This window comes from Mytilus californianus, unplaced genomic scaffold (assembly GCF_021869535.1).
Source record: "Mytilus californianus isolate M0D057914Y unplaced genomic scaffold, xbMytCali1.0.p SCAF_8, whole genome shotgun sequence".
Taxonomy (NCBI): domain Eukaryota; kingdom Metazoa; phylum Mollusca; class Bivalvia; order Mytilida; family Mytilidae; genus Mytilus; species Mytilus californianus.
The window spans coordinates 82,631,738-82,775,916 of record NW_026262734.1 but is presented as its reverse complement, the minus strand read 5'-3'; the positions used below and the strand labels follow the sequence as shown (position 1 = coordinate 82,775,916).

General features: G+C 32.5%; 2 protein-coding genes across 4 annotated transcripts; one reads left to right on the top strand and one right to left on the bottom strand.

Moving 5' to 3' along the window:
* The first annotated feature begins 37,958 nt into the window (after positions 1 to 37,958).
* LOC127710918 (uncharacterized) lies at positions 37,959 to 120,475 on the top strand. 3 transcript variants are annotated; one of them, XM_052216882.1, is made up of 5 exons: positions 37,959 to 37,977; positions 115,723 to 115,969; positions 117,366 to 117,510; positions 118,150 to 118,324; positions 118,682 to 120,475. In XM_052216882.1, exons 2-5 carry the CDS (start codon positions 115,729 to 115,731, stop codon positions 119,171 to 119,173), a joined length of 1,053 nt encoding a protein of 350 aa, XP_052072842.1. In that variant the 5' UTR covers positions 37,959 to 37,977; positions 115,723 to 115,728; the 3' UTR covers positions 119,174 to 120,475. The 3 variants fall into 3 exon arrangements, with proteins under 3 accessions (XP_052072842.1, XP_052072841.1, XP_052072840.1); XM_052216881.1 differs by lacking the exon at positions 37,959 to 37,977 and adding an exon at positions 110,846 to 110,947; XM_052216880.1 differs by lacking the exon at positions 37,959 to 37,977 and adding an exon at positions 110,952 to 111,033.
* LOC127712868 (uncharacterized) lies at positions 49,715 to 60,237 on the bottom strand. The gene is made up of 6 exons (XM_052219473.1): positions 60,214 to 60,237; positions 59,323 to 59,492; positions 52,802 to 52,974; positions 52,169 to 52,216; positions 50,987 to 51,166; positions 49,715 to 50,349 (listed from the first exon to the last, which is right to left on the bottom strand). The coding sequence occupies exons 1-6, from the start codon at positions 60,235 to 60,237 to the stop codon at positions 50,114 to 50,116; spliced, it is 831 nt and encodes a 276-aa protein (XP_052075433.1). The 3' UTR covers positions 49,715 to 50,113.
* Positions 120,476 to 144,179: the final 23,704 nt, after the last annotated feature.

Here is a 144,179-nt window from a genome sequence, read left to right as displayed (position 1 = left end):
AAAAGAGAATAAAGGGATGCAAAAGTATGAAGAATAACTGTGGGAAATAAAATAATAAGGTACTACAATATTGATTAATTACAGAAATGATGGACGAACATTATAAAGAAATCAAAATTAAATTATTACAGAAAATTTTAACTGTAAAATCATTTTTCTTAGAATTTTACAGAATAAGTGTTTGATTTAAAGATATGGAAAAATACGTTTAAAATTTAAAGAATACAGAAATATGAGGACCCCAATCCTTACCCTCATGAAAAGGGTAAATTTTATCTGTTTTAAAAAAAAATTTAAGACATTGAAAATGATCCCTTTTTTCATTCAAAGGCTTGTTTGCATTGTCTCAGTAATTTAGAAAGTTTACCAAATAATCAATGATTCAAGATGAATGTTAATAATGTAAATTTAAATATTACATAAACTACATGTAATCAAAACTGAAGAAGGGGGAGGGCAGGTCAAGTTCTTTTTTTTTTAATACTCACATGTATTGACTGGGAGAGACATTCATGTCTGATTGATAAGATGAAGATCATCCTTTTCTTTAGTCCTCTACTGGCTAGTTTCAGGTTAGTTCTGTTTGGTAACGACTTGAGTCCAGAATCCTGGGTGTGGTCAATATCTGGATGAGAACTCAACAAACGCAGGATTTGGCATAACATGCGACGTGCCATTTTGAATTGTTTTTAAAAAAAATAATTGAAATGGCTGGTACAAATAGAATATTGGTGTGAAAGTGCTAAAGATGGTTTCAGTCCATTCTCAGACAAAATAGCAAATATTTGGTCTGTACTGTATTTGGCAAGAGGTTGAACGAGTTCACCACATTCCACAAACTTTGGAGAGAAACTGCACTCCATAGTATCTACCTTTGTCATGTCTGTTATCTTATTTTTACCAGCATTATGATGGTTTAATCAGTGTTTGCATGTCGTCTGCACTATCTTTTGGGCATTAAACCACAGGGGCTTGTTTAGTGGGTCAGACGAGGTTTTACTGTCAATGGCAGTCGCTATCCTATATGGTGTTTTGTATAGGATAGCGACCGCCATTGACAGTAAAACCTCGTCTGACCCACTAAACAAGCCCCTGTGAATAAACCTTGTACTTCCTGTTTTCAATGAAGAAGAACCATAAGGGGAGTAATTCAAAGAAACATAGTTGATTTTTTTACAGATTTCAATCCACTTTTTTTTCTTAAATCAAAAAAACACATCCCTTTATTCTTTTTTTTTTTTATTTTTGAATGGGGGTTTTATCCTTATTATTATGGCAATATTTTCTATAACCTATATCGGAAATTTTGTCAATACTTCAATCAATTTTGGTATAATTTGGTTTTCATTCAGATGTCAGAATCACCCCCTTCTCCAATAAAAAAATATGCATATGTACACAATTGTCAGCCAAATGTGTGATATATTTTTAGAAAGGTAAAGGTAACAGCTTTTATATGTGATAATTGTCTGCATCATTTTCTGTCAGCATTTTTGGAAATAAGCAGTGGTTTTAAGGGTAAATTTTAGAATTTTCATTGAAAAAAACCCAAAATCAAAATGGACTCCATTTCCCTAGTAGCAAAGCCCAAAACTAATTTCTAAAGTTTCAGTTGTAAAGTATATTAGTTACGTAGTTTGTGTACAGAGAATGATAAAAATCTGTGACAAAGCGTAAACACTCATTTTGGTCCTTACAGAGCCATTCTCTGTAAAAAAAAGTGTGTTTTTTATTTATTTTATTTTTTTTAATAAAATAGTTTCATTATTTCTTTTTACTTACAGAAGAAAATAATTATTAGCTCAAGAAAAGAGTTATTTCTATTTTCTAGGATATGTTTAAGATACATATTATTCTGTCTAAACAGGAAAATATGTAAAAATATTCACATTATTAATTATAGTTATTCGACACTTAGTGTAATCAGATGATTGAAAGATAAGAATCTCTAATAATATGCTCTTAAATCTGTATTTAAAGTACTGAATTGTCACGTACTTTTATTTACCTTATTTAATTATCAATTACTCTGGGATTGTAACAAAATGTTCAGATTGATATATACTTTAAAATAGTGTAATAATTGTTTTTCATTAAAAAATCATCACAAGAAATTCCACTATTCGCTAATGAGTGAGACCGCCTCTGCTGATCAAAAACTTCACTTCACTTCTTTGATAGCGCCATCTATTAGTTCGGAACGTTACAAAACCATTACCATGGACTGTAAACGTCGATGTTTAGGTAGTATCCATATTGCCTCGAGGGGACTTAAACATCGTTGAATAAGAGAAGTTATACACTTTATAAAACAGTACCAAAATATTGTGCTTCGTCGAAAAACTGGTTAGTCATTAGTCATTAAAAAGCGTTTCGTCCCATTTCGTAATTTTTTTAAAACTTATTATTTTGTTACAAGGCATAAAAAAAAAACAAATAAATTGTCTTATAATATACAAAGCCTTTTATTTGCTTTAGACAAATAATGTGCTTTTGATAATCCTTCTTATTCGGTTGATAGATATAATTTTTTGACACACTAAATATCCTTTAACAAAATTTTATCAAATAGATTTTTTCTGAATTAGTTCTTAAAGCTAGATGAGATGATCAAAGCTTTTGATTTCCTTCTTTAAAACATCTATGTATAATTCGGCAAAAAGTTAATCGACAGGTTATCGGTATTCCTATGAGCACCGATTGATCTCTTTTAACAAAAGACTTGTTCCTATGAATCATTGTAACGCATTATAAAGATCATTCCATTTGGAGGGGAAATTAATAACACTTGCGGTAACCTTCATGATGTTTTTTTTTTTTTTTTTTTTTGAGATAATCCGAAACCTCTATATATACTACAGGGACCTGATTTTAAATAAATCTAATAAAAAAAAACGCAGAACCAACATTTTTGGAAGCCACCAAAATAATCAGAGATAAAACAATGAAATTGAAGGCGTTAAATATAAATAGTTATTTGCTGTTTGGGATAACTTTGTCTAAAGGATATGGATGTAAGCAACAAATATCGTTCTATAACAGTGCAACAAATAAATGTTGACAATTGCAAAAGCAGAGTGTCTGAAACATTGAATCTAACATTGAAAAAACTATTCTTTCAAAATTCGATTCAAATATAATAATTAATATAAAGATAACATAGATTGTTTTACTGAGTGTCCAGTAGTAAAAATGAATGTATGAAATTTAGAACTGATATAAATATGTTCTCAAACTTGAATCTCATATGAATCTTTTTCGTTCTGTTTGTCGAAATTGTATTGATGTAACATTCTTTGGGAATCATGGACGACTTTGATGGTCTCTGTCATATTCGTTTTTCGTAAATTGTTGTATAATATATATAAGATCGTTAGTTTTTCAATTCTATTGTTTCTTATCTTTCATGTCGGGGCCTTTTGTAGCCGACTATATGGTATGAGTTTTTCTCATTGTTGAAGGCCATACAATTACTTATAGTTGCTTACCTCCAATTAATTGAACTTTGGTGGATAGTTATCTCATTGGCAACAATACCACATCTCCTTTTTATATCGGTCTGTATACGTATTTACAGCTATCATATACTTAGTATGGTGTTTTTCGTTCAGACAAAATGCTCAAAGGAAGCTTTCTATCTCTGCAATCTAGTCGCAATAAAATCCTGTGCATATTTGGTCATCTATCGATTTAATGTATCCCCATTTCATTTCATTCTATATTCACTAGTGGGCGACACAGTTTGTTCGAATTTCACTGTTTATATTTCACGTCAACAGTGATGATTTATGAAAATATCTGTTTTGCGTAATATATTTTCGTTTCATTTGCTTTGGGTTTATTTACTTTCATGCGAGTCACTAGAACGCCTGGATAATTATGTCGAGTTATTTCTCTTTGCTCGAGCTAGATAAAATCTTTCAATAATTTTGTAAAATTAAAGTCTGAAATGAGCATGCGTCGTTAAATGAGAACTTATGCATACTAAAAATACTTGAAGACCGTATTTTGACCTTGGAGTGACTTTTGATTTATTTTGTCTCATTGACGTTCCAATGTATACTTCACATCTCCTTATGCCATGCGCAGTATTTTCTATTATAAGCTCATACGCCATATTGTTTCATTCCCATTCAATCAGTAAGGTATACAGCTATACTTTTTCTCCAACTTTTAGTTACAATAAGCTTTGTTGTTTCGAATTTTTTTTTACACATACATGTTTTGTACACAACGCAATGCAAGACGGCTTATCTTAGGTTATAGTTTTTGTTCCTGAAGCAATTTTGAACGAGATTGATTCTATTTTCCTTAAATGTTTGAAAAACATTCTGTTGACCTTCATGTGAAATATCCGTTGATCAGTTACAGAAATGGAGAACATCCTATTCAATTCTTCTTAGACACCGAGTTACATACAATATTGCGATAACAGTAGTTTATGTATAGTCTTATTTGAAACTACCGTTTTAATATACTGTATGAATACACAGTAAAAGGGTAAAAATATTAGACAAAAAATTTACTTTAAAAAATGAAACAACAAAAGAAAAAAGGGAGGGTTGTTCCATACACCAAGCGCCTGTGATAGTGCACCTCAATAAATCATTAAAATTCATTCGTTTTTTTAAACGCGCTGTAGTATATTATATAGAGCAAACTATAAAATGCATGAAATGTGTGAAGCGGTTTTCGATGCAATGATCCACAATATCTTAAACAATGATCAATACTGCAGTAAAACTATATTCGGGGTTTTTTTTGTTTGTTTGTTTTTTTTTTTGCATTAAAGTTTGTTTGACACACGTATTTGAAAAGAAAATTGCTCCCCTTTTTATTGTGTTTACCTTCGAAATTTATTTAAGAATTGAATGCTTCATTTTGTAATTTCAATACACAGTTGTAAAATCATTGACCGAAGCATATTTTATATGAAGCGTGCATCATACAATAAATGTGCGCATGATCAACGCTTGCACAACCCTTTAACATTATCTAAAAAAGAAGCATTTATTTCTTAAAATTACTTTGATATGCTACAAACCATGAAACAACAAGTTACATGATCATAACCAGATATGTTTTATTCTAACTAACCGTAACAATTTACATTTCTCAAATTTAGTGCGTTCTTAGACTTTTATGAATTTACCTTCATATGATCAAACGGTACCTGAAATGGATACCTATTGGTATCATACTTGGTATCCCGATTCGAAACCGCAGAGGAATCCGAATCACGAGGAGCAATTAATGAAAATTTTGTAACGATGGGTGAGTAAAATTTTGATCGTATTCCCATGCATGAATTATGCTCCGTGGGAATCGGATCCAGATTTTACCTACCCACCACTACAAAATTTTCATTAATTGCTCCTCGGGATTCGGATCTCTCCACTGATTTTGGATCGGGATACCAAGTGTGCACATGTATTCCCGAAATTTCTCCCCTTGTCCGCGGCTATAGGACTTGTGTTCGGGCAGGAAACATTTTGTTTTAATAACTTCTTCTCCGATCGGAATTGATATATTAAATTTAAAGTTTCTTGTAAAGAGAGCGCCAACGATTTTGTTTTCAAAATAAACTTTGATGCAACTCGTTAAAAGGTCGACTGGTAACTTATTGCAAATCAAATGTTCTGACTTAATCTAACATGTTTTTCTTTTAAACTAGAAGCAATAATTTAACTGGATATAACAGAACAGTAAAAAAGTTTGCGTGGAATTTAAATTACCAATGCTTTCGTTCTTCATAAAAGGAAGAATATGCTACTCGTGAATAACAAAACATAATCGTCTTGAATATGCATGAACTATTTGTCATTTGACACTATTATTTTTTTCTTTCACAGTATATTTTTTCTAGTTGAGTAAAACGCAATATAAATTATTTTTTACCAACTATTTTTCTTACAACTTCGACATATTCAATGATGCTAAAAAAACCCGACATACACCACTGTCCCAGATAAGGGGGAGGGTTGAGCGCTCACAAACATGTTTGACCCCGCCACATTTTTATGTGCCTGTCCCAAGTCAGGAGCCTGTAGTTCAGTGGTTGTCGTTGGTTCATGTCTGTCGATTTTTCGTTAATTGTTTTGTTATAAATTAGGCCGTTACTTTTCTCAATTGAACTGTTTCATTTTTTTAATGTCGGGGGCCATTTATAGCCGACTATACGGTATGGGTTTTTCACATAGTTGAAGGCCGTACGGTTGCCTATAATTGCTTAGATCCACTTTATTTGAACTTTGGTGGATAGTTGTCTCATTGGCAATCGTTCCTCATCTCCTTTTTTTATATGGTGTTTTGCATCTACCGTCTTGTCTGTTTACCTAAAATGTGCACAACTGAATTCCTAAAGAGAACATGTGAATTGAAAAAAATATCATGTTTATCTCAAATCTTTTTAGTTCTTATAGTAATTATATAACGTATTTGAAGAAAATAGTTTTATACAAAATTTATTTGTTTGGTTGATAAACGATCTCTGCAGATTTACATTTTTCCCTACAGATCTGAGTCAATGATTCTTCTCACTATCATTACTATGATCATACATCGGCGATGGTTTTGAGCTTGTTTTGACAAATTTGGGCCAAACTGACTGTTTATAACGATTTATTATTTTAAAATTCCGCTTTTATTAATATTTAAAACCCCCAAAAAATCGTATTATACAGTTTTGTCTAAATATAGCTATTGCCCTTTAAGTAATAAAATGTTAAATCCTGATGTAATGTTTTTTTTTATTAAATTATATGAGAAGCTGCACTACAAATTGATTTTGTTTGGTATGCGTTCTTTTTCAACAGATTAGAAAAATTGCTACCGGAATTAAATAATATCTGGAACAAAAATACAATGGTGTAAATCTTAGTGTATACTAGTACATTGAATTTCTCGTTCTCGTGTGAAAATCAACATATCAGCTCGCAACTTTTTGTTGTACAATTTATGAAACTGTGAAAATACTATATAGATATAAGAAGATGTGGTATGAGTGCCAATGAGACAACTCTCCATCCAAGTCAAAATTTATAAAAGTAAACCATTATAGGTCACAGTACGGTCTTTTACACGGAGCCTTGGCTCACACCGAACAGTAAGCTATAAAGGGCTCCAAAAAATTACTAGTGTAAAACCATTCAAACGGGAAAACCAACGGTCTACTCTATATAAAAAACGAGAAACGAGAAACACTTATATGTAGGGTAATCAAGTTTGTTTTTGTTTTGACATATTGCACTTTTATCATTGTTACAGAGTTGAATATATTTATCTAAGCGGCTATAATTGCAGTTTGGAAAGCCTCGGTTGTTTTTCCCTTCATTAAGGCAGCTAACAGGAACTAAGTGGTATTCAGTTTTCTTCAAATAGTTCTGAAAAAAGTATGAACTAGTTTAAATTAAGAAAGTGTGCTTTAGGGTGTATCCAGTCATGTATTAACGCATAGCACATTAACAATCAGAGTAATGAACTTGTAAGTTATTTTAGAAAAGTTTAGCCGCTATATTTCTGTAGTATTACGTAGTCATTTGAGATCCTGAGGTAAAAAAAAAGAGAGCAACTAATTGAAAAGGCCATTCTTAACAACTTGTTATACATGTAAATTTGATCATAATGAAAGTATTGTTATTTTTAGATAAAACAATTACAACTGTACAAATGATAAATAATATATAAAGTGCAATAAGCATTAAAGAGTGAGAGGTTTAGCGCTATAAAACCAGGTTCAATCCACTATTTTCTACATTTGAAAATGCCTGTACCAAGTCAGGAATATGACAGTTGTTGTCCATTCGTTTGATGTGTTTTATTATTTGATTTTGCCATTTGATTAAGGACTTAATATTTCCGTTTTGAATTTTCCTCGGAGTTCAGTATTTTTGTGATTTTACTTTATACATAGTTTCATTGTGATTTAATGTTTGTCAATACGTTTTATTATTATCGTGTACTGATGGTTTCGTATTATCAGTCACACAATAATTACTTAAGGTTGCTCGGGTGTCTTCCTCCATCTTGGATTTTGAAGTAGCAGATAACAGTTGGTCTATATCTTTAATGAAGTGTGCAAATTTTGAGTGTAGTATGTAATTAATGTGTAAGACTTTTGATGTAAATATAGAAAATTTTGTGTTTTATCATATTTACGGCTGGAATTTCGAAACAAACACCGTATTTGTGTTTGATTAATGTTTTAACTTTGCCAAATAAGGGGAGATAACTCAGATAAAGTAATTTTATAATCGTTAGTGTTGTGAATTTACCTATTTTAAGATGTAGCAAGAAAAAAAGTTCGGTTACCCCATTTTTTCTTTTTCTTATCTGAAAGCATGTTATAAGAGCTATCTTCTCACATTTTATCTTAAAATTCTATCATGCAGTTTTCTTTTTATCACACAAAATTGGATTTTCCATGCATAATCTATACAAAATCTGACAATTTTGCACAACCTGTAGCGGGAAAAAAAGTCCGGTGACACACATTTTCTTTTATATTTTTGAAAAAAGCAAGATAAAAACTATATTTTGACAAATTTATTAAAAAATTCTATGGATTTTAATTAAGACGCCCCAGCCACCTTAAAATGTTTTCTCTACAAAGACTACTATTAGTTTTCATAAAGAAGTACTAGATTTAGTGTGCATGATAGAATTTGAAATCTTAATTTTAAAAATCATTTAGCGGTTGCGCTCATGCCATCTTGTCCGTTTCACTGTTTCCTCAGTAAAATATTTGTGTTTTAGTTGGATTATCGATCTTTGCAAGCGATTGATTTACCCACAATCCTCCTTTTGACGTCAACATTTGGGAAGGACATACGCTTTTTAGCCATATAAAAATATCAAACCCGCCCACCCTACCTTAATTCGGTTTATCCACTATTACAGTCTTTGTTTTAATACAGAAATTTTCTACATTTCCAGTTAGAATAAAACGTCCAAGTATGGGAATACGTGTAAAACGATATCAAGTTTACGATAAGCGTTTTATTACTTTAGTTGTAACGCGTCCTGTTAAACTTAATTCTTGTACATTATACTGAAAACTGTCAATCAAAGAGTATCCCTCGTAATGCTATTTTAACTGATGTTCAATATTTGAAGTACGGCATAAAGTCTAAACCGTAAAATGCTATAAAAAGTTTTATTGATAATAAGAACACTATTACAACACTTGTTATATTTGTGTTGTTATATCAAAACCTGTTTTTTTTATGAAAACAAAATTTATTTGCAACTGTATATTTGTATCAAACCTTTGATGTTTGTAACAAAAAGTTTGGTAAAACTATTATTAAACGCTACAGCGTATGGCTTTGTAATACCGTCGTTTCTGGTCAAAACAACATCACGGAATCGTCCATCTGGATCAAAACGTTGTATCTCACTTTTATTTTGTGCACTCACGTACACATTACCTTGTGCATCAACTACTATGCCTGATTCTCCTGACGCTTCATACTGATATAAAACGGTTCCATCTTACTGAATACGGCGCACTTGTCCACGTTTGCGATAAATTATGCTGCCATCGTGATGATTGTAGAAAACGGAACACGCAACCGACAATACGTCATTGCTTAACACAATGGTCTTTATAATTTCCCCGTTGTTTTTTAATATTCTGATTTTATCTTTTTTACCGACTGCAAGAAAATCTTCACTGGTGGTAATACCAAAGCAACCTTTACCTACTTCGATGGTTTTACCAATGGTCAAATTCCTTGTATCAATAAATTGTACAAAAGACTGGTTTGGTTATGTAACAACTGCTTTGTCTGTTCCTGTAAGTATAGAAAGGGCATATGGTTCACTGGGGAGAAATAATGTAGTGTTGTGAGTTAAGTTATCTTGATTAATGTTGTAAACATATATTGTAAGCGCGCCAGTAAAAAAGTTACAGAAGAATACTTTACTGTCTGTAGTAACAGCTGTATCTGTTATGGTTAGACTTTTGCCAACATTCAATTGTTCTAAAATTTCCATTTTGAAGGTGGGTAAGGGTTTAACTCTTCCTGGCTGAACTTGGGCTTGCTGAAGTTTAACTGAACTATGCTGAACGTCACATGGTTCCTTAGTCTCTGATATTGATCCAATAGATTTAATGGTAATATCCCTTGCTTTTTCAAATTTCAACACTACTTTCTTGTATGACAATGTCCTTTCTTGTACCCGTTTAACAATATTCTGAATTCTTTTTCCTTGTTCTCGTAGCGTAAGATACAACTGGTTATTTGACCCATGATCCTTTAGAAATTCTAATTCCTGCTGTTTTTCCTGCACAATATCATTTAATTCTGATATTTCACAGTTGTCGTTTCTTAATTGATCTATGTTTTTCTTTTTGGCATTTGAGAGGTCTGTCTTTAGGTTTTCTTCCAAAGTGGTGATTTGTTTAATCAAATTGTTTTTCCATTTGCTGATCTCTACTAATATTGATGATTCTACCTTTTCTAATTCAATAAAATTTTAATTTTGCTCCTTTTTTAAAATATGTAACGTTTTTCCAATGTTTTGCCATTCATTTAATGTATCCTGGAATAACGAAGACTTTTTTATGTGTTTGGAAGCGTCTTCTAGTAGAAGGACATCTTTGCAGGACTGGTGATTAGAGGGCATGCATGCTCTACAACATACAACATCGTGTTGTGTGCAGTAAAAGTCTAGCGGTATATCTGGATGAACCTCGCAAAACTTCTTTGTTATCGGTATTTTTTATTGTAAAATTGACGTCAAGTCCATCAAATGGGGCGCCTTTGTGGCTTTAAATTTTTTATGATATTCTACACAATCTTTACAAAGACGCTCTTCGCAATCTGAACAAAATCGTATTGCCGCTACTGATGTTCCTTCTCCTAAACAAGGGTCACAATATGAATTGGAATCCATCATAAAACTACAAAAAAATATATTTCTATTGGAGGGATTTCAATTTTGTTAAAAGTGATTGTATTGGTACATCTAATGTAAATGGCTAAATATTCTACAGTTTATTGATTCTGACATTGTAATTAAGATCATAACGGACTAAGACTTTCCAGAAATTCATCAGGTTTTACCGCAAAATTAATGATTGGAGAAATTGTGTCACGTGAATTCGATTAGTTTCCGTTGTTATTTTTATAATTTTTTCGTATTTGTTTTTATATTGGTGTATTTATATTCGAGACCAAACGTGATGTGTAGTAAATGTGCATATAAAATTAACATGAAGAATTTGTCCAATTGTTTTAAGGAATGAATTTTTTAAACACATTTTTACAGCTACTAGCATCTATCTGCATACATTTTTTTACCGAAGCCTAAGAAAAGGTTTGTTTGGTTTTTTTTAAATAACAAATTAATGTTTTATAGGTCATGATGAAGATCACTGAACATTCAATTTTACATTTTGCTGAAGTTTAAAAATAGATTCAATTTTATGACTAGTTCAGCCTTCTGTATTACTTAGTGAAAACGTTCCCTACAATGACCTTTGGCAATCAATATTTCAAAATACATGAATGATTTAAAATGCCGGCACATTTTTTGTGAGTTTAAATTGCCTTTGATTAATATGAATATTATACATATTCATTAAGCAACATGTTATTTTCAAATTTTTGTTAATCAATAGATTATACTTTCGTTTTTGCTTGTTCGTCAAAGGACAATCTGTGCTCTTCCAACCATGTATTACCAATAATGATTAAATGTGCTTCAACTTATTATATGAAAATCAGTTATTTACAACATAAATACAACAGATTTTATAACATATCGATACTTTTTATGCACAGAGAGAAATAGCTTGCCTAATAAATATTGTTGTATCTGACAGACGTTTCAAGTCATATGACGACGTGATAAGATATTTTGTATGGTAGCCAGCCAAGGACATATAATGGTATAAAATGTTTCCTCTTTGGCTCGTAGATGAAATAACATTTAACCCATCTTACTCTGTATTATAATTATAAACATTTGGTGCCTATAACGTGCAAAACGAAATGAAAAGAAACAACAAGTTGATCAACGAAACAAAAAGAAGTTATACGAAATTGTTATAATGGGGCGACAGAAAATAAAAACGGATCCAAATATTGGTTAATAATCAAGAGATAATGTATCAGCACCTTTTCTGTAACAAGTGTTGACTGTACCTAAGCGTACCACACCAACATCAAGAAACATGATTAGCTTCATTCGTGTGGAATATACCGGACTAATGCCAAGTGATGCAAGAGACTCAAATCAGAACATTTTTGAAAAACATAGAACGCCTTTCATCCACTGCGTATTTTCAGAGGAGGAAAATTTTGAAAGTCGCCAATTAGAATATAAAATGCATCTTCGCCCATGGCCATGTTTTTCATTCATTGTGTTTTCATTATCTAGATAGGAAATAAATCAAAAATGCTTTTCAAGGGCCTTTAATGACCAATCACGAATTCTTGCAAGTTTTGATTAGTATTTGCCCTACGTTTCCGGTGATGAAAATGTGTAAATACAACACATTATAAATTTAGTGCGTCCGAAGCACTTTTCTGGATTTACCTCCATCAGGAACGCTCAAAGCCGAATATTTGAAATCCAAGGATTATAAACCGAAGCAGTTGAAGAGCTATATACTGTAATCGACTTATTTTCGCGAGCGATTTATTTTTCGTAACTTTCGCGAGTAGAAAAATAACGCGAATATAAATCGTTGCGAATATGTAAATTTTGAATTTTTCCTTATTTATCTTTGGTATATCAATCTTTATTTACCAAAGTCATAACAACTATAGGCATACAACATATAAACTACACACAGTATACATAGATAGCAGAAGGTTGTGTGAAACATATTACAACATGTTAGATCTTAATTTTTGTGCACGAAATATAAATTTACCCAAATTACATAATCTCTAAGATTATTAGAACTCATTAATTGTATATATTTATACATAGACGGTTTTCTCCAATGATAAGGTTTGATAAAATAAGATCTAAGACCTTGATAAGTAGGACATTTTAAAATGAAATGCATCTCATCTTCAATGTCATTTTTACAAAAACTACAGAGTCTATTTCTTCTTGGAATTGCAGAATAGCGTCCGCATTCTATAGCTAAATCATGACTACTAGGTCTTATTTTGGTAATACATGTCTTATAAAAAACTGGTATTGGTTTACATAAGTAATATTGTAAACAAAAATTTTAAACCATATTTATAACTTGAACATTTAACTAAATTATTCAATTGGCTGTCAAAAACTTGCTTCAGATAATCAAACAGGCGTTGTTTAATTATCAAGTAAAAAGTACTGGAGAGCTTACTATCAAAAAATAAACCTTGATTATACCAAATATCACCTAAACCTATACTAACCAACTCAATTTTAATAAAATACAAAAAAATTGTCTTATTATTTGGACATTTTTGTAAATCATCATATAAAAAACAGTAACAGTTTTTCAAAATACAGTTTGTGGTACATAACAGCTTAAACCAGTATTTAAAAATTCTACATTTTCTAGTGTGCAATAATGGCAATCTACCTAGCTCATAGTACACCATGACATTACTAGGAGAGCTTTGCACTTTCATAATATTTTTACAATAGCCCAGATGTATCCTCTCTATAGCTGGTGCCTTATGAGCACCCCAAATTTCACAACCATAACAAAGTACACTGTTAATATAAGTATCAAATAAGTATGAAAGTAAAGTTACAAAATTCAAATAAATATCTTTTATATTTCTCCTTAAGGCAAAAACAGCTTTTCTACCCTGTTCTGATAGTTTCTGCTGTAACAGATTATATTTACCATTAAAATTTAACAAAATACCAAGATAACTAAACTTATCTACAACTTCTATTTCCTGGTAATTATAATACCATTTTTCATTGTCATGTGTTTTTCCACCCTTCCTAATCTTCATCAATTAAATTTTAGAATCGCGAATTTAAATCGCCGCGAAATGGGTTAGAAAGGGCTAAACGCGAAGTAAAGTATCCGCGAAAATAAGTTGGTTTACAGTAATCAAAAATGACCTAAAATAATAGCCAAATCCTTCTTAGGCCAACTTTGCCTGAGGGAATTGAAACCTTAGTTTCTTTATAAGATTTGCCCCATACAGACAAAAGGTTAGGGATGAAGATATCTCAGATTGATGGCCTTTTTGATCAGATCAGTTAATAGTAACATTCGGAAGGGTTGTTTGGTACCCTTGGAGTACAGAATAATGTAAAAACTACAGCCACATTACCATATTATATAATAATGCACACAAAATAGGTCAGTGTGTTTGTCGAAATCATGAAGGACAAAGTTTTAAATTATTTTTATTAATTGGAGCATCTGCAAATTTTGGAAAAATCAATTCAGATTTGACAAATGCATTGAAGTTCCAAAATCAAAGAGCTACAGTGCTCATTTGATTTGTTGTATTTTACTTTTTTACTTTATGGTTATAAATACTATCTTTTGATTATAAAGAAACTTCTACATTCTGTCGATATTTTTTGGCATAGCACAAATTCGTGAGTTTTCAGACTGTTCATGACGTTAGTACTCTAATCCGTTGGATGAATATTGATTGATATTTTAGTCTGAGAAACATAGTTTATTTATTAGTTAGTCACTAACTGCGAGTACTCTAAGATCGGTTTTTTTAATTCTTATGCATTGTCTTTGTGTTGCCTGTTTCTGTGCACATGGCGATCTGTCGAGTCAAGTCCTTTCTAACTGCATTGATTTGATACTTCTCTGAAATTCCAGAAAACTTTAGCCTGAGATCCATACCAAATGTGAAGCATCGAAAATTTTAAAGCCATAAATATAAAAAAAACAGAGATGTGATAATGAGACAACTATCCACCGGAGACCAATTGACGTGGATATAAACTACTATATGTCACCGTAAGACATTCAACGATAATAAACTGTCGCAATCCAGAAAAAAAAAGTATGGTTGGAACTAATTTCTATTTTTGTAAACTTGTTAGGTTGTTAAGCAGCTTTTTGGCTTATGTAACACATTTTATAATATTGATATGGAAATAAATTATGTGTTTTCCTCAAATTAAAATGAAAAAAAAAAGTAATTTATTTTATACATCCAGTCTTTTGTGCAGGGGTACTTGTTTAAATTCAATAACGCATCAGGGATATTTGTTGAACTCATTTTTTAATATATGTAGTACTTTTATATCAGGGATACATCGAATGATCAACACATTCTAAAAAACTAATCTAACAATTTCGTTCGTTTAATTTTTCTCGTTAACTTCGTTTCACAACTTTTCGTTTCTTTCTTTCTTTTTACTTCGTTTCCTTTCTATTTCTCTTTGCGCTTTAATGCACGTACATTATAGGTGAAAGTGCAGCTATTCGTCTGATCGGGGTCAACAAATGTTTCAGGGTATGGTGACAGTTCTTCCAGCGGACAGTGCCGGTCTAGTACAAAGCCAGGTTTGTATCATAATCGCATCGACATGTTTTCATCCTGAATATGCATTTTGCTTGTTACAGGACATTTATTCCACAATCCATCCTTTTTACTTCCAACTTCATCTGTATGTGATTCCAGATATAATAATTAGATTCACAATTCTTAAATGTATAACAATCTTCTAATACCACATTAAGCTAATAAAACCAACACAGAATGTTTTTATCTACTTTACAACTTCTCATATTTTATATACAGCATTAATTTTGAGTTAAAAAAATATGTAATACAGAAATATCATAAAATATAATTGTTTTTAAAAGAATTTGAACTTTCCATACATCCAAGACATGCATATGCATATATTCTCTATGAAGAAAACCCCTATCAATCTGAAGCCCGTATACACTTTAACCAAGGAGAACTTAAAATGCTATTATATTAACAAGACCTCGATATTCATTAATTAACAGTTATTACATATAAAGATTAAATATTTATAATTTATCAAAACTATAGACAAAGCAGTTTGAACAAGACAGATTAATGTTTTTCTTTAAATACGTCAGCATACAAAACTATAAAATAAACTTCTGTACCAATTGTTTCTACTTTAGATCTCGTTTCTATATTAAATGCAACACTTTGTGTTTGTTTCTTTCTCCCTTATGAGATGTGTAAGTGAAAATAGATTATTATTCTCTGAAAAATCCCAGTATTATCTTCTAATTTGAGATAATATGTGCCTTTTACTGTGAAGACAGCCAATCAAAAGCATCAAAATCATTGGATGGCATATCAGCAAAACAAAAACAATACTAAATCATGACATAAATATTATCCTATATTGAGAAATTACTCAAAGGACAATACTTCTGCTAGTATGGAGTCAACCTTCCTCAGGGGAAACGACTGTATAATGATCGGAACATCAACCCGCATTATTTTAAATAAAACAAACTTTATATTCTATAAAAATGTCAACGAATTGTCTCTCTTGTTGGGCTCACTGATTTTTATATAAAAAAAAAACTCTTCAAAGATACCAGGCTAATAATTTTGTACGCCAGGCGCGCGTTTCGTCTACATAAGACTCAGCCGTGACGTATGAATGAAAAGAATTGCTGATCTCTTCAATGACATCCACTCGTGATTATGTCTGCTTTTTGCTCGCGGGTTGGTGAACGGCTGGTTCAAATCAAAACTTCCAAATAAATATTTACTTGTCTGTGTAAAAAAATCAAAACCTAGTATGCAGAAGTAAAATCAAATACTGGTCTCGAAGTCAAAATGACATATCTGAATATTATGCAGTCGGACAACCGGAAGTCCCTATTAGGGCAAAATGTGATCCGTCTCTAATCAGTGACCTTCCGCCGTTTGAGATCTATTTCGTGCACTTTGTAAAGAAAAGAAGGTAGCCCCGAAAAGTAACCTTTCATCTTTTAGTTACGACTGAAGACTACTCATGCCGTTATTTGCAGAGAAAATTAAAAGGACGAATATTTATATCCTCAATAATCTCCTCGTTGTACAAAAGCATAAACAAAATAAAATAAAATATTTTCCAGAGCATTTTTTTGCCGAGGACATGAAATGAAAATGTGACAATAGCCAGTTCCATGTTCAATGCGCGAAATAGGTACAAAATAATGTTATCTCATGAAACTCAATGACAATACACATATAAAAACTACAGAATCTGGGCGATAATTTAAGATATGTTTCTATGTGTCTCTCGCATGAACAAAAAAGTGTACCTATTTTTTATTGGGGTAAAATATTTGTTGACATTTTACGCAGATCACTCGCATCTTTTCCGATTTTATTTCCTTCGTTATTCCCTTATTTGAAAACTTTTTGTTGTGAATTTTCAATGCCTATTAAATCATGATTTACAGATTGGGATTTTATAAAGTTTTATGAAAATATTTAGAAAAAATATAACAAAAAAACATATTTTCTGAAGGCGTTCTTTTCTTCCGGGGCGGGCTTGGCGTACAGACGTAAATCCCTTTTCTGCTGTGAAATCAAGAAAATTTGAAGAAAATATAAGTTTAAATAGTACAGAATTGTATAAAAATTGAAAAACTTGTCACATTTTCCAATATATTCTCATTTTTAGGGCTATTTTGTTGATTATTTCCCCGGGTATTAAATTTTGATCGAAGAAGATTCCAGAAAAATAACTGCAGCGGCTTCTTTATAAATCTTTCATAATGTCAGTGTTCAAGTATGAAGAAGAATTTCCACTGCTATCAAGCTCAAGGGGGAACCTTGCAATAAAACAGTTGTTGAGTAGGCCGTTGCTTCAACAACATGTACAAATTTCAGTTTTGAAAAAGCCATCATACATGTCTGAGCAAGTGAGGAGTAGTGAGGCCTTTCAAGTGTCTGTTCATGGCAGACCCTTGGGTAAAACATACAAGGGCAAAATTTATACACACAAAAAGGATTCTACACCTCTTACAAGCCCCTTAGTACATAATGGTAGCATCTCCTGCAAGAAATCAGTGTATACAGGCAAACAAGTCTCAAATAACATGGCACACCTCAGTACAAACATGTTTTCAGTATTGGCTAACTTGGACAAGACATCTAGTAGAAAAAAACACAATAAAAAGCAAGACAAAGCTATGCAATCCAACAAAGGTTTACAAGAAGAATCCATAAGTAAACAATGTAAAAATGATGAGATTTTACCACTCCAAAAAGTTCATATACATGTTTTTGGTAAGTCATTTACTTTTATTTCTAAAAAAATACAGGTTAAAGTAAAAGAACTAAAACAGTTTATTGAAAAGGTTTCAGGCATTAAACAGAATATGCAGTATTTACAGACCAGAGCTGGAACATGTTTGTCAACCAATGATGTGATAAAATGTACAGATAATGATATCCTGAAATTGTACCAACCAGGCCTAGGAGGTGTAAGAGAAAGCCCAGTTCATCCTGGTGATTATTGTGGACCATGTTCTCTCTGCAAAAAGGACAGTAATTATGGTTACTTACACCTAGGTTATAAATCTTATCAATTAGATTTTGTTGACTTTGTTAAATTTAAACACAAAATAAGTGAAAAAGACTGCATATGCAAGTCATGTATGTTGAAACTCAATAGGAATTTTTCACATAAAGCTCTTGCAGAAGAAAGGTTACAGACTGCCAAAAAACCAAAACTGGAATGTGCACTTGCTCTGTGTAACTCCTGTACAAATACATCTGTAACAAGAAATTCACCATTAGATACTGATGAATTAAACACTTGCTTTTCAGTCAGTCTTCAGGAAGCTCAAATTGAATCTATATTTCTTTGTGATGGCCATTACTTGAAAGCATACAATTATTATAAAAGTTGTAAAGCTAAATGTAAAATGTGCAATTTATCATTATTCAAGAAATATTATGCTAATTTTGACCAAATTTATTTGCAGCAATATATGTATGAACAAGGCCCATCTGACAAAATATTGACAACAGGTGATGTAATATGCAAAAAATGCCATTCAATTCTTTACAGATATACAGGTCAACAGCAACATGATAAAAAGGTAGAATGTGTTAGTCCTAGAGAGTATGTATCATTAATTTTGAAGCAAGCAGTAAGTGGTACTTTAGATATTGATATACCAGATATCAATAAACTTGCTTTAACTGAATTTATCAAATTTGTTTGTACTGAATTAATGCAGAACAAAGCTTTGCTTCTTTCAGAAATTGTATACAAGTTTCAAGAGTTTGGAGGTTGTTTTTCTTCAAATCTGAGACAAAACCAGACGAGATTTATACTTGACAAACTACAGTTTATTTTCAGTTCAAACATTGACACAGATAAAATAGATAAAATTGGTACTATGGTGAAACTGCATGGAGTTGAAGACCGCAGATGCTTAGTCTTGGCACTTCAAGGACACCAAAAACAGAAGTTATCTAATACAAAGTCAGAAGATGTCAGTTGTCAGTCTAAACACGGAAATAATAATATTCTTGAAAAAGCCTGTGTAATTCTTAAACAAATGATTAAAGACTGCATAAAAAATTTGAATTTTGACTTTAAAACTGTAGATGATGCTAAATTGGTTGACATTGTGAAAAATAATTGTCCTCCTGATCTTTGGGAATTTATTGCATCTCTAACATCATCTAATAAATTTAAATCTGCTGAAGAAGTAGATAAAACTTTTGAAAATATTGATTTTAAACTAATTAACATATTGTTTTTATTACTGTTCAAGTTTGATACAAAATGCAATACTTTCCAGTTAATCATTTCAGATATAATTGATAAGTTCACCACATCTTCCAGTGATTGCATTAATATTCTTAACAAATTTGGTATCTGTGTTTCAAAACAAGCATTAGAACGCAATCAAACAATGGTAGTTGAAAATAAGGTAAATAAGCCTGTTGACAAAATACCATCAACACTTACAATTGCTTCAATTGATAATGTTAATAAAAGGTCTAGTTATGCTGCAGTAAAGTCTACTGATGTGCACCGTGGATTTGATGGGACATCAGTTCAGCTAGTAGAGCCTAAACCACAAAGTATTTCCTTAAATCCAGATGAAAGACTTAGTAATTGTTGTCCTACCAGGTGAGACTTTTAATTATGGTAATACTGACTATACATGTATAAACCATAAAACATCACAAAAAGTTACGTCTTTTTTTCAGTCTTTTGTAATTTCTTCTAACTTTAACTTACTAAACGCTCCCAGGGATTCCTCTGGAAAGTGCTGTGATGAGATCAAAGATAGCCTTGAGACTAACTTCACTCAAAATGTAATTCATGAATGTTTAACAGCAGTCTTAACTGACTTGCAGTTTCTTGAAGAAAAGGGATTTTCACAAATGACAGACTATAACATTGATGAACATGTTAACCATGAGCTTTATTTATATGATTTAAATCGTGTAGTAAATTACTTAGATATGACTGCTTTGGTTTATGTCACTGGAAGTGCAGTTAATATTTTTGAGGAACATGATAACTCTATTAAACCTATTGTACAATTGAGAGCAAATCTTGATAGCAACCATTCGATAAATCTGTTAAATAAAAATGGACTTTACTTTCCTCTTATTTCTCGCCAAGATTATTTTGATGGTGGTTTGTTTCAAGAATCAATTAACATAAAGGATACAATTACATTGAGATCTATTAATAATTTCAACCAAAAGCTTTCTAGCATTGTAGATATATACAGCTCATTAAACAGTGGTCAGACATCTGTAAGATACCGTAGAAGGACAACAAAATTGCCACACTATGCTATACACAACAGTAAGATTTGTACAGATTTAGTTGATGACATGATAAAAGACAGCGCTGCATGTTTGTCAAAGAATGTTGAAAAGGTATCTTTTGATTTGATTGATTTTGAAAGCACAGTGTCAGAAAAAGGGGCTGCAGATTCTGTAAGTACAGTATTATTTGAATTCTGTTATAACAAATTACTCAGCTTGAATGGTTCAAACAATATAGGCAAGACCAATTTGCAAACATTTATAAGCGAGAAAAATAGTAACATACCAGTAGAAACAGCCAATGTGAAATATCACTCTTTACTTAATGAACAAGCTGACAGTAAAGAAACATTGAAAACTATTTTAGATAAACTACACCAGGACTTTAAAATTGGTAGAGAATTAAAGCATTTGGTGGTGGTGGGTGATGGAAAGACTAATTATGATCTTTTGGTTAAATTGAAGCTTGAGTTGAAGGATGATTTAAGTTGGCTTTTACCTTTTCCCGGGGATTGGCATATCCTTAAAAATTATCAACGTATGATAATGAAATTATATTAAGATGCAGGACTAAAGGAACTTATTGAACTCTTTCATCATGGTGCAGTTGGTGCTGCTGTGATGCAGGCAACAATCTTTGACAAAACTCATCACTTTTTGATGCAGGTGTGGGAAGCATTTTATTTACAACAAATTAGTGCTATTCTTAAATATGCAGAAGAAAATGACTTAAATGATCAATCAGAAGAAAATTACATAAAAAAGGTTTCTTTCATTTTACAAAATCAAGAACTAAGTCATGATGAGAAGATTCAGCAGCATCTTGATTTAATGTCACATTTTTCATTGCAGTTTAGAAATTTATGTTGCAGATTGAGTGAACAGAATGAAAATTGGAAATTTTGGCATGACTTCATTCACTACCACGGATTCATTTATGTCTCTTACTTCTTATCCATTAGAAGTGGTAACTGGCATTTAAGGAACTACTGTTTAAAACATGTTGCAAAAACTGCTCAAATTACAGATTGTAAATTTTATTCAAGACTTCTACCATTTCATATTGCAGATTTAAAATCTTTTCCTAAATCAACAATTGAACATTTCGAGGAAGGTGGATGGGTTGTTAATATTTTGGGAAGAAACATGCATTCTCAGGGCTTAGATGAGGCCCATGAAAGTTGTATTAACAGAGAAGTTAAAAATGCAATGTCTAATTTTTTCACATTATCTGCTTTGACAAAGTTAGTTCATTACATTCCATTTCGAGCAAAAGTTTTGGGTAACATAAAAGATCAATTAGAATGTAAGCATAAAGATTTTAATAATTCTGTAAACCGTCCATCTTTTGAAATACAAAATATTACATCATATAGAGAAAACATTGAATCTGGATTATTTTTTAGATATGAAAATGGACAACTGAAACATGCATTCAACAGCAAAGTTGTATTGACAGATATTCAGATATCAGACTTATTAAATCTGCAGAAAATTGCTCAGGAACATCTAGGAAAATATATCAAGATTTGTCAGTCAGATGGTATTTTTAGATATAATAAGACCAGAAAAATAGCAACTTTCTCTACAAAGACACATAGCATATCAAAAGTAAAAAGAGAACTGAAAGATCAAAGGACTGAGAATTCACTTTTAAGAAAACAAATAGCATGGTCTAAAGAACAAAACACACCAATATCAGATTTGCAACAATTTATTTCATTGCCACATGCAATTGTTGACCATGATGGCTTACCATATAAAGGTGATAAATCAAAAACTTTAGGCATATACCATTCTCGTTACCCTGATGCATTTGAAAACAAACTACATTTTAAACCAGACTGTGTCATCATAGATGGCATGTTTATTCTGAACTCTAAACCCCTAAAATCTTCAAATCGGTTATTTGCTCATTTCTTAGTTTCATTATTCAATCGCTGGATAATTCCTTACATCCAACTCAACACAAAAGAAATACACATTGTATTGGATGATCAATCACCTCAGTTATCGCCGAAAGACATTGAGCGTAAACGAAGAGATGAAAAAGCAGAAACAACAGCTAAAATATTAATTTCAGAGACCACAAAAATACCATCAGATTGGCAAGCATTTTTACATAACAGAGAAAACAAGAAACAGCTTGTCCAATTAGTCAGTGAAAAATTTTTGCATTTTGCAAAAATAGCTTTGAATTCTGGCCAGAGCTTTGTAATTGGTGGTGGCTTTGAAAATGCTTCCATAACAAAAGTTGTCGAAGAAAATACTGAAAAGATTGCCACAAACTTGGAGACAAATATTTCTGAAGGTGATAGTCGAGTATGGTTTCATGCTTATAATTCACAATGTACAAATATTTTAATTTATTCTCTAGATAATGATACATACCACATTGGATTACCCATTATGCAAAAATGCAGTGACAAAAATATAGCAGTTCAGTTGTCTTATAAAAATGACTTAATATTTTTTAACATGAACAGATTTATAAGGTGCCTTGAATCTGATCCAGATCTTCACAGCATTGAAAAAGATGACCTTCCTCTCATCATACAAAATTTATTTATATTAACTGGTTGCGATTATGTTTCATTTTTCATTTATTAAAGATCATGGTAAAACATCATTTTTTGAAACATTCTTCAAATACACAGAATTTATTACAACAAGTTCAGTTGAAAATAATGTGATAGGCAAATTATCTCTCACAAACTCTGATGACATTTCTAGTTTTCTATCATTTATTCGTTTAATTGGATGTGAATATTGGAGAAAGTGTTCTTCAGCTTTTCTAAGAGAAAAATTGGAGACCCCAGAGCAGTTATATAGAACAGTTTATAGTTCTAACCTATCACCTAAAGAGAATCATATTGCTTAATTGGATTTCAAAAATAAGAGAGGCCCTTTACAGTAGAGTTCCATCAAAAGAATTTTATTTGCCATCTTTTGATGCATTATTTCTTCATTGGAAAAGATCTTATTGGGTGAGTAGGGTATGGGTCCAAGCATACTGTGAGAATGTTCAGTATCCATCATTGACAGACTTTGGTTGGAAATTAGAAATTGATGGACAGTTGGAAGTCATTTGGGATTCTCCTGAAAATTTGCAAAAAGTTATTTATTATATAAAGCTTTGGACTGCAGGCTGCAACTGTTTAAAATCAGACTGTAATAGCAAAATATGTGGTTGTAAGAAAATTAATATGGCATGTGGTCCTGGTTGTAAGTGTGGTAGTTCCTGTAAAAATAAGAATGTTAATTCACAGGTGTGTAATACAGAGGAAACAGAAGAAAATACTGCTGAGACTGTTGCCTCTACTCAAGTGCTTTATAATTCAGAATCTGATGCAAGTGATTTTGGTGATGATACAATGGATGGTTCTGTTTTCTTTGAGTTGCAAAATGTAGACGATGATGATCTTGAAAATATTATATTTAATTTTCAGTATCAACACTTAGCATAAATATTTATCTGATTCAAGCAGTAACTTTTTTTTTATTATTTGTATCAAATGAGACATTTTTAATTTTTTTAATTTTTAAGTATTTCAAATAACCAATATTTTATTTATTTCACAATTTTGTACTTTGTGCTGTAATACTGTTGAAAATTGTAATGGCTCATTTTAGAAAGAAATCCTACAAACAATATCATGATAGGGTGTCCATAGGGTTGGTCATGTGATCTACTATGATATTTGTAGTTTATTAATTTATTTTCAAATTCAAAATTCTTTACTATTAATCTGCACACAGTATCCTGATATGTTGTCCATAGGGTTGGACATTTGACTGTTCATGATATCTGTAGCATCATTTAAGCAACAGACAAGTACTTAATTATTTCACACACAAAAATTCAGGCAATTGTTATTTAGAAAGATCAATAAAAATAAAATAGAAAAAGTGCTATTTTTTACAATATTTGATATCTCGAGAAAGATTAATAATTTTAAAACTTAATTTACAAAGATAATCAGTTTTGAAATTTAATTTTTGTCATTTTTGAAAGTAGCTATATGATCTTTCATGAAATTTTGAGTTTTTCCCTAATTCCTTTAATAGTATAAAACACACTTTTGAAAATAATGTTTAAGAACAAGTACATGTCTTCAAAACATTTATTGCATATAAGGTTTACAGCATATATAGATTTGAATATTTTTAATTTGTCAACTTCAGTTTTTATATGCCCGTTTACGGGACGTATTATGGTATACTGTTGTCTGTCCGTCGTCAACATGTCAGACATTAACTCAAAAATGCTTTCACCAATTTGCATAAAACTTTGGTGAATTGTTTATATCTATTGACGTGAGCTCCCTTTCGTTATTTATAAAATTTAGATTTTACATTTCAGAGTTATGGGGTTTTATTCATTTAAAAAAGGGGGATTTTCCAATTTTCGGACAATAAGTCAAGAATGCTTTCACCAACTTGCAAGAAAGTGTGGTGAATTGTTTATATCTATTGACATGAGCTCCCTTTCGATTTTTATAAATTTTAGATTTTACTTTTCCGAGTTACAGGGTTTTATTCATAAAAAAAGGGGGATTTTCTAGTTTTCGGACAAAAACTCAAAAATGCTTTCAGCAATTCTTATGAAACTTTTGTGAATTGTTTGTATATATTGATGTAAGCTCCCTTTAGAATTTTATAAATTTTACATTTCTGAGTTATGGGGTTTTATTCATTAAAAAAAGGGGTGATTTTCCAGTTTTCGGACAATAACTCAAAAATGCTGTCACCAATTCTCATGAAACTTTGGTGAATTGTTTATATCTATTGATGTAAGCTCCCTTTTTATTTTCATAAATTTCTAATATGACATTGAGAATTAATTGAACTTTATTTGTTTATAGTCTGACAACAGATTTACTACGTATTGCACAACAGCAAGAAATCTTTAATTGAATATAAATTCAATTCATATAACCAATTTCAAGTTCTTTGACTACATTTATTCAGAAACCTATAATATGTCAAATATTAAATTACAATCCAAATTCAGACCTGAATCAAGCTTGAATATTGTGTCCATTTTTGCCCCAACTGTTCAGGGTTGGACCTCTGCAGGCGTATCTAGCTGCGTTCAGCGAAGCAGTTTATTATTTAAGAATTCTTTAAAAAAAAAGAATTTTGAACTAATTAAGATTTCAAACAATGTACCTTTTTAAGAGCTAAAATTTCATTTTATATAGGTAATGTGCATGATTTGGTTTCTTAAGTTTAAGTGCTCTTCCTAGTCTGGCTTTTTGGGTAGATTGTACTTTTGAAGTTTGTTTATATTTTTATATTTAAGCCAGGGGCAAAACTCTGTGAAAGTCCAGTGCACACTTTTAAAATGCTTATACAGTGTATGTATATCTCCATGTACAAACAAATACTAAAATAGCTAAATTACCCCTTAATTCATTTAAAAGGGAAAAAAATCAAAATCATTTCATGGTAATTGGATCTTGTATGAAAAAATTCAAAGGGAACATATATTTGCCAAATCAGGATATTGCATAAGGTTGTTGCATGATTTACTCTAATTTATTAAGTTATATATTATGTAAAAACAAAACATTTAAATGTACTGGTTTAATATTTTAAGAACCAATAAATAAAAAAACATCCCAATATCCAAGCTAAATTTCTAAAAGAACATCTTTGTGAAAAGAAACTGGTTTTCTCCCTCTTTTATTGGTGGGGGGAGGGAGGGGGCTAACACTGGGTAACACGAGTTCTGCTCAAGAGTCATTACGAGTATGTTAAATAATTACAACAGAGAACTTTTGATAAATTAAATATATTTGATCATGAAAATTTAAATTATATGCTCGTGGTGGGTCGCTAGAGGGCGCTGTACATGAATGTTCAGTGAATTCACCAATAAAACCGGTGGACGTGTTTAATTTAAAATCCCCAAAAGAGGTTTATGGCAGACACATTAACAATTATAGAAGTTATTCAATTTTAAATCTTAACAGCTTTTTATTATTCTAACTCATAAACCACATAATCCATATACTGGTAAAAAATAGCAAAATAAGATCTTAAAAAAATAAGTTTTAGGATTTCAAAATATATAACTCATTATTTTGTAATTTGCTAAACTTAAGATAGTTTTGCCTATTCATTTGAAACATTTATTTTAATACATAACTCGAAATTTTAATAAAAAATATTAGTGACAGCATCAAGAAAAGTTTTACTGAAATGCTAATAAACCCTTTATAGGAGTTGTTGCCCTTTAAATGATAATTTAGAATAGTTGCTTTAAAGGAGAGGTAAAAGACTAAAACCATCTAGCCAATAATATGATGCATTTACTATACTTCTTTGACCTAAAAATGTGAAAGTGCATGAATCCATTTTACTCCTGTACTGTAGAATTTATTTTCCTTTATATGTTTTTTTCTCTCACAAATTTGGGCATTTTTATAGATTAAAGTATTAAAATTGATTGAAATTTTAAGCAGCAAAAAAAAAATCACCCGTACAATAATTGATGTAAAATATTATTATTTCCTCTAAATCAATACAGAAAAACATTTTTCTCCAGATGAGTTTAATATTCAGAATGCTTTTTTGTTCATAAGAAGGTGATAGAATTTATTGTAACTTATCTTTTTGACATTTTTGCAGAACTTTTGGCTTGTACATTTTCAAACAATTTCTACTCAAAGTATAGCTTGTGTTTGGAAGATCACAAACTTTATTATAAAATCAAATTAAATTGTTTAGATTCAGCAAATCAATATAAAATTTTACGGCCTATAAATAAGTTGTTGGTGTATCAGGGTTCGATTCCCTGCCTAGGCTTATAAATTATGTGGCTGGTTGCCAAAGTGGGTAAATTGCCTAGTGGCCCCGCACCAACTCTTATTTTTTAAGCTTGCAGAAATTTTTACCATTAATAAAATTTGTGAATATCTTCCAATGAATAAACTATAAAGCAAAATCTCATATTAAAGTAACCTAGGATTAAAGAAAGGAAATGATGCAGCAAACAATCATCATTATAACCATGCATCTTCAGATAAAAATATTTGTTTATGCCCTGCCTACAATAGTAGAGGGGCAATATGTTTTTCAGTCTGTGTGTCAGTTTTGTCCGATCATCCCATTTCTGGTTAAAATATTGGCAAGTTAGTGCTATAAATTGTTTTGACATGTATTTATACCCCACGCAACGAGTTGCGGAGAGTATAATGTTTTTGACCCGTCCGTCCGTCAGTCCTGTTTCTTGTCATCGCAACTCCTCTCAAACCACACAACAGAATTTCAAGAAACCTTTTTAGATAATAAGGACATACTATGTAGTTGTGCATATCGACAGGAAATTACGATTCAATTCTTTTTCTAGGAGTTACGCCCCTTTGAACTTATTTACTTTAATGTACAACTGCAACAGTTTGTCATCGCAACTCCTCTTAAACCACACAACGGAATTTCATGAAACCTTTTCAGATAATAAGGACATACTACGTAGATGTGCATATCGACAGGAAATTACGATTCAATTTTTTTTCCAGGAGTTACGCCCCTTTGAACTTTTTTGCCCAATATACTACTGCAACCTTTTGTCATCGCAACTCCTCTCAAACCACACAACAGAATTTCATGAAACTGTGTAGATAATAAGGACATACTATGTAGATGTGCATATTGACAGAAAATTATGATTCAATTTTTTTTTCTGATACAATTTTTTTTTCTTACACGTATTTTATTTCTCCAATGACAATGTGGGGACGTGAGGTATGTGAGCGTGCTCACTAAGATTCTTTAATTTTTCTATGTATTTGTGTGATTTTGTCCCATGTACATTTACTCCATCTCCTTTTATTTTTTACTAAAACAGGTGATATTCCAGTGTGTTCACTCTTGTAGTAATTAATAATTTGAGATTTCCATACAAAGGAACAGCCCTCTAAAAATTCTCAAATTAAAACAAGTCTGAAGAGAATACGTTTAAAAATTGTATTTAAATATATTATAATTAAGTGGTAAATAAATTTTACATATTTGTTCAACACTTAAGTAATTTTAAATTTTTTTCTGAATTTCAAGTTATAAATGAATTATTGTTTAATACTGGAAATTTATTTTTTTAAATTGACAGATATTGATACAGTTGACAGAATAAAGATTTACTAATTGTACTGAGCTCAGTCTGTTCTCAGTCCTGCATCTTCAGAAATTTATGAATAAATATACTTTTACATATTTGTGTAGTACTAGTTAGAACCCCCAGTGTCCATAGTGCTTGGAGGGACTGGTTAGAGATCCATATGTTATAAAGCACTGTACAACATCCACCATGCAGTTATGTTATAAACTAACTAGCATACTACAGGGGGTGGTTAAGGATCAGAAGGTGCATATACTAAAGAAAAGCAAGCTAATGTGTAAATATCAAAATAGAATGCAGAATTAGGAAAGCAAGCTAATGTGTAAATGTCAAAATAGAATGCAGATTTAGGAAAGCAAGCTAATGTGTAAATGTCAAAATAGAATGCAGAATTAGGAAAGCAAGCTAATGTGTAAATGTCAAAATAGAATGCAGATTTAGGAAAGCAAGCTAATGTGTAAATGTCAAAATAGAATGCAGATTTAGGAAAGCAAGAAATTGTGTATATGTCAAAAATGGAATACAGATTTAGGAAAGCAAGCTATTGTGTATATGTCAAAAATGGAATACAGATTTAGGAAAAGCAAGCTCATTAATTACTGGTGCAAAGAATTAAATATATTAAATGTATACATGCATGCTGTATCTGATAAATGCATCATTAAAATGTGCTGGTTAATGTATAAATTTTTAGCAAAACAAATGAGATAAGTACATAATACAAACATAGATTGAAGTTAAGAAATAACAGTCCTGTCAGGATACCCGTTAAATATTTGTTAAAACTTGAAAGTTTGGTTTTTATACGACCGCAAAAAAATTTTGGGGTCGTATATTGGTATAACGTTGGCGTCGTAGTCGTCGTCGTCCGAAGACACATTGGTTTTCGCACTCTAACTTTAGTTTAAGTGAATGGATCGCTATGAAATTTTACCATATGGTTTAATACCACAAAAGGAAGGTTGGGATTGATTTTGGGGGTTATGGTACCAACAGTTAAGGAATTAGGGGCCAAAAAGGGGCCAAAAATAAGCATTTTCTAGTTTCCAGACAATAACTTGTGAAACGGTGTATGGATCTTTCTGAAATTATACCACAAGTTTCCATACAACAATGGGATGGTTAGGATTTGCTTTGGGGAGTTATGGCTCAAACCGTTTAGGAATTAGGGACAAAAAAGGGGGGAAAACAAGGTTGTCCTGGTTAATGGACAAATACTTTAGTACAAAACATAATTTAAAGCAGTGTAATAGAGATAAATCAAATACAATATTTGAAGTACCTCCCTTACACTGCTTTTAAATTATGTATAAAGTAATGGTTAGGGACGACATCAAAAGTTCAATGTAGGATAAAAAACTTAATTCACATAGTTTTTTCACTGACCCCCACCCCCCCCCCCCCCCCCCCCCCCCCCCCCCCCCCTCTTAACTTAATTTGGGAAAAATTGATTGACCAATATGGATATATGTAAAATCTATTTTGGATAAACAAAACTTGCAGCAATTTTAACCCCCACCCCCAAACTATTTGATTTAAGTTTTTTATCCTACATTGATCTTTTGATGTCATCCCTTAATGAACAATTAAGACAATTTAAAACAGTGTAAGGGAGGCAGGCATGGGGTAATGCAAATTTGTAATTGTAATGCATGGTAATGCATTACATTTTTCCAAGTAATTGCATGTAATGTGTAATGCAGCAATTTGTGCATTACATGTAATTGTAATATAATGCATTACTTTAGCAAAAAGTTGTGTAATTTCATGCATTACATGGCATTACATGTCATTACTTTTTTCACATACTACATCTTTAACATATTGATGGAGTTTTAGATAAACCAATTTTAAGATTTCTTGATTAACTAAGAATATGTTAATCATTAGAATATATTCTTTATTTCATCTTATTTCATACATTTTCCTGCATAAAAAGATTGATATTTGAAAAGCATAGCTGTATTGTTGTCATAAGATCAAAGAATATCTTTGTTTTGCTTAAATAAAAGATAATTAAACTTTGTTATAAAACACTAATTAGTTTGTTTAACAATCATGACAATCAATATTTTCACCATTTAGACAATTGTTCATTAATTAAGGTCTATGTTTATTTTATAATTAGAGAAGTAATTCACAGTAATTAAACATTTCGTTTAAAATTAAAAAAAAAAAAAAAAATATATTTATAAAAGTAAAGTCAACATTAAGTTAAAATAATTAAAAATTGTAAAAGTCAAATTAAATAGACTTTTTACATGTATACTTATATTCAATTCATGGAACAGTTACTGCATATGCTAGAATCTTTTGTGACTTCTAGTTGTTTTTTAAAATGTTTAATTTTTCTATTCACTAATAAAATTTTCAAATGTAATGTGTAATTCAAGGCATTACTTTGCAAAAGTAATTGTAATATATTGCATTACTTTGATAAATGCATGTAATTGTAATATAATGCATGGTTTGGTCAAAGTAATTGTAATATAATGCATTACATTGCAATGTAATTCGCCCCATGCCTGAAGGGAGGTAATCCAAATACAATGGTTTGATTACTTCCCTTACACTGCTTTTAAATTATGTTTAAAGAAATGCATATTTTTAAAGGAAGACCAAGAAAAATATCTGCAAATGTTGCATTTTTTTTTATTACAAAAAAATCCATATGAAAGATTTGACACCATACCGTATTTTAAATTCTATTATAAAATAGATTAAGTTAGCACTATGGTAAATTTAAATGGGTAATTGGAAATTTGAATAGCGATTATGACCATAACTTGAGGGAAAGAATTTTTTTGGGGAAAAAGGGGGGGGGGTGTAAAAAGACATTGTGGGGGGTCAATTTTTTCTCATTTCAGATTTCAGAAATTAAAAAGAATTATTCTTCAAATTTTAAATATTGAAAAATTTCAAGAAGTAATCTTTTAAGTGCACAGTATGGCGCATTAGATTTTTAAAATCTTTGACCACATTTATTTATTTGTTATGCTGAATCTAACCGTGTGTTTAGATTTTTAATTTTGGGTCCAGTTTTCAAATTGGTCTACATTATGGTCCAAAGGGTCCAAAATTAAACTTAGTTTGATTTTAACAAAAATTGAATATATGGGGTTCTTTGATATGCTGAACCTAAAATGTATTTAGATTTTTGATTTTGGGCCCAGTTTTCAAGTTGGTCCAAATTGGGGTCCAAAATTAAACTTTGTTTGATTTCAACAAAAATTGAATATATGGGGTTCTTTGATATGCTGAATCTAACCATGTGTTTAGATTTTTTATTTTTGGGCCCTGCTATCAAATTGGTTCATATTGAGGTCAAAAGGGTCCAAAATTAAACTTTGTTTGATTTGATAAAAAATTGAATTCTTGGGGTTCTTTGATATGCCAAATCTAACCGTGTATTTAAATTTTTAATTTTGGGTCCCGTTTTTTAAATTGGTCTACATTAAGGTCCAAAGGGTCCAAAATAAACCTTAGTTTGATTTAAAAAAAAATTGAATTCTTGGGGTTCTTTGATATGCTGAATCTAAATATGTGTTTAGATTTTTGATTATGGGCCCAGTTTTCAAGTTGGTCCAAGTTGGGGTCCAAAATTAAACTTTGTTTGATTTCAACAAAAATTGAATATATGGGGTTCTTTGATTTGCTGAATCTAACCATATATTTTGATTTTTGGGCCCGTTATCAAATTGGTCCACATTGAGGTCAAAAGGGTCCAAAATGAAACTTTGTTTAATTTCATCAAAAATTTAATTCTTTGGATTAATTGATATGCTGAATCTAACCATGTATTTAGATTTTGGATATTGGACCATAATAGGTAAATTAAATTTTTTTAAGTTCTTAGACCACATTCATTCTGTGAAACATTCATTATCAGAAACCTATGCTGTGTCAAATATTTAATCACAATCCAAATTCAGAGCTGTATCAAGCTTGAATGTTGTGTCCATACTTGCCCAAATTGTTCAGGGTTCGACCTTTGCGGCCGTATCAAGCTGCGCCCAGCAGAGCATTTTTTTTTCAAAGATGTGATACACATATTTTTTTATTTGGCCTTATTCTGCACCCATATAACCCTCCTGGGTACAAAACAATTGAATTTACAATGTAGTTCAAATTTGTTAACAAACTTTGAAAGCTTTGAATGATGTATCATACAACCCAAAAACAGTTCAATCCCTGACTGAATGTGGGAAAATGAATATTTGTTTATGGAAATCACTTGATGTTACTCATTACTGGGAAATTTGGAAGCTGTGTATGTTTCTTGAAAGTCATACATGATTTCCTGTTTAGAATTTTGTTACACTGGTCATTCTGGGCCCTTTATATTAGGATGGGGACGTTAAATATGAGGTCCCATGTTCAGAGAGTACCACGTCCTGTGCATGTTAAAGATCCCTCTCAACAAGCTCAATTTGAGTGGTCCATAAGTGGCCAGTTTTTAGGCTAAATTATTTATACTGGTTTCAGCATTAGTATTTTCTGTAGTTTTTAACTATTTGGTATTTTGGCTTTCATTATCTAACTTTTGTCTTAAAAATCTGTCAGATTTAATACTTCGATGCGTTTTCAGCTTTTTTCAATTAGTTTTTTGTAGTGTGTCATATTATGTCGTATTGTTACACCACTGTCTAAGGCTAGGGTGAAGGTTGGCGCCAGTTAAAACATTCAAACCCACTGCATTTATTACATGCACCTGAGCCTGTTGTTCAGTGGTTGTCATTTGTTGGTATGTTGCATAGATGTTTCTTGTTTTGTAAATAGATTAGACCGTTGGTTTTCCTGTTTGAATTGTGTTACACTGGTAATTTTGGGGCCATTTATAGCTTACTTTTCGGTGTGAGCAAAAGCTCCGTGTTGAAGGCCGTATTTTGACCTATAATTGTTAACTTTTTATACGACCACAAAAAAAATTTTGCGGTCGTATATTGGTATGACAATGGCGTCGTCGTCGTCCGAAGACACATTAGTTTTCGCACTCTAACTTTAGTTTAAGTGAATGGATCTCTATGAAATTTTACCATAAGGTTCAATACCACACAAGGAAGGTTGGGATTGATTTTGGGGGTTATGGTACCAACAGTTAAGGAAAAAGGGGCCAAAAATAAGCATTTTTGTAACTTCCAGACATAACTTGTGTGTTAGTGTATTGATCTCTCTGACATTGTACCACAAGGTTCCATATCACACAGGGAATGCTGGGATTGATTTTGGGGGTAATTGCCGCAAAATATTAGGAATTAGGGGCCAAAAAAGGGGCAAAAAACAAGCATTTTTCTAGTTTCATAACAATAACTTGTGTGTAAGTGTATGGATCTTTCTGAAATTGTACTACAAGGTTCCATATCACAAAGGGAAAGCTGGAATTGAGTTTGCGGGTAATTGCCCAAAACGTTTAGGAATAAGGGGCCAAAAATAAGCATTTTTCTAGTTTCCAGACAATAACTTGTGTTCAAGTGTATGGATCTCTCTGAAATTGTACTTCAGGTACCATACCACAAAGGGAAGGCTGGGATTGAGTTTGGGGGTGATGAATCATAAGGGGGTTAAAAAAGGGGGGGGGTTCTTTAAAATTTTCCATTTTAAATTGGTTATTTCTGATTTATATATAAAAGCAAATAATAGTGATATGGTTTGAATAGGTAAATTAAAATTTTTTAAGTTCTTAGACCACATTCATTCTGTGTTAGAAACCTGTGCTGTGTCAAATATTTAATCACAATCCAAATTCAGTGCTGTATCAAGCTTGAATGATGTGTCTATATTTGCCCCAACTGTTTAGGTCTCGACCTCTGCGGTCGTATCAAGCTGCGACCAGCAAAGCATTTTATTATTATACATTGTGACATGGATGGAGAGTTTGTCTCATTCTCACTCAAACCACATCTTATTTATATGTAGGTGAGTTTGGTTTTGTCAGGAACCCAACTCTTATATGTAAGAAGAATTAAGAAGAAGCATCGAAGAAGAGGTGGCATTTTCTAGAGATGTTCGTTCTACATGTTCTAAGTGTTTTTGGTATCTTACTTACTCATGGGTCATAATTTATGATGACTTATAAATATCAGTTTATCTTGCAGCTCGTTTCATTTTGTATAATCTTTTTTGCATTGAAAATCATCAAAGTTTAGCTGTAACCATGCAGGGACCTTACACTAGGTCCCTGCTGTAACACAGTGTGTGTTAAGCCAACAATCTGTCAAGTAAGTGCATGTATTTGTTTGACCACAGCCACAGGGCCTGTCAGTGTCCATATGAAGCCCATAGTAGACTCTAGTTCTCTCTAATCGACTCTGTTCAGTATCACCGACACGTTCAACATTAATATTTCCTAGTTCTGACGAATTTAAAGAGTTGAAACCACTTGGTGATACTATGTAAACTTGTCCGGTGAAAAAACAAGGGACATAATAAAGGAAACGATAATGTGTAAGCAAGAAACGCTTTCGGGGCAAAAATCCGGGTTTCCGAGCAAAAAAACCCAATCTTCAAAATAGGTACAAAAAAATGTTCATTTACCGATTTTCACAAACGAGGGCACATTTTAAAGCGGAAACACTCAGTTTTTAGAAAATAGCAATCTTAAGGTGTCTCTCGAAACTTTCTCGCTTCGATTTTCACATAAAGGAAAAAATGACAATTTTTTAGCTTGAAAATTTACACTGAAAAACTTGATTATTGTCGTATTATTCAATCGATCTGCCCTTTTTGGTCAAATGAATTAAAGAACAGCAATAACTTGTTTTGATTACCATCTGGAAACTTCGATATTTTGAAAATTATCATTGAAATTTAATGAAAACGGTCTTTCAAAAATGACACCAAAATTGGCCGCCATTGCAACTTGTCTGACAGACACTTATGATTAGGATATTCCTACTCAGAGGCTTCCGGTTGTCCGACTGATGATATGTCTTCGAACGCATACGATACAGTCACAGGGGAAGTAATGACGTTGCTAACGTAAACTGTTATTTTCGCGACGTCAAACTGTGACTTATCGGGAAAAGATGCAGTTTTCGACTGATTTTTATCATTCAAACTGATTTAACTTGAAAACGAGTTCATGGACCCTTCTTTTTTAAAATGACATTTGGTTTGATTACGTATGAAGATTGTGTGTACCAATTTTCATGAAAAAGTCAATAGTGCAATTATTTTAAATTTGATAAATATACAGCAAAAAATTACGTGTTTTTTCTACATTCATGAACATTTGATAAATATGAGTTATTTGTCAAAAAATAAAATGTACAAATTTATAGAACATTTATATAACACAGAAATTACAAAGAATTTAACAAAACACAGCTTGTGTTTATCTTTTAAAACAAAAAAGTTATGTATTTCTGTCGAAAGGAAAAATACGTCCACAAATCCGAATTTTGAGGAAATATCTGAAATTTCAACCTCAATTTACTCAAAAAGTAGCACATGATGGTATATTTTTTATTGCATATTTGATTTAATCAGGTAAAAATTAGCCGACATGCAAATTTTCATCAAAATTTCATTACGGGATCAAAACTGTATCGTATGCCCTTAATTTACGTAAATGTTTGAAAATATGGTACACACTTGTCCAGCTGTCAAATGCAGCGATTTTAGAACAGTTGACCAAAAAGTTGACTAGGGGTATAGAAATAGAGTTAGTCATTCCTGGACTACTTACATCCGGCTGTAAAATATCTATGCTAAAGTGGAGGTTCCGTTTGTCTGAATGGGATGTACAAATACGTAGCCACATCCAGTTGGAATTGAGACGTTAAATCCGATGCCTTGTAAAAGGGCGAGGCCCATACTCTGTTTGAGAGTATCCCAGTCCACCTACTTCGCGAAACCAACATATTTCACGTTTTTATGTCAATTTTATGATAATATTCCTAATTTGGATTGTTTTGCAATGATCAAAAATGTTAAAATTCAATTCAATTTTGTTTACTCGTCCTGAATAAGCATGATATAATTGCCACTGGACGTTAAGCAAGTTCAAATACAAGGGAAACTACCTAATCTGTTTAAATATTTGTTCGAAGTAAAAACGTTTTTAACTCGACTAAAGAAAATTATAATAATATTAATTTATTTACAATGCTACATGTGTATGAAGCAGGTGATACGCTTGGCAGCTATGAAACCCATAGTGAATTTTAAATATTGCGTGATGCTCACAATATCTGTGATTTAATTCTTCTTTGTAAATTCTTAGCTACAAATTTCTCAACTGTAAATATTTAAATGCACAGCTTTTCAATATATTTGTAATTTATTTTACTTGTATTGAATAAATTCAAAGGCAGAATATTAAAAGTTTAAAGTTCTAACACAACTGTGTTGATTCAAAAGATCAAATTGAAGCATACCTGTATATAGGAGTACACGAAAGTTATTTACAATCATTATGACATTGACTTTGTTGTGTATTGAAACTGTATAAATTTATGGTTATGGTATTGAACTGCCTTATCATATAGAGGCACAGTAAGGATTGTTATCTTGTATGAATTCCGTGATGAAAATAAATGGAGCGAAATGTCTTATAATTCATTTGCCTTGTATCTTTTCTATTTTAATTTCATTTTAGTTTATGAAATTCTGAAGATGTGGTCTGATTGCAAATGAGATAACCATCCAACAGAAGCAACTTTATTTCACCGCACAGTTTACAACAATGAGCAAACACCATAGCGATTATTTATTTCATATCATTTGGATAAAAAAATCGAAAAATTAAATATTTATCGGAGTGAAATTTTAAAAATAAATACGGCATTTTAGGTATTTTTAGCTGACATAATTTTTTCGAGAAATCAACATTGAAAGAATATAATATTTGGAAGGTTTTCAATTTTTACAACGATGTTCATTTATTCATTGCTGGGCCGTACATGTAATTAATATTGTATGAATATAAGGAGATGTGTGATATACGTCAGTTAGATAGGAACCCATAGACACACACACAAACATGGAAACTTATTTCCACTTTTTACAAAACAAAAAGTTTAATCACATCCAATTTAACACAGTGTGAATCCATTCCCTGACCTGAGATCAAGGAATCGGTATATTATAAAAGAATAGTGACACCTTTAAGCTGGTCCTCATCAATTATCATATCCCTACATCCGGATTTTCTTTTTCAATTCACAGGTATGTAAATAGACGATTTAAATTTAATGACTTTTCACTTCATTTTGAACAGATATATCATGTTATGGAGGGGTATTTGCGAAAATACCAGTCAAGGGACTGTCACGGTGAAATTTCCCAAGCCGCTAGGCGAGGGAAATTTGGTCCCAAGACTGGTATTTTTCGCAAATACCCCTCCATAACATGATATATCTGTTTAATTACACTGAATAGATTTTGATTGAAACTGTCTGTACATGTGAAGGGAAATCGCGGGAATTATACATGTACTTATATGCGTTAGTGCTGTCTTTTTGTAACGTCATGGTATCTATATGTGTAAACGTCATTGTTATTCCATCATTAAATCGTTCATTTGTATAGACATTTTTTCCCCTCTTTACATGTATATATTTCTGACAGTTTTCGGTTTAACTCAATCAATAGTGCTTAACCATGTTGTCGGGATAAAGTGAGAAAGGTTCCGAATAATGTTGGCGGGAACAGGCTCGCGAGGGTAAAAAAGGAATATCCAAGATGGCAAATACCACGGCAGAGAGAGGAATTTGAGGAAAATTCACCGGCAGTGGTGAAAAAAACAGGCAAATTCGTTTGAATTGAGGAAAAAAGTTAGAATATGCGAAAAATACACTGGCTATAACGACCAATCAAAATCCGGTATTCTTATATAAGGTGTAATTAACAAATAATACCACGGACTAGAGAAATAATTTCAAAAGGAGATAGGACAAATTAAAAAAAAAAAAAAAAAACAAAATAACTGATACACAAAAATGTGATTTGAATTGATTATTTATGTGTTTCAACTCTTCATGTTGCTTTCACAAATAACTCCATTCTTAATAAATAATTGATTGATCTGCTTTGAATAGGTATGACGAATTTCAATTCAAAAATAAACGTTAAATTTTCCAATAAATGTGTATTATGTAGAAAATTATTATTGAAATTTTAGTTCATTAATCAATATTTAAAAAGGAAAATTCGAAATACTTAATATATTAAAATGAAATTTTAAATAAATGGATCCATATATCGCAATTTCATGAACTATTGTTTTAACCCTTTTTTGCTGTGTGTGCCTTAATCAGTTCACCCGTTGTCAATCTGGTGTTTCACTCTCTTATTCAACCTCGGACCCTTACAAAGAATGTGAAATCACTTCCGATTTTTATGGGGTTTCTGTTGTTCAGTTGTTCAGTGTTAAACTTTTTGTAGTGTTTCATGGGCTATTCCTTGTTTTTTTTTCTCGCTTTTTTTCTGTTAAACATGACCCTGTGCGTCTTTCTTTGACTTAACATGTATTGCTTTGATAAACCTCTTCAATCTTAATCCTCGTGCAGGTGTTTTAATCCTGTGTCTGTCCTTGGATTGTTGGGATTGCTGTCAGTCACAGTACACATTCTTGGATTTGGTTCTATTTATTTTTGTTTAGCTTCAATGTATGTTTTTTATTTGTATTATCGGTATTGTATAAAGTCCATCAATGTTTAGCAGATTTGTAAAACACATCCTTAATGTTTCATTTGATATTCCTCTGATTCAGATAAAAAGGGGGAGTTGAGTAGCTTTTTACTTGGCTATTGTTTGAAATAATTTCTACGAATAAGCGAGGTGAACAAAGTATCTTCAATTCGCCGTTTCAAAATTTAATGCATCCTGGGTAATATTTTCAAAAGTGTACACCAAAACGTCGTGATTGGTTAAAAATGTCATAAACAATAGACATTCAACCAATGATGTGACGTTATTTTCATTTTGGGGTACGAACAATGAAATTACCCATGGTTCTTTAGATTATGAAACGGCCAATTATGTAGTATGGTTGTACTGTTTTCTTGTGCTTAACGTGTAGGAGACTCGTTATTTATTTTTAGATCATTTCAAAACCGACTGCATATTAGTACAATAGTCATATGAAATGGCTGATTTTTAAATTATCTAGTTAGAGTGTATTTCTTACAATATCTTGGATCATAATTGCATGTAAATGGTACTCGTTAGTTTGCATCAGTTTGTTCACTTATAGACAGTTAGAACAAAGCTATTGGAATGTACTTATTTTAATAGCAGCATCAAGTGTTTCCTTTTGAATATATTTCACACCGGGGTCATGTACAAACAGTACATCTTAACTAAAATTCGCAAAATCAGATCTTCGTTGTTGTGTACTTCACAACATTGTGGCGTATTTCTATCACATGACCAAATTATAAATGTCTAAAAATGACTAAAAACTTCCAGTTTAATATGCAACTTTTTATTTATATTTCGAATACTAGCACATATTCAAAATAGTATTATCAGAAACAAATTCCAATCTTATAAAATTTCCCAGGACCTAAAGCGATACATTGGTGGAACATATTACTCAGATGATTACTTTTTTCATACATTGCATCCAAATTGTTGTACTCAAGCCAGTATAGATATCAACAACGTTTTCATACAAAATACAAATTGTAGAGAAATTTGTCTATTGTTGAACACTTTATGTTTATCTCAGATGTCTTTTTGTCATTTGCATCGTTGGGTTGCTGTCTTATTGGCAAATATCTTAAATCGTTGTTTATTCATATTTAGTTTAGTATCAGTTTGTGTTCTAGCTCTTTTGTCATTTTATTTCATCGCCTCTTTTATCGAAAATATCTAAAGGGAGAAATTGAGTAAAGGTCAATAGGATAACAACTAACGCGACCTTTTATAAAGCTGATTATGCGGTATGGGCTTTGCTCATTGTTGAAGGCCATACGATGACCTATAGTTGTTAATTTATGTGTCATTTGATCTCTTGTGCATAGTTGTTTCATTGGCAATCATACCACATCTTCTTTTTATATAGATAAACAAAACAATCAATAATATAAAAGATCGATATATATAGGTCAAAATACAATCCCGTATGACAGAAATGTGAAACAAGTTTCCCGATGATTTAGTTATTACAAAAAACATGTATTTGATATTGGTTTAGAACTAGCTTCCGGTAACTGCGAGTACTCAAAGATTGTGTATTTATTAGTTGGTTTTATGCTTTGTATTGATCTGAGGATTCAAACCCTTTTCAACTGAATTTTATAGTGTGTTCCTATGTTGTGCTGTTACACCACTGTCTTAGATTAGGTGGAGAGTTGGGCGCGTGCAAACATGCATGTTTCCCCTGACACATTCTGTGTGTGCCTGTCCCTAAGTTAGGAGCTTGTAATTCAATGAATGTCGTTTGTTGCTGTGTGTTTTTCGTTTATTGTTTTGTATATAAATCATGCCATTATTTTTCTTGATTGAATTATTCTACATTTGTCATGTCGAGGCATTTTAAAGCTTGCTATGCGGTATGGGTTTTACTCAATGTTGAAGGCCTATAGTTGGTAACCTCTATGTCCTTTGGTGTCTGATGGAAAGTTGCCTCATTCGCAATCATTCCATATTTTCTTATTTTTATACTGTTTAAATGTTTCTACATAAAAAGGAAAGTTCTCAATTATAAATTAAGTGATACATTTAGTCGGTGAATTTAACTCAAAACCGTCTATTAATTAGCTCATCAGTGACGCTTGAATAAAGGATATCCATTAGCATACCAAGTGCTAACTCTTCGTCTTTCGCAAAGGTTTAGGGTGATATAGGCAAAATTGCACATTTAACTTAGGAAAATATCTCATGAATTAGTCAGAAATGTGATATGCTATGTGTTTTATGTGATAAATTAAAGAATTTTCAACTTTGTCAACTTTGTGATTCAACCCCAAGCGGAGAGTGCATACATATACCAAATAGTTAATAATGTATGGATGTCTGAATACTACAACGCGAAAAAAGGATGCTATAGATGTCTTTCTATGGCATTATGGTAACTTCCTGGCATAGGAGATCATAATATGGATTTTTTTTTTAATTTGGAAATACATTATTCTACAATAAGCTATACCTCTGTTGAAAAGGAACAGTTTTAAGGAATGTTATTGGGTGTGTTTTTACGGTATGAGCACGGAAGCCTTGTCTGTCACAAGTTTACTTTTTTACCTGCATGCAGCCTTGATACAATTGTTGTGTTTTCAGATATCAGCTGGTTATTTTACATTTTTCTAAAAAAATATGTGCTTCCTTTTCATTTTAATATCATGCATAGCCTGTCACGAGAGCACCTGAAAAAGCTTTACCCGGGTAAGTATGGCATCAAGTTGTGCTTTCAGGCATCTGCCATCCATATTTTGGAGAGGCGTAGGTTTTTTTTTAAAGAATTGCTTGATTCTGAATTCCTTGAGAAAAAATTGTCTAGAATGGAAGTGAAGAAATTTAAAGATTATTTCTACTGAAAATTAGGAGAAAATATAGATATTGACATTTAGTTTCTAATAAATTGTTCGGATTTTAATGAAAACAAAACACATTTGGTGTTTTATTTCTGGAAATATTTGGAAAAAAATGTATCCTTAAAGGACGCATGCACCCCAAAAAAATGAATTAGATAGCCATTGTGCATTTAAAAAAACGTTTATTATATACTGAGTAGTAAATACAGACAAATCTATTCTATATCCGCCACAATATCGCGGCATTATGTGTATGACGTCACGTGATTAATTTCAGTCTCGTTACGTCACGTCACTTGAAAAAAACGTCTACGTGAAGTTTAAAATAAAGTGTATATGATAAGGCTTTTTCAATATAACACACCGTATGAACCCTCGACCAATATAATCCCACGAGTAGAGCTCTCGAGGATTATTTTGATGTCTCGGGTTGATACAAGTGTAATATTAAAAAAAGCCATATGATATGTGATAGATATTTCATATCTTTTGGATAGTTTTGCGGTGTTTGGTAAATTATACCATATTTTTTTGTTGAAACCCCTCGGCAACCTCACTCAACTTCGTTCTTAATTTTACACCTGTACCTGATAATTTAACATATGAAATAAACACGGTTATTTCACTCCTCTGACGTCATACAACAATAGGTGTTGTCAAGACGTTGTCGAAGCGTCGCATCAAAGCAATTTGTGAATGCTTAGAAAAAGATATAGTTCCTTACATTTTCTACTTTAATTCCATTTAAAAGCCCATTGTCAATGTAATAAAAAGAATAACTAATCAAAGAATTCAAATATCGAAATATATTCATCTCGTGACCGAACAACACTGATAATTAACTCATGCGCTACGCGCATTCGTGAATTAATGTGTTGTTCGGTCACTCGTTGAATATTTTTCTATATTTGAATTTTTCGATTAGTTGTTCTATTAATATCTATATATAAATATAATCTTAACACATTTATATATTTTTAAAACTTTATTTGTTTGCTTATTCTAATACCAAATTTTTGTTTATTTAAAAAATATAGGACAACGGAGTTGGTGTACGTGGGTTCAATTACCACCCTAGGCATTCATTTATATTGACTGGTGCAAAGCGGGCAGTTTAGCTAAGTGGCCCATCCCTGACTGTGTTGTTCCTGTGTCAAAAAAAATCAAGAGGCCACGGCCAGGTCTTCCTATCTTTCTTTTTCTTTTCGAAGACCATATACATCAAAACCATGGTATAATTGTAAAAATTTTAAAAATTAAACAATAGATAGCTATGGTATAATTTTCGGTTATTGAAATTTATACTCGGGTTGCATTCCAATATGTTCCATTCTACAGCTTTAGGTTAATCTCTATTTATTCTTGACTTTCGTAACTCGCAACTCGTCTTTCGTAACTCGCAACTAGACTTTCGTAACTCGCAACTCAACATTCGTAACTCTCAACACTACTTTGTAACTCGCAACTCGACTTTCGTAACTCGCAACTCGATACTCGACAACAAGTGAATATCACCAATTCAAGTACACCTTCTAGGGTGCGCTCGACTATAGTAATTCTGCACTAGTTTGTTTAGATTGTACAGGTTGCTAATGACTTTTGTAAACAACAAAAGCTAACACAACATGAATAAACGAGTGGGTAATTTAGGTTTCAAATTTTATAACGAAAGTCTCTGTAACAAAGTATGTGGATTTTCTGTAAAAATCTTAGCTTGATTTGCCACAAAATTTTTTTCTTTTAAATACAACTAGACAATAAATATAGTCTCTGTGAACGACGTTTCTTTTAATTTGTTATATGTTCAAAATGGCACGCATCATTTAATCAGTATATTTGCTCTTTTTATGTTAGTACAATTTGAAAATTTTGTAATAAACAGGCCTACAAAAAGAGTTATAAACTATAAAAAAAAAACTTAAATTTGTTTTTTGGGATATGTATCTCCCGATAAGGAGGCGTTTGAAATTGACCGACCTCCATGGTCCGAAATTTAAATGAGGCACTCAGAAATAAACAGACGCAAATTAATCTGTTATGGCCATAAAGTCAGAAGATGATTTCTCGTTATGCTTTAAAATTAGTACATCAAGTATTACTCGCGATCGTGGTAACTATTTTAGCATATTCCTCCAGATGCGTAACTATATGTCAACGTATCTGATACTTTGGATACGTTTTAATTGAATTTTACAAAGAAGCCATCAAAAAAAGTTTTGTAGTAAGTTGACATTACAGTATAGTGAAACAAACTGACATAAACACTTTCCCATCAAGTAGAAATTAAGTAAAATGTAGACATAAGGGTATACTAATTGAAAACAACGCCATAAAAACCTCAATTGTCCGAATCACAATTATGGACCAACTTTTATCAGGACCGTTCAAAGCCAAAAACCCGAAAGCTGAATGCACAAAAACGAGCCATGCCGAGAGATATACGACAAAAAGAAACAATACAACACAGAGACAAACAAATAGCAGACTGTAAAGTAAATAAAATAATACACAACGTCCGCACCAAAAATGTATAAGTCAATACACTTCCTAAAGTATTTGTGAAGTTGATACTGAATATTTATATATTAGGTCTTGTTACTATCGGCTATAGGAGTCCGTAGGACTATAAATTTGTTTTAGTGGATTTACAATGGAATTTCTCAAGTTTCCGATTTGATTTAATATATAATTATGTGAATATTTGACAATTAATGTCTCTTCAGTGATGCTAGACATCAAAATATTTGAAAACCAAACAATAAAATCTTGAATTACAGTCTTAAAGTGAGGTTTTTAATGCTACTCTAAGATGTATAAAAAAATGACATTTTCCTCACCGTAATTAGATATTTTTTTTTTACTACGTATAAATATGATATATATATGTCGTGTACAAGTTGCGATTCTGTACCTGTTATAACATGTACAGAAATATTGTACATGTTATAATTTGTACAAAGCAAAAATACAAGTTATAACATGTACAAAAGTACCTCGTACAAAAATATTGCTTAAAAATGATTTTAACTTGTACAAAATCTTAAAATAAATTGAAATAAAGCAGAATATACATTTGAAATTTATTGAATAATAAAGTATAATAATCAAAAGCTTTTTTCTTTAAAGCACAGTGATCTCAAAGTTTCAGAAATGTTTTTAATGCTTCATGGCTTATGTTGGCATAATGCGTTTTCAGCTCATTGTATGTTTTATGCAGTCCATTATGGCCGACATCAGTGTGACACTGTTAAATAATAGCATACATTTCCTCAAGGGCAACAAAGTAGATAGCTGGTTCATCTGATATTTTTAAGAACACTGCCTTAAAACTTTTAATTATACCCCTCCCCCTCTATTTTTAACATGCAAACATTAATGCAAGGTCTCCTGTTTATACTATATAAAAGCCCGAGAGAGAAAAAGGTTTTCATTGGACTGCACTTGATTATAAATAACTTTGGAATTATTGAATGTGCTCTTCAACATTTTTGGCCTTGAGCATAACTGATGTAAATCTTACGCATCAAATTATTATTTTTTGATAATTAATAAGATCATTGCATGAGTCGAATGTCATTTTGATGTTTTAAATTTCTATCTTTCCTTTGATACAGGGTATTGTTTGCAGAGGAATTTTTCCTCAGCATATCAGGGATTTAATTGTAAAATCTATCCTGGCTATCCACTTGCATCTCAAGTCTCAACTAGTATGAAAGTATTTTACTATTGCCTTCTGAGTGGTAAAAACAATTATAATTCATCAGGTGAGAATATTGAATAATGTTTGTGGACTACATGTGTGTTTTAAAAGGTATTAAGTAATTATAATAACTATTCATCTGGTCATTAACTATATCAAAAAGGACAAAACACACTTACATGAATGAACAATAAAATTTATTGAGGTTAATGAACTGCGTTGTAATGATAGAAACATATCTTTCTTTCAAATTTTGAACAAGTTAAAACCATTTTTAAGCAATATTTGGCACATGTTATAACATGTACGAGGTACTTTTGTACATGTTATAACTTGTTTTTATGCATTGTACAAATTATAACATATACATTATTTCTGTACATGTTATAACATGTACAGAATCGCAATTTGTACACGACACATATATATCAGACCTGAAATCTTTGGCATTACCTTTATTTAAGGATGTTCGCTACTCTCGTTTCAAAATAACAAGCTTTTTAAAACACTGTTATAAATTGATAGTATATAAATAAAGGAACTAAAAAAGCAGAAAAAAATGAAGGGTCTGTGAGCTCGCTTTCGAGATATCAGCCATTGAAAATTTGGCGGGAAATGATTCTCCCGAGATTTTTCATACATTTAACATTGGCACCTTTTTCTTTCAAAAACTATGAAAAAATAACAAGACACTTATCCAATATGGCTTTTGAAACTATATGTTATAAAAATATGAAAGAAGGGGTTAGCGGGCAAAATTTTTAATGGCACTACATGGATAAAACCAGAGGATTCCGAATATTTGGCAAACATTCAAAACCAAGAGGAGCAAACATCCTTAACAACTGTTTTATATAGAAAATAAAAAAATCAGGGGTTGGTGTTCAAGAGAATATCATACATTTTGTGGATTAAAACACAACAAAATAAATGTATGGACCGTAACGAAAATCACCCATGTATAGTCATGTTTTGGTCTCGTCAAATACTATAATCAAAACCCGTTATTTCGTCAACCTTTTTGGTATTCTTCGCTGCTATTTGTTTTGTTATTGGTTAAATTTATTGACGTATTTTATATAAAAAAAAAATAGAATAGAATTGTGTTTGAATACTTTGCATTATTCTTCCATTCTTTCTGCATTATGACTTATTAGAGAGAGCGACCATTTCCCTTTATAACATTTATTAATATGCATACAAATTCACATCCGGAATGCGAACGGGATATTCACTTTTCCTATGCCAAATTATCTGGACGTAAAACAACTTATGAAATAACCCAATGAATGGTCAATAGGTGGCCGTCCTCGATCAGTCCCATGTCAATCCTGTTTACGCATTATAAACTTGTTTAGGTCTTGAATATGAATGACACATTTGCCACTTAGCACGTTACTGTGGATTCATTGTTATTATTAAACAAACGACTGATGGCGAAAAGACAAACAAGTGCACAAAACACTGCAAAGAAAACTAAAGATTGAGGAACAGGAGCCCAATAAAAACTGAGAGTCATGTGCTCCGGAGAGGTTAATAGATCCTGCTTCAATTGTTGTAATCGTCCTGTTTTCATTGTAAGAAAAGTATGAATTCTGTAATTTCCCAATCGAGAAAGCAAATCGGAACAGGACTTAGAATATATCAGTATAACAAATAGTACATGCACCTAAAATTTATACAACGTAACATAAGAATTGTCCATTGAAATAAGAGTATCAGTATCCGTAAACGATTGTATGTGTAGTTTTTACTATTGTGACATTTTGTTCCTAGTCTACATAGCAAGCGGACCTTGTCTGGCATCTTTTGGTGTTCACCTGATTCAATTTTCCTTTTCTCTTGGTTTGTTTCTTCCGAATTGATTGATGAATTTTCGATATCAGTTAAAACCGTAAACAACCTTTTCCTCTTATTTTGTTTCCAACTCTTAGATTGTATGAATAATATTCAGCAGGGCATAGTACAAATGTCTTGACGTTAAACTCTTTTGTAACCCTGTATCAAACACAAAATATAGCAGTATATTCTAATATGTATATTCGGATGATAGAACAATGACATTACGATTTAATCAACCATTTTGTTTGATTTGTCTTTTTTATTCCTAGACATGAAAATAAATGTTACGGTCATGATTGTCTTAAATCAAAATAAAAAAATATTTGTGAAATATCCATGTGATGAAATTATTATCTTTAAAATTCAAACTAGTCATATGTTGTGCTGTTACATCACTGTCCTAGGTTGGGGGAGGGTTTGGCGCCCGCAAACATGTTTAATCCGGCACATCATGAAGGTACCTGTCCTAGGTCAGGAGCCTGTAATTCAGTGGTGGTCGTTGGTTGCTGTCTAACATTATTTTAAAAAAAAAAATTTTAGAGGAGGGGGGGGGGGGGGTTGTTCTGCATAAATCTATATTGTTTTTAGTTCCTTGTTTTTTACATAAATTAGGCAGCTTGTTTTCTCGTCTGAATTGTTTTACATTTGTCATTTCTGTGCCTTTGAAAGCTGACTATGTGATATAGGGTTTTCTCAATGTTGAAGGCCGTTATATGTGGTTCAGTGTCTGGTGGAAAGTTGTCTCATTGGCAATCATACTACATTTTCTTATTTTCATATGTTCTACCTTAATTATTCTGTTTTAGACAATTTGCAATAACTTCTTCACACCCAATTTAGATAAGCTGTAGTCACAACTATTTTTGTCAAAGTAAGCAGATGTAATCTATTTCAATCTATCAATTCTGATTTATTTTATGTGCATATACTGCTTTTGTGTCATGGGTGGATACTCCATATCCTTTGTTTTTTTATTAAACTATACAAATCTGATGTTAAAGACTAAAGCATGAATCACTCAGCGTATTTAGTGAAAATTCGTCATAAACAGTCTGGGGAACGCATGACTTGTGCAATGCCAAAAAGAGGTAAACAGTATCGACCAATTAATTTCCAAGCACAGTGCCAAAGTAAACAGTATCGACAAATTAAAGTTCCTAGCACAAATCCGAAGAAAACAGTATCGAATAATTAAGGCTCGGCACAGATCCATAGATTAGTATTTTGTTTTACATTTAAGAATGACATTCAATTATATGATGTTCTACCAACAAACACATTATGCAAACTGAAGTTTATTAGAAGAAAAGCAGAATCACGAACTACATGTATACACAAAAGTTCAGTTTTAAAATACATATTATTGAGGTTGATTCCTGTAATGCATATGTCAGTGCATAGTACACTAATGATCACATTGTAAAAAAATTGAAAAATACAATCATGTTTATTTTACTCTATGATATTAACAAATGGCCTGTGATTCCAGAAAACAGTATTGAAAGAAGGTCACAACAACATACGTATATTTTTGGATAGTATATAATATATATGCAAAATCTACAATTCTCCTAGCTGTTTCGTCTCATGTCATGCGCTATTTCATTGACTTTCTTCCAGATTTATGTGACGTAGTAATTACTCCTGAAAACATTACATTTGACTGTTAAGCAATAATATACAATTCTTTATATTAAATTGGTACTTTATCGCCGCTTACATTATCATGGACCAATGAAACTCATAGTTATGCAATATCTGTGTAGGGGTTTAATTTCCTAAAAAAAAAATTGTAACACTTGCTGAAACAATTGTTTACACCACTTTAATTTATAAATGACAATATAAATACTATTATTGATTATCATACTAACCATACTCATAGCTGTAAATAAAACAAAAATATACATTATCAATGCATACATACGAGTCCTCTGTTGTTCTCTTTAGACGTTTTGAGTTTCAATCTCTATATAAATCCAAAGAAAATTGTTTATTACTCAGCTGGGTTTGTCATCAATACTATTACATCTGTAAGATTTTAATGTTCAATATTCTAGCTATGTTGTCTTTCTTATTGCTGCAATATATCTGTATGCAAATTGAGATGGACACTGGTAAACATTAAGAAACCAAGATCTTTGTTCTTAGGAGATTGATGAATTTTTTTAGTTACTGAGTATCAAATAGTCTATATTAAGGGTGATGTTATATTCAATCAGTTTCATGTTAATATTGTTTGAATCATTTTCAGCAATTTCCAGGAGGTTTCTAACCGAATTCATACGTCCTTGTTCATGCCCTTTTCTTTTAGTGGAATTCCTCTTTTCACCTCGTAAGTGCGATCTTCCTTCACTGTTGTCACCTTATTTGTCTTTGAACATTTCTGACAAATGTTGACACAGTCGATTGTTACGATAAATCCAACTACGAGCGCAATGCACAGTGCTCCAACTAGACCCATGGTCTTTGATGAAAACCTGTCGTCAGGGGCACTGGTTATTGAGCGTCTGTATTCTAAAAATGGCAATACCGTATACATATGTATGTATTAAGTACAAATTAATGACAGACAGTATTGACCATTTAATAAATAATAGCAATTTATATATATATATTTGTTTTAAAGTTAATCTTGGTTACAAACTGCACGAAGTCTTATAGTTTATAATGAAGCAATGTGCTCCAGTGAGAGTTTGATAATAAGCGGGTGTATTTAGATTACATATACATACGAAAGTACAAATCAAAGAAAATGCGTTCATATAATCTGTATATCCTAAAATTTTAGACATTTTACATATATACTTGTATTTGGAAGATTAAGGTAATTTGAGAACAAATAATTTTCATATTTTCTAAATTTTTCTATGGGTTTAATTCGAAATTATATAAATGAGCGTACAAGGAAAAAACATTGATAGTAGAAAGATTTAAAAAAAATTACGATTATAAAAAAAAACATGCATTATGAGTAACGTCTATTAAGTAGTTAAAAAAAAAATGCATTATGAGTAACGTCTATTAAGTAGTTAAAAAAAACATCCTCTAAATGTAAAAGATAATGTGAAAAACATACGAATAAAGACATGAATTAAAGCTAAATAAAACACAAAAAAACAAGACTATGGATATTTCTCAAACTATATCTTACTACTAGTAGCCTTCCTATCTACTTTAAGCACTTTCTCCGGTTTCTGAATTTGTCCGCGCAAGTTGGTCTCTGGTAATGATTTATTACATAGTTGGTAGCAATAACTGGAAGATGCTAAGTGCACAGGGGTGGAACAAATATCAGCTTGGTGTGCTAACGGCTGGCATGTCGATGCTTTGACTGAACACAAAAAGTGAGATCATGTTGAGCGGTTACTTGAATATAGTCAACAGTAGCTTACTAATGTTTATAAATCGAATAAGCAGACAAACTAACACAATCGAGGGAGTCGCATGTACTCCAAACGAAACATAACCGCGTTCGTCGACAGAGAAAGCATATCCTGTTATCTATGCATCACCACTATGCGAATCCAAACTCGGTCAAAATGTCACTATTGGGAATAGGACCCAATCAGTAAAATTAATGATTAGACGGCTTTTCTGGTATCTAAAGATTGCGATGGCAAATTATGCAAATAGTTTTAGTACATAATGACCACAAGACGCATTAAAACATTCCATTTTATCAGTGTTGAATATATACTTTGGATTTTTTTTTTTTTTTTGAAAGGAATCGTTTGCGTGATATGTGTATATATATATTGATGTGTTCGTATTCTTTTTCAGATTGTATATTGTATTATTCTATTGCTCAATTTATCTTAATAAAACACCTGATATGATTTAACATATATAAGGTACAATGTGCATATGTAATCAAAGTCCTACTGCATTTTATTTATCTCATACCCTACTATGACATTTTTTGTTTTTATTAAATGTGTGCTGGTGGGCGACTTCAAACTAGAATCATTGATAAACATGATAAACGTTATGATTCCAGTTTTCTAATTGTCAACTTACCATTTATGCGACTGTGACTGCTGCAAATAACTTTGTGCTTGTCGATTTATATCTGATGAATGACTTAACAAAATTTATGTGGAAACAGACCAAAAGCTATTTTTTACCTGTTCAAGTTTTTTTAATGAACGCAAAAGAAAACACCTAATATTTATGTATATTTTCTTGACTGTCTTCAGTATTAAATGCTAAGTGATGAAATGATTGTTGGAGTTGCCTTTTCACTGTCAATCCCCATAGAGCGCATTAATTATTTCAATACCATAGCACACAAACAAAACCATGACTCAATCGTAATATTGATACTGGTACATACATGTGACAAACATTCCCAACGTATCTGCTCTGTATCCGTTTTGGAACACTGGAAATAGAACATAGTTACTTTTTTAATTAGTACTGTAATTTTAATTGTAGCGATGCTGTAGTTTTTCTAGAAAAGTATTCTCTTAAAGTTGTAAACATAAATATAATTAAAACAAAATGAAGCCCAAACTAGATTAAACAAACGAAAAAAAACAAAAACATGACAAAGCAAATTTTAAAAGCAGCTTTTAGTTTTGTAACAACGGTCAAGATTAAAATAGTAATTACTTTTCATGAATGAACTCCAACAAAGCAATTTATGACAATATCCTGAACCAATACTTTTTTAACATTCTAGCTGATAGTTTGCAAAAGAAGATCACATTTTTTATGTGTTTTCAGATGCAAAAACATGGAAATTAAAAGGGCTTCTAGTATGAAACCTTATGTCCATTATGTTTAAATTTATGTACATTTAGCGTTTATGTCGAATTCATTCAAACAACTTAATAATCTTTTATACAAATAATCTTATAAATTCCTATTTGAATTTACACCTTGTACAATGCTGAAATAAGAGGTATAATTTGTCACGTAAAATGTTGTGTGATTTTATAAGTACATAATTCATTTGTGAACATACTCTTTTCAAACGTCATTGATCTGTTGACTGGACTATAAAGTATCGTTAGTGTATTTTCTTGTTCGTAGTTACATACGCCGTCACTGCCTTCATAAACAAGCAACCAACCTAAATCTCCTGGACATTCTCTAAATAATTTACTCACAAAGAAGCGTCTGCGGTGATGGGAATAGCTTAAATAAAAACAAATGATGAAATAGATACAGTATATATATATATATATATATATATATATATATATACAAGTCTAAATTGAAAACAACGTTCAAACCTATGATTGCGTTGGATAAAAACAGCAATTTTTATACGTGTGCATGCAAAAACAAATTTCTTGTTAGAGGGGTCTAAATACAGCACAAACAACATTTTCCAAAAGACCAAAAAAGTGAAAAGTATATTTTAACAAAACTCATTTGACTAACAGGTCGAACAACAAATGTTCTTAAACCCTGCTGACTGCCATTGGCGAGTGCCAAATAAACGGATCACAAGGTGTAATAAATGGATCTTAATTAAAAATTTAATACCAAACAGAAAACAATAAACTTGCGGCAAAGATGGTATACCGCAAACAAAGGTGCAAAGATTTTTGTACACCATATCCGGATTTCGACAATTAATGTCTCTTCAGTGATGTTAGGAATCGAAACAATATTTGGAAGGCCATGTAATTTACCTCAATTTAGGATGGACTCTCGAATTTTGAGGAGTCAAATTAGGATGAACGGATCATATAAACCCGAAGGCAAATATAATACAAGCCCAAACGAAAAAATATAAACAAGTCTAAATTGAAAACAACGTTCAAACCTATGATTGCGTTGGATAAAAACCGCAATTTTTATACGTGTGCATGCAAAAACAAATTTCGTGTTAGAGGGGTCTAAATACAGCACAAACAACATTTTCCAAAAGACCAAAAAATTGAAAAAGTATATTTTAACAAAACGCATTTGACTAACAGGTCGAACAACAAATGTTCTTAAACCCTGCTGACTGCCATTGGCGAGTGCCAAATAAACGGATCACAAGGTGTAATAAATGGATCTTAATTAAAAATTTAATACCAAACAGAAAACAATAAACTTGCGGCAAAGATGGTATACCGCAAACAAAGGTGAAAAGATTTTTGTACACCATATCCGGATTTCGACAATTAATGTCTCTTCAGTGATGTTAGGAATCGAAACAATATTTGGAAGGCCATGTAATTTACCTCAATTTAGTATAGACTCTCGAATTTTGAGGAGTCAAATTAGGATGAACGGATCATATAAACCCGAAGGCAAATATAATACAAGCCCAAACGAAAAAATATAAACAAGTCTAAATTGAAAACAACGTTCAAACCTATGATTGCGTTGGATAAAAACCGCAATTTTTATACGTGTGCATGCAAAAACAAATTTCTTGTTAGAGGGGTCTAAATACAGCACAAACAACATTTTCCAAAAGACCAAAAAAGTGAAAAAGTATATTTTAACAAAACGCATTTGACTAACAGGTCGAACAACAAATGTTCTTAAACCCTGCTGACTGCCATTGGCGAGTGCCAAATAAACGGATCACAAGGTGTAATAAATGGATCTTAATTAAAAATTTATATATACATATACAACTCGTCTAAACATCAGCCCAACAATGTGAGATCTGTAAATTTGCTTTCGCAAATTTTTTGTTCTTCCCTCGCCGGGATTCGAACATCATGCTACTGAGATATCGTGACACCAAATATATATACTGTATCTATTTATATACATAAAATGTCTGAATAATAGCCAACGATAAATCTTTCGAGGCGATGGATCATATAAATATCATACAATACACTACAAAATATAATAAGCAAGTCTAAAAGGGTACATCATAAAAAAATAGTAAAATCATGAACAAATATCAAATATTTCTGATAAATAATATCCTTCATCAGTAAGATGTCAAAGGATTCTTATCTTGACATGTGGTAGTCGAACTGAAATAATAATCTTGAACGTCATACAAATTATCACGAATCAATACGCTGGTAATTTTTTTCAAGATTGATGTTTGGGAGGAGTAATAAATTCCTTAAAACTGTGAGAGTCCTGTAATGAAGCCTGAGTTGCAGGAAACAAGTGATGGTGGGGACTCATTTTATGTTTTTTCATTAATGACCTCTGGGGAAACTGTCCTTAATTTTTTGTATCTAAAAACTTTCCCTAGCAAGTCTGTCGGCCCTTGACCAACCCTCGTTGTGGTCTATGATAGTGATGGTAAGGTTTTTAAGATCCGCTTGGGCGTGCTGATGTGATCGCAAATGACGACTTATGGGGAGGTCGGGCTTGCAGGTGTAGTCACTTCGATGACCATTCATGTGTTTGTTCTTTCTTTCTGTCTCTCCAACATACTGCATGCCACATCGACACTGATGAAGGTAAACACCATTCAGAGTTTTTCAAGTTACATTGCAATATATAGTGTATACGGACAAGTAAATGTTTGAGTATTCAGTAGTTGTTGGCAAGTCAGACATCGCCTGTTACCACACGACTTGCTCCATCCTGCAGTTAAAGAGCTTTTATTAGAGGAGACGTTAGCTCTCATGAAGAAGTCTTTCAGACTTTTGGGTCTCCGAAAAGCTAACATAGGAGGTTTGGAAAATATCTTGGATATTTTGGTGTTTGGCAATAATCTGCAAATTGGCACGGATGAGATTGGAAAGATTAGTAAAGGCGGGATTGTATGTTAAAACAAACGGAACTATTTCACTTCGCCCTTTCTGTTTGTACTCTAATAGGTCAGTGCGGCTGTTATTGTTAGCACGCACAAACCCCTTATCTATGTCCCATTTCTTATAACCTCGTTTGGTCAAAACTCATGAAACCGTTTAGTGACAGATTCCTCAGAGGAGGAAATCGGCTTCACCCTGAGAGCTTGAATGTACGGGATACTTTTTGTACAGTGTTTGAGGTGACAGCTTTTGGGAGAAAGGTACTACATCAGATGTTTATCTGTAGATTTACAGTAGAGGTCTGTCGACATGACACCGTCCTTTATAGATGTAGTTGTGTCCAACAAAGATCTTTTAGAGTCGGAAATTTCATGTGTGAATTTAATTGCCTGGTGGGCGTTGTTTGCATGTTTGATAAAATCATCCAGTTTTTGTTTGGGTTCAATCCATTTCATGTGAACATCATCGATGAAACGGAATTATGACAGAGGTTTAGATAAAGATGTTGAAACGATTTGTTTCTTTAATTTGCCCACGAACATATTGGCGTAAGACGGTGCCATTTTCGTCCCCATCGCTGTCCCGTTTATCTGAAGGTAATGTTTACTTTGAAGGTGAAATTGTTGCATTTCAGAACCAGAGTAGGCATCTAGACTAAACATTCGGTGGGTGGTTCTTAAACTGTTGCGAGGGTCCAATATTTCCTTGAACGATTGTATACCGTCATCATGAGGTATGTTGGTATACAATGACATCCGAAGTGACAAGGATAGTTTCAGGAAGAAGAGGGTTCATGGATTTCATTTTACGAAGGTAATCTGTGGTGTCTTAAATGTGAGATGGAAGATTTTCTACATGAGATCTTAAATGGAAGTCTACGAATTCAGAGTTTTTATCGGTAGGGTGGCCGTTTCCGGTTACAATGGGTCTACCAGGGTTGTTAACCTTGTACCTTTGTGTATTTTGGGAAGAAGATACAATCGACCAGGCTTGGCGTTCTCTAGTTTTAAATATCCGATTGTATCATCATCTATGTGGCCTATGTCATTGTGCATGGTTTGTAACGCAGTAATAATTATGGAACTAAACTCGGAAGTAGGGCCATGGTCAAGCTTCTTATAAAATCTCTCATCAGAGAGCAGACGATCTGCTTCCGCGATGAAGTTAGCTTTGTCCATTATCACAACGGCACTTCCCTTGTCTGCTGCTTTTATCACAATATAATTTCGGTTTCTCAGCGATTGTATGGCTGTTTTCTTGTGAGAAGAGGTGTTATAAAACGACGAGTACTTGTTGTTAGTTAGATGAACAACATCCGATTTGATTTTGTCGATAACTTCTTCCAGTGTAGCAGTTTATTGTTTTTTGTTTGGTAATAAATTAATATTTAGATCCATATTTTTACATCTTGTGATCCGTTTATTTGGCAATTGCCAATGGCAGTCAGCAGGGTTTAAGAACATCAGTTGTTCGACCCGCTAGTCAAATGCGTTTTGTTAAAATATACTTTTTTCACATATTTAATCTGTTGGAAAATGTTGTTTGTGCTGTATTTAGACCCCTCTACCAAGAGATTTGTTTTGCATGCACACGTATACAAATTGCGGTTTTTATCCAACGCAATCATAGGTCTGAACGTTGTTTTCAATTTATACTTGTTTATATTTTTTCGTTCGGGCTTGTATTATATTTTCCTTCGGGTTTATATGATCCGTTCAACCTATTTCGACTCTTTAAAATTCAAGAGTTTATCCTAAATTGAGGTAAATTATATGGCCTTCCAAATACCGTTTGGATATCTAACATCACTGAAGAGACATTAATTGTCGAAATCCGGATATGGTGTACAAATTTTTGCTCCTCATGTTTGCGGTATGCCATCTTTTCCGCAAGTTTATTGTTTTCTGTTTGGTAATGAATTAATATTAGATCCATTTTGTTACATCTTGTGATCCGTTTATTTGGCAATCGCCAATGGCAGACAGCAGGGTTTAAGAACGTCAGTTGTTCGACCTGCTAGTCAAATGCGTTTTGTTAAAATATACTTTTTCACATTTTTGGTCTTTTGGAAAATGTTGTTTGTGCTGTATTTAGACCCCTCTACCAAGAAATTTGTTTTGCATGCACACGTATAAAAATTGCGGTTTTTATCCAACGCAATCGATGTTTTCAATTTAGACTTGTTGTTGTATATATAAATATATACATATTTAGTAAATCTATTAAAACCAATAGCTTGTCTCAAAACCTTAACGATACCAGAACGCGATACAGATCGAGTTTCTATCAATATGAAACTAACCTATTGTGTACTTAATTTATTTTTATAGATTTAGTTTAAATCAAGCCGTTCGTTTCCTCCGTTCACACATGTCATTCCGGACTTATTACAGCCAAATCAATATCAAACGAGAAAGTTAAATATGCTAGATATATTTACTGGAGGTGTGATGAGATGATTACAGTCATCATTTTTTTCCCTGGACAACATGTATGTACGTTTCGGCATTAAAGTTTATCGACAGATTGTAGGTATTCCTATGGACACCAATTGTGCCCCTTTAATAGCAGAAATGTTCCTGTACTGTTATGAATCACAGTTTATGGCAAAACTAAGAAAATACCCGTCTAAATTCCATTTAATTGATAAATTCAACCACATTTACCGTTATTTTGATGATATCAATTCGTTAAATAATCAAGAATTCTCTAAATATACTGCCTAAATTTAGCTTTATTTATAGTGTGTTCTTATGTTGTGCTGTTTCTCCACTGTCCCAGGTTAGGGGTAGGGTTGAGCGCTCACACAAACATGTTTAACCCTGCCACATTCCTTGTGTGCCTGTCCATGTCAATAGCCTGTAGTTCTGTTATATTATTTTTTGTTAATTGTTTTGTTATAAATTATGCCGTTAGTTTTTTCAATTGAATTGTTTCAAATTTTTCATGTCGGGGCTATTGATATTTACTATACGGTATGGGTTTTTCTTAATGTTGAAGGCCGTACGGTTGCCTGTAAGAAGCACAAAAACAACTGGGGGTTTTCTCATTGTTGAAGGCCGTACGGTTGCCTGTTAGAAGTACAAAAACAACTGATCTGTAATTTATTCCATCAACATGCAACAATACATCAAGTACCTGGTTCAATCTTACGTGATACCGACGAAGAAACAAAAACTATATCTTATTCAGCCTATATATTCGAGTGGTCTTTGGCGTGTGGCAAACTGGGAGGTATTTTCATCATGTCGGAGAAGCATTGGTTTGAATCCCGTTGAGTACCGTACAGAACAAAGCTTGCGGTAGTACTGATGTTCTAGGACGATATTCTGTGTAAAACTTTATTAACAGATAATAATCGTCTTCAAAGAGGTAAGGTACATCTCTAAATGACAGGTTTAACTATAGGCATGTATGTCATTACGAATTACATTTATTGCTAACTGACGTCTTTTCTAGGATGATATGTTTGGTTAAGCATTCAAATTTTTTCTAATATTTAATATTTGATTTCTAGTAGCACTGACAAGAAAATTAACTTTTGACATGCCCATGCGGTTAATTGAAGGGCTTCTGAATGTTTTAATCTTTTCACATAACTTCATATAAGAGGAAATTTGGTGTATGTCTGCACGCATGCTAAATGCATTTTATTTGTAAAATGTATGATTTGACAGTTTGGTATTAATTTATTGTTTATATTCCTTGAGTAATACTTATTTTTTATGTCCATCAAAGTGTTATTTGATACGTATCATGCTCAATTACAACATTTTGTTCGTATATGCCCCATATGTTGATCTCTACTTACCCTTCAATGGCAAAATGATAACCGTTGATAGAGGAGCTCGCAGTCTTAATATCATAATATGGACTGTTTAGTAGCCCCTCTTGACTAAACCAGTTTGTCTTATCTGTTCCAGTACCATCAAAGTTTAGAAAGGCTTGTTCCAGACCATTTTGATAAACAACTACCTTTACCTGACGATATTGATTAAGTTAATCATGTATACTGTTTAAAGTATTCTATGTGTAGTCAAAGTTTCAAACTGATATTACAAATGCTACTCAAGCAGATCTAGATAAACGCTTAGTTTATATCTAAATATTAAGACATTTTTAAAGTGAATAATATCTTTTTTGACATTTGCTGTTAGAAATTTTAGAAATCATTTTAAATTCAGGACTGTATCACCCTTATGCTCTGATTTTGCCGAAATTGGCTTTACTTTATGTCTTTTTTTTGGTTTTATCAGCTCTTCTTCATTTTTGTTAGGTTTGGATTTTCAAATATGTTGGTCTCGAGCACCATTGAAAGGAAATTGATTGTCGAGTGCGGAGAAATGAAATTGGTGCTTTCTATTTTGTTACATCACATGTTTTTTTTTTTTTTTTTTTTTTTTTTTTTTTTTTTTTTTTTTTTTTTTTGCTTCGTTTAGCTGGTGAACTCTGCTGCTCACTTTAGTTCAAAGGAAATACATGTATTTTGTTGTATTCAAGTTCTTCTGAGGAAATATGTATTTACAGGAAAACGATAAAATATTTCGCAACAAAGTGCTATATGTTTCTGTTGCACATTTTTTACTCAAAGGTGCAATATACATGATACATGTGTATAGTAAACCTTGAAAATCTTGACCCCCATCAATGAAATTTTGGGACCGCTTCCATTTAAAATATAAAATTATAAAACAAGGCATACTTCAACTGACATTTGTCTATACATGGTTATTTGAAGACTCATAAACGATTTAAAGCTACTTTGAGAAACAACAAAATACATGTACCCACTCTTAACATTAATTTTTTTTATAAAACAAATATTTTCCTTGACATCACGGAACAGGCAATTTGTCAATTTAATAAATACATGAAAATGTCATGATTTGGTGTATCTACTTATAAAACGTTTTGCTAGGGAATGAAACAGATTTTTAAAATAGATTGATTGTAGATTTTTGGCTATAAATAATGTTGAAATTAACGAAAATTCTATCTTTTTATAATAGGCTTAAAAAAATGTCGTGTCTTACATTTAAGTCAGTATTGTTACCTGTTCGATGTCAATATCCTTCCAGTGATTAATGATATCTGACTTGAAATGCTTTCCATTTGAGATATTAACAGTTTGTGCATCAATGTCGTTAATATTGTAGGTTATCCCATCGTCCATATACAGATCATATACATTGGTATTTTTCCCTTGATAAAAAACAAAAAAAGCGATTTGAGATTCGAAACTTTTGCTTTATTGTGCTCAGAAACCTCTGTTTATATACGCCTGAAGGAATTTTAAAGGATAAAAAAAGCTATATTTCTTACAATGTTTTTCTTTACATAAAAAGTGTTTTAACAGATTTATGACGAAGAACGACTGCAAGCGACACTGCATAAGATTTAAATTCACCTTCACGAATTGGTAGACCGATACAATATGTCTGTATCTCAACTGCATAGCGACATGTTTTTGCAGTCCTCAATTTTTAGACACCAGAGAAGTATTCTAGTCCGTAATTTTGCCGAGTGTGTCCAATTTCCAATTGTTACACTTCGAAGCATGCATATCAGGAGACGCTTTCCTGGTCGCATTACCAGGTCTCGATCCTTTTAGGTTTCGTGCGATACCCTATGTTATAAAATTAAGAATAACAAACGGGGAGTGTGTCAGAGACAACAGTCCGACTAAAGAGCAGAAAACAGCCCAAGGCCACCAATGGGTTTTCAACACAGAAGCGGGCTTCAACTGGCCCTTAACCAATAATGTATAATAGTAAAGCGAAAATGGACGCCATACTAAACTCCGAAACATATAAATGAACTAAATATTTTAAAAAACATAGAAGACTAACAAAGGCAAGAGGTTCCTGACTTGGGACAGGCGCAAACATTTGGCGTTGTTAAACATGTTTTGTAAGATCTCAACCCTCCACTTATACCTCTAGCCAATGTGGAATAATACGCACAGTAAAACTCAGTTTAAAATAAGTCCGAATCCGATGTAAGAAAAGGTATCAGAAGAAACTAAGCAAAGTGACAATGATCAACATAAATTAACAAAGGACTCCTAGCAGTTACTGACATCCCAGCTCCAGACCTCAATTAAACTGATTGAAAGATTGTGTCTTCATCATATGAAAATCAAGCACAATCCCTCCCGTTAGGGGTTTATTATCATACCATCATAAAATATACAATAACATAAACCGTATCATTCCAACATCTGGTTTTCTAATAAATGTGTTTATTTCCGAGGCAAAAAGGGAATCAATATTAATTAAAAAAGCCATCTTAACTGACCTGACAACAATATCGTAACAATATCCCTTCTGAATAAGTCTGTTTAAAGGTTTTGTTAGCTTTTGAGGTGAATGACGACATTTTTGTGATTTGTTTATAATATTACCATTAACGATGGGATGGGAAATACCTGAACGTATAAGATGTCTGCACGTTGATTTATATTTACGAATGATGTCGTTGTATTGATGATAAAATTTAGTAAATGTTTTGACAAGTTCGTGATATCGAAAACCCTGGTAAAATAATTTTTCAGTAATACAGAGATACGTTGTTACATACACGGGCGAATCGAACAAGTTGAGATATATAAACATCCTGAGATGTTGCCAAAGAAAGTCATCATCTAAAAATGGATAATTTTCAAAAGGAAATGAAAAATCATCTCTTTTATCGTAAATTTTAGTATTAAGCTTCCCTTTAAAGATATAGATATCAAGATCAAGGAAAGGGCAGTGTTCATTGTTAGTATTAGCTTTATTTAAAGTAAGTTCAACAGGATTAATCTCTTTAGTGTATATACTGAAGACGTCATTAGTGAGAGCCAATATATCATCCAAATATCTAAAAGTGTCATTAAGTTTTTGTATCAGATCTTGCATTGTTTTCATTGGTCTTTGCTGATTTCAAACATAAATTGCAACTCGTAACAATACAGAAACAGGTCCGCAATAGGCGTTGCCCAGTTAGTCCCCATTGGAATTCCGATATACTGAATCTCCATAGCGAACACATTTTTTATCTAGTAAAATTCAAGTGCAGTTATCGTATCAAAGCAGGTCGAATTGAAATAGTTCTTTTATTTGTTGTCACTAAAAAAATTACCTAAAGGAGTTTAAACATATATATTCGCAAACTTACCATTTGCATCAATTTTAAATACAAACTTCCAGTCTGTTGAAGCTGTTTTTATCAGACTTCCAGTCAACAACCATAAGAGACCTATAATTGAATATTGGTATATACAGTGTAAAATCTTTATAAAATTAACAATAGGCTTTCTATTCACGTTGGTTTTCCCGTTTGTATGGTTTTACACTAGTAATTTTTGGGGCCCTTTATAGCTTGCTGTTCAGTGTGAGCCTAGGCTCCGTGTTGAAGACCGTACATTGACCTATAATGGTTTAATTTTATCAATTTTGACTTGGATGGAGAGTTGTCTCATTGGCACTTATACCACATCTTCTTATATCTATGAACCTTTATATTTTAAATTAAAAGATAATACTAAAAACGTATGTTTTAATTTTCTTTCATCTTTTCGCGGTGATGACTTGCGCATGAAATATTGGTTAATAAGTTTTATTTTTATATCAATGAGAGGACAATAGCTGAAGATGATTGCGTAAGTCAGATCGGTAAATGGCGTATACAAAAATTTGGATATACTAGACCGGGGAATAGAAATATGATCGCTATAGGTTTTCTTCCGACCGGCAGTAAAACCCTTGCCAAAGTTGGGCGTCCGTCTGGCTGTGCGGGATGTACATGTATGAATCAACGTCCGGTTAGAATGGGGACGTTTAATGCGATTCTTCGTGTAGAAAGATTGCCTCGCTCTCTGCACGTTAGGAACCCCTGCAAAAACTCGAAGGATCGGTGGGTCGCCTGTTGCAAGGCTAAATTTCTGCCCCTATCCAATATACCCTCATTGTTTAGTGGCTGTCTAAATTTTTCAGACCTACGGCCTCTATAACAGACAAACCTATTGTATTTATTGTTAATTTGTTCATGTCCTGAACCCACAAACGATCAATCATGAAAACCATTTTGTATTAATTGTGAAGAAGACACTGATTATTTATTTATTTAGGTCTTGGTACATTCCGATGAACTTTTTGAGAGAAAGGACGAGACGTTTTTTGACAAAACCCTGGCTCATTATTGTTTTGCTCAGACACTGATGACGTTTTACAAAGTCTGAGAAGCAACAAGCTCCTGAATATCGTATGAGTTGAAAAATGTATACTCCATACGCGTGTGAAGTTGTTCCTAAGTGGAAAGTTTATAATTTTAAAATTGAAATCGTCTCGTTTCAGATTTAAAACTAAATTAAGAGAATATCTAAATTCAAAATAGAAGTTGGTCATATCATGTATGTGGAGCAGAGAACATATCTAATTCTGGTGATTGCTTGATTGTTGTTTGTCAATGTTCAGTGACAAATATGCAATGCATATTCAAGAGAAGAACAATTAATAATAAGTTCAATATGTAGGATCTTAATAAATTTAACGTGCTAAAGGACGGACATTTCGTCTGTCGTTAGAATATCAGGAAAAATTGTATGTAGGAGACAGAAATGTTCACTCTGCAGACCCGTAAAAGAGATCTTACATGAAAAAAGTAAAATCAAAAAAATACTGAACTCCGAGGAAAATTCAATCGGAAAGTCCCTAATCACATGGCAAAATCAAATGACAAAACACATCAAACGAATGGATAACAACTGTCATATTCATATAAACTACAGTCAGAGAGTCAGTCTCTCCACATAAAGCTTTTTCTCAAAAGCCTCCATTCATAAGCAATGCGCATTTGCAAAAAATGCACAGAAAAACGGAGACCCATTCTTTGGTAGGAGTAAGAACTGTTTAAGCCTATTAAACGCTCTGATTACCAATAAGGTATGAAAACAAATTCATTAACGATACTAGGCTTATAATTTGTGTACGCAAGATGAGCGTTTTTTCTACGAAAGACTCACCATTGATGCTTGAATAAAAAGGTTAAATGGCCAAATAAAGAACGTCAGTGCTTGGAAGAATAAAATTAATCAATGTAACTTGAAAGACCATTACACAACAAATATGAAAATCAATATCAATACTAACAGCATAATTATATATATTTTCTAGTTATTTGGAGCAATCCGCTTTATTTTGTAATGAATGAATAAATAATGAAACAGTTTGGAATATCAAAATACATCAAAGCTTAACTATCGACTTTTAAAGTTACAATTCTAATTGAAAATAAAAAATCTTCCCAGGGGACATCCAATCTATATATTCTTGTTACTTTTTTAAGAGAAAATTGTATGCAAAAAGTAAAATAACAAAAAAACCGAACTCCGAGGAAAATTCAAAACGGAAAGTCCCTAAACAAATGGCAAAATCAAAAGCTCAAACACATCAAGCAAATGGATAACAACTGTCATATTCCTGACTTGGTACAGGCATTTTCTTGTGTAGAAAATGGTGGATTGAACCTAGTTTTATAACTAGCTAAACCTCTCACTTGTATGACAGTCGCTTAAAATTCCATTATATTGACAACAATGTGTGAACAAAACAAACAGACATAATAGGTAAAAATGTCAAATATAGGGGTACAACAGTCAGCATTGTGTTATAATGTTAATCACTATAAAAACAAACAAATATGTCTACAAAGAAATACAAAAAGGCATATAGACAAAACACATAAGCAAAAACGAAAGACAAGAATACAAAAATTACCATAGCACAATAACACAATGAATATGAACAGAATAATATGTGGGGTGAACATCAATGAAAAAGCAGCCGAACCACATCTAGAGGGCAGCATACTGTCGTCAACAATAGACAGGTGTCTATGCAATATATCAACGTCTGAACCATGCCGAGTCTTAAGCTTAAGAAGAATTAAACAGAAACAAACTTAGATCTGCTATCAACACGACATTCTCCAAATAAGACATAACATTGATAACTGACTAAAATTTTGATAACAACTGACAATGTTTCTGACTCTGGACAACCATATAAATATGTGACAGGGTAAAATTAGATTTATTTAACATCATAACCCTTAGCTATGTTTACCTGAACAGAAGACTAACAAAATTACATACAGAAAATACAATAAATCAGTACACGAAAGAACTAATTTTGAAATAATGATATTATCACAATAAGAAAAAAATAGAATGATAATACTTTTTATAAAAAATCCTCGCGATTATCAGCACAAAGCTGAAGGAATCTAACTTACATAATATGAATTGTTCGTTTTTAATACGAACACTGTTTCACTTTCTACAATACTGCTATCATTATAAGAGTTTTCACTAATAATAATTCATATTTAGTTGGTTAACGATGCTTAAATCATAAGTCAGAAAACAGAACCAAGTGTATACAAACATTTTCCGATATAAAACGAAATGAAAGGGTTCCTTGTGAAATGAATAGAGCCAATACATAGCGGAAATCTTGTGTTGTTCAGCAGCAGATAGGAAGCCAGTATGTAGCAGGAATATTGTGGTGTTTGGCGTCAATTTTCCGTTCAATCGTTGTTAAAGGATGTTCATCTTCTCGGTGTTGAAAGATATGAAAGCAGTTCCCGTTCTAAATGTGGCAACATGAAACATGTTAAAAAAACTGTCTTGCAACAGCACGTTCACATAATTATTCCTGCCACAATACTGTAAACCAACTAATTTTCGAAGATATTTTATTTCGCGTTTAGCCCTTTCTAGCCCATTTCGATGCGATTTGATTTCGCGACATTCAAATTTACTTGATGTAGTTAAGTAAGAAAAATTCCAAGTTTTACATATTCGCGACGATTTATATTCGCGATATTTTTCTACTCGCGAAAGTCGCGAAAAATAAATCATCAATTAGTTGGTTTACAGTATTCGTGTGGCCTGATTCAGGTTTTTACTGCTCAGTCTCGGCAATATTGAAATGCATCATTGTTTTACTGATTTAAGTGTGGGTATTGATTGATAGAATTGTTTCACGAAGTAAAACCTTAAAAAATCAATTTTGGGTTTCAAATTTCGTGCGACTTCATTAATCCGAAATGTCCAATTACCTTAGGTACGTCAGGTATTGATTTTTCCAAACAGAAAAAAGTGTGGTAAGCATATATATTAGTTATATGAGGATCAATCATGATTTGGTAAAAACAATTATCAAAATGTGTGCTGCGTTCTAAAGTCCGTCAATATATATCTACTAATTCATTAGTATCAGCATCAGAGTTTCATTTGTAGAAAGTCCAATAATTTTAGTTCTAATAAAAAGTGAAATAGCAAAAATAACGAACTCCAAGATAAAAATTCAAAACGGAAAGTCCTTTGTCAAATGGCAAAATCAAAAGCCAAAACACATCAAACGAATGGAAAACAGCTGTCATATTCCTGACTTGGTACAGGCATTTCCTCATGTAGAAAATAGTGAATTAAGCCTGGTTTTATAGCTAGTTAAACCTCTCACTTGTATGACAGTCGCATAGAATTCCATTGTATTGACAACAACGTGTGAGAATGATGGGATTGAACAAGCTTCAGAAGTAATAATTATATTCATTATTTATATATATATGGTTGTTGTTGCTTATTGTCAGTCTTATTTGTTTTTTCTTTTGTTGTTTTTTCACAAATTAGGCCATTGGTTTTCTCGCTTAAAATGTTTTACATTTTGTCAAGTTGGAGCCTTTTATATGTAACAAGTAACATAACAAAAATACCGAACTCCAAGGATAATTCAAAACGGAAAGTCCCTCATCAAACCGCAAAATAAAATGCTCAAACACATCTAATGAATGGAAAACACATTTCATGTCAATATTCCTGACTTGGTACAAGCATTTCCATATGTAGAAAATGGTAAATTAAACCTGGTTTTATAGCTATCAAAACTTCTCACTTGTATGCCAATCGCATAAAAATCCCTCATATTGACAACAATGTACGGTATAGGTTTAGTTCATTGCTCATATCCACGTCTTTTGTCCTAATAATTTACATATAAGAAATACCGAAGCGTGTGAAGTTAAAAATTTTCCGGATGCAGATATAAAACTAAATGAAAAACCTTAAGTTTCATGGGAAACGTAGAAAGCCAATTCATAGCGGGACTGTTGTGGTGTCCAGCAGCAGCTAGAAAAATAACACGTAACGGGAATCTGCTGGTCTTCAGCAGCAGGTTTACAGTCAATTCTTGTTGAAAGGGTTCTTTTGTAAAATCTTATCTTCAGCTGCATATGTTGATCTTTCTTGATCTCAGTTTGAGTATTTAAGCAGATTACTTGCGTCACAAAACGACGTCATTGTTGGCTGTTTTGTCAACAGATGCAGCACAGAATGCTTCCCTAGACTAATTGATATATTTTTTATGTGTAGAACTAGTTTGAAAAAGTTACAATTATATACGATTATCAATAACATTAATTTATTGAAAAAATTTCAATCGTTTGTTATCCGATTTCTTTCTTCTACAACAAGATAATGCAGTAAAGGGAAAAGAGTAGCTTAAGATTGTACCACATTTCTTTCGTTCAGTAATTTGTTTTATTGGACGATATTTCGGTCCCTTCTAAACAAAATTCATAAGGTTATATAGTGGTGAAATAAAATTTCAAGAATAAAAGACAATTCGAACAGTCAAGAAAACTATGTGATTTTTCCCTGATTGGGTAACTCCCCCTGGTGTCTAAATGATAACATAATGGAACATTTGTACAACCAATCTGTTAAGATTATTAACCTGATCTTCCAAAATTAACCAAAAAGAAGACCACAAGTATATTTATCAAACAAAATTAACGGAACCATTATATAACCTTATGAATTTTGTTTAGAAGGGACCGAAATATTCGAAACCTTTTCAAACTCAAAGTATGACATACCAACATGCTCTACGGTATCAAATATTGGGCATAAATAAACTATTTCAAATCGATCCTACTGACGGAAATTTCTTTTTCTCCGGAATTGTAAAAATAATCCTTCTTTCAAGTTTAACTCAGAACCCATAACAAGGACATAGAAACCGAAAGGTGGGAAATTTTCCTATGCTAAATGCAGTACTTGATTGCAAGTGGACCAAAACAATAGACTTATCCTTATGGCAGATAAATCAACACGAGTTCTGAACTGACTCCGTCAAACGTAAATTCTCAAAAACCGTAAGTCGTAGAGAGCTAAAGGAAAAATGTCAACGTCACCGTGGCCATGCCTCCTTACACCTCGTCACAGGTCAATATGTTATGTTAATACACAAAAGAACTTAAACAAAATGCATATATATCTGTAATTGACTTATGCAACAGGGTATGCAAAAAATCCAGATAAATGTGACGAAGATACCCAGGGGAAGAGAAAAAGACGTTCAGACAATTGATTGATCAATTAATTGGTATTAAAGCCCATTTTTAGCACTTTTATGCTATTTCGTGGTGGTCAGTTTTTATTGGTGGAGGAAGCCGGAGTGCCCAGGAAATAAACGGTCCGTTCCGACAAGGAACAATTACTTGTGGTGTATGAATATAACGAATAAAAGAATAATTTTAACAATCTGAATCTAATTTGTAAACATTGTAAAATATGAAAATGTCAGATTGACATATTTTTTTATTACCTTTGGGGACATCAAGAATTGGATTTCTTTTTGTTATATTTCTTAATGACGAAATTTAAAACAATTCCGTGAGAAATGGGTGCAGTCCTACCCTTTACCCCAAATTTTCTTTGATAGCATGCAATTTTGACAGTGACAGGTTTAAGGCCGCTTCGACCGGTCCTGGACAAAAATCAAGTTGACTTAAAAAGTAGACTTGATCATAAGTCAGTCTATATGACTGCTAAAAGTTTATCTTCGGACAGGTTTGCTACTGACATTAACTTCGAAAGCTCTCATGCCTGCACAACGTAAACTTTGACCTTGACAACTCCAACTGAACCAGTCCTATTGTAAAGTTAAAGTTTTGTGCTGGTCTGCTCAACACCTGTGTTAACCTATGACGATGACCGTTTTTCGTGATTGATTAAATGTTTTAAAATGTCTTTGTTTCTCGATATCAAAAATATAATTACAATAAATACAGTACGCATAACAACTTTGATTGGAATAAGAGCATCTTCTGATATGTCGTTTGAAAAACTCGGAAACGATATGGTTACCATTTTAGACCATTGAAAGAAAAGAGCTAACGTTTATTGTATATTTTAATTAATATCAATTTTTTAAAGTTATATATATTTTATATCAAAGGTTATGGTCTGATCCTTTTTCAAATGTACCAGTCCGTGTACATTTGTAAGCTTAAAAACGTGGTCATCAGATAGCAGTTGAGATTCAGGGGTGGGGGCGTACGCCAATCCTTTAATTGAAAAAAAATATGTGTTCGCAACACTATTTGCCCGATCAATCAAAAACTGACCATATTTGTACTTTATAATATAAATTATATGGCGGGATCACACATATAATAAAATGTATCAATTTAAACCTCTTTTTATTTAAGTTATTGAACTGTTTTTTCTTTAAATTAGTAGTTCTAATTTCTCAGAGTTGGTTTTTTTAACAAAATGTTTGCCTGCATTAATCACTTCCGGCCATATTTGTACTTATTACAGGAAATTAACCGACAGTATGATATTATTTTTTTTTGTTACTGCGGTTATATCATATATATTATATATGAATAATTATAGATAAATGCAATATTGGTATGCATAAGTACCATTTTTAGGTATGTCAGAAAATATTGTATTTCTAATTTCTTAAAATTTGTTCCTCCATGCAAATATTCAAGAACTGACATAACCAAAATCGAAAACATATAGTACATATTATGTATTTGCTGAAATTGGGGAGAAGGTTCAAAAGTACCTAGGAAGATTATGCAATACCTTAAATATTAAGGCATTTCGTCAAACATATAATCATCAATTCTAGGCAAACAAATTGAATTACGATGGAAAATGCATGTAAAGCATAGAATATATTAAGGAGTAAACTGCACACAATAGGGAATGAAGAAATTTTACCAATGTTTTGACTATCTAATCATATCAATATATTTTTCAAATGCATTGGGTAATTTTATTATCCGTCTTCGATTAAACAAAAATACCATTCCTTACAAATACCTGCATGTATATATATGTCAATCGACAAATGCAAAATTTTACAACCGTTATTTTATTTATACTCAAATAGATGAAAAACGAAATTTTAATATATTTACATGTATTTTGGAGCAATTATGTAAATAATATATTGTTTTGCTCTACTAGAAAATCGAACAATCAGATCATCGTTCATATAATCAAAGGTCAGGTCTGTTATTAAAAGTGTCAAACACAACAATCTGTCAAACGCAGACCTGTTCTTAGTGATCAGGATTTGACCGATGACCATGACAGGTCAAGATCAGACAAGTCCATAATCTGGTCTGGAGTAGACCTGTCCTGGCTATTCGTCAAAAGTAGACCGGTCCACCGGTCTAGTCTGAAGCAGAATTGTCAAAAGGTCTGCAGCAGATGAAGTTAACTTGCTTGTCTGCTTAAAATTGCTAAAGTTAACATGGAAAGCAGTTACAAAGTCTGCTCTTAATTAACTTGCGTACAGGTTAGGACTGCACCCATCTGTATCAGTAATATCCAAGGATATTACGTAACTTTGTCTTGATTGGTATAGGGATTTGTATCAGGGGCATCAAAATATAATTGGTACATATTAATTGATTATGAATCTTAGTGAGTATAGCTAACGTCTTTTTTTTTTAAATTGTGATATGTCTTTGAAATATCATCAAGTGAAATTTGTTCAGGGTATGAATACCCATTTACAACATAGTTTAGGGGATTAACTTGGGCTGACTAAATAATTAAGTGCGTCTGTTGTCTGTATTTTCATGATTATATCTTTAACTATTAATATTTTAGTAATGAATGTGTCTTGTTTTGGTTTTCTTTGTTTTATTTCTTTAGAAGTCACTTACTTTTGTACTGTCATCTGGAATACAATTTTGTATTGTTTTAATCGGTCTTTGCACATTCCTACATTTTACACGTATGAAAGTTATTTGAATTAAATATGTTTACATTCACTAACAATTTATATGAAAAAGAATACTTTTATAAAGGTTTGCATGAAAAGTGCAGTCTTTCAAAACAAAACAGAAAATGTTTATGAAAAAAAACCTACCTTTTAGAAGCATATTAAACCCAATGTTGTACTATCGCCTGAAAACCTACATGTTGCACTTGAATGCATTTATTGTAGGTGATTATATCATGTTTTACATATATTGACTAAATGGTTTACAACGATTATACATATTAAAATAAATGGAAGTAATGTTATAATCAATTTTTCCCGCTTCATGTTTAATTCATAACATTAATAACGACAAGAACATATAATAAACTCAACCCTATCTGAAGAATAAGCAATAGTATTGCCGAAGTGGTCGCAAGAATTTTTTCTCTAAAAATTATAATGGCAACCTGAAAACCCATTTCATAAATTTTATGAAAAGTTCATGTTAATCATAATAATAAACGCATTATTCAATTTTTTCAAATAATTCCGAGCAATCCACTTTTTTATAAAATATAAATAATGAATGACACCATTAGGAATATTAAAATATATATGATGTTAATTATCGGGCTTTTGATTATTTTCTTTTCAATAAAAAAAATACAAATTTAATGAAAATGTATAAAAAAAAAAACATTGACAAATTTTTGCTACTTAGTATATATTATTCATATCATTTTAAGAGAAAATTGTAAATGATATGAATAAAATTAGATCCGGGGTATACGTTAACGAAAGAGCAATCAAATGACAAAATAATCTAAATCGCTAAAGGTAGCGAATATATTGATATTTTAGTCTTGGATACATGATTTGTTTATATGTTATTGTTAGCTTTAATTTGATCAAGCTTTCAGTAATTGCAACAACTCTCAGATCGATACTTTGTGTCTCAAGTCTTTAAAGTAGTTTGGTTTATTTGTGCGCTATGTGCCGATTCGATGAGTTGAGCTATTTTCAACTTATTTTTATAGTTTGTTCTTATATTCAGATCTTACACTACTGTATTAGATTAGGCCGTGTGCAAACATGTTTTACTCCGCCACATTCTGTATGTGCCTTTCGCAAGTTGGGAGCCTATAATTCAGTGGTTGTCGTTTGTTGCTGTATTTCTTATTTGTTTTTGGATTTGTACATAAATCAGGCTGATAGTTTTCTCGTTTGAATTGTTTTACATTTTATTTGTCATGTCTGGACTTTTCTATAGGTTGCTATGCGGTATGGGTTTTGCTCATTGTTGAAGGCCGTACAGTGACCTATGGTTGCTAACTGTTCCGTCATTTGATTTCTGGAGGAAAGTTGTCTCATTGGCAATCATACCACATTTTCTTATCCAATATAGAATAAAATCAGTAAAAGGACCTAACACTGAAATTAAGGAAAATAGGAAACGCACAGAATAATAAAATATACAACCTGCTGATAAAAAAAATCATGCAGTCTTACAGTATACTTTTAATTGCTGTACGTTCCATACGATTCCATACAGCAACGTTCATGAATATACTCATTGGTATTATCCTAAACAAACTACACAGAAAAAAACCCAAAAGAAACATTTTTGTATTGCTTCAAATAATAAAAAACGAATTGATTAGTATCCCCAAAATGCCAAGACATGGTAATTGAACAAAATAATATAATTTAAAACTTTTGAGTACAATGTTAGGCCAAAGAGAAGGATTTCAAAGATAATTCCTAGACTGATCAGCTTGATAAACAATAAACAGTAAAAACGTTGGATGCAAAATACCATCGCGTATTAGTATTCCTAAAGATGTTTTCATACTTCCACAAACAAGCTCTTTATTTGTGATCATATTTAGTAAGACTTTTGACTAATCTATGAGATCTTACTTTTAATCTCTGTTGTAAAGGTGTTTTAGTAATAAAAAAAAAAATTTAAAGATACTTGCAAACGCAAGATTACATCTGAGAAATGAAAATGTAGAAGTATCCAATAGAACAATACTTTCAATGAAATGAACATTTACAATTGTATAGGATAAGTTGTCACATTTCTCATGAATTTAAGTATGAATATTTTCTAGCAAACTTCTGTATTATGTAAGTTTTAAAAAGGATATTGTTCACTGTTTATGTTGTGTTTAGTAAAATGGAGATCAGATGGATAAATTTCATTTGTCTAGTATTCAGAAAAATATGGATTGTTGAAGAGAATATCTCAATATCTGTAATAATTGTTAAGAATACCTATTGTCGGGTCTTTATAAACATTTTCCTTAAAGTTAAAGGACTAAATCTGTTTTTAAAGGTAAAAAGTTCCCATCGGAATACTAATCTCCTTACAATATTCTATATATCCAACAAAAATATAAATACATATCTACATGTAGTGTCAAGTAACCCTATAATGGATTAATTCGTTATTTATATGCATGTCAAGGTGGGGTATTTTTGCTAAAATTGTATTTGATAAGATTGTGTTGAGAATCATAACTATAGAATAGACAAATCGACAATCAAAAGACTTTTTGACATGAAAATAGAAAGGAAACATTTTTAGCCTAGAATGGAAATTAAAGTATCCTTTCGGAAAATGATTTTCAGAACATGATATTCTAGAAACAACAACCTTGAACTTTGGCCATAATTTAGGTCGTTGATTTTCACGTTTGAAATGTTTTACAATCTGTCATGTCGGGGCCTTTTATATGTACGGTATCGGGTTTTTTCGTGGCTTATATCCACGTCTTTTGACCTCATAACTTATATATATAAGAAATACTAGAGCGTGTAGTTGGACATTTTTTTGGATTGCAGATATAATACTAAATGATAAACTTCAGGTTTCTTGTGAAACGTATGGAACTAATTCATAGCGAACTGTTGTAGTGTCTGGCAGCAGCAAGGAAGCGGGAATCTATTTGTCTTCAGCAGATTTCAGATCAATCGTGGCTGAAGTGTTTTGTGTTTTATCTACAATATAACCTTTATTTGATAATGTTGAAAGGTATGAAAGAAAATCTTTCTTTATCTCAGATTGAGTATTATAGCAGATTACTTGTACGACATTTCGTTCAGGTTTTATTTTAGATAGACGATATTTCGGTCCCTTCTAAAAAAAATCATTATCTCTAGGTCTTGAATAATTTAAGGTTTAAATAAGGATTCCCAAAAAAATATCATATCCTTATATTTTCGTTTCTTTGTAAAGCGCACCGAATGTGGCATATCTGTTCAACCCGATAAGCCCTATGTAACGGTCAGTAAACGGAGATCGGTTTACAAAGTAAATCATACCTTCCGTTGTTTGGAAGATAATAAAAATATCAAGACGATTATGATAAGATTTTTATTTAATGGTTCTGTTCAATTCGTTTTATAGATATACATTTTGGTCTTCCATTACGGTTTCCTTTAGAGGATTAGGTTCATAATCTTAATAGATTGGTTTTAAATATGTTCTATTATGTTATCATTTAGACACCATGGGGAGTAACTCAATCAAGGAAAAAGCACATGATTTTCTTAACTGTTGAAATTGTCTTTTATTTGTAGTTTTTTTTTTCACCACATTTCGAAACCTCTTCAACCCCAAAGTACGACAAAATATTTGTTCTACGGTATCAAATATTGGACATACATAAACTATTTCAAATCGATCCTAACAGACGGAACTACTTTTTCACCCGGAATTGTCCCAAAAAAACAAACAATCTTCTTTTAGGCTTAACTCAGAAACCATAACCCGTACAGGAAAACCAAAAGGTGGGAAATGTTCTTAAGCCAAATGTACTTCATTGCAAGTGGACTGAAACAATCGAATAATCCTTATGACAGATACACCAACATGAGTTTTTAATTGATTCCGTTAAACGTCAAAGCTGTAAGTCGCAGACACCCTATGCTAAAGAAAAATATTAGAGTCCCCGTGACCTTTCCTTCTTATACCTTGTTACGGGTTAATATGTCATGTAAATCAACAAACGAACTAAAACAAAATGCAAAATATATCTGTATTGACCTATACACCATGGTATACCAAAACGCAAGATAAATGTGAAGAAGATAACAAGGTGAAAGAGGTAAAAGACGTTCAGACAAGATAGAGAAAATTTTGTTGTATGGATATAACGAATATAAGAATAATTTAACAGTCTGAATCTAATCTGTCATATATTGAAAAGATTTATTACCTTTTGGTGTCATACGAATGGAGGACTTCTCTTTGTTATATTTCTCAAAGGTAAAACACGTCCGTTAATGATGGGTGCAGTATTAACCTCTACAGCAAGTTGACTTGATAATTAGCAATTTTGATTGATTAAAGTTAACCTACGACATGTTTCAGGACCGCTTCGACTGTTCGTAGGACCAAAACTAAATAAACTTACAATTTAGAATTGGTCTTAGCTCAGTTTTCATTGCTGCCATAATGTTATTTTTAAGCAGGTCCGATACTGAATATAAAAATAAGAAGATGTGGTATGATTGCCAATGCGACAACTATCCACCAACGACCGCTGAAGTCGAACCCTGAACAGTTTGGGCAAGTATGGACACTACATGCAAGCTTGATACAGCTCTGGATTTGGATTGTGATTAAATATTTGACATAGCATAGGTTTCTGACACAAAGTGAATGTGGTCGAAAAACTGAAAAATTTGAAATTGGACTTTTACCTATCATGACTTAATTTCCAAAATCTAAATAAACGGTAAGATTCAGCATATCAAAGAATCCCAAGAATTCGTTTTATTTTTAATTCAAACAAAGTTTAATTTTGGACCCTTTAGACATCAATGTGGATCAATTTAATAAAGAGGCCCAAAATCCAAAATCTAAATACATTGTTAGATTCAGCAGATCAAAGATCCACATATATTCAATTTTTGTTGAAATCAAACAAAGTTTAATTTTGGATCCCGATTTAGACCAACTGAAAACTTGGCCCGAGATCAAAAATCTAAATTCATGCTTAGATTCAGTTAAGAAAAGAACCCCTTAAATTAATTTTTTCATCCAATAATTTAAATTTTGGACTATGTGGACCAAAATCAAAAATTTAAAATACACAGTCAAATTCAGCATGTCAAAAAACCCAAAGAATTCAATTTTTTTTTAAATCAAACAAAGTATAATTTTAAACCCTTTGGGCCTTAATGTGGACCAATTTGAAAGAAAGTCCCAAAATTAAAATCTAAAAACATGCTTAGATTCGGCACATCAAAGAACACCAATGAAATCAAATAAAGTTTAATTCTGGACCCTTGTACCAATTCAAATACGGAGCCCAAAATCTTAAATCTAAAAACACGGTTAGATACAGCATATCAAAAAACCACATGCATTCAAGACTTTGAATTGAACCAATAAATAAACAATTTATACAAAGTAATTAGGAAAGAATTGTAAAAAAAAAAACACTTTCAAAATACTATTCTTCATTAATACAAAGTCTTTAAAACATCTATAAAACTTACCTTAATTTTTTTTCAGAATATCTAATAATGAACAGTAAACTTCAAACTATATCAATACATAATTTCTTCTCAAAAGTTAGATATGCTGCTGTATCTATTTTTAACTATGGCTCAACTTAAAATTTCTGTTCATTGCGCAATACATCTCTGAATTTAGATTCTGATTAAAATTTAATAATAGCATAATTTCTGAAACAGAATGAATGTGTAATAAGTTCTTAAATAATTTAAAATTGTACATTTACCAATTATGGTCCAATATCCAAATTATAAATACATGGTTGGAATCAGCATATCGAAGAACCCCAAGAATTCAATTTTTGAAGAAATCCAAGAAAGTTTTATTTTGGACCTTTTGGACCTCAATGTGAACCAATTTGATAACAGGATCAAAAATCCAAAATCTAAATACACACTTAAATTCAGCATACATGTATCAAAGAACCCCATATATTATTTTTTTTTTTGTTAAAATCAAACAAAGTTTAATTTTGGACCCGAATTTCAACCAACTTGAAAACTGTGCCTATAAACAAAAATCTAATAAAATGCTTAGTTCAGCATATCAAATAACCACAAGAATTCAATTTTTGTTGAAATCAAACTAATTTTTATTTTTGATACTTTGGACCCTTCAGTTTGAAAAACGGGCCCAAAATCAAAATTTAAAACACTCTATTAGATTACACACACTAAAGAACACCAATAATTCAATTTATGAAGAAATCAAACAAAGTTTAATTTTGGAAACCAAGTACAGCATCAAAAATCTAAAACACTGTTGGATTGACCATATCAAATAACACCAACAATTAAATTCTTGGTGAAATCAAACAAATTTCCATTTTGGATCCCAATTAGAACCAACTTGAATACTGTGCCCAAAATTAAAAATCTAAATACACGCTTAGATTCAGCATATCAAAGAACCCCAACCATTCATTTTTTTTAAGAATCAAACAAAATTTAATTTTGGACCCTTTGAACCTTAATGGGGACCAATTTGAAGACAGGCCCCAACATATAAAATCTAAATACATGGTTAGATTCAGCATATCAAAGAACACCAATGATTTAATTTTTGAAGAAATCAAACAAAGTTTAATGTTGGTCCCTTTGAATCTTAATATGGATCAATCAAAAACAGACCCAAAATCCAAATTATAAATACCCAATTAGATTCAGAATATTTAAGAACCCCTATGCAAGAATTCAAGAATTTGAATTAAACCCCATTGCAATGCTAAAGACATAAGCAATTTATACAAAGTATTACAAAAGAACCCCTTTTAACTAAACCATTAAGGTCATTTCCCCTAAAATCAATTCCAAACTTTGTTTTATGATATAACACCTTGTTGCACAATTAGCAATACAATGACTTATACTCAAGTTATGGTCAAGAAACCAGAAATCCTAGGTTTTTGTTGGCCCCTTTTCGGCCCATAATTATTAAACGATTTGGACCATGACCCCCAAAAATCAATCAAAACTTTCCTTAGGAAGTATGAAACCTTGTGGTAAAATTTCATAGAGATCTATACTCTTATACACAAATCATTGTCCTGAAACATGAAAAATACTTGTTTTTGACCCCTTTTTGGCCACTTATTACTTAACAGCTACAACAATAACCCCAAGAATAAATACTAATCTTCCTACTGTGGTATGGAACCTTGTGCTAAAATTTGATAGAGATCCATGCTTTGATACTCAAGTTATTGTCTGTGAACCAGACAAATAATTGTTTTTGTTAGGCCCTTTTTTGCCCCTAATTCCTAATCAGCTAGGACAATAACCCCCAAAATTAATCCCAACCTTCCTATTGTGGTGTGGAACCTTGTGCTAAAATTTGATAGAGATCCATACTCTTATACACAAATCATTGTCCTGAAACATGAAAAATGCTTGTTTTTGTTAGGCTCTTTTTGTCCCTAATTCCTAATCAGCTATGACAATAACCCCCAAAATTAATCTCAACCCTCCTATTGTGGTATGGAACCTTGTGCTAAAAGTTCTTACACATCCATACACTTATACTCAGGTTATTGTCTGTGAGCCAATTTATTTTTCTACAAACCAGAAAAACTGACCTTTTTTTGGTCCCTTATTACAAAACCGCTAAGACAATGGCCCCGAAAGAAAATCCCAACCATCATTTAGTGGTATGGAACTTTGTGCTAAAATTTCATAGAGATCCATGCACTTATACTCAAGACATTGTCTGCGAACCAAAATGTCTTCAGACGCAGACGCAGACAACACAATAACCTAACACGACCGCAAATACATTTGCGGTCGTATAAAAACCCATACCGTATGGTCGGCTATAAAATATGAAAGTTAACTTCGAAAGCACTCCTTCACAAAGTTAACTTCAACCTGGACAACTCAAACTGGACCAATCTTGTTCAAAGGTTAACTATTAGCTGGTCTGCTCAACACTTAGTTAACTTGTGACCAGGACTGTTTATCATCGATGAATAAAATATTCTAAAATGTCTTTGTTTCTTCATATTAACAGTATAGTTTAAATAAATACAGTACAAAACAAACGTTGTTTGGAAGGAAAATATCTTCAGATCTGCCTTTTAAAAATTGAAAACGGTATTGGTTACCAGGTTACCCTGCCAAAAGCAAACAGCTAACGGACATTGTATATTTTGATAAATATCAATCTTTTTAAGTCATTTATATTGTATATAAAGGTTAAGTTCTGAACCGTTTTAAAATGTAGCTGTCCGTTTTCCTTTGTAAGCTAAAAACCTTGGTTATCAGATACTAGTTGCGGAATTCAGCGGTACGTAGAGGGCGTACGCCCATCCTTTGATTAGAATTTTTTTTTTCTAGCAAAAATAGTTGCTCGCTTTAATCCAAACTGCCCATCATTTAACGCCAGCATTTCCTCTTTTTGTTCAAATACTGAACCGTCACACACAATCATTAGTTTTGAATTTCACGCTGGTTTACCATTTTAAGTAGTGATATATAATCGAATGAAGCCCCAAAAATCTGGATATTGGACGCGGACGCCATACCTTAGTTTTGGACCAATCGACCCCCAAAATCTTTTAAATTTTAAAGCCAGTTTCTTAAATATACAAATTCCCTGACTGGTTTCCATGCACATCACCTCTTCCTTCACTCGCTAAAACCACATCTCCTTAGTGTTATCGTCCCAGAACAAAGCCTTGTATGGAAAAAGTTCAGGATGGATGTCAACATGGCAAGTGAAAATATGACGTCTAGCAATGTACAACTGAATTTTGGAAATGAGCAACTCTAGCTTTAAAAACATCAACATTTTGAAATATAAGTGGAATTATATAACACCCGCTGAAAGGTTCCAGTAAAACACAGAAGGCGTGACATAATTGTTCTAACCGATTTTATGTTGAAAATATGTTAAAGGCATTACGAATAATACCTCAAAGAACTTAGGTAAACAAAATCAAAACATCTGGAAAATTATTAATATCAGTACAAGTTTATGAAATACGTATAGTATTAATTATGCTGATATATAAACACCAGTTAACTTAAATAAGCAATGGAAAGAGTCTGTTTGTATATCTCTTTAACAATTAGTGTAAACAATCGAAAACATTCCACATTATTGCTTTCCGACTTCTTTGAACCACTTAATTAATACGAGTCATATGGTCATATACAGAATTAAAATTGCACCACAAATAATTAGCTAAAAGGATAAAACACATCTGGTGATTAAAAATAAGATGTCATAATAAATTTTTAATCAATTACATGTATGTAGATGTACACTATTTTATCTGGTCATAATTTACGTACATAAGCAATTTTTAAACAACTGACGCGAATAAACCGACAGGGGGTGGGGAAAATTTAATTAAAATTTTACGAAACTTTCATTCAATAAAACTCATGAGACCTATTAGTCATAGAGTGCTATGAGCGTCATCATTCCAACTATTCGGATTAACCTATTCAGTTGTTCACTTTTTGTTCCCGTTGTTTGTTTTGTTTTTTAGAAAACTTAAATGAATTCCAAAATCAAATTAGGATACAAAGTAATGTATGACAATAGGCGACATGTTATTCCAGAATGAGTTTTTATTTTGTTATATTCATTTGGATTTTATTTCAATTCATTTCGTTTTGCAATATTTTCTTTTGTTTTGATTTTGTTTTTCCATTCATTTATCAAATTTATTCATTCATTCACTTATTTTAACGGTCGTTTTAAGGGCTCCTTAACCTTTCAAAAATAATCTTACGTGTTGTGCAATACAAACCTTTTCAGAACCACCACAGGGGTATAAAGTGTTAAATTAAAGGGTTAGCGTTAAGGTAAGAAGGTAAAATTGTCTAACACTAGGGTATGGTGTCCGCGTCCCGTCCCGTCCCGTCCCGTGTCCACTTTCGAGGATGGAATGGTCCAACACTAAGGTATGGCGTCCGCGTCCGGTGTCCACTTTCGAGGGTCAAATGGTCAAACACTAAGGTATGGCTTCCGCGTTTGATGTCAAAGTTTTTGGGGGTCGAATAGTCTAACACCAAGGTATGGCGTGCGCGTCCAATGTCCAGGTTTTTGGGGCTTTATTCGATTATATATCACTACTTATTTATATAATTAGAATACCATCAACCAAAACCATATTTGTATTTTATTATACGTCGGGATCAAAATCAGTAAATTTCTTAACTGAGGATGGATTGTATAATATAATGACAGCAATATTGATACGCATTGACTACAAATTTTCGGCATCATTATGAGTATGGTATCAGCTATTTTGGAAACTCATGTTATTTTGTGCATGAATAATTATTAATAAAAGTATTGGTATACATAACTACCTTTGTCGGGTTTTAAAAATATTTTGGCATAGAGCATCACTGAAGAAACCTTTATTGTCGGAATGCGCATCTGGTGCAGAAAAATTGGTAACGTTTGTGTCATGAATCCCGGTATCTATGATGAGTTTATTTATAATCATTATTTTATTAATACAAGAATAAATGAAGAAATAAATTTTAATGTTAATAAATAGAACAATACAATTATCGTTCATATAATCGAAGGTCAGATCTAATATGAAAAGTGTGAGACACGACAATCTGTCAAAAGCAGACCTGCCTTTAGTGATCAGGAGCTGACCAATTCCCGTGACCGGTCAAGAATAGACCTGTCAACAGATCTGGTCTGGAGCTGACCTGTCCACAGGTCTGGTCTAGAGCAGACTTTTCAAAGGGTCTGCAACAGTCCTAAAGAAACAGACAAAGGTCTGGTCGGCCACCGATGAAATTTAAAAATTGATTAACTGGGAAAGCAGTCAAAACGTCTGCTCCAAGTTACCTTTTGTACAGGTTAGGACTGCACCCATCTATATAAGCAATATCCAAGGACATTACGTAACTCTGTCTTGATTGATATAGGGATTTGTAACAGGGAGATCCAAACATAATTGGACCATATCATTTGGTCACGGGGGTTAATTAGTATATCCAACGCTTTTGTAAAGGGTAAAAAGTCTGACAAAATATATAAGGTCGAGATACTGAAACTGAATCAGGTGAAATGAAAATATATATAATGTTGTCGCATCATGATGTCATAAAATGAATCTTCATAGAGACAACATTCCATTCTCGATACATATTTTGATTGTCAATTAACAAATTGTATTTTTGCTTTAATAATCACGAAACCTCTGGTATACATTTGCATAAGGGGTCTTGACTTTAAATAGATATAACAAAAACGCAGAACCAACATTTTGGGAAGCCAACAAAAATATATACAAATTAAAATAATGAAATGAAATGCGCTAATAAGAGTTTTCTCAACATCTTACGAACGAACGAAAATTGACCTAACTTGACGTAACTTGCCGTAACAAGAATAGAGGGAGCATTCATTTATTCCATTATTTTGGACTATCGGCTGTGATCTTCTTCCTTTTGAAATGTCTTTTACATAAAAAAAGATATATACATTCTGGATTTTGTAAGATCATTTTGAGTCGTAGACAAATTATATTGACTTGATATATATAAAAGAGGGGCGAAAGATACCAGATGGACAATCAAACTCATAGATTGAAAACAAACCGACAACGCCATGGCTAAAAAATAAAGAGACAAACAGACAAATAATAATACACAACACACAACATAGAAAACTAAAGACTAAGCAACACGAAAACCACCAAAAACTGGGGGTGATCTCAGGTGCTCCGGAAGGGTAAGCAGATCCTGCTCCACATGTGGCACCCGTCGTGTTGCTTATGTTATTACAAATCCGGTAAATATCCATTCGGTAGTAGGTCACATTCGTGAAAAGGGAAGGGTATTGTAGTTACAACATAAGGAACATATCCGATATCATCTGTGAAACGGTTATTCCATAACGGTCAACCAACTCGTGATTGCGTCCGTAAAATTTACGAAAGGATGATATATGATATCATATATAATATATGAAATACAATTTACGGTTTAATCAAAACAGTTGAAAATCTAATTGATCAATAAATTATGGCGAAGAATATAAAATATTTAGACCCAGGACAGCAATCGTACAAGAAATTTTGATAAACATGACAACATCATTTCGAATTTTTTAGTACATAGCTGAAAAGGGGTAAATACAGAACTTTGGAAAGGAAGGGGATAGGAATCTTTTTAAATCTTATCAAGGATCAGATCAATGGAAGAAGATCTTTCGCAAAAATGAGATAACGCTAATCTAGGCGTGAACGACTCTAGTTTTTAATTTGAAAAAAAAATATCCTCGGGGTAACTTCATTGCCCTAACTCTAAAATCCAAATGATCACGTCTTAAACTTAAATGATTATAACTGATTCATATTCTAGCTAAACTGATAAACTCAAGAAGATAACTAAAGGGAAACATTGAAATAAATATTTGAAAGAAAAAAAAAGTTAACTCTTTAAAAAGATATTCTGAAATGTATTTAGGTTTTTTTTTAATTGCTTTTTTTCATGGCAGTTCTTATTCTCTTTGTGTTTGTTTTAATAATCGTACACATTTATGTATATATATGATTAATTTTTTTTTTTTTTTTTTTTTTTTTCGTGGAGTTTTTATGGCATACATAAATAAGGCCATTAGTTTTCTCGTTTGAATTGTTTTACATTGTCATATCGGAGCCTTTTATAACTGACTATGCGGTATGGGCTTTGCTCATTGTTGAAGTCCGCACGGTGACCTATAGTTGGTAGTTTCTGTGTTATTTGGTCTTTTGTGGAGAGTTGTCTCATTGGCAATCATACCATATCTTCTTTTTTATATGTATATGTCTCTTCAGTTTTTATTTTCTCATTTTTTTTTTTTACTTTGGGAATGGAATTTAAAGAAAATGTACCTTTTTAAAAACTATGTAACTATCAGTTTGTTGGTGCTGTAGCACTCATACTTTCAACAAGAATACACAAAACTCTATAACTTTACGATTGATCAAGAGCACCTTTATATTTCTGTAACTTATTCCCAAAAATAATTTAACAGCAAGTCGGACCAATTGGATCTAACGCACATTGAGACTTTTCTGTTGGGTGCTTTATTCTTGGAGGCAGAATTTACCCAAATTGACCCTACTTTATTCGTTCCATATTTATATAGGTGTGGATATAATAAATGAAAAAATACTAAACTTGTGTCATCTCAATCACTTTTCAATTCCTTTTACAAACGCTAATCTCGTCGTGAAAAGCATGGAATACTTGCCACAGAACATTAAACATCCAACAATCAATCAAATGAAATGCAAACCAGACGCGCCGATTGTTTTTCACAACATTACAAACTGACAATGTTCTTTTTTAATGGATAAGGGAGATGAATCAAACGCATATATTCGACATGTAAACAAACGAAACTCAACGTAACAACAGAAAAAAAATTGGAACACCGATGTTCAACCACAAAAATAAAATGCAAGGTTGCAAAAAGACTATGAAATTGTTAACTGTTGTTTTTAAACACACTGCAATATCGGTAGACACTTATCGTGGATTTTATCATAACAAAATTACTGCTTCTTTACGATACGTTCGTAGAGTTTCGTCCGTTCGTAAGATGTTGAGAAACCTCTATTATGAATAGTTATTTGTAGTTTATGACAATTTTGTTTAAAGGATAAGGATGTAGGTTATAACAAATGTTGTTTTATAACAGTACAACAAATAAATATTGTAAAAGCAGAGTGTCTGAAAGAGAGAGGCGAAAGATACCAAAGGGAAATTCAAATTCATAAGTCGAAAATAAACACCACGGCTAAAAAAGAAAACGACAAACAGACAAACAGACAATACACAAACATAGAAAACTAAAGACTGAGCAACACGAACCTTACCAAAATCTAGGGGTGTTCTCAGGTGCTTTCGCAGAACCTGTGCCATATGTGGCACCCGTCGTGTTGCTCACGTAGGTAAAAATTCGGTGATAATTCTAATTCGGTAGTTTTCATTTAGGAAAACGGGATTGTAGATACGACAATTTAAATATAGCCGTCGTCATCTGTGAAACAGATATTCCATAACGGTCAAACAACTCGTGATGGCTTCCGAATACTTTACTAAGGAATGATCTTGTGTATCTTTTATTTCAATTTTGATGGGATAGATGCGTTCAACATAGTCATAAAATTTCAAATTATTTAGTGAGAGAACATCATCTATATAGCGGAAAGTGAAGTTAAAGGATACTACAAACTTCTTTTCTTTCTTCCTAAGAAATATTGAATCGTCCATTGGCAAAATTGGATGCATGCAAATTTAGAACGAATATAAATATGTTGTTCTCAAAATTGAACCACATATGAATCTTTTTTTTTCTTTGAAATAGTATTGATCATGGACGACTTCGATGGTCCTAGTCTGTATCAGGACTTGCATGTAATTAGCAAGCTTTTTATTCAGACAAAATGGTCAAAGAAAGTTTTTCTATTTCTGCCATTTAAACGCATTAAAATCCTAGGCATATTTGTTCATCTACCGAATAAGATATCCCCATTTCATGTCATTCTATATTCAATAGTGGACGACAAAGTTTGTTCGAATTTCAGTGTTAATATTTCACATTTGAAAATATTTGTTTTATATAATATATTTTCGTTTCATTTGCTTCAGTATCTATGTTTTGATAATTGCTTTTTGGGGCATCATTTATTTTCATGCCTGAACATAGTTGTTATTCACTATAACGCCAGGATATTTCATTTTATTTCTATTTGCTTGAACTAGACAAGATCTTACAATGATTTTGTAAAATCAAAGTATGAAATGCGCATGCATCGTCAAGAACTTGTGCATACTATATAAGACTCGGGGTGAAAAAGAGCGTGACATATTGTACGGACAACTGACTACTGTTGAAGACCTTATTCCAAGCTCGAAGTATTTTTATGTTTATTTTGAAGAGATAGGTTACTGCTTCCTTGGCGTATACTTTACGTCCCTTATTTCATATATTAACTGAATTTGCCGTTTTCCTTTCATGTGCGCAGTGTTTTGTATTATGAGCGGAAACCATATAGTTTCTTTCCTATTCAATCAGTTAGCTCTTCTTAAAAGATATACAGCTATACTCTTTCGCAAAATTTTAGTTACTATATGTTGGTAGTTTCGAAAAAAATGTTTATACATACATGTCTGCAATGCAAGACGGTTAACATAAGGTTTTAGTTTTTGCTCCTGGATTTGTCTTAACGAGAATGATTCTATTTTCCGTAAATGTTTAAAAGACATTCTTTTGACCTCCAAGTGATAATCCGTTGATCAGTTACAGAAATAGAGACAATCTCATTCTATTCTACATAGTCAGCGAGTAACCATAAATAATCTTAGTCTCAACTACTGTTCTTATTATACCGTATGGAAACGGACACATTTATCAGATTAAGTGCGTTCGTAAACCTTTTATTAATTAACCTTCATATGATCAAACGGTACCTGAAATGAATACCTATTGGTATCACACCGAATAAGTAAAATCTTGATCCGATTCCCATGGATGTATGCTCCGTGGGAATCTGATCCAGATTTTACCTACCCACCACTTCAAAATTTTCATTATTTGCTCCTCGGGATTCAAATCCCTCCGCGGATTTGGATTGGGATACCCGGTGTGCATATGTATTCCCGGAATTTCTCCCCTATGTCCACGGCTATAAGACTTGTGTTCGGGCAGGAAAATATTTTCTTGTAATACATTTAAACATACACATCCTTCTCCGATCGGAATTGAAATATTTAATTAAAAGTTTTTGTAAGGACCGACCAAAATTTTTTGTTTTCAAAAGAAACATTGATGTAACTCGTTAAAAAGTCGACTGATAACTTATTGCAAGTCAAAGGTTCTGACTTAATCTAACATGTGTTTCTTTTAAACTAGAAGCAATAGTTTTACTGGATATGACAGAACAGTACAAAAGTTTCGTGGAATTTAGATTAACAATGCTTTCGTTCTTCATATAAGGAAGAATATGCTACTCGTGAATAACAAAACATAATCGTCTTGAATATGCATGAACTTTTTGTCATTTGACAATATTATTTCTTTCTTTCACAGTATATTTTTTAGTTGAGTAAAACGCAATATAATTTATTTTTTACCAATTGTTTTTCTTTCAACTTCGACATATTTAATAGATGCTAAAAAAAACGACATACACCACTTTCCCAGGTTAAAGGGAGAGTTGAGCGCTCACAAACATGTTTGACCCCGCCACATTCTTTATGAAGATAGATATAAGAAGATGTGGTATGAGTGCCAATGAGACAATTCTCCATCCAAGTCACAATTTGTAAAAGTAAACCATTATAGGTCAAAGTACGGCATTCAACACGGAGCCTTGGCTCACACCGAACAGCAAGCTATAAAGAGCCCCAAAAATGACTAGTGTAAAACCATTCAAACAGGAAAACCAACGGTCTAATCTATATAAAAAACGAGAAACACTTATGAACCACATCAACAAACGACAACCACTGAACATCAGGTTCCTGACTTAGGACAGGTGCAAACAAATGCAGCGAGTTTAAACGTTTTAACAGGCGCCAACCTTCACCCTACCTGAAAAAATAGTGTAACATCACAACATAGAAAGACACAATATAAAATATCAATTGAAATAGCTTAACTCAATCAAAAGACATATTAACAAAAACAAGTGAACATACACTGAACGAATAAATTTGATCTATGCCACAATGTAAATACAAAATTAATAAAACAAGGGGTTTAGATGTTTAACAATATCAGAAAGACAACCATAACCTTAGACAAAATGCCGCTAAATAAAATAACGTACACAGGTAAATAAAAATAATTTTGTTGTAAGGTATACATGGAGTACGGAAATAATTTTTACAAAATAAATAATTTTGTTGTTCCTAGTACGAGAAGAAAAGTGAAAATTTTCGTCATACTAAAAACTTATCAAAGGTGGTATATATTAAGAATAGTGATACTAGATATATCACTGAATAAGTAAACATTAAATAACAAAAATACATTACAAATTGTATCAACAGTGCCTATCCCAAGTCAGGAGCCTGTAGTTCAGTGGTTGTCGTTGGTTCATGTCTGTCATATTTGTTTTTCGTTAATTATTTTGTTATAAATTAGGCCCTTAATTTTCTCAATTGAATTGTATCATATTTTTCATGTCGGGGCCTTTTATAGCCGACTATACGGTATGGGTTTTTCTCATTGTTGAAGGCCGTACGGTTGCCTATAATTGCTTACTCTCACTTTATTTGAACTTTGGTGGATAGTTGTCTCATTGGCAATCGTACCTCATCTCCTTATTTTTATATTGTGTTTTGCATCTACCGTCTTGTCTGTGTACCTAAAATGTGCACAACTGAATTCCTAAAGTGAACATGTGAATTGAAAAAAATATCATGTTTATCTCAAATCTTTTTAGTTGTCATAGTAATTATATAACGTATTTGAAAACAGTTTTATACAAAATTTATTTGTTTGATTGATAAACGATCTCTGCAGATTTACATTTTTCCCTTCAGATCTGAGTCAAGGATTCTTCTCACTATCATGACATACATCGGCGATGGTTTTGAGCTTGTTTTGACAAATTTGGGCCAAACTGACTGTTTATAACGATTTGTTATTTTAAAATTCCGCTTTTATTTATATTTAAAACCCAAAAAAAAATCGTATTAAACAGTTTTGTCTAAATATAGCTAATGCCCTTTAAGTAATAAAATGTAAAATCCTGATGTAATGTTTTTTCTTTTTTATCAAATTATATGAGAAGCTGCACTACAATAATTTGTTTGGTATGCGTTCTTTTTCAAAAGATAAGAAAAATTGCTACCGGAATTAAATAATATTTGGAACAAAAATACTATGGTGTAAATCTTAGTGTATATACATTGAATTTCTCATTCTCGTGTGAAAATAAACATATCAGCTCGCAACTTTTTGTTGTACAATTTATGAAACTGTAAAAGTACTATATGTAGGGTAATAAACTTTGTTTTTGTTTTGACATATTGCACTTTTATCATTGTTATAGAGTTGAATATATTTATCCAAGCGGCTATTGTAGTTTGGAAAGCCTCGGTTGTTTTCCCTTCAATAAGGCAGCTAACAGGAACTCAAGGGTATTCAGTTTTCTTCAAATACTTCTGGAAAAGTATGACCTAGTTTAAATTAAGAAAGTGTGCTTTAGGGTGTATTCAGTCATGTTTTCACGCATAGCACATTAACAATCAGAGTAATGAACTTATAAGTTATTTAAGAAAAGTTTAGCCGCTATATTTATGTAATATTACGTAGTCATTTGAGATCCTAAGGTAAAAAAAGAGAGCAACTCATAGAAAAGGCCATTCTTAACAACTTGTTATAAATGTAAAATTTATCATAATGAAAGTATTGTTATGTTTAGATAAAACAATTACAACTGTACAAATGATAAATAATATATAAAGTGCAATAAGCATTAAAATACATAGTTTCGTTGTGATTTAATCTTTGTCAATACGTTTTATTATTATCGTGTACTGATAGTTTTGTATTATCAGTCACACAATAATTACTTAAAATGTTTTCCTTACAAAGACTACTATTACTTTTCATAAAGAAGTACTAGATTTAGTGTGCATGATAGAATTTAAAATCTAAATTTTAAAAATCATTTAGCGGTTGCGCTCATGCCATCTTTGAGTTGGATTATCGATCTTTGCGAGCGATTGATTTACCCACAATCCTCCTTTCGACGTCAACATTTGGAAAGGACATACGCTTTTTAGCCATATAAAAAATATCAAACCCGCCTACACTACCTTAATTCGGGTTATCCACTATTACAGTCTTTGTTTTTGTACAGATTTTTTTCTACATTTCTAGTTAGAATAAAACGTTTAAGTATGGGAATACGTGCAAAACGATATCAAGTTTACGATAAGCGTTTTATTACTTTAGTTGTAACGCGTCCTGTTAAACTGAATTCTTGTACATTATACTGAAAACTGTCAATCAAAAAGTATCCCTCGTAATGCTATTTATTTTAACTGATGTTCAATATTTGAAGTACGGCATAAAGTCTAAAGCGTAAAATGCTAATAAAAGTTTTTATTGATAATAAGAACACTATTACAACACTTGTTATATTTGTGTTGTTATATTAAAACCTGTTTTTTTATGAAAACAAAATTTATTTCGAACTGTATATTTGTACCAAACCTTTGATGTTTGTAACAAAAAGTTTGGTAAAACTATAATTAAACGATACTATGTATGGCTTTGTAATACTGTGGTTTCCCGTCAAAACAACATCACGGAATCGTCCATATGGTTCAAAACGTTGTATCTCACTTTTAATTTCTTCACTCACGTACACATTACCTTGTGCATCAACTGCTAGGCCTAATTCTCCTGACACTTCATACTGATATAAAACGGTTCCATCTAATTGAAAACGGCGCACTTGTCCACGTTTGCGATAAATTATTCTGCCATCGTGATGATTGTAGAGAACGGAACACACATTCAACAATACGTCATCGCTTAACACAATGGTCTTTATAATTTCCCAGTTTTATTTTAATATTCTGATTTCATCTGTTTTACCGACTACAAGAAAATCGTCACTGGTGGTGATACCAAACCATCTTTTCCCTACTTTGACGGTTTTGTCAAGTTTCAAATGTTTTGTGTTAATATATTGTATAAAAGACATGTGTGGTAATGTAACAACTGCTATATCTGTTCCCATAAATAAGGAAATGCCAAATGGTAGACTTGGTAAATAAAATGAAGTGTTCCTTGCTAGGTTGTCTTGATTTATGTTGTAAACATATACTTTCCACACGTCATATTAATAGTTACAGAATAATAATTTATCATCTGTAGTTACAACTATGTCTGTTATGTTTAGACGATCACGATAATTCAGCTGTAGTGTTATTTCCGTTTTGAATGTTGTTAGTTAGGGTTTAACTCTTTCAGGCTGAACTTGGGCTTGCTGAAGTTTAACTGGACTATGCTGAACATCACATGTTTTCTCTGTCTCTAATATTGATCCAATAGATTTAATGGTAATATCACTTACTTTTTCGAATTTCAACACTACCTTCTTGTATGACAATGTCATTTCTTGTACCCGTTTAACAATATTCTGAACTCTTTTTCCTTGTTCTCGTAACGTAAGATACAACTGGTTATTTGACCCATGCTCCTTTAGAAATTATAATTCCTGCTTTTTTCTCTGCACAACATCTTTTAATTCTAATATTTCAAAGTTGTCTTTTCTTAATTGATCTATGTTTTTGTTTTTTGCATTTGAGAGGTCTGTCTTTAGTTTTTCTTCAAAAGTGTTAATTGTTTAATCAAATTGTTTTTCCATTTGCTGATCTCTACTAATATTGATGATTCTACCTTTTCCAATTCATCTACATTATCATTCCGATCCTTACTTAAAAGATGTAAAGTTTTTCCAATATTTTGCCATTCCTTTAATGTATCTGCAAATAACGATGACTTTTTAATGTGTTTGGACCTCTTTGCAGGACTGATGATATAAGGGTATGATATGCTCTACAGCATACTACATCGTGGTGCGTGCGTGCAGTAAAAATCAAGCGGTATATCTGGATGAACCTCGCAAAATTTCTTTGTCATCGGTATTTTAGATTGTATAATTGACGTCAAGTCCATCAAATGATGCGACTTGATGGCTTTAAATTTCTGATGGTATTCTACACAATATTTACATAGATGCTCCTCGCAATCAGAGAAAAAACTCACTGCCGCTACAGATTTTCCTTCTCCTGAACAAGGGTCGCAATATGAATTGGAATCCATTATGAAACTAGAATAAAATATATTGTTTTTGAAGGTGATTAAATTGGAATTGCTGAATATCATTGTTATGGTTATGTAATTGGTTCAAGATTCAAGAGTTATGTTTTCAAAGATAGCTGTCAAGATCATAACGGACGAAGACTGTCTGGCTATTTATCAACTTTTATCACAAAATTAATGCTTGGGGAAGGTGTGTCATGTACATTTAATCATTTATAGTTGTGTTTTTGTTTTTGCAACTGATTTTTTTTTTATATTGAAATGTTCTTATGTGTGAGAACATATCGTGATATGTGGATATAAAATTACAATGAAAGTGTTTGTCTATCAATGTATCCGCTTTAAGGAATAAATTTTATTTAACACTTGTACAGCTGCTACTCACATTTATCTCCACACAAATATATACCGAATTTACTTTCATTGATTGCATTACAGCCTTAGAAAATACTTCATCTTATAAAAAAATAATGTATAAAAAATAAGATCACTCAAAATTCAATTTACAATCTGGTGAAGATTTACAACACATTTTATTTCATGACTTCTGTATTAGTCAGTGAGAACGTTCTATACAATGACCTTTGGCAATCGATATTTCAAAATACATGTAGGATTTGAAAATATCAGTATTTTTTGTGATATAAGTTCCCTTTGACCTATGTGAATTTTATTATTTTCATTGAATAAAATGCTATTTTCAATTTTTAACAAATCGTTAATTCGTATTGTACTTTCGTTTTTGCTTGTTTGTCAACAGTAAACTCTATGCTGTTTCATCCATGTACATGTATCATTATATATGAATAAAATGCTTCAAAAATATAATGTATTATATGAAAATCAGTTATATATGTAACAAAAAAATAACATAGATTTTATAACAAATCGATACGTAGGGAGAGAGATCTTAACGGATAAATATTGTTGTATCTGTCGATCATTTTATAGTCACATGATGATTACATTTTCGATAAGATAATAGTTTGTATGGTAGTCTGTCAATGACATATATAATGGTATATGCTTTAGTTTATAGATAGAAAAAGAATAACCCGACTACTTTATCTAATGAACATGAAAATAAGACTTTATAGACTTGGTGCGTTTTTGTAGAAATATCTTCACAAGGGACGATCAAACCAAAAAATTCTATTATATAATTATTAAAGTAGGAATTACTACCAAACTGATGATACCCTCGGGGGACTGAATGTCCACCAGCAGCAGTATCAATTAAGATACGTCTGGGGTATTAAATTATAATCCTGGTACCTTTGATAACTATTTACACCACTTGGTCGATGCCACTGCTGGTGGACGACCGTCCCCGAGGGTATCACCAGCCCAGTAGTCTGCCCTTCGGTGTTGACATGAATATCAATTATGTGGTCGTTTTTATAAATTTCCTGTTACAAAACTTTGAATTTTTCGAAAAACTAAGGATTTTCTTATCCCAGGAATAGATTACCATAGCCGTATTTGGCACAACTTTTTTGAATTTTAGGTACTCAATGCTCTTCAACTTTGTACTGGTTTGGCTTTATAACTATTTTGATCTGAGCGTCACTGATGAGTCTTATGTAGACGAAACGCGCGTCTGGCGTATTAAATTATAATCCTGGTACCTTTGATAACTATTAAGTGCTAGGAAATGAAAATGACAATTAATATTTAGAGCGTCTATAGGTTCTCTATCATATCTGCCTTGGTGGGAACTCGAGTTTCTCTAATACCTTCATTTGTCCTTCCACATATCTTTTCTATTCTACGTCTATTTCGTCATTTATTTTTTATTCTAATACAGGCAAGGCTGTATCTTCTATCGAAATTTGAAATTAGCCAATCTTCGATAACAAGTATATTTCGCTTCAATGCCAGTAATTTAGATACGTTTAGTAAAAGTTAAAGAAATGATGGAATCTTTTATATTTCTAACATGATCATGTTGATGTACTACATTTTTTGTAAATCTTTTATCGCAATAGACACACACGGGTATTTTGTAAATGCTTTTCAAATGGAAAATTTAATATATCTTAGTCAGTAAAATTAGAATGTCATTTTGTAACTCTAAATGACGTGATAAACATATGAAATGTATGTTAAAAACATCTAAAAGTCATATGATCCTTCAAACTTAGCTAAAAGATTATTATGTTTTGTATGCTTGAACATGTTGAATGACTAAGTTTATCTATTAAACACGTGTACATAGACTTTCTTTTTAAAAGAAATCCTTTATTCTAGTTATAGCATTCTTTAGAAATATACTGCTATTGAATTGTTTCACTGCGTACTCTAGTTCACCGATAGCTTTTCCGTTTGAAGTGACCTTAACCATGACATCTCGTTATAATTCGACAATCACATGGCGCAAGTGGAAGGGTAAAACCTTGACGGAAGAAAAAGTAAACAAACGTTGAAGAAAGATAGTTTAAACCGATTTTCAAAGAGAAAACAATACACCAATTTTTTAACACCGGTTATGCCAAATTTTAATTAACACATAGATACTCATGATAAAAAAAAACAAACGAACATCGGGGTTTTTTTTCCAGAATATAGTTCATACATTATTGAACTTTACTATGGAAACAATGATTAAACAACAATATAGTAATGTATATCCAAATACCAATGTTAAAATCAAATGTTAATATTTTTAATAAAGTAAGATAAAACAATTAACAAGATTTTGATATTTTTTAACTGTAATAACCTATTACATTAAATATAATGAATGATCAAGACTCTTAAAATGGCAGTTTGAAGAAGACAGCTTCACTTTTTTTCTGAATACCCACTAGTCAACATACAGAACTTATATATAAAATAAACAACCATACAGTGAACCGACGCGGGACTTGGTTACGATTTGTATCCGATATAGCAAAATATGTCACGACATAGTCTCAATTGTAATCCGACTACACAAAAAAGTGTTTTAATGTTATGTGGCAGTCACACATAGTCGTTTGTAGCTCCCATATGAGATCAGACACGACACGAAAAGTAAAAAAAGTCGGATTACTGTCCTCAATCAGGGGCGGATCTAGCCATTTTAAAAAGGGAGGTTCCAACCCGGGATAAAGGGGGGGGGGGGGGGGTCCCAACCATATGTCCCCATTCAAAAGCATTGATCGTCAAAAAAAGGGGGCTCCAATCCCTGGACACCCCCCCCCCCTTTCGGATCCGCCACTGTCAATGATCTGGAATTTTCTATCATTGTCTGAATGCAGTCGTATACGTTCGTAACAGAGTGCCCTATGGATCGGGAAGGGTCCGTAAAGGTCGACCAAGCACTCCCGACAGTTATGTGCGTCCTGTAACATTCGGGAAACTCACCCTATTTTGACTAGTCCGATTACAATCGTGACTTTGTCGTTACAGATTCTGCTGTTTCGAATCAAATTCGAAACAATGTCCTGCGTCGGGTCACTGTCTGGTCGTTTTTTTACCATGCAAAAGATACAAATCGGATCAGAATCAGATTAAGGATTGGATGGCGGGGACACTATCTTTACAATATCTGATTGTTGTCGTGATTAAATGAATAAATGATTTTACAAATTTCAAGCAACAAATCGAAAAACGACTCTTCATCCGACTTATCACAAGTTTTAATTGGGAATGAAACTATACTATCAATGGTATCCCCTTGTTCAATTTTTCGGCGATTTACTTTGATGAGCTTATAATCTGGTGTGACCTTCTTTCATGTAAGTCATGTAACTCAGTACTCACGGTTAGCACGAGCTGATCTCTTATGAGACAACTACCTTGGTGCTTTCGTAATTATTTCCGCTTCTTGATCGCGATTTGATCCTCGACTGCTTCAAACCAAAACCACTAAAAACATTTACTGTTTCCATGTAAAAACAAAAGCGGCATTCAGAAGTAAAAGCAAATACTGTTTTTTTCGACGTCAAAATGACACGTCTGAATATGAAGATTCATATATCTTCTTATGCATTTGTTTGCTTTTGATCTAGTGCATTACATATCTGAGTCATGCATCGTGTCCGTCTTGTACCAAGTATCATCTGTACACATAAATGTTTTCTTCATGATTGTCGCCTGTAATACTTGCCGCTGGACGTTATGCAATCTTCAATCATTTTTTTTTTTATATTATTAACTTATTACATACTATATATATATAGCTAGAAAGTGATGTGGCATTAGAACAATTTTGGACCAGATTGAGAACAGAAACATTACTTGATTCATGGATAAATCTAAACGATCTTAACTAGCATAAAAATTTTGGTATTTGTGTGGATTGATGTATTCATCCAATTTATTTTAATTAGAAAATAAGATTTCACGAAATCCACCAATATTGCAATTTTGAGTCATCTATTGATACCAATTTGTTTGAGTTTTGGGGGTTATTATTTAATATAAATGTTTGATAATATGGTACACTCTAGTCTTCCTCACAATTTACACACATAAACCAATAATACAGTCTTTTTGTACAGATAGACGGGCTTTATGAAAAGTTCTCCAATGTTGAAAAGCAAAATGTTAACAAGGGTTGACATCCTTTTTTTTTTTAATTAATTTAATTTCTTAATAACAAATACTCAACTATACATATTTCAATGCACAGTTTTCATTATATTTTTAATTTATTAAACTTGAATTAAACAAACTCAATGGCAGAATATTTACATGATTAAAGTTCTAACACAACTATGTTGACTTAATTAAAGCATACCTGCATATAGGAGTACACGAAAAGTAATTAACACTAATTATCACATTTAAAGTTTGTTGACTATTGTATCAAATTTATATTTATTGTTATGATATAGAACTACCTCATCATATAAGGGGCACGATAAAATAATGGTAAATCAAATGAAGCGATATTTCATAGTATCTATTTCCTTTTTTATCGTGTTATTTTCCTTTCATTTTACTTAACAATAACAATAAGAAATTGTGGTTTAATTTAGATAACTGTCCGCCACTGTTGAAGATGTCTTTACACTCAATGCATTTGATGTGTACTAATCGATATCTTGTCTTTGATTCATTATTTTGAATAAATGATTTTTGCCTTTGAGCTCAATTTCAGCACCTGCGAGTACTCTCACATTAGTTGTTTCTTATCTTTTTTTTTTATTCAACGGCTTTTTACAGTTTGTTCTTATGTTGTGCTGTAACAAGTAAGTAGGCGTATGAGTATGCTTTATCCCCACCACTTTCTGTATTACCTCTTCCAAGTCAGGATCCTGTAATTTGTTAATTGTTGTAAGTTGCTGCATATCATTTTGCATTTCTTTCATTGTTTAGTACATTAATCAGGCCGGTGGATATTTTTTTTTTTATCTCGTTTGAATTGTTGAAAAATTTAGTGATTCGGTCCCTTTATAGCTTACTAGCTTATTATACATGATATGGGTTTTGCCTATTGTTGAAGGCTGTAAGGTGACCTGTAGTTGGTAAAATCTACGGCATTAGGTCGTTTGGTCTCTGGTGGATAGTTGTCTCTTTGTCTTGTTGATTATCTTATAAAATACACAAACCAAGGTAGTAGCCAGTACACATTTTCACACGAACGTCTCGCCTATCCTTGCAACTGCTCGTTTTTTTTTGTTTTTTTTTTTATGTCGCCTTGTTAGCATGTTCAAAGTTTTCCTTCAGTCTCTTTTCAAATTTTGATAAGATGTTCCTTATTTTGCATTTTAGTTTTATTTTTCAGCAAATCAGTGTATGTCATCACTTGAGAATAGTAAGTGCATTTGCGTAAAGTATGTGTATCTGTATTACAATATAGATGAAACGAGAAATGGCGTTTTCGTGAATATCAGAAAGCTCCAATCCCAAATTCAAATGAAATCCTGCTGCCAATAGTTGTAAATACAAAATATTGAGATCTGAGTTGCCCCGGGTCCGGATAGGATTAAAAAAAGTTTCACATGGACTCAGACTGCCGTTGAAGGTGCAAAATGTATATAATGTGGTATTGTTCATCATTGTCGTAAAAACTTCGTTGATTTTTTTTTTATATAATCTGTTTTGTATTTTCATATGGATTGATTGATTGATTGTTGTTGTTGTGTTAAACGTCCTGTGTCAAGAAGTTCATGCAAATTAGAAAAAAAGAGAAAGAAGAGACAAAGAAGCAGCCAATCAAAACCACAAGCTAAATGGAAATAGGTGACAACACCATTGCCAAAACGAAAAACCACAAAAATATCATCATCATAGATTTTTGAAATAAAATATGAGAAAATGGTTTTTATTATATGCTTTAAGAAAAAGAAAAGAAAACATTGTATCACCGACTTTGTTTTCTTACTACATGCTAGTAAAAACATTCATTTACAAAGTTTGCAGATTTAAGCAAAGAACTCGACCGATTGCATACTGCTATGTTACAAACCAAGATGACTGTATACAGTTAATCTACGTATAGGTAACCAGTTTCTCTTCCTTTTGTGGCACCCGTCGTGTTTCTCATTGCACGCGGGTAAAAATACGGTGATAAGTTGCATTAGGAAAAGACATAGTCACGGGGACATGAACGGAATTGGAGTAAATGCACGTAAAAATTGGGGCGATTGGTCTGGGCGATTTTGCAACGGAGCGAGTTGTCACTCCTTTAACTTCATCATTTATAAACCTTAATATGATGGCTCTAGCATTTGAATATTGAATCAGTGTATTTTTTTATAAGGTATGATTTTCTTCCCAGACCAAGATATAATTGCATCAGCTATTTTTATTCCATGAAAAATAGTTTGATTCATACTTTCAATTGGTCTTAAAGTTAAGAATGAGGTATACTTTAGAAAGTGGTAAAATGAACAAACAATCTTAAAATATTCAGATACGTTCTGAAAAACATGGTTGAAATTTGGACTGCCACTTTTAGAGAGGTTATAAAGGATTGAGAAGATATTTAGCTTGATTAAATAGAGGAACGGATCTTAACGACCGTAAATACATAAGGAGCATAATACACTACCTAAACGACGAATAGTATGTTACGTTCTCATTAATTTCGATCAATCTTTATTTCGTATGGAATGTAATGACACGTTCACTAGAGCAAGGAGTGTCTTCTCCCTGATTTCATGATGAATGCTGACTTTTAGAGAAAGCAATTGTAGAAATTGAACTGTATTTTTTTTTTAATTTTGTTAAAGGTCACACAAACAAATCCAAACAATGAACACAAGTGCTCCGGAAGTGTAAGCAGTTCCCAACTTATTACACCACCGTCAAGTTGTGTGTTATAAACATATTTTCCTCCTTAATGTATTAAATCATGACATTCATGCGTTTTTTTACATGATCTATTTTATTCTGCGATTCAATAAGTATCGCATTAACTATCTTGAGATGCTGGTGACGTTCAAGTGTGCAACATAAAATCAAGTTGACAAGCTGTATGCAATTTTTTATTGACAACGGACTATTAAACTGAGTTCTTGCATATTGTATTAAAATTGGCAACAAAGCATATCAAATACGAATTTGTTTTAACTAGTAAACATTATTCTAAGTATTAACTTAAAAACGTAAATGATTTATTACAAGTTCTTTTGTATATATGAACAATATCTCAGCACTACTATTGTTGTTATATCTAAAACTGTTTTTTTATGAAAAATTAGTTTGTTCGCAATCGTATATGAGTACCAAGCCAGTGGCATTCGTAACAATCAATTGGCTACAATCCTCATTAAAAGCTATAGCGTTGGGGGTTATAATACCGTCACTCTCTGTCAACACTATATCGTGGAATTTTCCATCAGGTAGGAAACATTGTATCTCATTTTTAATGCATTTACTCACGTACACGTGACCTTGCGCATCAACTGCTAGACTCGCTTCCCCAGACACATCATACCGATATAAAACGGTTGAGTCTAATTTAATACGATGCACGTGTCCGTTTCTAACGTAAAGTATACTACCATCTTTATGATTGTAGATCAGTGAACAAACGTTATGAAATAATTCACCGGTTAATACAATGTTATGTACAAGTTCTCCGTTTTGTTTTAATATTCTGATTTTTGTTTCATTACCGACTACAATATAATCTCCAGTGGTTGTTATACTATAACAACCTTCCTCTACTTGGATGGTTTTTCCTGGTTTCAATTTGTTTGTATCGATCAATTGTAAATAAGACTTATATGGAAATGTAATAACTGCTTTGTTTGTCCCGGTTAGTACAGCAATACCAAATGGTTTACTACGGAGACTTAATGTTTTGTGTATTGCATTGTCTTGATTAATTCTTATAACATATACTTTGTTGGCACCATCCAGAAAGTCGCATAGGAAGAGTTTATTGTCAGCAGTAACCGCTAGATCTGTTATTTTCACGCTATCGCCAACATTTAACTGTTTAGTTATTTTCCTTTGGACGGTAATCATAGATTCGACTCTTCCAGGCTGAACTTGGGCTTGTTGGAGTTTTACTGAACGATATGCAACGTCGCACGCTTCCTCGACCTTTGATATTGATCCTAAGGATTTAATTTCAATGTCGCCAGCTTTTTCAAATTTTAACACTGTCTTTTTGTAAGACAATGTCATTTCTTGCACACGCTTTACAACATCCTGAACTCCTTTCTCTTGGTCTCGAAGGGTAAAAAACAACTGATTATTTGATCCATGTTCCATTAAAAATTCTAGTTGCTGCTCCCTCTCCTGAACACTATCATGTAGTTCTGAAATTTCACTACTTTCTTTATTTAATTTTTCAGTGTTTTTCTGTATTGCATCTGAGATGTCCATCTTAAGTTTTTCTTCCAAAGTATTGATTTGTTCAATTAAATGATTTTTCCATTTGTCGACCTCTTCAATAATTGCTGATTTAGATTTTTCTAATTCATTGACATTATCATGTCGGTTTTGTCTTAAATCATTTAATGTTTTAGCAATGTTTTGCCATTCACTTAATATATCTCCATATAGCGAAGATTTTTTTATGTTTTCGGATGCGACCTCTAGTGGTTGGACATAATTACAAGATTGGTGATTTGAGGGGATACATGCTCTACAACAAACTGTTTCGTGTTGCGTGCAGTACGAATCTAGAGGTACATTTTGATGAACCTCGCAAAATTTCTTTGAACTTGGTAATTTCAAACTTAATGTTGACGGTATGTCCATTAAATGGTGGGACTGGGTCGGTTTACATTTGTTATGGTATTCAACGCACTCCTTACAAAGCCACTCTTCGCAATCTGAACAGTACCTTATTGCCGATATTGATTCTCTTCCTCTTGAGCAGGAATCACAGTATGAATTGGAATTCATCGTGAAACTGGAACAAAAATAAATTAAGCAATTAAGCAAAAATGATTAACAGTAAATTGCTGAAGATTAATATCTCATAGTATGCAATAAAGATCATAAAGGACAAATTAGGTAATCATTAAGCATGTTAGGTCTATCCACCTTGATTTACAAAATAACTGACTTTGAAAATTGTTTCACGTGCTTGCAATCCATTTTCTTTTATATATTTTACAATTGTTTTCGTATGGAATTACAATTATATGAGGTTGTATCATTGTATGTGCATGCGTAAAAAACATAAACTGTATGTGTTTGCCAATAGATTGGGTTTCCAAAAACAAATTTTGTATCGAGGTACATTTTTACTGATTCTCACCTATATATCGACAGAACTTCGACATTTTACCGAGTTTACGTCATGTACTATAGGACAAACTGTATCCTTGCCTTTGAAACTTAATGAAGAGAGCACTTTTTGCTGCTTCTGGCGTACCAGGGGCGGATCGAGCCATTTTTAAAAGGGTGTTCCAACCCAGGATGAAAGGGGGATGTCCAACCATGTGTCCCCATTCAAAAGCATTGATCGTCAAAAAAAGGGGGGTTCCAACCCCCGGAATCCCTCTCTTGGATCCGCAACTGCGTACGTTTTTTTTTATAAAAGTTTCATTGCGTAACCACATATTTCTCGCCATCAATGTGTAATATACGAATAAGGTACTAATAAATAGAAACAAATAATTACCAGATCCAACACAATACACCATGATCGTTCCAAAGGAATACAGTTTGTTCTACCGTGTTTTTTTTTTTCTTTGCAAAGAAATTGTCAATCAGACAAGTTTTAATGAGGGTGTGTATGGGGATACAGAATAGAGAATAACAGGCAAAAAATATATAGAATAGAGAATATTGAGTACTAAAATATAAAGAACAGAGAATAATGAGGTACTAAAATATAAAGAATTGAGAATAATGAGCAAAAAGTATAAAGAATAAAGAAAAATAGCCTAAAAAATAAAAGAATGCAGAAATGAAGGACCTACCATCCAGACCCTCTTTAATGCATGGCAGGAACTAGATGAATAAATTTTAAATATATTTCATTTTTCTGAAAATAAAAACTTTCTTGGTTATTGAGATTTTGAGCTTCCCTTTTTTCCCCAACTTTCAGAAGGTCGTAAAATCAACAAACATCTGAATTTATTTGACATGTCCACATATTTACACAGTTTAAATCACCTATTATTGTTGTGTAGATGTCTATCGTTCCTCTATTGTCCTTGTAAATCAATCCTACTCACTACAATTATTACATGAGGGACCATCTCAAACATTTTGTTTACTTTGGCTCCTTCTGTGGGAACGAAAAATCAAGGAACGTTTTTTGTACTTTCCAACACATAAAATGCATTTAGATATCATTTATTCAGTTCGTGCCATGCCTTAAAACTTTTTTGGCGCCCAGGTTTGTCTACAGTATTCAGAGTAAATGTTGTTGTGAAAAAACGACCATAATTGTCAATTCCTTCAAATGAACATAACAATTTTGCACTTTCATTCAGTTACCGTGGTGACATGCCAGAATCAAAATTTTACTAACTCGTTTTAAAACTGCTTTTGCTTTCGTTTTTGCTTGTTTTTCAACGGAAAACCTTGTAACAATAGAATAATTAATAATATAAAAATTAATGTTACATGCATTTGTATTTTTAAAAAATACACCATAAAAATATATTATTTTTTTAACGATGGAATCATAACGTTATAATTATTAAAGATCTTACCGGAAAAATATTGTTGTATATGTGAGACGTTTCAAATAACATGACCTGGATTTACTGGTATATTCCCTTACTGAAAAAATCGGTCTCCTGCAAATCGTTGCTGCAGGTCTGATGCAAACATTTTACCATGCAAATGAGTGTTTGCTGCAGACCTGCTGCAAACATGTATATGCAAATGAGTGTTTGCGGCAGACCTGCTGCAAACATTTTTATGCAAATAAATCTTTCACCTGCATGTTTGCAGCAGATCTGCTGCGTGTTTGCTGCAGACCTGCGGCAAACATTTATTTTCAAATAAATCTTTCTCCTGCGTGTTTGCTGCAAACTTGCAGGAACTACATACATTATACAATTAACCAATGTCATGTTGTGTACACATCACTTTATATATATTACACAGCAAATTCTGAAAAATTAGGTAACTTAATTACATACATACAATAATTCAAATACTCTTATCACTTGCAAAATTATCATAGCAAAAGTTTATACCTTTCTAAATTAATTTAAAGTTTTTTTGTTGTTTAAGTACGTGCTCAAATGATAATGCATGCATGATTATCTATTTAAAAATACAAAAAAAACAAATTATTTTAAATTTATTGTGTGCATATAGACAGCTATTTAATTAATATTGTCACAGAATTCAACTTGAATTATAGAAACGTCATATTTATTAAGTTATAATCTCGAAACATACTTGCGAGTTCTGTATATTTGTTACATGTTTGAAAATGTTTTTCAAACCTTCATGCAGGTATTAATGTGGAGGAGACGAATTTTATATGTTTACACTTCTACAAAGAATTTCTACTTACAAATAATGTCTTTAAAAACTAAACTTTTAATTTCCAACCTAAAATTAATGCTCCCTGAATACTTATATATATATAGTTATAACATGATTCAAACACCATCAACATTTTCAAATTTCAAAACTTTATCTTCCAGGAAGTTACCAATAGGCATGCTCAGTCATTTTATGTAACTCTTGCAATGCTCTTGCAAACATATAGAGTTGTCAAAGATTACTGCAATCTAGCTGCGAACATCCCTTATATTCTAGTTTTTCCTGCGATCTTTCTGCAAACATAATTGTTTTTGCAAACTTACCGCAAGCTTGCAGCAAAAAGCTGCAATGTTTGCAGGAGGTTCGCAGCTAGCTGCAAACTTCGGCAAAAATCATTCAAAGGGTTCCTGCAAGCTTTTTGTTTGCAGCAAACCTGCAGCAAGTCTGCTGCAGACCTGCTGCAAACATTTCAGTTCTGTAAGGGTTGTGTTTATGGTAGCCTGTCTATGACATATAGCTACCTCTTTGAATAGTAGATAGATAATAATATACGGAGTTCTCTATTTAAAAAATATTATAACAACTTTTTTAAAAATCCGGTGCGCTAAATGTCTTCATCAAGAACGCTTATACAAAACATCAGAAATGCAATGGGTGCCGGGATAAAACTGGATGATCTATATTACCACGAGATATCTAAATATAGTAACGAAATCAATGTAATGTCAACTTTGCCTGAGGGAGTTCTTACTTTAGTTTCTTTATATTTTTTAATTCGCCTTTTCAGAATCTAAAGGACTATGGGTAATCTCATTGTTCGTACACCAAAATGAAAATAACGTTACGTCATTGGTTGAATTTCCATTGTTAAGTACGTTTTAAACCAATCACAACGTTTTGGTGTACGCTTTAGAAAATATTACCCAGAATGCATTAGATTCTGAAACGGCGAATTTACAATGGATGTTTTATAAAAGAGAGACGAAAGATACCAAATGGATATTCAAACTCATAAATCGGAAACAAACTGACAATGCCATGTAAAAAAACGAAATACAACCAAAAGACAAACAACAGTACACAATAAACTTCATAGAAAAAAACTGAGCAACACTGACCCCACCAAAAACCGGGATGATCTCAAGTGCTACGGAATAGATTATCATGTCAGTGTAGTCGTAAGTATGACTTCTGAACTGATGATACCGTCGGGCAGAAGCAGGACACAAACAGTAGTATCGACCTTGTGCTATGAAATAAAAATCATACTTTTATATTAGATTTGTTTCAGTTTCTACCTATCATATCTATCTGGGGCCTCTGTGGCCGAGTGGTCTACGTAGTTACTACTGTAGTCACTAGCCAGTCAACACTGAGGTTGTGAGTTCGAACCCCGCTCGTGCGGGTGCACTCGACTCCAATCTTAATTGACTAGGATTGTCAGTTTTCCTATCGAAGGTCGGTGGTTTTCTCCGGGCACTCCGGCTTCCTCAACCAATAAAAACTGGCCGCCACAAAATAGCCCAAAAGCGGTGCTTAAAAGTGGCGTTAAAACAACAAAAATCAAATCAAATCATATCTATCTTGTTGGGAGCTCGAATATAGTTCTTTTATATTTGCACATTCCTGTGATCTAGCTTGCTTCTTTTAATATTAATACGGTTTTTCCTTTTCTGATTTCATTCCAAGGTATAGAAGAAGAAAAGAATAAGATGTTTTATTCCATCACAAACAGCGTATTGCAATATTAAACATTATTTAAACAAAAACAAAAAGCAATAATCAAGTATACATACAAAGAAAAGAAAAAATCAGTTTGAACATGTCTGAACCACAGGCACTTGTCTCTGAATTATTTTTTAATATCATGTTAAGGTATATAGGAAAATAATGTATGTAGATAGACAATTTGGTTAAAATATTATGAGCAGATGCTCAAACCTGGCATGTCATCTTCGTGACTAATGCAGAGGGGTTGATACATATTGTATGGTGACCGGACTGCAAGAGACACCAAGGGCCGATGCTAAATGACATGCCAAATTATACATAGTACCAAATAGAAAAATATCTATATATGATATATATTGGAATAATTCTGATTGTCAACGATAATATAAATACAAAAAGGAACACTATTATTCTTGGTAAGTCTAGGTATATATGAAGTAAGGCAGTTTTCAACAGCTGTTATTTTTCGTTCTTATTCCTAAGATTTGTAATGACAGTAAGCAAAATCTTTAGAAATGAAGGGTTATCTTAAAAGTCGACCACAACAGACTTAAGAATGTTCGCTCCTCTTGTTTTTGAATTTTTGCCAGATATTCGGAATCCTCTGGATTTACCAATGTAGTGCCATTAAAAATTTTGTTCACTAACCCCCTACTTTTCTTTCCATAATTTGATTACATATAGTTCAAAATGTCATCTTTGAAAATCTTATAAAATCCTTGTTATTTTTTCATCGTTTTTGAAAGAAAAAAGGTGCCAATGTTAAATGTGTGAAAAATCTAGAGAGAATTATTTCCCGCCAAATTTGCAGAGGCTTAAATCTCGAAAGCAACACACGGACCCTTCATTTTTTTCTGCTTTTTTATTTTCTTTATATATATACTATCAATTTATAACAGTCTTTTAAAAAGCTTGTTATTTTGAAACAGAGTAGCGAACATCCTTAATTTTGTATCGCAATAAATACAAACAGTTGTAATGTAAAAAAAGCTTTCAGACGCAAAATCATAGTCTATATATGTTGCCATTTAGTAACTCTGAATGAAGTTAAGATATTTAATACCTTTATTCGTTTGCAATACAGCTCATCGAATATATTAATATTAACCCTGCTTTGTAAAAGACCGACACGCTGAGTCAGATTTTTAACGTGATAGTTAACAAGGTAACAGTCTGCAATATGACATGTCATCATATCCGGATTCATTATTTTCATTCCAAGCCGACCAGTCTTTTATTGCTCGTACTCCTATATGCCGCGTGCTTAACGGAGATGCTGCAAATAACAATTTTCAAGTCTTTGATTTAAAACGGCCGTGTTTCGAACCCACGACCTCCCACACTCGAGGCGAGCACACAACGCGTTTTCATGATTGCCATATTAATATGATAGACTTTACAATACGTTTTATCAATGCATAATTAAATAAATATATTACAATCTTAATTCCGACACCGTATTTATCTTGAGAAAAAAAAACGAAAATTTCTAAACAATATACAACTGTTAGATAATATATGTTAGATAATATAATGTTAAGTTAGACAATGCAGTAAAGAGTATCATCATGAAACATAATTGTACTTTTTTAAAAATGCAGCATTGCTTATGCCACGACCAAGACATGCATTTTCGTATTCTATAATACGACAGAAACCGTATCAATTTAAATCCCCTTAATAGTACATAACCTTGGAGAATGACCTATTTCGACTCAATATACTGCCTTACCAATATTCTCAAAATGGTAGTAAGACCAAACCCAGCTTCAGATTTTTTTTTAATACGCATTTAATTCACAATGCAGTATTTGCTTATACAATAAACATAATATATTGTATTGTTACATGTACTTTATATCTCGTTATTATATCAAATAGCAAACTTTGGTGATATTTTTTCGTTCTTTCTTATGAAACGTTTATTAAGTGAAAATAGTTGATTAATCTCTAAAAATACTCGATTGATTGATTGTTGGATGCTGAACGTCCAGTGGCAAATATTGCATGCATGTTCAGGACGAGAACAAATTAACAATAGATATAAGAAGATGTGGTATGAGTGCCAATGAGACAACTCTCCATCCAAGTCAAAATTTATAAAAGTAAACCATTATAGGTCACAGTACGGTCTTCAACACGGAGCCTTGGCTCACATCGAACAGTAAGCTATAAAGGGCCCCAAAAAACTACTAGTGTAAAACCATTCAAACGGGAAAACCAACGGTCTAATCTATATAAAAAACGAGAAACGAGAAACACTTATGAACCACATCAACAAACGACAACTATGAACATCAGATTCCTGACTTAGGACAGGTGCAAACAAATGCAGCGGGTTTAAACGTTTTAATGGTACCAAACCTTCACCCTTTTTCTGAAACAATAGTGTAACATCACAACATAGAAAGACGCACTATAAAATATCAACTGAAATAGCTTAACTCAATCAAAGGACATATTAACACCATTGAACATACACTGAACAAATAAATTTGACCTATGACACAATGTAAATACAAAATAAATAAACTAAGGGAAGAATAATAAAAGTAACATGTTATATCGGTAAGAAATGTTAAACAATTAAAGAAAAACAATAAGCTCGAACAAAAATATCAGCCATTTGCAAAAACTTTAAACACAGGTAAATGAAAATAATTTTGTTGTTAGGTATACGTGTACAGTACCAATAGAGAAAGGAAATATTTTTACAATACATACATAATAGAGGCCGTCCGGGATGAAGTTCGGAAAATGTGGACTACAACGGGAAAATGAGGGTATATTGGATAGGGACAACCTGACCACCTGCGGACCTCTCAAAGAGTTGCTGCAAGGGTTCTTAACGTGCAAAGAGCGTGAATCTCTCTTTACAAGAGGCATCGGATTTAACGTCCCCATTCTGACCGGACATGGCTGCGAATTTGTACATCCCGCACAGCCAAACGGACGCCCCACTTTAGCGAGGGTTTTACTGCCGGTCGGAGGAAAACCAACGGTGACCATATTTCTATTCCCAAGTCACATTTGGGGAGGGGGGGGGGGTACTCGATGACGTAGTTCTATGATTGTTTTAAAGATCATGAACATGTTTTGTCAATTGTGTGTAGGTCTGTTACTTTTCATTTTGAATACCGTGTGCATGGTCCTACCCTTATTGAACATAGTAGCAAACGAAAACAAAATTATGAAGACAGCCAAAAAGATCACCAAATCATTGCACGCATATTAACAAAACACATAACACCGATATTTAAACTCGTGAGGGGGGGGAGGGCACTTCCTATTTACAAGGTGAAGACGTGTCGCTGGAATAGGTCACATTTTCCAGCTTGATAATATGTGAATAGGCGGGGAAAACTATCCTGAAATATATAAGGTCCACAAATTTTCCATCTTTTGACGCTTTGATATTCCACTTTTCAAACACACCACATGAAACCCAATCAATAAGGGAAAAGGTAACATATTTACCTACGCCATATAAGAAAAGGTATACATTTTTAAAATCTAAATTATATGAAAAGGTTTGGGATTTTGCTGAACCAACCTATTACGCATTTGTATGTCTTTTTTATGAATAAATTCCTAATTGGGATTGTTTTGCATTAATGAAAAAATGTAATATAATTTAAGATTTTTTTATCTTGAATATGCTTAAATTGCCATTAGACGCTGAACAATCAACAATAAAGTAATCAATCTAATATTAAATCAAATACAAGGAAAATTACCTTATCTGTTTAGATATTTGTTCGTAGTGTAAATGTCTTTAACTCGAATATATGGAACTTGTTAACTATTAACAATTCTACATGTGTACGAGGAGGTTGATACGCTAGTCAGCTATAATACCCACTGTAAATGTATGATATTGCGTGATACTTACATTAAAACTTTGTGAGGGATTTAATTCTTAATAATAAATTTCTCATTGACAAATGTAATTATGTAAATGCACAGCTTTTCAATATATTTGTAATTTGTTTTACTTGTATTGAATAAATTCAAAGGCAGAATATTACAAGTTTAAAGTTCTAACAAAACTGTGTTGATTCAAATGATCAGATTGAAGCATACCTGTATATAGGAGTACACGAAAGTTATTTACAATGACATTGACTTTGTTGTGTATTGAAACTGTATTTATGGTTATGGTATTGAACTGCCTTATCATATAGAGGCACGGTAGGGATTTTTTTTTTTTTTTTTTTGCATGAGTTCCGTGATGGAAAATGAATGGAGCGATAATTTAAAGCATTTATTTACTTTGTATATTTTCATTTTAGATTCATTTTAGTTTATAAAATTCAGAAGATGTGGTTTGATTGCCAATGAAACAACTATCCACCAGAGACCAACCGACATAGATGTAAGCAATGTTATGTCACCGTATATCCTCCAAATAGGAGCAAAACCAATTGAGACTGTTTGTGTTATATCATTTTGTCTTACCCTGGTTAAAAAAAGTCGAAAAATTAAATATCTGTCGGAGTTAATTTATTTTAAAAAACGGCATTTCAGGTGTTTAATACAGACATAAATTTTGCGCTAACCCAACATTGAAAGAATATAATTTTTGGAGGTTTTCATTTCGATAACGATGTACTAACTTCAATTATATACAGCATATTTAACTGTCATATATTCATGTACTGCGGGGTCGTAAATAAATCTTATTACACATTGTATGAATATAAGGAGAGAAGCTAGGTATAGACAGGAACACATACCACACACACACAAAATATGGAAACTTAGTCCACTTTTTACAAAACAAAAGTTTCAATCAAACCCTATTTACAACATGTGCATACATTCCATTAACCGGACCTGATATGAAGTAACAAGTATCTTCAAAGAATCGATAGAAATACCCTTAAGCTGGTCCTCATCAATTATCATATCCTAACACCCGGATTTTCTTTTTCAATTCACAGGTATGTAAATAGATGATTTAAATTTAATGAGTTTTCAGTTCATTTACAAATAAAATCATGGACTAGAGAAATAATTTCGATAGAAGGTAGGACAAATTAAAAAAAAAACTCAAAATAACTGATACACAAAAAATGTGATTTGAATTGATAACTCGTGTGTTTCAACTCTCCATGTTGCTTTCATAAACAACTCCATTCTTAATAAATAATTGATTGATCTGCTTTGAATAGGTATGACGAATTTCTATTCAAACATAAACGTAAAATTTTCAATAAATGTGTATTGTGTAGAAAAAATATTATTCACATTTTAGTAAATGAATCAATATACCAAATGAAAATGGAAATTTTTTATACTTAATATAAAAAAATGAATGTTTTAATGGATCCATATATCGCAATTTCAAGAACTGTTGTTTTAACCTCTTTCGCTGTGTGTGCCTTATTCGATTCACCCGTTGTCATCTGGTGGTTCACCCTCTTATTAAACCTCTGACCCTTACAAGGAATGTGAAATCACCCCCGGTTTTTTATTGGGTTTCTGTTGTTCAGTGTTAAATTTTTTGTAGTGTTTTATGGGCTATTCTTTGTTTTTGTTTCGCTTTTTTTTCTTTTGACCATGACCTCGTGCGTCTTTTTTTTTACTTATATGTATAGTTTTGATCTTAATTTCCATGCAAGTGATCATCTTTTGCCTGTACTTTGATTGTTTGGGTTGCTGTCAGTAACAGCGAGAATTCTTTGATTTGGTATTTTAAAATTATCATTGTTTATTTTCCATTTTTGTTTTGTACAGGAGTTGTATAAACTCCATTAATTATTAGCAGATTGTTGTATGTGTCCTTTGTTATTCCTCTGATCGAGATGGGGGGAAAAAAAGACGGAGTTGAGTACTCAAATTATATTAGTTTTTTTTTTATGTGGCTATTATTTGAAATAACTTATACGAGTAAGCGAGGTGAACAAAGTATCTTCAATTATGTACTATGGTTGCACTGTTTTCTTATGCTTAACATGTAAAAGGCTCGTATTTTATTTTAGATAATTTTAAAATCGACTGTACATAAGTCCGGTTGGCAAATGAAATGGCTGCTTTTTAAGTAGATCTAGCTAGAGTGTATCTCATACAATCTGTTGCATCATAATTGCATGTAAATGGTACTCGTTAGTTAGCATCAGTTGGTTCACTTATAGACTGTTTTAACTAAGATATTGATACGTAGTTATTTTAATAGCAGCATCAATTAATTCCCTTTGAATATATCTCACACCGGGGTCATGTACAAAGAGTACATCTTAACCATAGGGACTTGACTCAGGTCAAATATAAAGCCCGTTAATCGTCTCCGTATATTTAAAAAAAACGTGGTAGGGGCATATCTATATGATCTTAACTAGTATTCACAGAATCACATCTGCAATTGTATACTTCTATCACATGACCAAAATAAATGTCTAAAAATTGCTAAATACTACCAGGTTGCTATATTCTGTTTTTATTTCATGAATATATCCAAAATATTATTATTTCGGACTCATTCATAAAACATTCCGCATGATGTAAAGCGATGTATTGATGAAGCATAGTTGTCAGCGTCTATTTTTTTATTTTTTTATTCAGTATATCTATATTGTATTTTAATCTGTTTATTGTTGAAAACTTTATGTTGATCAGTGTTGACCTGCAGGTTTTTTTTTTTATTATTATTTGTATTGTTGGTTTGCCGTCTCATTGGCACATACCTCACATCTCTATTTATCTATTTATTCATGTTTGGTTCCGTATCAGCTTGTGTGAATAACATCTTGTTCATTTTATTCCATCGCTTCTTTTAACACAAATATTTCAAAGCAGAAACAGGATTAACATCCAAAAGGATAACGACTAATTAACACAGCAATATTTTAAAAGATATAGATATAAAAAGATGTGGTATGAGTGCCAATGAGACAACTCTCCATCCAAGTCAAAATTTATAAAAGTAAACCACTATAGGTCACAGTATATATAGGTCACAATACGATCTATGTAAAGCAAGTGTCCCGATGATCTCACACATTCATTTATAAGAATAAAGTTATTTGATTGTTATATCTGGACTCTTATATCCCAATAATATTTGTAATGTTGCATGGACATTCCAGAAAAACAACCAAAGTACGTATTTTTGACCAGATATAAGATGATTCAGGAGAATGGATCAACTTAGACAAGCAAAAAAGATTATTGTTTTGTTATAAATTAGGCCGTTAGTTTTTTCAATTGAATTGTTTCATAATTTTCATGTCGGGGCCTTTTATAGCCGACTATACGGTATGGGTTTTTCTCATTGTTGAAGGCCGTATGGTTGCCTATAATTGCTTACAACCACTTTATCTAAATTTTGGTGGATAGTTGTCTCATTGGCAATCATACCACATCTCCTTATTTTTATATTAGGCAGACACTTTCCGGTCAAAATATAGGTAGGACTTCTACTATGTCAACGGGGCAATCATAACATGTTACTGTATTGGACAAGTGATTAAGTCCGCTTGCACCTTGTCTAATGTTCTTGAATGTCACATTAACTGGTAGAAACGAACTTCAAATACAGGCACTGCTAAAATATTGCTATATACATAAAAACGGAAAGTTCACAATTTCATGTAAATTAAAGTGAAACTTTTTGTCAAAAAGTTTAACTCAAAACGGTCTCTCACTGTCGACGTTTACTATGATGTGTTGTCAATGTATGAGACAGAGCAAGCTGTCACAGTAGTGTGACGTCTTTTATTTATGTTTAATAGATCCTAAAAGGAATATTAAAAACTCACAAGTCATAGAGAAACTGTCAATAGCATAACAAAAACAAATTTAAAACGATGAAAAATACACCCAACGGTCTACAAAACATTACATAGAAAACTAAAGAATGAGCAACACGAACCCCACCAAAACCTGGGGGTAATCTCAGGTACTAAAAAAGGGTTAGAAGATCCTGTTTCACATGCGACATTAAGTTTTAATTATTCATTTACTAAACGTCATCTTAATTGGGGAACTTCTTTGGAAGCCTTGTATGAAAAGGTGCTACGGGGTATTGACAAGTAAGATAGTGTTCCAGTAGATATATCCTAGTGACAATTCAATACTTTTGGGTGTGCAAGTTCCCTACCCTAAGTTTGCACATCCAGAAATGGAACACAAAGGCCTAGTTATGTAACTATGTATTGGACTATGGTATTGTTAAAGGACTAGGGACAAGTTCTGATTACTTTTTTTTTATCGGAGTTCACCCGACCAATCAGTTTGTGAGAAAAAAGTCTGTCAGTTCGGTTGTTTTCTCTTGGCTCTATCAATGTAACTGGTAGCCATGAAATTGGAAGAAACTGTTTCAAACAGAGCCACAAAAATAAATAGAATGCTACATTGAATATATATTAATTATCTGTATATTAAAGGATAACAGTATATGAAGTGCTGGACTGTTAATGAATCTTATGGATTTCAAATATTTGGCATTGAGCGTTCCTGATGAAGGTAAATCCAGAAAAGCGCTTCAGACGCATGAAATTATTAAACGTTTTGTTTTCAATTTTTTACATCACTGGTTCGATACCTCTGCTGGTGGACTATCAGTCCCCGAGGGTATCATCAGCTCAGTAGTCAGAACTTCGGTACTGACATGATTTAACAAACTTTTGTAAAATTGTCCGTTTTTAAATTTTGAAATTATTAAGAAACTAAGGTTTCAACTCCCTCAGGCAAAGTTGACTTTAGATGAATTTGGCTATTTATTTTTAGGTATTTTTGTAATATAGCTCTTCAACGGTTTCGGTACTTATACATCCCTCGGATTTCAAATGTTTGGCTTTGAGCGTTCCTGATGAAGGTAAATCCAGAAAAGCGCTTCTGACGCATGAAATTATTAAACGTGTTGTTTTCTATTTTTTTATGCTTTGTTTACATTTTTAGTACGATTGACATTTATAATTGCAGTGGTTTTCATTCCAATTTTATGTGGCTATTTAACTTAAGATCAATAAATACTTTAAAAAGGCTCAGATTAGCTATTTCAACTTTTAAATTCTATTCATACACTCGAATATAAATGTTCATATAGTATATATATAGTATATATATTTGTTTAGGGGCCAGCTGAATGACGCCTCCGGGTGCGGGAATTTCTCGCTGCATTGAAGACCTTGTTGGTGACCTTCTGCTGTTGTCTGTTCTATGGTCGGGTTGTTGTCTCTTTGACACATTCCCCATTTCCATTCTCAATTTTATATAGCATTGAACTAAACGTTATTTTTCACTGTTTGAAAATAGAGACTTTAAATTCTATGTATTCATTAGAGACGTCCGGACTTTCATTGTTAGGCATGCAATTTCCTAAGTATCGTACGTACCTTAAGGCATTGTATAGACGATGGAACGTGATCAGATTGGATTATTTCCCTTTTACCAGAAAAATAATTCATATGCGTCATCGCCCATAAGAAATATGCATTTTAAGTGTTCCGCGGAATCTGATACGAAACCAATTATACTTAATGTCGAAAGTCTGGACATCAGTAATAGAAAATATGAGGATAAAGTCTTAGACATCAAATCTGTATATAGACATTCGAAGTTTGTAGACTAAATAAAATGAATGTTCTTATAAAATCACCTAAGTACTGACAATTTTCTGTCTTATAGACGACTTCCTTTTCTTCTTTCACATAAAAATATAATTAACACTTATTGACGCTGTCTTTTCTACTTATCCTAAATATTTTTCTTGCAGCAAAACATGTTATTTCAAATATTACTTGTGACACTTTTACCGTCTCTGACCCTACAGTACAGCACCTGTACGGACGCATCGCTTGATTACCAAGGTTACACGTATAATGTTGACGCAGATACTGGGGAGAAGATTTGGTCTCATTGCAAGTTCCCTAACCCTAAGTTTGACCACTCACGATGTGGATTGACAGCTACTGATGGCCACCATTGGGTGTGTGACCCTGATTATCTCATCTCATCACAAGGTAAGTTAATTTACCAATAACATCGGGATCACAAGGTAAGTTTCCGATCACAAAGGGAACCCCCGTGATGTCGTCTCTGCTCACATTGTACCGTTAAAGACTAAAACAACACTAAATTATTTTGAAAAAAATATATAAATTAGGAGATGTGGTATGATTGCAAATGAGACAAATGTCAATTAGAGACAAAAACTACGTGGATGTAAAAGAGAGGCGAAAGATATTAAACGGACATTCAAACTCATAAGTCGAAAATAAACTGACAACACCATGGCTAAAAAAGAAAAAGACCAACATACAAACAATAGTACACAAAACACAACATAGAAAACTAAAGAAATTAACTTATAGGTCATCGTACGGTGAAATTTCATTATCGGGATACACATCAGCACGCGTGGTTATAATTTTCGCCAGTGATCCCAACGGGCGCATATAACAAACATGCTTGATATGTAGTCCTCAATTGATTTAGATACGTATATTGACGTCGCTCAGACGTTGCTTAGTAAAGTATATGGAAATATTCAAGCAATCCAACAATAAAACTCATTCTATCTGGATAGAGTACTATACAGTTGGGTCAATTTATCCTCAGATAATAAACTTTCTTTGGTATCTTTACTCGCGTGTCATCTCATAGACAAAAATGTACAACATACTTAGATTTCACATATTTTCAGGCCAATAGAATCTGAGTTAGACGCAAAAAATTGGCGCAAAAATGTTCCTTTTTGTAAATCAAGTAAGCAAAGAAGATAGGATTGTGTACTTAAACAATGTTTTCAGTTAAACGTGGTTTCACAGGCAAACACATGAATCACCATTTCACTGCATTTTAGGAGAATGAACATTCTGTTTGATTTTAAAATTAATCGTTGGTCGAAAAAAAATAGTGTTGTTTTTTTATTTTATTTTCCTGTTTTTTTATTTTTTTTTATTTATTTTTTTTTTTTTTTTTTTTTGTTAATGCTATTTGGAGAAGTTGGTGTTGGTTGGATATCTTTGATAGTTATTGTTTAATTTATTTACAACCTTTGTTGACTCAAAGTGAGAGGTTTAGCTAGCTCTAAAACCAGGTTCAATCCACCATTTTCTACATAAGATAATGCCTGTACCAAGTCAGGAATATGACAGTTGTTTTCCATTCGTTTGAGCTTTTCATTTTCCCTTTTTATAAAGGACTCTCCGTTTTGAATTTCCTTGGAGTTTGGTATTTTTGTTATTTTTAATTTTTAGATTTTGTCATATTGTATTAACAAGACCCTGTCTTTTGTTGAAGACTGTTGAAATCTTTGTTTTTTTTTGTTTATTTGCGTTGCTTTATCAATGACCTTTATACATGTATCCACATCTCCTTTTATTCATATTTATAATATCTTTGCGGTAATTACAGTTGATGCGGTAGATCTGGCTTTGGCCATGATTCAGACTAATACATCTACACAGTGTAGTGGACCCGATGGTGAAGATCAGAGCTATATTGTGGCGGTGGCCCTAATAAATAGAATACGGATACCAGACTTGCAGGACAGTACAACGTAAGTATTTTTAAACATTTATGTCTATGGCCGAGGGTTCTAAGTAATTTAACAACTGTATTACTAGCCTGTCAACACTGATGTTGTGAGTTCGAAACTCGCACATGGTAGGTGCGATTGACTCCAATCTTATATGACTAGGAATGTCAGTTCTCCTGCCGAAGGTGGGTGGTTCTATCCGGGGGCTCTGGCTTCCTTCGCCAATAAAAATTCACCACCACGAAATAGCCAAAAGTTCTGAAAGAGGCGTTTAACACCAAACCAATCAATCAAATATTAATTCAATGAGTGTAATACGAAATAGATAACGCTCTGTGCATAGTAAAATAAAGGCAAAAAGAAATGAAAGCATATAATAAATATTTGCTGATGTGTTCATATTGACACTGTTAACAAACGTGTCATTGCTTGATAAATTTGTTTGAAATATATCATAGAGAGTGAAATGTAAGGTATCTTCGATCCAAAATTTTGAACCATGTGTTTCTTTTTTTTTTTTTTTTCTAATCACGATGAAACCAACTCTTTAAATGTGTATGTGTTTTTATTTGATATTCCGCGAAGTATAAAAAGCCATTTATGTTTCTAACTACATTTGCCTGATGATAAAACATTAACAGCTGTGATACAATATTTCAGATGCATTAATGACTGTGGAGAAATTCAGCCAACATTAAACACAACCGCTAGGAGTGCCACTTCTGGTGAACTGGACGCTATTATGGAAAACTTTGCCGATCAGTTGCGCAGTGGCTGGGCACTTGGAAGTTGCGGAAATGACGTAATTATCTTGTACGCTCAAGATATAGATAAGGTGAGTACTATAAAGTGCCGTTGTTTTTTTTAATAAGTTAAACGATCTTACAACGTCAGAGAAAAGAACCAAACACGACGAAAAGACAAAGAAGTCCACAAAACACTACATAAAAAACTAAGAAATGAGAAACATTTATCTTTTAAAAAACCAGGGTTGATCTCAGGAGATCCGGGAGGGTAAGCATATTCTGCTCTACATGTGACACCTGTCGTGTTAAACTTTCGTTTAAGACTGAAGAACTTCAAGTTCATAATATATAAAAGGGTTGTTCTCTTAATATTTCAGTAAGCCTAAAATTGTATAATAAAGACTTTTTAAATTACCATTTATTTAGTTATTTTCTTATTTCTACAGATTCATGTTTCTGTTGGTTACAAGGCATCTACCTTAGTTACTGATAGTGTCGTATCAAAAATCGAATCAACATTTAGAGAGTACAACAATCAGGGCAGATTAGCTGACGGACTCCTTAAAGTTGCAGACGACCTGCGCAAAACACTGCGCGCTATAACACCGGCTCACATAGTACTCATCATGAATATGGTAGTCCTGGTTGCGACAGGAGTATTTTTGGTTTTCTTCCTGCATTTAAGATCAGTCGAACTTAACGTATGGGGAGCAGAGAAATTGTGGAAGATTCCAGAATATCTCGTTTATTTCTTCTCCGGAGTTTGGTTGATCGATGCAACTATATTTGGAGTGCTGTTCATTTCGAACCGAGCGCCATTTTGGGCAATCCTAATTGGAGTTCTTATGGGAGTCACGTGTTTCTTGATTTATTCATTCGATGACGAACTTTTTGGAAGCAGTACAAATAGCGGAAAGTTAAATTTCACGTCAGCTTGAGACGTATATATTTTTCAAACGCAATATAAACAATACTGTATAATTTCATGATTCATTTTCACTCGGTTTCTATTGACTTATGAGTTTTAATTTGTTTTGCAAGACGTCTTAAATTAAGTGTAATATGTTTTGAAACATTAGAATGTCTAGATGAAAAAGAAATAGCTAAAACCTGTTCCATTTGTATGCTAAGTAGAAAAAGATAAACTCTATCGTCACTTCAATTAATGATTAAGTAATATTGCATATTTCACAAGACTTTAAAAAGTACACATACATGTTCACTTGTGTTAATATGTCTTTTAATTGAGTTAAGGCATTTCAATTGATATCTTATAGTGTGTCTTTCTATGTTGTGATGTTACACTATTGTTTCAGATAAGGGTGAAGGTTTGGTACCATTAAAACGTTTAAACCCGCTGCAATTGTTTGCATCTGTCCTAAGTCAGGAATCTGATGTTCAGTAGTCGTCGTTTGTTGATGTGGTTCATTAGTGTTTCTCGTTTCTCGTTTTTTTATATATATTAGACCGTTGGTTTGAATGGTTTTACACTAGTAATTTTTGAGGCCCTTTATAGCTTGCTGTGCGGTGTGAGCCAAGGCTCCGTGTTGAAGACCGTACTTTGACCTATAATGGTTTACTTTTATAAATTGTGACTTGGATGGAGAGTTGTCTCATTGGCACTCATACCACATCTTCTTATATCTACATAGAATTGCTTTCTATAAATATATTCAAACTGTATACATGTAGTTACGTTTAGGGTACTGTTTTCGTTTCCGATATATTTGAGACACATTTTTTATTATTTATTTGTTTGAAAGGCACCTCAATTAAGTCAGTCTTAATCTTAATCTTATATCAATGAATCATGTTTTTTACAGTTATATATATCGTCTTCTTACTTTTACCTTACTTTAGATTTCATACATTATTGTGATAAATACTGCAAGAAAAAAAGTTCAAAGTCCATGATAATAAAGTGCTTTAAATCGTAATATTTACAACATGTTCTTTTGTAATTGAAAACCAGATAATTTGATATATATTTCAAAATCTGCATTATTGAATTATTATTTGTTAATTAACAACTTAGAAATATCGAGCTTTTTGACAGTCATAACTTAATGATTTCCAATAATGTTTGTATCGTTATTTACTAACAAAATACTAAGACTCGGTGCTGGGCGCCATACAATGTAGATTTATTTACTAATATTTTCATACATATATTCTGATTGTTCTTTTCTTTTTTGTTTTAGTGCAGGTCACATTTGTTGAATTAAATAAAGTTAAAAAGTCTTTGACAATTGTTTGTTTATCGTAAATATGTACGAACAAAATGTTATACTTAGAAGTCTGATCCACTTATTTGATAACCAAGTTTTATGTAGTTTTCAAATCCACATGCTGTATATTAGTTTTGTCTTTTGTCGACTTAATATTCAGGTTGATTTTAATTTATTAGCATGTATTGATTTAATTTTCACTATGCTCCTTTCAATCAAACACTAAGGCATTGGTTTAGTTCAGTTAAAAAAGGAATTCTTACAGGCATTAATTCCATCTGGTTTTCATGATTTTTCCATAAATGCGGAGAAAGGGGATCCACTCACCCTCCTTGTAGATCCTGCAATGCAAAAAGGGGTGATTCCATATACGTTACCATGTGTCCGCTGCTCTCTCGCCACCGTTATGATTCCGTGCCATCACTCGTAAGGACCATAGAACTTTTCACTCCAGGCAGACTTAATGCATATGAACATGCAGGAATTAATACATTGAATTTTATAATAATAAATTCGATGGTTTTTATCATTTCTGTTGAAAATTTCGTGAAAGAAAACATTATATACAAGAAGTGCAGTTTTTAATGTAGTCTAACAATTCATTTGGATGAAGTTTTAGATGAATATATTTGACGACACAAATGTTCAAATAAATAGTATAAAATTAATTTCTCTTTCCGTGAATATGCAGTTATTCGTTATGTATTGTCCCTATTTAATTTTTTTATGGAAATAAACAGCATTTTCTGTTTAACTGACTGAATTTGCTTTTGCTCAATTGAGAGTAATGGGGCAAAATTTTAACCCTGATGGGAGAGTAGCAGACACAGGGTAACCTTTACGTTATTATATAAGGTTAGTTAGACACTTCACAAAAAGGTAAAAGTTGTCGTTCTTAGATATATATACCTCTCTGATTAATTTATTTTCTCATTTTGATGAGGCTGACAGTTATCGCTTTCATACTTGATCGTCAATATGTTAAATGGAGCCTAGATGGTCGAGTAGTGTAGGCGCTGGACACGGTGCAACGGTGTAACCACGAATTCACAGAAGCAAGGGTTCGAATCCCGCTGAGGGAAGAACAAAAATATTTGCTAACGCAAATTTGAAGATCTAACATTGGTGGGCTAAATTTGAGACGAATTATATATTTTTATATCTTGCGATCCTTTACGACAGATAATTTAGCTAATCTGCAATCAATTCCATCTTCATGCCTAATATATCATGTACTGTGTTACAACTCTAGATTCTACTGACGAGGAAGCTTAAGGTAACACTAGGCCACCGAAGCTGAACTTTTAGTTCAGACTAGGTGGCCGAGTGGTCTAGAGCGCTGGACACAGTGCAGGCGGTGTTGTCACGATATCCCAATAGCATGAGTTCGAATCCGGGATAATGCAGATTTAACATTGTTGTGCTGATATTTAGAGTAATTATGTATATATATATATACGTCTAAACATGTGACAACTTTATGTCAGACTTTCTCCATCGGATAACACGTGATTATACAGGGCTAACACCATAATATAATTCGTCTCAAATTTAGCCAAACATGTTAGATCTGCAAATTAGTGTTAGCAAATTTTTGTTCTTCCCTCAGCAGGATTCGAACCCTTGCTCTGTGACATCGTGGCAATACCGTCTGCACCGTGTCCAGTGCCCTAGACCACTCGACCACCTAGGCTACATAAAATTATAGCTTTCGGTGGTAAACATTTGTGTAGCGTGCCTTTTACGAAGCAACGTATTCAATGCACGAAAAGCGCAGCTTTAATTTCATCAAATATGTTATGAGTAAGCATGGCATATATTAATTGGCGATGACCCTTCTCCAAAGTTAAACGCTGACCAATGAAAAATCTACAGGTGCTTTTCAGAATGAAATATGTTAATTTGATAATAGCGCGCGCAGAAGTTGTTTTCAGTAGTGATCTGTATTTTCAATGCATGAGATTGAATTTGTTACCGTGAGACATGTTAATAAAGTTACAAACCCGAGGGCTTTTGTGTTATCACAGATTCTAGAGGGGGCAGATGCATGCAAAATCTTGTTCGATGTATACAATGATTCAAAGCTAATAGGACGTGTAGTTTCAGAGGAGTTGTTATAAACAGGAAACATTGTTTTAAACCCAATCTTCCTTTCCAAACAACAGGAAATTTATCGATTAATTGGTGTTTGTTGATTGCATAATGTCCAGTGACAAATATTTAAAGCATGCTCAATTCACGGAGACATAACCTATGAAAACTGGATAAAATAACTGAACATCCAGTGACTTATATGTATGGAATATTTATTCTGACACTGTAAAAATAGGTACCCACCAGAAAAGGCCGGACGTGAACTAGAAAAAGAGAGGCAGAAAAAACAAAAGGGATAGCCACCACATAAGTCGAAAACGAACGGACTATGCCATGGCAAAAAAACGAAAAACGACCAAATACAAAGAACTGTCTACAAAACGCAGCATAGAAAACTAAACACCGAGCAACACGAACACTACCACACCCGGGGATTATTAATGCCGTTTTGCAAGGGTCGGGTCTGTAAACTTCATTAACAAATCTCACGGCAACAAATTCATTCGCATGCATTTGAAATGCAAATCCCTACCGAAAACAGCTTATGCACTGTGGGTATTATGTAAAGCATGCGCGCCATTATTAAATTAACATATATAATTCTGAAAAGCACATTAGGTTTTCATTGGTCAGTGTTTAATCATGGACAAGGGTCATCGCCAGTTAATATTACAAATAATATATAACAAATAAAAGTAACGAGGAAAGTATATCTAAGAACGACAATGTTTACCTTTTTCGAAAAAAAATAAGTTCCCACTTTAGATACTGTTGCTAGGAAAGAGCGAATATTATTGCCATTTAAATATTTTACATTGTATGTGCCTTAAAATATTAATTATCGGACTCGTGTATGTCACAATTAATGTTGGCGGTGTTTCTACAACGGAATCGATACACAAAACTTAATTCTCTAAATTCGTGCGTATAACAAAAAGAAAAAAATGGGGTTTGGGTCATATAGACCTTATTTTCCAAATGAGATTGATTGATCATTTTAGTCTCCCATTCAGTTCCCCTATCTTTCCATATTCAAATTGTTTATGAAAAAATTCAAAACAGGGTATATTTAACCACTATACACAGAAGTCAAGTTTTATTTGGAAAGGTAAAAAAGTAACAATGATATGAACTGAGTTTTAATTAACTAAGTTCACAAAGTATTTTCATTTGAATAAATAAAACTTCCTATCTTAGCATTTGCTTTTACAATGTTCATACATATCGTTGTTACATAGCTTAAAGCATTTAATCATATAAGTACGGTCCTTAATATGCATGCAAGCCCGATAGCATGCTACTTTTTCGTCTTCACACTTGCACAAGCATGGGTTACTTGGATCGCTGCAACCTAAGCACGTCTGGACAATGCAGCAAAGAACAATTGCTAATATCATTCTGTGGTTCATTTTCCAACAACTGAAGTTAACAATAACTGCTGAAAACAGAAAAAATCGTTATTTAAATGCAAGTTCTAACAACACGTTAAATTTCTCTAAATCTCTGTGTGTGTGTAATGAGGTTGAGAGGTTGGGAAAAGGGGGTTTGGGGAGGAGGGGGGGGGGGGTGATTTTAACGACGGTTAGAGGTTAAATCGCTTTTAAGGGCGTACTATTTAACTATTTGTTTATAATGGGTTACACCCTCGTCGTTTGGTGGATAGGTGACTCGTAGGCAGTCAAGTCACATCATCATATATTTTTTTTTAAATCCAATAATACACCCCATAAACCTGGCAAAAATATCTAATCTATAATCTCGCATCGATCCGTCTCTATCAAAAAACAATACCGTTGTATACAAGTTAAGATAGTTAGGTATTTGTATATTGCGTATCAAAATGATGTTGTTTTTTTTTTCATCAAGTAACACCGGAATTGACATTTCCGTTTCCGAAGTCAACTGTTTTGTTGGTGTTTTTTTTTTTTTTTTGTATCTTGTAATTACATTATTTATTTATTTTTTATATATTCAGAGTAATCATTTATTACTATTACGTATTTTTGTACACGTCTGCTTTATAACTGGTAAAGATTACAATCTTATTACAGGTATTGCATACATTTATCATTATAGATAATCCACGAAAATGAGGTCAAGGTAAGATGAATCCGTTCAGACGGGCATATACACTTTACAATAACTCTGTACACCCTTTACGTGCTTGTATTGTAGTAATTGACAAATGGGCCTAATCACGAAACTTTAACCTTGACCAATAGACCATGAAATCTTTGCCAAGTACACCTTACAGTCATTCTATACACCTTTTACTTATAGTATTTAAAAAGAGGACCTAATCACGACTCTTGAACGTTGTCAATGGATCATGAAAACGTCAAGTTCAGATGAAGTCTGTTAGACAAACAGACACCTTACAATCAACAACAATAGTTGACTTTTACTTACAGTAGAGGAAAAAGTGACCTTATCACGAAACTTAAACGTTGACCAATGAACCATGAAAACGAAGGCAAGTTCAGATGACAGTTAGGAATATACACCTTAAAATCATTATATACACAAAAATCCTTTTTTTAATGTAATTTGAGAAACTTAACAAACCATGAAGAAATTACGATGACCAATGAACCATGAAAATGAGCTTAAGTCAGAAGAACCCTGTGAATTGGACATGTACAACATAGAGTCCTACTATACACAGAATATACTTTATCTATAACTTAGTTTATGGACCTAATTACGAAAACTTAACGTTGATCACTTAATCAAGAAAGGAGGCCATGTTTAGTTTAATACTGATTGACAGACATGTATAATTTGCAATGACTCTATATAACAAATTTCAATGCCCTTTTATTACTAAAACTATAAAACATCAAGTGATAAAAAAAACTATTAAACTGTCATTGAACAGTGAAAGTGAGGTCAAGGACAACGGATATATGCCGGGCCGAAATTTTTATCAAACCGCCAGACATGCGTCGAAGATATGGACTATCCTGCTCTGACTTCTATCTGTTGATCTTTGTACAAATAGTAAACGCAGCATCCGCCGCCGCATTAGAATATCTATGTCTCGCATTCTGCGACATTCGTTTCAGGCGACACAATAAACGTTTTAGGAAAGAATCAAAACATTAAATACACTAGGTTTCCCGAGGGACATGTATTAGTCGCATGGCCAGTAGCTCCACAATCATACTTGTACGTGTACTGTACATGACTCTTTTCTGTCGTTGGAATGGTTTAACCAATTATGTCTGTTTGGATTGATGAACCAATTTTGTCAATAAAACGGAACTATAAAACAACTATCATACAAGTGGGGATTTAAGCTAGCTATAAAACCAGGTTAAACGACCATTTTCTTCGGAAAATGCCTATACCAAGTCAGGAATATGACAGTTGTGTTCCATTCGTTCCGTTGGTTGATATAGTGTAACGCGTGATTTTGTCAGGTTTAATGGACTTCCACATTTTTGAATCTGCCTTGGAGTTTAATACTTTTTTTCTCATTGACGTTTACCCTATATCTGTGTTTAATTGCTTCGCATCACGGTGCGAAGTTGTTAGTTTCATACGATATTCACGCCATCTTGAAAGTATTACGTAACAAATATCGGTTCTCATTGGTTGCCTTTTGATGTGGGAAATATTCTATTGGCTAGTATGAGATACAGAATTGGGAACATGTCACGGACAGGAGAAGATATTAAATACGGAAAAGGTTACAGTATGGGTATTCAAGTTCCGATCCAATACCCGATCAATGAATAGTTTTGTCTTTACTGATTTACCTTGCTATATAATATCGCGTCAATTCCTATTGATAAATAAGAGTAGGGGTAAAGATTAACAAATTTCTGAGTGCTCATCTGACTATGTATGCATATACACCAACACTTAAAATACATATTACTGCCAATGATCTTCAAGAATTTTGTCATAATACATGTATTCCATCTTATAAAACCAAATGATATCTGAAAAACCAGCTACGCCAAGCACATTATACCCCCGAATTGTGCACTAGAATTTTTGTGAGAGTTATTTTGAATATTGAGGAGGGATCTAATAACAAATTATGATACAGCGAAGCACTTCAAAGCTTTTTATAAAGTCAAACTTGTGATATTATAATGATTTAATTTACTCTGACGACTGGAGTTTCTTACGTGCGTCAGACATGTTACGTAGTAGTTTGAAAGAAACAAATGAATAATAAGAATGAAGGATAGCCTCCTACAAGATGTTGTTTCGTCCGATAGGAACGAAATCATAATTTGTAAGGACCTACCATAAATGACATCAGTCAATATAGGTTTCAATTTACTTACTATTTGAAAAAAGATGGGTTTTTTTCATTAAATTAAGATTTAAGTGAAAACCAGTCTGTCATAATAACTGCAATTATTATTTCTGCAACAAATCAGCGCAAATTGAGAATCTCTAATTTTTCTTTTATTATAATTTTCAAAACCATTGCTTTCTCATTTCAGGGGAAAACAATTCTCCTACACTGGTTTATTCAGTTTAAAGATAAAACTCATCCTTTTTGAAATTCAACAAAAAAATTTGTGTCATTTCATACTTGAATATCCAATCCTCATTAAAATATTAATTTTTAATCTCAGATTTTACAATGATTATCGTTTTCTTATGAAATATTTTTGAAATATATTTTTCAATTACTAAGAGATAGAAACACTATAAGCATTAGATACAAATGTCATTTCAAACATTTGAGTAGTAATATACGTTTCACCTTTAAATTCATGAGAATTAAAGTTCAAAACGTATTTGAAACTATCCAAATAAAAAAAAAGAATTTAACAATCATACCCTAAGGAAAACCGTAGAAGGAGATTTAAAGGGCGCGTTACGTTTGGGCGCATTTGGGGATTAAAAATTTTTACGTTTGCGCGCAGCTTTTGATTACATTTGCGCGCATTTATCTTTCAGGTAAACTCAGGTAAAAAAAAAGGTAAATAATATGAAAATATAAATGACTATAATTTGTTAATTTTCAAAATAAATATGACTATAAATCATTAATTTTGAAAATATTTTTAATTAAATTTATATTGTTCATATTGAATTCTAAGACAAAATATAATGTGTTCACGATAAATCCCGTTAGAGCTTAAAGCAAACATGTAACTTCATTGCGAATATTTCAGAGTGAACAAGTACCCCGTATAGTGATCGCTTTAAATTGGTAAATAATTTAAGTTAGATTGTAAAGTTTTGTTAAGGCACAAACATTGGAGGTTTTTTTTTTAAACAAATCGGGGGAAAATCATAAGTATACGATGGATATACTTTTCGTATTGATATATATAATACAACAGACTTATCCTTCTTGAAATCCCACTTCCACCTCCTCGTGGGTGAATAGGGGACTTAGACTAACGGGAAGGGTACTTTTACTTAAAAGTAATTGAATAAACTAATAAATAAATAAGTATTATTGCCTGTATTTACCTGAGTTTACCTGTCGAATAAATGCGCGGAAATGTAATCAAAAGCTGCGCGCAAATGTAATCAAAAGCTGCGCGCAAATGTAATCAAAAGCTGCGCGCAAACATAATGATATTTGCGCGCAAGTGTAATGGTAACGCGCGCAAACGCAATGTACCGGATTCAAACATATTTCTTGTAAAGATTTATCGTGATAAAAAATACAGTTTTTCTGTGAAAAGTTTTGATTTTTGTTAGCTTAAGGTCCAGTGGCAAATAGTCCATGCTTCATAAGATGATGATGAAAATGAAGATTTTAAATAAAGTTAGAATGAAAATCTGATATGAATATAATCAAAACAATGAAAATAATCAGTAAATAATCGAAAAGGAATAAAAGAAGAATTATAAAGTAGTATTACATAAAAAAAAATATCTGGAAAATTTCTTATCAAAATTAAAATATCAAATCATTAAAAACTTACATTAAAAACTTACATTATGGTTTCCTGTGTAAAATAACTGTGATAAACTAAACACACATTACGTTTCATCTTTATATACATTGTTATAGCCAATCAGATTTAAGAGCAAATTAAAAAAGAGTCAATAAGTTTATTTTCTTTATGACATAATATGAGAAGTGTTTAATTTTTGAAAAAGTTTTTAATTACAGGCTTTTTTGTCAAAACCTGTGGACGTAACCTATAAGTCCGACTGCGAATATCAAAGAAAATAGTCAAGCTTTATAGCAGAACTGTTTTATTGCCTTCAGTAAGAAAAACATAGGATATGATTAGAAACTATTTTAGGTCACAAACAAACAACTTAAGTGGGTATATTAACTTGCGAAGCTTAATAACGGAACTTTTACTTTGATGTCCAATTTTTAATCAAAGTTCCTACTTCGTAAGTTAAAAAAAGGCACAGTCAAAACTGTAACCAACACATAATAAACAAGTAGACAATCAACTATCAATAGTAAGTGAGTGGAAAAATTGTATTGAGCAATACAAAGCCCAGCACACAATGAGTTTGTTTCTTTTGATCTGGGAGAGTAAACATATTCTGCTCCATCAGTGACGCCCATAGTCTCCGTCATGTTGAAATCCAAGAATAGTATTACTGTAAAATTGTACATAAGCGTTTGTATATATCTGGACTTGTTTAACCTTAGATATTGTCATATTCATCTCATTAGCACATGTAATTACCCCAACCATGAAATGTAACAAAATGTAAAAGCTTGAAAGGAAAATACGAACTGTTTTTTTTTTATTGCAAACAATGGATAAGAGCATGCCTGATATATACCATACATACTTGATAATTGGAATATCACAAAACACAATACAGAAATCTTATTTGTAAAGCAGCATGAAACACACGAAGAATCTAGATATGAATTCAGTAACTCCTGACGGATAAGCAGTTCCTATTTGACACGTGGTATTCGTCGTGTTGAACATGACAAAAAAAAACCCGGTGGTATGTCACATTCGATGATAAACCGTTTCTAAAGATTCTTTCCACATGTTCTTTCAAGACTCAAATAAGTATTCGGCATTGTTTCGGAGATTTAAAAAGCAATTGGTAGACAAATTTGCAAAAATATCTTCACAACTCCTTGTAATAAGGACATTCTCCTTGCAACAGGCCACTTATGGAAGTACATCACTAATACATGCCCCCATTGCTTTCTATGTTAAATTCCTCAATTTCAAGCAGGCACAGCTCGTTTGTTTTAAGTGACAACTATTGCATGTCAAAGCAACACCTTAATGTGTCTTGTACTGAAAAAAATCAAAATACCTTTAATTGCGTATAAAAGAGAACTGGTTCCTGGAATTTCGGATGTACCAAAACAGGTTCTTCATATCTGACAAACAGGCAAATTTTACACTCCTTTTTAAATTTCTTGCAATGTTTTTATAATTCAAAATTATAAGTCAAAACATGTTCTACAATTATCACTAGTCATTTAACTTTCATTTGATACCATAATTACCAAAGTATTCTACATATTTTGAAAGTTACACCCATGCGTAGAAACCATTTTGTGTTATAAAATTTGTACTTCTTTCTGACTGGGCCTGGATTAGTGGTGTAACACCTTATGAAACACTTAAAGAGTTGTAATCAGGGTTCTCTAACGTATGTGATGCTCTCCCGACTCAAGGCACCAGATTTAACGTCTCCATTCTGACCAGACATGTCGGTGTATTTATACATCTTGCACAGTCAAATCGAATGTTCCTCTATTGTATGAGTTTTAATGCCGGAATGTAGAAGTATTGATGACCATCTTTACCCTAGTAAATCCTCGTGATCTAAATCATTTTGAGGACAGATTTCGTTACTGAAATGAATAATTGTCTCTTCTTCAATTTTACGTATCGGATCGTCGGTTAACGTCAAATAAAAAAAAGGGCTAAACTTCAACGTGTAACCAATTAAAATCAACATATGGAGTCTAGATCTTCTAATAGCGCAACGATAACATTTATTACTTGTACGTCAATGAACCTGTTAGCACTAGCGTGTGGGATGTCATGAGTTCAAATCTCGGCCGGGACATATCAAAGATTTTTAAAAATTGTATTTATTTTGCATTCCCGCTAAGCTAGCGACATTTTGTAATAAGGACTCTATATGTGTTCAGTCTATTCGACTCGAAGTGAGATTTGTGTGTCACGGAATTTAAAGGTGATATACTTACATATGGACTGTTTTCTTACCTTGTGATATGACTTGGTGCATCGGTCTAGTACAAAGTATATCTACATTGCCTGAACAACGTCAGTAAACACTGCATTATTGCCAGAACTCTTCCGAGAACTTTCTTATTCCAAGCTGCATGATACAAATAAGTTGAATCATTTTTGCGTAATACGATGGAGATGTGGTATGATTGCCAATGAAAAATTTGTCTACCATAATTGATTTCATTTGGTTTGAAATCATTTTATTTGACCAGAAACCAATGGACAAGGATGATAACAAAAACGATTATAGGTCACCGTACCACCTTTAACAATGAGAAAACCCATACCGTAAAATAAGCTATAAAAGGCTTGAAGATGATAAAATGGCTTATTGGATATACAAGACTTAGTTCTCTTAATCCACATGTGCAACAAGTGTAAGACCCAAAGATAAAATATATATACAAACACTAGTCTATTTATTTTAGACTTTAATCTTCATTTTGGTCTTACCATTAGTTGAAAAGTCTGAACAATAGATTAATAAGTAATGTTCAGTATTTCAGTCAATTTTAAGACTTATCCACTGCGGTAAATTCAATACTGTTCAGACAATTCGCCTCTCTGAAGTACACTCCCACAAAATCCAATCAAACATATTAAGTTTTTTTATTCATTCAAATGATCACTCGAAAAATCAGATGCAATCAAATAAAGCCTTCTTCTGTAATAAAAAGTATATGCCAGATATACTTACTTGAACTGCGATGAGATGATCGAAGCTGTAAGTTGCCTATCTGACAACAAATATGCACGTTTTGGCAAAAAAGATTGCAACAGGTTGTAGGTATTCCGATGGGCACCAATTGCACCCATTTAACTGTAGACCCGTTCTTGTATTGAAATTAAACAAATTCTTATGCCAAACTCTAGTTGATTGCGTAAATCAGCTTATTATCAAAGGTTGACTATTTCCCATGGGAGTAAAATTTCAAATATTGTCTATATAAGTATTATATAAGTATTACGTTAACGATGATAAAACCTCTGACGATGCTTGTGTAATAACAATTTTGTTGCACATTCATTTAATTGACCCTTACAAAAGCCCTCAATTGGGATATGTGTGTGACCTGTTGCAGAAGAAGTTTTTATTTCGCATCCAATATCATCATTGGCAGACATAATAAAGGTTCAACAAATATATCTTAAATCTTTAACGTTTACTATGTTCTCGTCTTGATTGTGTGTATGCTATAGTTTGTTACTCACGCCAATCTTCATACAAAATGTATGACAAACATCGTTTTTAGTTTCCTGTTGTGGATTGTCCTTTGCCTGTTAGGTTTTCCCGTTAGCTACTTATATACTTCGCAATTTTTAAGCTTCTTTAAGTTGATACGATATTTCAGGAAAATACTGACAATCTTAAAATATTGAATGCTGAAGAGCAATTAATCAAATCTATAAGAACTGTAAGGAGAGCTGACAACTTCATATTCCTGCTCCTGCATAGATACAGAAAGTCAAAATTTTCTATGAACTGTTTCATTGAAATCACATCTCTATAGCTAAGGTGAGGCTGTGTATACAAGATACCTAAGGTAACCCATTCTGTAGATATGGCAAATTCAATGTTTTGAAACCCATAATGCAAATTAATCCAACAGTTAACATGTTCAGTCGGAAAGTTGACCCCGGTTTGACCCCATTTCTTAAAGCAACAATGGAAGTCATGTGATTACCATATATGGGCATTTTTTTACCCAAAAAAATGAAGCCCGTTTTTTGGAATTTGTAGTTTTTTGCATGAATTAAAACTAATTTGCTTTTAAGTGAACATTCTTGAGTATATAAGAAATATATTGATCCACTCAATTATGGATTAAACTAATTTTTTCTCTCAAAATGTGTCTTCAAAGTCTAGGTGTTGACCAAAAAAATCGGTCACTGGAAATTAAAATCGTAATTTTCTTTCTTAACTTCTCGGGAAGCTTTGCTGAATTTAAATTATGTTATGTAACATAACTTTGACTATGATATGTCAAATTTGTGCCACTTAATACGCTGTAATACGCAAATGTGCCACTTCGATGTGTCGATATTTCTGACGAAGCGGGGCCGATAGTAATTTACGAGTTACGTCCCTTTGTTTGACACTCTCATGATCAAACTATTATTTTATTAAGCACCATATGCTGTTATTTACATGAGGATATTATTAAAAAAAAATTATTGAATATATTTTGATACTAAAGACATGTGCAAAAAAATTAGCGAAACACATTTTATCACTTTTCAGAACTCAGTCTCAGTGAAATACTCAAATACTGAAATAGGCCCTATGACTATGTCAGTATGTGCCATAATATTATTATTCCAAGAGTTAATTTAATATTTATATTTTGGTAAGTATTTATACTGCTGTAACCAAATTATTTCAACACAGAAATAAATTTCTACTTTAATCATACAAGGGGTAGCCAAAAGATTCATGAATAATGGATCAAGACAGGATTAAAATGATCAAATACAGGAACTCCTTTTCATTACTGATACCTGATCCTACTTTTTTCATTTAAACTTAAACGAGACCATAATAAAAGTATTCTGAATGTAAATTCTTCATCATTTGAAATAAAAGGAAATTAGTTTGCAATGAACAAAAATTAATTAAATATAACAATAAATTTTGTCTCACTGATTCCATGCAGATTCTAATGAATGGACTCAAATTATAAAAAAAAAAAAACACTAAACCAATAAATAAATGGTTCTAATCATGAACTTGAAAATAGATAAGAACAAAAAAGACTGGGTCTAATATTTTTCTTCTTCTATTTAATTTTTTGTAACAATATTATGCATTTTTATATTTAGGCCTATATAAAAGTATTTCAGAGCAGATTCTGAGTGCTAAGTCAACAATATTATGTTTTAGATCACAAGTCATAAGTAAGTCACACTTCATGTCAGTATGAACATGCTTTGAATAAGAGTGATTAAAATGCTAGTCTGAAAGAGATTGTTTTTAAAACCCATTGTATGCCAGAGGGCCGATTTTGGGCCGATCTGTACATACTACGTTCAGTGCCAGAGGGCCGATTTTAGGCCGATGTTATTTTAGCGACGTTACCAACGCCGTCATCAATACAGAATTGTGACGTCGATCTCCCGCCACCTAAGAGCGCACTTGCCAGTTCCACTTGGCGTTGCATTTCAAAAATAGCGTATGGCTAATTTTTGGTTCAGATATTATTTGTTTGTCTCGAAAATTACCTCACTGTTTCTCACTATTCAATGAAGACTTATAAGTGGTCCCGCTGGATGGGTTTTTGTCTTTTTGACACATTCCCCATTTCCATTCAATTTCCTATTCTTTAGAAACACTTTTGTCTATCGATAGTCCATTTGTTTCTTTTACTTGCATGATATTAATTACGACTCAAATGTTTTGTACAGCTTTGCAATAAGTTTGGTGTTTGGATTTTTTTCTTTCGCACATAGTGCAGACAGATTCTGTTTTTGTTTTGGATTTTTTTTTGTGTGTGGGTGGGGGGGGGGGGGGGGGGGGGTAAGTCATTAGCATATACATGGCGAATAAATAGATAGATTTCACAATTTTAAATATATTCATTGTTCTTCCACACATACATGATTATGTTTGCATTTTTTATGAAGTCCATTTCCACATCTAACACAAACAGTTCTCGTTCTCTTTCTCCCATTCCACCCGTTTCTGTCTGAACAACCGATACAATCTTTTTCTTTTCCGTAGGGGACCTTACGGAGTCGTATGCGCGCATTATTTAGTTCACGATTAGGGAGTCTTTGCTGACGTGATAAAAGATGCTCTTGTGCGAGATCCTCAATTATACTTTGCAGAAATGATAACCTCGAGAGACGTGGTGCAACACTATTTTGTTTATAAAGTATATAAGCATTTGTTACCATTCTTTGTAGTAGATTGAATACAATTTTTTTCCATACTTTCATAGTTTTTCTATCATCGACATATGCGCTGACAAGCTGATCAGCTAGATCTACTCCTCCCATTTTTGTGTTGTAATATTCAATCATTTTTGGTTTCCCGTTATTATTAAGTTCGGCTCTACATGCAGTGGATAACAGACGGACAGGTTTCCTACGCCTAGCTTCCTTATACGCACATAGCAATAACTGTCCTTGTCTTAAAAACTTAGCTTCGTTTTCATCTATTGTCGGGTTTTTTATAGAGCTTGGTATGGCACGATTTTTACGTAAAGTTCCAGTCAAAAATGTCCCTTTCCGCAGTAGTTCTTTTGCTAAATCAAGTGACGTGAAAAAGCTGTCTGTGACAACGTGGTAGTATTTATTAAAAAAATTGCACGAGTCTAAAAGTGAATTTACTACGTAACTTCCCTGTAACATTCCGGCAGGGGTTGGGTCATAACGCTTTCCTTTATACACATTAAGATGAACAATGTATCCCGTTATTGATTCAGCAAGCACCCATAATTTAACACCGAATTTCGCTGCCTTTGAGGGTATATATTGAATCATTATTGACCTGCCCCGTGTTCCTATTAAACTTTCGTCTATGCTTAAGGATTGATTTGGTGTATAATATTGTTTAGATTTGGCATTAAACAAATCAACGAAGCACCGATCATAGATCCGCCAATGGTGACTGTTCTAATGTAAATGAGGAATAGTCTCTTCGTACATGCATGTGTGTAAAATGAGCGTCTAGGGGCTCATTGTCTTAACCCCGGGGGAGTTACTGACTATCCTTTCGGGTATAACTGTGACGACAGCACTTGCCAAATCATACCCTGTTCTAACCAGAAAACATTGAAAAACATACCCTGTTCTAAACAGAAATATTGAAAAACATACCCTGTTCTAGACACGCTCAGAAAATGTATAACTTGTTCTAGATAGAGACCTATATGTTCTAGACTAGTTCAGAAATTTATACCCTGTCACCAAACAATTCATTAATGTAAGATCCTGTTCTAGACAAATACTTTGTCTAAAAAAGACCCTGTTCTAACCAGCAGGACATGAAAAAGGGACCCTGTTCTAACCAACAGGGCATGAAAAAGCGACTCTGTTTTGTGGCACACTCGTACCACAAAAAATATAGAAAGTAAACCCCGGGGGTCTTAACTTCCGACTTATTTATAAAATGCCAAATAACTTTTTTAAAGCAAATAAGCAGCTCAAATGTTCGACTTATGTCCGGTTTTAAATTATGAAAATGTTCTATGTTTATCAATTCCTTGGTGATGTATACATAAAGCATGGATCGATAAAATATGTACATGATAGTACCTGTTGGTTTCTGTAACTATTTGTCTTAAGAAATCCATTGTCATAAACAGGAAAAAATAAGATATAGGTCTTGAATTCCTTGGAGGAGCGTCTTGAAGTCCAACATTCTCGGCAAAGTTCTGTTGCATTTCATCTATTTCTGGTGGGTAGATTCTAAACCATGGACGTTGGTTCGGCACATTTTCATCTTCGCTACTCTCCGATTCTGTGATCTCTTGAGCTAGATCAACATCTGAATCCGTTTCACTTTCAATATCGGAAACTTCGGAATCTTCGGAAATGTCTGACATTTTGGAAGCGCAATGCCAATAGTTCCAAAAATGACGTCATGTTTTTAATTGTGACGTCACTCAAATGTAGAAAAAACCAAGCACTTTTCGAAAAATTAGGAAAAAAATGTTATATTAGGCAACAACCATTTTCTTATCTGGGGGGAGGGGGGGAGGGGGGGGGGCTGGGATTTTCATTGTGTTTCAGAACCTTCCTCCGAAAATTTTTTTTTTCTTATGAGAAGGAAAGCAACATTTTTTTTCCTATCATGTGAAATAGAACTACATGAAGCAGGTGACAGCATAAAAATTTGTTCACGCTACAATGCAAAATCTAATTATTTTTCGGTCAGCAGCTAGGCCATCAACATATTTTTTTCAAAAAAAATGGTGCAATTTGCATGGTAATTGGACTAGAACTCCGCCGGCCAAAACAATAATTTGAAACTCAGATTTTAAGAGGCGGTTCTTCACCCTACCGTGATTTTCCCATTTCATTTTATTTTTGTATACATCTGATTGTCAAATACGTTTAATATAATATTGGATCCTAGATCACGGATGTTTCTAAAATGCGGAAATCATAGTAATTAAAACATGCAGTTGAAATTACTTCTAGAATCAGATAAAATCAATCACTTAGCTTCAGAAGCAAAAATGTTCAAATTAAATTTGTTTTTGAAATAATAGTCAGTTCTTTGAATCAAATACATGTATCTGTAAACAAAATCGTTTTTACTGGCAATATTGGCTTCCACTAATATCTAGATCCGGCAAAATAGCATATATATGAGGGGTCTGATGGGGGGGGGGGGGGGGGGGTCTCATCACGATTCACGAGTTGATTTTTTTGTCAATCACGATTCACAGATAATAAATTTCCATGATCACGGATCACGAAAATATAAAAAACAAAAAAATCTGTAAAAAAACGGATCACGATAGCGAAAATGCGCCGATCACGAAGAACGAAAATAACCCATCAGGCCCATCATATATTTTTTTGGCGACGCCAGAAAAATAGCTTCTGCCTTATAAAAACTCAAATTGGGACAGAGTCACAGAGTGTGATCATTAATGGGCTTATAAGTACCCGTTTTTATCTACGTGTAGGTACAAATATTTATTTTATTCCTAATAAAATATACATTTTATATTCTCTTACATTGTGTAACATTCCAAACACAAGATTTACCGTTATCGCTTCATGACATGAAATTATTTTATTACTCTGAATCTTGGTTTGCATCCGTCCGTCCGTCCAAATTATGTATCCACATCTCCTCAGTAAGTAACAATTTTAGTTTTATTCCGGGGGGGGGGGGGGGATATGTTTGAGGTCAAATGCAGGACGGGGTTTGTTAGTGAAAATATCAAGGATGAGCAATTGGTTAAAATAAAAAAGCCGGAACACAAAATGGGCACAAAATTAAAGATTATTTTAATTCAGAAAAAAAAAAATTGCGCGCACCAGCGTGACGAAAGACAATGCCACGATCGAAATTTTGCCTAAAAAATAATCAGGATCCATAATTTGATCCAAATTCCCCATCTTGAAAATTAAATGATTGCTTTTATAGAGACAAACAAGATTGCATCTCTTTAGGGAAGGAAGCTGGACTTTTTGTTGTAAATATTCTGAGTTGTTAGTTTTTGTAAATATATTATGAAATATCAAAAAACTCTTGTCTATTTTCTTAGACCTCGGCGTTTTATAGTCTTAAGTGTTTCTGGCGAAAATAATATTTTGCACCGGGTGGACCTCTGAACAAAGTTTTCTTTGCTTGATAATATTTGACATAGTATGAAACGGGTGGCAAAAGGGTTTCGTAATGTGTATGGTGGCCGTGCCGTGAATTGGGCTTTTCAAAATATCTGACGTTTGCATTTTATGTATCAATACATTTTTCGGAAGGTATTATAGTTTTCCCATCATTATCCTACTACATGTTCTGCATAATTTGCATTGCATCACAATTTCAAATATAGCTAGACTTGGTGTTTTTTTTTATTGATTGTATGTTTATAATATATCGTGTTATTTTGATTTATGTTTCTGAGGGTATAATGATTTGTTATTGAATAAACATTATATATATATAGATATTAATTTTGACAAGTAACAATATTGTATTATTCCGGAAATATTGGAATTGCCATATCATATGCTGTAGAAATGGAAACCATCATTCATTTCTCAATTGAACTTTCTTCTATTGTTGACGTCACAAAGCCTCCTTTACCTTCGCAACGACTTCCAAAACAAGCCGTGGCACTGAACGCAGAATTTTGGACGGATTACTTCATCACAAACTTTTTTATAATATTATTAACGATGAATGAGTTTTGGTTAAGGTTGTGTAAAGACAGTATACGATTTCCTTACCTTGTTTTAGTTAAGTCAAACAATTCACTGACTTAAAGAGAATAATTAATCCAGTCAAATATTCACAGATGAACTCGCCATTGCTTTTTCAAACAAACACACTAAATGTGTGTACATTGTGTAAAGATGCAAGTTGACATCGATGTGTAAGATAAAAAAAACTACAATGTCAAAAAATTGTCTTTCGTTTGGAATTTAGTTTGATTGGGGTTTCCTAAAGGGTGATAGAACGTTAGACTTGATTTTTGTTTTAACTTTGAGATACTTATTATTAACTTTTTATATAGTTTGTATATTCTTTGTTTGTCTGGAAAAAAAAGAAGAAAAAAATAACAGACAATTTCGCATAATTCTTAAACGACGATCAAAGGCATTACGTTATTTTTAAAAGACGGACAATTTATAACATGTTTAAGTATATGACAGCTGTTATCCATTCGTTTGCTGTGTTTGAGCTTTTGGTTTTGCCACTTGATTAGGGACTTTCCGTTTTTGAATTTTCTTCGGAGCTCGGTATTTTTGTTATTTTACTTTTTGACACCGTAAAAGTTTCATTGAAATCACATATTTGGTATAGCCCATGTTATGGGCACAATATGCCAACCCCTCAAGACGAAAATAAAATTAAAACACGATGCAAAATAGAATAAAATAAAGTTGCATTTGATAAAAATATCTGGTTTGGGAAGAATTGAGCAAGGATGAACAAACAGACGGGCGTACGTACGGACTGATAAACAGCCAGATTGATCACTATGATCCCGCTTTTATATTAGATACAAGTATAATTAAAAAAGAAACTAGGCCACTTCCTGCTAAGAAACACCGAATGTATATAAATTTCACTAAAAGAGATGTAGGGTATACGTCAGTGAGAAAACAACCTAACCACACCAATAACCAACAATATAAAATTACTGGTTTTCGTCGGTCTAGTGATACCACTAGGACTTGTAGTTAACAAAAAGGGGCATTCACCCAGTAATAGTAATACAAAATTAACAGATATAACATTTAACCTGAGGCAAATTTAGCATATTTCAAAAAGAATGTATGGCCAATTTCCCGCTGAATTTATTTCCAGCCATGGCTATTTTCAAAACGTCTTTAATGCTGCGTTCACACGTAATTCGAATTCGATTCGCATTAACTAATTCGAATTAGTTTAATTCGCATTCGAAACGTTTAACGTCCAAACGTAAATTCTAATTCGAATTGCAATGCGCGTCAAATTCGCTTTACTGTCCTAACGACGCTTTTAATTCTTATTAACAAAAACGCATTTCTAATGCGAATTGGATAATGCAATTTAGCCAATTCGAATCAATTCGAATTAAAAAAGATGAGTGTGTGAACGCGATTAGCGAATTCGATTCGCATTCGATTCGAATTCAATTCGAATTAAATGTACGTGTGAACGAGGCATTAGTTTTTTTCTGAAAAAAATGCAGTGACGTTGTAACAACATTAAGTCATCCTTTTGTTTATTTTCTGAACAATAGAATATGTTTTAACTAAGTCGTAATTTATTTTTTATTCTAACTATAAATCAACAAAGCTGACAAAATCTGCACTATAAAAATTTTTTGGAAATGTACAATATTTGCGCACGGAACGAACTAAATGCAGTAAGTTTAATTTTCAATTTATGAATACATAGCAAAGTGTTGCAAAATCCTTCAAATTTATTATTCAGCTACTTTGTTGACATGCAATATCTTTAATATAGTCATATTTATAAATTAACTGTTGAATTGAGATGTTAAGGGTTTTCCAGAAACGTTTTTTTTTTTTTGTAAAGGAAAGATAATATTTGAAATACCCGGAATCAGTTTCTGCATCAATTTGAGGAAACACAATATAGATCAGCAGCCAAGGGTGAAATGTTGTACCACGAAAGAAATATATGTCAATATTTTCCAAGGTATACAAGTACAAGGTTTCAGTACTTGCTTTTTTTTTATCAGTCCAGATTTCTTATAGCATGATGTTCCATTTTAAACCATCGAAATAGATATGATCATCATGTCAGCTACAGCATAGTTTCCTAAGATAGAAACAAAAATTATTAAAACGAACATAATTATGTGTGAGATTTTGAAGTAATCCAACGATTGTCCCGTCTCCAAGTATATTTGTATTACCAAAAAATTCACACATGAATGACAATAATTAGTGTATCAAATGTTACATTGACATTCAAATATTCAGCTGATTCACATGCTCTGTTTTATTTGAATGCGTTTAACTTTTGTCATTCACGTGCAAAGTAATTAATTATCAGAGTAAATCTAATTACGAGTTTGTTGCGTTCAGAGTGTTTTCCAATATCAACCTTAACCGGAAAATCTTAGGGCCAAGTAATTTCAATACAACACCTATGAAAGCATAGAGAGCTGTATCCCCAAAACGAGACATATAAATGATTCACCTACACAGTCTAAAATTACTTTTGGGTCCGGTATCTGATACTTTATTTTTTGTCAATTTATCAACTGAAAATGAACGAAATGATCGTTTCACATCATTGGTACTGCTAATTATCTTAGAAAATTTAAAAGAGGCAATGTTTTTGTGACACAGTAATATTTCAATATAGAAATACGAAGATTTGGTATGATTGCCAATGAGACAACTATCCACCAGAGACCAAATGGCGTAGAAGTTAACAACTATATGTAACCGTATTGCCTTCAACAATGAGCAAAACCCATACTTTATAGTAAGCTATAAAAGGCCATGAAATGACAAATGTAAAACAATTCAAACAAGAAAACTAACGGCCTGATTTATGTTCAAAACAATAAACGTCAAAAAATGTGATATACAGCAACAAACGACAACCACTTAATTACAGGCTCCTGACTTGGGATAGGCACATACATAATGTGGCGGGGTTAAACGTTTCGAAGTGTAATCACACATTTCGCACGTTTAAAATCCTTTAAGACCGGCTTGTCACACTAAGTGGAATATACAAAAGTGCTACACAATGTAGCCATTTCTTGAACTGATAGCATAGGTGTAGCGTTATCAAAATTTAGTGAGAAATTCCAATGAAATGAATACAAGGTTTCCAACACTGTAAAAATTGTGATTAGAGCCTAAACATTTCCTAAACGTTTTTAAGTCTAAACATGTTTAGGAAAATGTTTACATGCAATGCACATATAATACCAAATTGTCCCCAATCTAAACATGTTTAGAATCACAACATGTAATGCCCAACATGCTTAGAGCCTTAACATGTCATGACCTTTGCGATTAGAAAAGATACCACGTGTTTGCGAACGCCGCATGTTTCCCGCCTGCAAATGTACAACAAAGGAAGAAGGAATTAAGAACGGACAAGGAGAGCCGATTTAAAACACAATTGTACCAGGAATATATATATGTTTATGACTTCTATTGTAAGTATATATTATCAAAATAATACTGCTACCTTACTTAAGGCTTCAAAATCACGTGATAAGGAATTTCACACTAAACCATCCCCCTTTTTAAGGGGTTTCCTTCCAAAATGTTGAAAACAGAAACAAACACTGTTGTATTTTAGATTTTGTGTTAAGTATAAATTAAAAATACTGCAGTATTGTCTGTGCTTAAAAATATATATTTAAAAAATGTTAAAACATCGAGAAATATGACCTTATCACGTGATTTTCAAACGTGGAGTAGACCCCCCACCCCGTTTTTTTTTTACAAACCTCAAATGTGGATCCTTGCCCGACTCTGTCCAATAACTTAAACTCGATAATTAAAGCAATAGTTTTCGTTTTGATTAAACTTAGGTTAGCATTTTTTTTTTTTTTATTAAATGAATTAGTGTAGTCATAATGTTTCTGTAAATAAATTCAGAATACAGAAAAGACAGATAGAGAAACTGTTGTTTGTTTGGATCTAGCTGGTGAACTAGGGAATCGCAGCTCAATAGTCGAAGCAATACAACAAAATTCAGGCCGGGGTGAGTTATTTCATATTTTTTTAGATACATGTAGGGCATATTTTGTAACGTGCCTTGTCGTTTCCAAAGGGAAGCTGTTTTCGTGATATTTTTCGCTCTTGGTAAATCAAGGCAACTTTTAGCTTCAAATATTGATCACAGCTATGAAAGCTGCATTAGGGCAGAAAAAAGGGAAGGTTGGTCAAACAATTTTATTATTATTAAAGTTATTTCACAAAAACTGGGTGGGGATATATCCTGGACTCAAACACTGATTACTAAAAAGTGTCAATTGAATGTGTTAGGATAGGCATGCAACTTAAGGATAGGTTGGGCGGCAAGAAATAATATACAATATTTATTTGCACAAACAATTAAGTTTTATACATTAAATGGTTGTGGTATGAAACACAATTTATTGGTATAATTATTTAATTGATGAATGTTCTTTTTCAGTTTAGAAACCTAAACCTGAGAAGACAGAAGTCACCAGAATGGTTATAGTGGAAACTTAAACAAATTGATTAACAACTGACACGGTATTGTCGAAGGACTGAAGGTGGATTTAAGTCTGGACATTATTAACATGATTTTGAGACTCATCTTTTACTATTACGTATGGGAGTTATCCTATCATAAGCAGTATCAAATTCTAGAACTTTTTTAACAGTACATTTTATAGGACCAGAAAAAAAAATCATATGAATGCCAATTATGTAAATTTTTTTTAAAAAAGTAGAAGACATTACTATGGAAAATAGCAATTCTAATGGATCAACCCGTTTAACTATGTTAGCAAAGTGTATATATATACGCAGTTTATATTCAGACAATCTACATGAATCAAATGTATTTTTTTATAACTTGGTGAATAAAATGTAAAGAAATCAAATTTGCTTTTCTTGTTTGTTTTAACCTTTTAAAGTATGATTATTAAACAAGAATGTTTACATTAATGTTACATTGCATTGATGTAATGTGATGAAAGGAATATTGTATCAAGCACGTAAATACGCGAGAATAATGCATGTCAGGCAATTTTCAAAGAAATAGAAGAATCCTACACAAATGTTTAAAATAAAAACCTTTAAGGGCTGAAAATTCGAATTTCAGTAAAACAAATGTACTAAAGCAAAACGAAAGTTTCAGTTAAATACAAATGAACTTCACGTACAACCTAAACAGGAGAATTCAGTGTCAACCAGTGTTTTAACAGCTAAAGCTACAGATCAAAAAATCATGGAAACCATATGAATATATATGATTTGCATTGAGAAAAGGTATGTAGTGAATACTTTACATTCTAAACACATATAACCTAAACATGTCATCAGACTACGCACTTCAAGGACAAACACGTTTAAACTGTAAGCACTTTCCTAAACATGTAACCAATTCGTTAACATTGAATGTGCTTAGAAAAGTGTTTAGGCCCTAAACACAATTTTTACAGTGAATGAGACTAACATTATACGTAGGACCATAATACGCGAGAATCTGTAATAATTATACGTATGCCACTTCAAATTCTGCTAAGGCCAAGTTGGATTATTGGATACGCATGAATAGACATCTTTTG

Coding starts and splice junctions, on each gene's coding strand:
- LOC127712868 (XM_052219473.1), bottom strand. CDS start 60,237: ATGTATAGACAAATGTCAGTTGAA. Junction 59,493..60,213: donor ATAGACAAATGTCAGTTGAA/GTATGCCTTGTT, acceptor CAATATCGTCAG/GTAAAGGTAGTTGTTTATCA. Junction 52,217..52,801: donor ATCAATGACGTTTGAAAAGA/GTATGTTCACAA, acceptor TTCTATTTCCAG/TGTTCCAAAACGGATACAGA.
- LOC127710918 (XM_052216882.1), top strand. CDS start 115,729: ATGTTATTTCAAATATTACTTGTGACACTTTTACCGTCTCTGACCCTA. Junction 117,511..118,149: donor GACTTGCAGGACAGTACAAC/GTAAGTATTTTT, acceptor ACAATATTTCAG/ATGCATTAATGACTGTGGAG. Junction 118,325..118,681: donor ACGCTCAAGATATAGATAAG/GTGAGTACTATA, acceptor TTATTTCTACAG/ATTCATGTTTCTGTTGGTTA.